Genomic DNA, 144,179 nt, shown 5'->3' with positions numbered 1-144,179 from the left:
TAAAACTTGCAACTAACAGAGATCCTTAAAAAGATCATTTAAAAAAAAAGGTGATTTTTAAGAAATTTCTTTAAACTATCACATGTAGGGGTGCTGCTTACAGCCTTTCGGAAAAAATAAAATATTCTACCTACATAGTCCAGTATTGAACTGCCATTTAAGCTATTTGATGTAGAAAAGCCTGTAAACACTGAATGTCATGTGTTTTGCTCATTTTCCCTTATCTATCAAAACAGTTTAGCACCTTTCAAACTGAAGAGTAAAACAGCTTTGTGTTTTGAGAACAATGTAAAAACACACATTTCCACATATGTTTTCGATTGATTTTATAACTGCCATTTCAAGTTGTTTTAATGAGAGCATTATGCAAGATGAGGAAAAACTCAAACCTTTAGTTATTTTTAATGAAAAACTTACATTTAATGCTGGATTATTTTTATCCAATTAATCGATTGATCGAAGTAGTAATCAACAGATTCATCGATTATCAAAATAGTTTGTTGCAGCCCTAGTGTCAATTGAAATTAAAATAAATACAATAGCTTATTTAGACAGAGTTTGGGACAAAGCCTTATTAAAGGGGTTTAATAAAATATGAAATTCCAATCCTACATCTCAGTTGCACAGTTTGTTTCCACATTCCAACTCTTGAAATGGCTCTTAAATAGTGGAAAGTGTTCAAGAATGTGGCCTGTTCATACCGAGACATCAGCCTGGCTCATCCTCTGATGTCACTTCTACTCTCTCCTCTCCTAACAGCAGAGAGAGTGCAGTGTAGGCCAGACAAACAGTGACGTCTCTCTTAATAGTTGCAGTGTTCAACACGTACTTCTCAAGACTCACATGAATGCATTAGTATTCACATTAAAACATTATGCTAAAGCAATGCGGGATGTGCCAGCAAGCAGGGAAACGGAGGTATATCTTAAATATTTTTCGATTTTGTTTCTAGACTTCTTTAAGCCTGGCTCAGTAGCAATTGCCCATTGCTGTCGTATTAACTTAAATTAACTTCAGCAGATAGCTTTATAGGGACCAAAATTTGGTGGGTGCACACGCACACACACACACACCATAGCATAACTGTCACACTTTGCAGAATGAATTCCACTAAGGGTTTGCCTCTTACTATCAAGATTTCCCCTTAGCAAATCAACTCAATATTTGCTGGGAAGGCTTTAACAGCAGAATGCAAATAAAATAATAATCATATGAAAACAGGCTGAAAGTAGAAACAAGCAGACAGCTAACTCCCTCAACAAAAATAAATGACATACTTCACCTCAAAGACCTCACTCTCAGAACTGGAGAAGCAATCATTCCTGTTTAAAGAAAAAGCAATGCCAGGAGCAAAACAATGAATCCAATGAAATGGAAGGCAGTGAAATGAAATTAGCTAGTGGAAAAAAAAAAAGAAAAAAAAAGGAAACCAGACAACAAGAAAAATGTGGGTTTACTTAACAATACACATAGGTTTCCATGGCGGTGTGACCTTCTGCAGCGAACAAGGATATCCTAAGTTGAAGCAGCCAGCCCCCCCTCCCTTCCCCCTCTCCCTCTCTGCTCCTCTCCTGTCCATACCACTCCCCCACCCCAACAGAACACACTTATCTCAGCTCAGCCAGGCAGGCCAACGCCCAGAGTCCGCCACTCTGGTCGCCACGGCAACGCTCATCTCATTGGTCCCCCTGGTTCCCGTCTGCGAATACATCACCTTGGCAAGTCTACTCACTCCCCAAGGAGCACAGAGCCAGAGAGCCATGTTATGAGGCTGTATTCGCCGATAAGAACACATCAGCCCAGTCAACAGCACAGATCACCATGCTGCCCCTCTGTAGGGCTCTGTCCTCATCCTAGTCTTTCTGGCTTTTCATGCAACCAAAGGTAAATGAGACTTGCGGAGGGCTTAAACGATTTTCTTAAGCGTTTTGTTTTTGTTTTTCTAATTCGATTTCTCTTTTTGTTAAATTCACCAATACCCGGCTATAAGTGTGTTGTTGCCAAGACACTGAAGAAACAATTATGTTCAGTTTAAATTCCAGATCTTTAAGGGTATCCAGCCCATGTCCTGCTGAACACAGCCCGTCGGGCAGGTTTTATAGGTCACTCAAATCATCAACTTAAAACTTATAAAGACAGATGATTTTTTGCCAAAATCAGCCATTTTACAGATCATTTAGAATACATACCTGAACTGCTGTGAAGCACCAGGAGTCATCTACAAAAAACACCTTCCATATTGTAGAAATTTATCAAAAACACCATCTTTCCCTTTGACTAGCATTCCAACTTAAATTCCAAAGCACTAAAATGAAGGGAGGGGAAACGTAGTTTAAAAAGTGTTCTGTGCAACAGGCAAACAAATGACTTACTTTGATCATTGATGATCAAAGTTGGTGGCTTGGGGTGACCCATAAAACTCAACTGGACTACGGTTTGGGGAGCACTGCTGTAAGGGAAGTCCTGCTGATTTGGTGCCACCGGTTGTACACTATTTGAGTTTTCTGTCCTGTAGGGTTGGTGCTAGCCGTCTGTGATCACATTGCGTGTGCGCTCTGCTCTCTAATCACTCTCCCCAGGCTCACAGGGGTTGTGTCAGCTGGCTGGGAGAGATGTGCGCAGCATGAGTGTTTGCCTCATTAACATGGAAAACCACAGCAACTACCCACAAACACTCTCATTTCCACCGATTGGGTTTAAGCAACCTGGTGTGTCGCACTCCCTTTCCACACAGCAAATCTGCATGGGCATAACTTTAGCACTTGCACGTCAAAAGGAGAGGGGTGGCCTCAACTTGGGGGAATCTGTACCTGCCTACGAACGAGGGAGAAAGTGTCCCAGCTTTTTTTTCTTTATTTTGATGAATTTCTCTACAGCTGTAACAGAGTAGTTCCATCTTTGCAGGGGATTCTTGTAGTACTCATGCAGTGGGTTGGAGCTTAGACCGTCTGATCCAATTTCAGGGGGCTAAAGCTTAATTCCTTTCTTACCCGTGAATGTAGAAAGCAAGTGGTCTGCCGTATATGGTTGATCCCTAAACCCCAGGCTGCATGTCTTGCTTGTAAGAGTTCAGCAGTCAGCTGGAGCAAATTCCCTCATTTAAAATTTAACATTTTCATTGAGGACATTACATGGTGGGGGAAGCAAACCCATTATGATGGTGATGGTGACCACTTCATAAGATCGTGTCAGAATGCAAATCAAACCAACTCAGGAACACTCACTGGACTTCACCCTGAAAGAACGAATACGCCCAGGTAGCTATAACAGCAACGTTTCCACATTGGCAAGCACAAGCTCCCCAATTCACAATTCCCACAACACAAAGGGCCTGCAGCCATACAGAGACCTGAATCATGAAGCAACTGACAAAAACTCTTTCCAGGCCTCAGTAAACTGCAGTAGAAAAAACAAAACAAAACAAAAACTGGGTACCGTTAGCCAATGAATCAACACAACATTACATGGTTGCCTCGCAGGGCCCTTTGGAAACCATTAATACTGACAATACTAATAAAGATAAGATAGCGTTGCAGGCCAGTCTCTAAGGCTGAGCAAGTCTCTTGCATACTCTTTCACTTAATGTTAAGCAATTAGTTAAATAATAATAAACTAATCCCTTACCTTCAATACCCCTGGAAGACACCCAGGGCCTGATATGACCAATATTCTTGCATTTAGGCTAGGAGAATTTTAAATACAAAGTGAGAAAGTTAAGCTCTTCCATTTAAGATATTTAATCCCTCTGACGCACAAACAGGCGTCTACCTTTCCTGTTATACCAGGTACGATTACTAAGAGTGTAAAACCTTAGCAACCAATGAAAATTTAAAAATTGCCACCACATCCAATCCAATTTTTCAATCTCCAAAGACATAACTCCCACCTTCCCCCCCCCTGCTTTTTTGTTTTCATTGTAATGCACCAATTACTCTGCCTGATATCACATTTATACTGCTTCATTTTCACTTTACTTTATAGCATATTTACAATCCCATTTTCATGTCTCAAATTAGTTTTCACAAAGCATGAATGCATCTTGAATATCATTACAATTTCTGTCGGGAACTCTCTGCTGAAATTCAACCTCTTACATGATCTCTCGTCGCATCATTTTTTCCTTTCTGTCCCACATTAAGCACTACACATATTTCTGGCCTTTGACAGGCTTTTGTTCTTCAACACTGACAAAAATACACTATGGTTTTATATGGCAGGCTTCCAAAACCTACACTATTATATACATTGCTAACATTTCACAAAAATGGTTAGGTACCATGTATGCAATTTTACTTTTCATTACTGTGGAACTTAAGTCCAGTGTCATCACTGTCCAGATGTCATTTTCAATTAATTGCATCTTATCTTGCTATTCTTATAGAATAACATAAATAAACTTACCATCAAGTATTATCCACAGATGGTGAGGTAGAATGTTCTTTTTTTACCACAATACCTTTCTCTTTAAGCTACATAATGTACACAGTATTTTATTGCTTTATTTCATACTGCAAGTACAAATTTCTGATTCAATTACTAGAGTAATGAGTGGAGACCATTGTCACTGCAAACATGACTCAGAGGATAAGACAACCACCAACTCACCACCTCCACTTTATAACAGTACAAAGTGGCCAACATTAACACCCACATTGACTTTTGAGCCAAGGACCCCACAATACAAACAGCTGCAAAAAAAGCCACCTAGTTTTAACTTTATAGAGATCAATACAATACCCTTGTATGGTACAGGTGAAAAGTTAATTAGCTGAGCAATTCCTCATAATGTTGGCATGTAATCTTAAAATGAGGGCCATTGTCTATTGCTGAAAAACACGGTCTTGTTTAGTTGTAAGAATGCGTTTATCAACACATTGGCCTAAATCGAGATTTCGGGTCTGAAAGGGACAAAAAAGAGAAAGTTGTCCTTCGAAAGATACACTGCAGGCATTTGCAGAGAAAGGTCTAGAATACTAAATAATTAAATCCAAACTTAAAATATTTTCTTAATGCAGAGATTTGACATCATAATCTTCTAGAGGGAGTGTTTTAGGACAGAGCAAAACGGAGAAACCAGAGCATCCAGGACACTGGCACATTAAGGACAGAGAGGTTACTGTTGTTGTTTATTTAAAACAAGACATCAGATAATTCAATTAGTCTGAGGCAAGCAATTTGGTGCATTTCAAGCTGAATGGGAGACAGCCTTTTAGCAAATATTTCAGACTAGAAATAAGACAAGGATCAAATCTAATGATTAATTAATCCCATCAAGGTTGCAGACCCAATAACTAGGTACACAAAATCTGCCAGACAATCAAAATAAAATTAGAGCAATATGTATATACATATGTAATATATATGTAACATATGTAACATAATATATATATATATATATATATATATATATATATATATATATATACACTCACCTAAAGGATTATTAGGAACACCTGTTCAATTTCTCATTAATGCAATTATCTAACCAACCAATCACATTGCAGTTGCTTCAATGCATTTAGGGGTGTGGTCCTGGTCAAGACAATCTCCTGAACTCCAAACTGAATGTCTGAATGGGAAAGAAAGGTGATTTAATCAATTTTGAGCGTGGCATGGTTGTTGGTGCCAGACGGGCCGGTCTGAGTATTTCACAATCTGCTCAGTTACTGGGATTTTCACGCACAACCATTTCTAGGGTTTACAAAGAATGGTGTGAAAAGGGAAAAACATCCAGTATGCGGCAGTCCTGTGGGCGAAAATGCCTTGTTGATGCTAGAGGTCAGAGGAGAATGGGCCGACTGATTCAAGCTGATAGAAGAGCAACTTTGACTGAAATAACCACTCGTTACAACCGAGGTATGCAGCAAAGCATTTGTGAAGCCACAACACGTACAACCTTGAGGCGGATGGGCTACAACAGCAGAAGACCCCACCGGGTACCACTCATCTCCACTACAAATAGGAAAAAGAGGCTACAATTTGCACAAGCTCACCAAAATTGGACAGTTGAAGACTGGAAAAATGTTGCCTGGTCTGATGAGTCTCGATTTCTGTTGAGACATTCAGATGGTAGAGTCAGAATTTGGTGTAAACAGAATGAGAACATGGATCCAACATGCCTTGTTACCACTGTGCAGGCTGATGGTGGTGGTGTAATGGTGTGGGGGATGTTTTCTTGGCACACTTTAGGCCCCTTAGTGCCAATTGGGCATCGTTTAAATGCCACGGCCTACCTGAGCATTGTTTCTGACCATGTCCATCCCTTTATAACCACCATGTACCCATCCTCTGATGGCTACTTCCAGCAGGATAATGCACCATGTCACAAACGTCGAATCATTTCAAATTGGTTTCTTGAACATGATAATGAGTTCACTGTACTAAACTGGCCCCCACAGTCACCAGATCTCAACCCAATAGAGCATCTTTGGGATGTGGTGGAACAGGAGCTTCGTGCCCTGGATGTGCATCCCACAAATCTCCATCAACTGCAAGATGCTATCCTATCTATATATGGGCCAACATTTCTAAAGAATGCTTTCAGCACCTTGTTGAATCAATGCCACGTAGAATTAAGGCAGTTCTGAAGGCGAAAGGGGGTCAAACACAGTATTAGTATGGTGTTCCTAATAATCCTTTAGGTGAGTGTATATATATATATATATATATATATATATATACACAGTTAGGTCCATAAACATTTGGACAGTGACACAATTGTCATAATTTTGGCTCTGTACGCCACCACAATGGATTTTAAAGGAAACAATCAAGATGTGCTTTAAGTGTAGACTTTCATCTTTAATTTGAGGTTACATCCAAATTGGGTGAACGGTGCAGCGCATATTTTATCATAAATTAGCAACCATCAAGAGTTTTGAGCATTTGTGTATACACTACCAAAGCTCTGACCATTGGTTTACTTTGTCCCTTTTCACACTTGCTAAAATGAAAAGTTTTGCTACCCTGTTCCAGCAAGGTTTTATGGGTCTATTAAGGTTATCAGCTAAATTGGACCTAGAAAATGGGTTCAAGAGTTCTGTAAAGTGAATAATTAGTTCAGCTCAAAGGCAATTAGTGTCTAAATTGTATTTTCTTTCTTTCTTATGGTGAAAAATTATCATTTGTATCATAATTCCTTACTGTTAAATTAGGCTAAATAAATGAAACGAGATTGAGTTTCAGTGCATATTATTACACAAATAAAACTAGGTATCTTTGGATGAAAATGCCTGTTAAATATTGGGCTATAAAATGTATATTGCAAGATCTGCACATGCAGTGTAACTGAACCCCATAATGACCAAGATGCCAGCAGAGATACACTACACTGAGAGGGGTAAGGACAGGTTCAGACAGTGAGATCAGACAAGAGATTTTCCTTCAATCCCTTCTTGTGAATTATATATTAGGACATGTCTACTCCCCAACTCCGGCTCTAAGAGGTTGGTATCTTTGGTTTTTAAAAGTCACCATACTTATTACCTGTAAGGCCTTTCAAATGATGGTACTTGTGATCAGTATGTCAACATTTTGTAGCCATAAAAGCAGAAGCACTGTAGCCTTTTAGTTTGTGGGATACAATCTGAGTGATTGGGGTAATATGCAGACAAGAGCTCAGAAATAATTTTCAGCTGAAGCAAGAAATTATGATATAAACATAATATGGCATTCAGGCCCAATAATTATTAAAAGGGGAAGCTTATGTTTTCCATAGGAAAGTTATCCACTTCATATCACACACCACTATAACACCAGTTAAGATGATTACAAAAAAATTTACAAAAAAAAAGGGTGTGCAATGAGTTTATGAAATTACCAGTAACATTTGGAATGTGTTACTGATACTTCTGGTATAGCCTATACATGGACATGTTTATTGAGTGGCCACAGGAAACCGTTTTCTGTTACAAAGCAATATCTGGCATGTAGTGTCATAAAAGGCTCATATGAATATGAGATATGCATCTCTTTTCTAATGAAAAACATAACTACAGTATTAATGTATATGTTCACATTAATTTAACTGGGAATTACATTTTTGGACTGTGAAAAAGCTTCCATATTTGATGTGGGAAAATACATCTGTATTTGTTAAATGCAAAGCAAATCACACAAGTTCTTTTTCTGACCAATGATTCTGTGAGTGAACTGCATTCCTTATTAAAACTCTTCCCTTTCACAAATTTTCAAGCCTCTCATCAAATATGCCCACCTGAAAAATAAACACTCAGTAATACACTGCCAATCTGGTAGACTTAAGGACTGAGGGCTCTTCTGAAATGTCTACACCTGGTGTATATGTTTCAATCCCTTGAACCATTCATGTATCTCTAATAAAATAGATAATTGTTGCATAAGCCTGTCAATGCATAATGGAATCTTTCCCATAATCCATTACATAGAAGACATCAAGTCTATAACCTGCTCAAGTGGGAAATGGTGAAATTGAGACCAGTATCAATGTGCTGGAGACATTCTCCTCAGGACAGTGTACCTAGACCCAGGATGTGTCTTGGTAACATTTTAGATTTATGCATTTAAACATTTAAATTATAAAAAACATTTACTGGAAGAGTTATTAAAGCTTTTAAGCTTAACTGACTTCCATACCGAACGTGACTTAAACAACTCATATCTGTCCCAACTACAGCATGTAGATTGCTGGGGGGAAAAAAAATGTTTTCAAGGAGGCTATATTTAAATTAGCCTTTGGTGTGTATCGATCTAGCCCAATTGAATGACTTTTTGCAAACTCAATGTGCAAATTAAAAGGATTTCATAGACCTGTGTGCTCCAGCTCCATGCTGAATGGTCAACTGCATGGTCAACCATCCCTTAGATCGAAGCACACTGCATTTGGAGTTGTAATTTAAAACAGAATTTGGTGCAAATTATTATTATTTATTTATTGGCAGACACCCTTATCCAAATGGAAAATCTGCAACCTCTAAAGTGGGTAGTTCTTTCTCATGCTCAAACTTTCTTTGCTAATTCTACTTCAGTTAATGGTCCACACACACCATCTTCAAATCTGTGAGTCAATTATTAACCTGAGCAATGCTGCAATCAAAACAAAAATAAATGTACATGGCATCAAGGTACATGTCACCTTCTGACATTACATCTTGATAAGTTATACAGGCTGGGTAATAACTAGGTTCCTTCATACAGATGGGATGATGGAATTTTTGACATTACACTGAACCCATAAGTGAATAACACAAGCTAGGAAACATTCCTCTAAGGAAGCTGTAGACGGGGGAAGAACTTCCTGTTTCTTTCATAGATACTGGAAAATACAGCTTTCAAAAATACATAATTGGGATTCCATCATTTATACACCAGGTCATCCTGACAACTCTGTAACTGATGTCAAACACAACTTCAGCATTGTTATGGGTTCAGTAAGGCAATTCCTTTTCAGTTGTGCCAATCCTAATTTTAAAATAGTATCTGAGTTTTTTTTCCTCTACTTTCAAAATATATAATAACTAAGGACCTGCACTTTGTATGACTTGGATTTTTAAACTTTTAAAATTATTTCAGTCTTGCAAAATGCAGGGCCTCATAATATTCAGTTCTATTTGCATATAGTATAGCGCCCTTCACAACAAAATGCTAATGATCGCTTCACATAGTGAAAAGAAACAAGAACAATATTAGACACAGAGGAGAGAAAAAAAAACTCCTTTAGAATATCAGCAACTGTTATAGGATAAAAAAATCTAAATAATCTGTGGGGGCCCATGGATTAAGGCCTAGGCCTAATGATTACCCTCCCTCCAAATAAATAAAACACATTTTCTTATTCGTCTTAGTGTTGGTTGTTCACTTTATTGCCTCCTGAATCTGATTAAACCTAATGATTACTAATTAGAAATGCAACTGCATTGAATTATAGCTCAGTGGAAAAATTTAAATTAAGTAGCAAACTAGCCTACATCTGCAGTGCATGCTCGAGGTGAGCACAAGTACAGGAATGTTTCATAACCAAGAATATGGGGGAAGATAACTGAGCACTAAAGTATTCAGGGCGGCAGGACTTGCAGATAGAGCTTTAATGAACCAGCAACACTGGCTTCTAGAAATCACTTCTGTGCCCACACAGGGTTCTCTGGCAGTGTGAAATAGGAGAGAGAACATACACAGAGATTGCTGTAGGCAGGAGTTTACCATCACTCTGCAGCACTGAGTGGCTCTTCCACATGGTAATTCAGCTATGTAGGTGAAGGATACAGTATTCTGCATTTCAAAGCTTAAGCGTTGAGTTTAAGTCAGTGAGGACTGCTTAAGAATGCCTACATTATACACACCTGGGATATGCATAAACCATATGCCAGAAACAGACAAATAAACACTAGAGGCACATTATATAGTTTGTAATATGTCTTGTTTCTTCAATAAACACAATAATGTACAACTTCAATTGAACTTGCTGGATCAGCCAATAAAGATAACCATGTTTAGAGGGAGGCTGTGTCTCGGAAGTGTATTGGCAGTGTTGTGTAAAGTGATCCTGCTGCCCAACGTGGAATATCATCAGTCAAGGACAAATGAGAGCAATAGGACAAGGACGGCTTATACTACATTGAATGTGTCTGAGACAGGCTTGAGAAAACGAGACTGCTGTTGTTTAGGCCAGTATAGGTTATAAATGTTGCAGGATTCCATATTTCAGTGATGGATATTTACCATATTTGCAGTGAAACTGCATAGACTTATAAAGCAGTTATTCTGCACACTTTATGAGGGCGGTTTGCAAAAGGGCCTACAGCTCGTACAATGTGAAACAGATAACACAGCTGAATCACCTTGGGAGCTGAAATCCTCTACTCCTGATCTGAGAGAAGAGAGGCACAGATCACTGCTGTCACCTATATAGCTCCAGAACTCAGAACTGAGGCAATGGGAGACTCAGAAGATATTGATTAGACTGTAACTATGGTACACTGTGCATACAAGTGTGAAATATACACTGAGCTGCCCACACTGAGCTCCAGTTGCTAGGCATGTGCATCACACACAGAAACAATTAGGATTTTCAATGACTAGCTCGACTAAGCAACATGAAAATGACATTTCTGTTGTTTGCAACACCCAGGTTAGCGCACAGGGATATATTGCCCATGTGCAAGGTGTAACCTGCTGCCATAAAAAGCAACATCAAAACAGATTACATAAAAGACATTACAGGATACAGTGTTGCACTAACAACCATATATCCCCAGATGAATAGAGGAGACCAAGAAGTAGCTTTAGGAAAAGAAAAACTTGCCAATGCAAGATGATTCCTTCAAACACAAACAAGGCAATTGGTATTTAAGTTCCAAATAAGTGGAAAAGAAATAATAGTTTCCTTGAAAGAAAATGCTCCTTCTTTCCCCCATGCAAGTTGATACACAACCAGAAAATATACAGGAACTTAATAGTTCAGAGAAAACATGGCAGGGAGTAGAATGGTAGAAAAGTTGAAAATCTTATCAATTACAATTTTTAAAACACAAAACACCTAAAAACAGTAGGAAATAAATACAAACCGCAATGTTCATGAGGTACGAAGTCAAAAAGGTAACTTTTCATTTGCTATTCTGTAATTCAATATTGGCAATGCATGAGGAGGAAATACAATACACTCAAGGACGTTCCCAATATAATTTTAATAAATGAAAAATGCTTCCCAAAGTAAATGTTTCAAATAAGCTTCTTATGCTGCTGCGGATGAAGGAAAATGACCCATGCAGGTGTCTATCCCAACCCTCTTTTAATGATGTGCGTCATTTTGTTTGATTTATTGTATTCAACTATTCACCTTATTTTTAAGAACACATACACATCGCATCGAACAGCCAAGGCCAGGCAACATCCATTCAGCACACGTGTATCAGCTGCGCAGCTGTAAAGAAAACATGCCTAAACATATAAGGGATTTTTTATTATGTTTTTGGTACAACGGGGTACATCTACTCTGCCCCTGTAGTCTGTCACTGTGTGCATCCATTTCATATTTGCATGTTCATCCTTGACGGGCATGGGACCCTCATGCTTTAATGCAAACCAAATACACCCTTTTTTGTAGTCTTTAATTCTTCCCCCACAAGAAATACACACGCGTGTGCCACGTTTCAATACATTGAAATGAATAACCTTGTTTCTGCAAAAGCAGGTAATTAAACGCCACCGCGCGTGTTGTTTACGCCGGTTCAAATCAATGATAAACGCGGCTGTCAAATTCAGTGAAATTGGGATTATAATGCTAATCTGTGGAAATCATGGATAATTTAACAAGCAAAGCGCACGTCCCTGCACCATATGATTAAAATACCTATATGCAAAATCATTAATATTACAATTGCGCTTACCTTTCGCACCTGGAAATAGCGTCCTCCTGCACACACAATCCCCGTCTTCCCCTTCTTCAGTAACCCAGCGAGCTAATCCCTTTTGTTTTTCAATCCCCACAGACTATCAATTTTGGTTTACAATAAAGCCAAATCCCCCCCACCCCACCCCCCGTTCAATTCAGTTACACAGAGAGTATGCCCGTTTCGGCTGGCAACTAATCTACACTGGTTTGCCTGTACTGTAGCCGGAGCCAGGCTGCTCTATTTTGATAGCAGCAATGTGCATCTCTACTGTTGCTGCCTCCTGCACATCTGGTGCAATCCATTCTCGGTAGCGGGGGTACTCTGGAAACATGACATTGCAATATTTTGCACTAAAACCGTGAATGAGAAACCAAAAGACTTATACTTTAGGGTACTAAACAGACCGTCGATGTCCAGTTTAAGACATATCGTTGCCATTTGAAAGTGCGCTTCCACCAAATGAGCTTTAGTGTATCTTCACGTTGTATATACTGAACGTATATTAAGAATAATATCATACTGACTGGTCGGATCACTCCTGTTTACGTTGTTAAGATACATATTTTAATTGCAGGCAACACGTGCGGAGATTTTACACCCAAACCACGTCAAATAAACATTAAATAACGTCTTTTCTGGAAAACAGGATGTAAAGGATGCTGTACTTTGTAGGCGACAAATGTTTCCAGATTGTTCAAATTGTAATGAAAAGGATCAAAACAAATAGTACTTGGAAAAGATATCGCTGCTCTAGAGGCAGTTCAGAGGAGAGCAACCAGATTTGTTCCAGGTCTGAAGGGAATGTCCTGCTGAGAGACTGAGGAACTGAACCTGTTCACCCTGGAACAGAGGAGACTACGTGGGGACTTGATTCAAGTCTTCAACATCATGAAAAGCATCGACCACATCAAACCAGAGGAGCTTTTCCAGATCAGCAGGGACACACGGACCCGGGGACACAAATGGAAATTGGACTTCAAGGCATTCAAGACAGAAAACAGGAGACACTTCTTCACACAGAGAGTTGTCACAATCTGAACAAACTCCCCAGCGATGTGGTTGAAGCTGAAATTTTGGGAACATTTAAAAATAGACTGGATAGGATCCTTGGATCACTTAGTTATTAATGGACACCAAACGAACACGATGGGTCGAATGGCCTCCTCCTCTCGTTTGTAAACTTTCTTATGTTCTTATGTTCTAATAGCTGCCTATCACGTTGACAAACTTATTAAACTTATAACCCCTGCCACCTTGCCGAGGGATAGTACTTGGTTAGTGGTGGAATGGTGTATGGTTGTGTGACACGGTGTGTCTGTTATTGATCTCAAGCAACAATTATGCATCATATCCATCATGTAAAAGAGCATGTACCTTTACATCACTGCGTCTCCAGCTCATACATTGACGCGCTCTGCTCTCCATTAGGAGCTTCCTCGGGCATCCTAGCACCCGTTGCCAGGGCAACCACATCTCTAGTGGTGGAGCCGAAAGCTGCCCGCTGTAGGCATTAAGGAGATTACTGCTTTATTATTACAGCAGGCTTTTAATGCATCCACCCTGCTCTTTACGCTACAGAAAGGAAGGAAGTCCGCCTTTCGTTATGTAATATCTCCTGAAACCTTCCTAGACCAATCCGCCGCAAAGCCTCAGTGCCCTATCAATAATGTATTTCGCATCGTGCTTAAGAGACACAGGAAGCGTGGAACAAGCACACACGCTGTTACATTATTTCTTCGGACCGACCCTTGTTAAGATATAATTGACATTGCATTGTGTGCATCTAATCAGATGCACTCAGACGCGCACACACACATATCCTTGCACTCTTGTGGATGCTCAGCACGCTTTGTGGCTACGGTCTTGTATTGTTTGGACAGAATAAATGGAGAATTCCTGCGGATCATAGTGAAAAGACACGTGACCTGTCTGACCTTAATTCTTTCAAACTGACCTAGAATGACGCTGACCTGACTCCACTGAAAACAAAAACTCAGATAGAAAACAACATGCCATTGGTGCAGTATTCTACAAACAAGGAAAATGTACGAAATGTTGAACAAAGGAAAGACACAAACAAAATCTAGAGTGATAAGTGGAATGGAGAACAAATGTAGTTTAAATGACATACCATAAAGTCATAGTGTACAGCCACCACTACTACTTAGGTCCTTTGTCAGTATTTTGCCCCTTAAGCATAAGATTTCTGCTGGAAGTGCATTGTTGGCCCAGTAGGGGACAAAATGGCCTTTGTAGCAGAACTAGCTGAATGAGCTGAATGAGACATTAAAAAAGGGTTTGACTACTTGTGTTCATGGAAGATCCAATGGCTTTATTCACAATTAGTTAAAAAATTAAAATTAAATTAAATTAAATTCACAATTAGTTAAAAAATTAAAATTAAATTAAATTAAATAAAAATTAAAAAATCCAATTAGTTGAATATCCAGTCAGGTCTAACTAACTATCCTCCTCTAGACAGATGGAATCTCTAATTTTTCAGCCTCGTCTGTTGTATCATAAGGTGGTGCATTTGAACTTTGAAGGGATGAGGGAACATACAAACCCACATGACTGTTTACAAAGGTACAAACATAAGTAATCTGGCTACAGTGCAATCTGCCTGTCATGTCTTCACCCCTGAGTTCTCCAGTTCAACACCAGAGGTCGTCATCTCTCTCATTCTAGCCCTGCCTCAAATCCCAAATCTGAAAGTGTAAAATTCAAATTAGGAGGGGCCCATCATATGATTTGCGGGCCCACCCCCATTTAGGGTAATCGAGCATTCGACAAAATCAAAAACTGCTGTTTCTGATATACAGTAGGCCACATTCCCTCATATGTTTTGAAATATATTGTGAACCATTTTTTGTTGTCCATTTATGTAGCCAGTTTTCTTGAGCAAATGGTATATGGTATTTGGTTTTATGTTTATCTGTATGTGATACAATACATAAATAAATAATAATAAAAAACATTTTATTAATTAATTAACTTTTCATATGAGATTAAATTTCACAGTAAGAACTTGAGAAATGTCTGCCTTCTGTTTTTTAAGGTGTTTCTAAAAAAAATGAAGAAACTGGATATTGAACTATAAACATCTTACAATTCAATTCAGGGGCCTGAAAGTGAGGGTGCAAAAATGAACAAGGACAGTGAGCAGACCTGTAGCACATATTCATTATTATCAGCAGATGCGCCCTCAGATGCGTCCCCCCACTCTCTGACCTGTCCCTCCCTCCTTGACTGTCCCCTCCTCCCACTTATTTTATGTTCTGCATGCTTTTGAACAAATTGAACTGATAATGCAGCAAAGCAATTTTAATATACTTTATTAGCTATATCTGCCAATGCAAAATTCACAGAATCTAAGTTAACAAACATGCACTTTCTAGTGCCAGTTGCTGGCAATCTGTATGTCTATCTGTCTGTCTATGTATGTGTCCAATATGAAGGATAATGCTTTCACATATAATACATTTCTGGATTGAAAATGTTAGTTAGACTGAAATCCAGACAATTTGGTCGTTTCCTCAGGGCCAGGGCCGGAGACCCTTTTTGAAAAGAGTTACCAGCAAATGCTCCACAGTACTGAACCAGTCAATATGGAAGAAGCATCCACTTCAGCAAATGTTCAGAGTGGCAGCATGGAGTGAAAAATGCTGGAGGGGAAGCCCTACGACATGGTAATTGTAGTGAAATTCAAATTCATGTTTAAAAAGGGTCTTATTTTTCTAGCCAGAAATGACAGACTCAAAGGAGGGAATTAGCTTTACCCCAATAAAGATAATTTAGGTTTAAGTTCCATCTGAACTCATGGTAACTGAAGCATTTGTTCCATTAGACTGTAAAAAAAAAAAAAAATTCAGCACTTAAACATAGGCCGACACTGGGCCCATGCCAAACTATGAATACAGATACAGTGGTATGATGTACTGTTTTGATAAATGAAGAACCTTGACACACAATATATTTAAACTTCAGTCAGGTCATTATTAATTTGCTTCTAAACTCTCGCACAGCACATATCAATTCAATCAATGTTAGCATATCTAGTTTGCTACCGTTAAGTTCCATAAGTTATATGGAACTTAACATAAGTTATCCTGAACTGGGCTCTGGAATATAAATACCTCTAGTAAGCCAAATACAAAAGAAGAAATGTATCGTTTCCTGTATTCTGCTACATTACAAGTGGGAGTTCAATACAGTGTAATTCCCACCCAGAACTAATAGGGTAAGTACCTTGTCCTAATATAACCAGTATTTTATGTTAGAAATTTGAGATGATGATGAAACTCATCATTGATTATGCTTACACCGCGCCGTACCCATCAACCCCCAACGACATGCAGGAGCTGCTGGTAAGCAGAGCAGAGCTGGGCCTCTTGCGAGCCTGTTGCGACTTCCTGGAGGCCCAGTTGTGTCTAGAAATCTGCATTGGCATTTACAATTTTGCCGCATTCTACTTCTGCACAGAGCTCCAGCAAACTACCACTACATCCTGCAGCACTTTGAGTTCATGGTCAAGGCCTCCAACGAGTTCGTGGCACTCTCACTGGATCAACTAATCGACATCACCGAGAAGGATGACCTCAAAATCAATCAGGAGGACATGGTCTTAGAGGCTGTCCAGCACCGGATCGCCCACGTACCCAGCGGGTGAACCAGCCACATTTCTGTCCTACTGCCCCAGCTGGCACCCAGTGCCCAACATGTGCACCCTGATGGACGACCTCTTGTTCTTGGTGGGTGGCTTCAGCGGCATGGAGAAGTATGACAGAGAGACAGATGAGCGCTATGCTGCCCAAGACACGTGCATCTCCTGCAGTGCACTCAGCCTCTACGTGGTGTCAGGGCTGCCCAACATGACTGACTATGCCATCCCCAAGCTGCCTTGCTGCCTTTCCTCATTATTATTATTATTATTTTAATTCTTAGCAAATGCCCATTTCCAGGGTGACAGTTTATATAAACATTTCAAATAACGGAAAAGAACAAAGTGCAGTAATACAATCAGTACAAAATACAGTAAGTATACAGCTAACAAGTGCAGACAATATGAAGTCCCAGATGTGCTAAAGGTGGGAATAGGCATAGGAGAAGGTGGAGTAAAACAAAATGTGCTAATAATACATACATTGGCAATAGCTTAAGGAAGCATAGTTTAATAAACTACATAAGAGCAAGAATGCTGAGCAGCCCAGCAGATTATGCTGCTGTGTTACAGGTGTAAAACATACATGCCCATGTTGACTATCCCATGACTAAACCCATGTTGACTATCTCCAAGAATATGGTTTTCATAGAGGAGCATCTTAATGAAAACCATATTTTTGGAGATAGTCAACATGGGTTTAGACGAGGCAGATCGTGTGTTACTAATTTATTAGAATTTTTTGAACATGCAACTGCAGCTGTAGATCATGTGAAAGCATATGATATGATATACTTAGATTTTCAGAAAGCTTTTGACAAGGTTCCACACCAAAGACTGATCCTCAAATTGGAAGCTGTAGGCATTCAGGGTAATGTAAGTAGATGGATTATGAACTGGTTGATGTACAGGAAACAGAGGGTGTCGATTAGAGGAGTTGCTTCTAACTGGAGTGAGGTTGTTAGTGGAATTCCACAGGGATCAGTACTAGGGCCTTTGCTGTTTCTAATCTATATTAATGATCTGGACTCTGGGATAGTTAGCAAACTTGTCAAATTTGCAGATGATATTAAAATAAGTGGCTCAGCAGATACAATCTCGGCAGCACAGGCTATTCAAAGGGACTTTGATAATATTCAGTTGTGGGCCGACACCTGGCAGGTGAAATTCAATGTGGACAAGTGCAAGGTATTACATGCAGGTAACAATAATGTCCACTATAATTACACTATGGGAGGAATAGAACTAGAGGAAGTAAAGGATGAGAAAGATCTAGGAGTCTATGTGGACTCCTCATTTTCTCCATCCAAACAGAGTGGGGAAGCAATAAAAAAGGCAAACAGGATGTTAGAGTATATCAACAAAAGTGTAGAATTTAAAACAAGGGAAGTAATGTTAAGACTGTACAATGCACTAGTTAGAGCTCATCTGGAATACTGTGTACAGTTCTGGGCACCGGATATCGCTGCTCTAGAGGCAGTTCAGAGGAGAGCAACCAGACTTCTTTTTCTTCTTCTTCTTCTTCTTCTTCTTCTTCTTCTTCTTCTTCTTCGTCTTCTTCTTCTTCTTCTTCTTCTTCTTCTTCTTCTTATTTCTTGGCAGACGCCCTTATCCAGGGCGACTTACAACATAAGTGCAAAAATACAGTAAGTACAAGGCAATCATTACAAATTCAATTTAACTAAAACATAGCAATTCAAAATACATTTTACAAATTCCAAATTACAATTTACACAAGTACAGTAAGTGAGGTCCTACATGCTATCAAGATGTAGGGTCACAGTCAGGGGTTATGGGAAAGGGAGCAAGGAGGAAAACAAATCAAGAATGCAAGCAGCATAATAAAAAAACTGTGAAGTGCTATCTAGCAGGGATAAAAGGACTAATATTGTAAGTAGAGTCTGAAAAGATGCGTCTTGAGTAAGCGCCAGAATGAGGTCAAGGACTCTGCTGTTTTGACTTCGGTGGGAAGTTGTTCCACCATTTAGGGGCCAGGGATGAGAAGGAGCGGCTCTGGAGGAAGGAGAGTGGAGAGGAGGTAGAGTTAGTCTTCTGGCACTGGAGGAGCGCAGTGGTCTGGAGGGGATGTATGGAGAGACGAGTGTCTGAAGGTAGCTTGGTGCAGTGTGGTCGAGACAGCGGTAGGTGAGGGTCAAAGTCTTGAACTGAATGCGTGCCGGTATCGGGAGCCAGTGGAGGGAGCAGAGCAGTGGAGTAGCGTGTGCAAACCGTGGCAGAGAGAATACCAGACGAGCCGCAGAGTTCTGGATGAGCTGGAGCGGGCAGGTAGTAGATGCAGGCAAGCCGGCCAGGAGGGAGTTGCAGTAGTCCAGGCGGGAGAGGACCAGTGACTGGATGAGCAGCTGATTCGAGTAGTCGGTGAGGAAGGGACGGATCTGGCGTATGTTGCTCAGGAAGAATCTACAGGTGCGTGTCAGTGTGGTGATGTGCTGGGTGTAGGAGAGCATAGGATCGAGGGTGACTCCTAGATATTTAGCGGAAGAAGAAGGAGAGAGTATGGTGGATTCCAAGGGGATCGAGATAGGGAGGTCAGCAGAAGGTGAGGAAGAGTGGGGGAAAAACAGGAGATCCGATTTGGAGAGGTTGAGCTTGAGGTGGTGTGAGTGCATCCAGGTGGAGATAGCAGACAAGCAGGAAGATATGTGAGAGGGGATGAAAGGGTCAGAAGAGGGAAAAGACAGGAAGATCTGGGCATCATCAGCGTAGAAGTTGTAGGAGAAACCATGGGATGTGATGAGGGGGCCCAGGGAGCGAGTGTAGAGAGAGAACAGGAGCGGGCCCAGGACGGAGCCTTGGGGAACGCCTGTGAGGAGAGGTTGGGGGGTGGATGAGGAGCCTCGCCATGTCACTTGGTAGGACCGGTCACTGAGGTAGGAGGAGAACCAGGTGATAACAGTCCCAGAGATTCCAAGGTCAGCAAGGCAGGAGAGGAGGATGGAGTGATCAACGGTGTCAAATGCTGTGGAGAGGTCAAGGAGGATGAGGACTGAGGAGAGGGAGGCCGCCCGGGCACAGCTGAGGGAGTCAGTGACAGCCAGGAGAGCCGTCTCAGTGGAGTGAGCTGTGCGGAAGCTGGATTGCAGAGGATCAAGGAGTGAGTGTTGGGACAGAAAGTCAGAGAGCTGACGGTGGACCCCCCACTCGAGATTCTTTGAGAGGAAGGGGAGTAGGGAGACAGGGCGGTAATTCTGAGGAGAGGTGGCGTCAAGCGTTGGTTTCTTGAGCAGTGGGATGACAGCAGCTTGTTTAAATGCAGAGGGGAAACAGCCAGAGAGGAGGGAGGAGTTGAGGAGGGAGGAGATGAAGGGGAGAAGATCAGGAGCGGTCGCTTGGAAGAGGCGAGAAGGGAGAGGGTCCAGGGCACACGTTGTAGGTTTGTGACGTAGGAGGAGAGCAGAAACTTCAGCATCAGAGAGAGGCGAGAATGAAGAAAAGGAAGCTTGATCGGTGGGAGGTTTGGGTGTGATGGGAGATGAGGGTGGAGTATTGAAGAGCCTGCGGATGTCCGTCAATCTTGGAGTAGAAGAAGGAGGCGAAATCATCAGGAGTTAGAGATGAGGGAGGAGGAGGGGGAGGGGGGGCAAGGAGGGAGGAGAAGGTGGAGAAAAGTTTGCGGGGGTTGTTGACAGTGGATTCGAAGAGGGATTGGAAGTAAGACTTCTTGGCTGAGGTGAGAGAGGAGGAGAATGTGGACTTCGGTAGACTTCAAGGACAGCTGGGAGTTTGGTCCTTTTCTACTTCTGTTCGGCAGCACGCAGACTAGTTCGGGTTGCACGGAGAACAGCAGAGAGCCAAGGCTGAGGAGGGGAGGGACGGGCAGGACGAGACGTGAGAGGACAGAGAGAGTCAAGGGAGGAGGTGAGGGAGGAGAACAAAGAGGAGGTAGCACAGTTGACAGATAGATGGGAAAAACAGTCAATGGAAGGTAAGAGGGTGAGGGCAGTGGCGGCAAGGGTAGAAGGGGAGACAGAGTGGAGATTACGGCGGAAGGTGACAGAGGGAGTGGGTGGAGTGGGGAGGGAGGGGAGGGAAAGGGAGAAGGAGATGAAGTGGTGGTCTGAGATGTCCATGGGTGTCACGGAGAATGTTGAAGGGGAGCAGTCTCTAGAGAAGATGAGGTCGAGCTGGTGGCCTGCCCTGTGAGTGGGGGGAGACAGGGAGAGCGAGAAGTTAAAGGAGTGAAGGAGAGGAAGAAATCCAGCACAGTGGGAAGGGTTGGAGAGGTGGATGTTGAAGTCACCCAGGAGGATGGTGAGGACAGCGAGGGGAGAGAGGAGAGAAGAAAGTCGAGTTCATCCAGGAAGGAGTTGAATGGATCGGGTAGACGGTAGAGAAGTAGAAGGAAGAGGTGAGAGGGAGAGGTGATTTTCACTGCATAGAATCAAAGCTATGGGTCGAGATAGAGGAGAGAGGGGGGGGACAGAGAAGAGGAGAGAAGGGGAGAGCAGGAGCCCTGTTCCTCTTCCCCGCCCAGTAAGACGAGGGGAGTGGGACAGGATGAACAGAGAGGATAAGGCAGCAGGGGTGATTGAGTTGTCTGGGGAGATCCATGTCTTGGTGAGTGCGAGGAAATCCAAAGACTGGTGGGAGGCGAAGGCGGAGATGAAGTCGGCTTTGTTGGAAGCTGAGTGGCAGTTCCACAGGCCTCCAGAGAGTGGAGTAGAGGGGAGGGAGGAGGAGGGGAGAGGCAGAGAGATGAGGTTGGAGGGATTAGGGAAACAATGGCGCGCAGGTGCACGCTGAGAGGGAGGAGAGAGCAGGACAGGAATCGGAGAGATCGTCATGGTTGCTTGTTGTTGCTGTGCAGCGTCTCCTCGCAGTCCTCTCCTCGATGGAGTCCCCGCAGCTCGAGTCCCTGCCCTTTGTAAGTGGGGCCCTTCAGAAGGGGGGCACTGAGGCTGCTGGCGCTGACTGCTGGTGCAGAGGGGTGGGGGGCGGTTAAATACGACACCTGTAACTAATTAGGACACAAACACCTGCATTGCGTTGAATGACACAAGGCTGGTCAGGATGGCCCTCCCTCCCATGCAGGACTGCTAATAGCACAATTAATGGCCGCTTAATATCTGAATACAGACAAAGACAGTGCCAGACACACGCAGTTACACTGAACAATAGCTCGTAGTAATGTTAAACAAATGCTAAATAATCACAGCCTACACAGTGTAACGCTTCTGATCGCAGACAGGGCGTGTCGAGTGCGCTAAGTAACTGGCTAAATTCACTAACAAACAGTCGCTGCTCTTACTAGAAAACAGGTGCAAGATATACAATTCGTAGCTAAACAACAAACCACGTACACAAACTTAACTAAATGAGGAAACGCGAGAGAAAAAGTGATACTTAGCTGCGGCGACTTGAGCGACTTCTCAGCTGGCTTGCCCGAGATTCCAGGTCTGAAGGGAATGTCCTACTGAGAGACTGAGAGAACTGAACCTTTTCACTCTGGAACAGAGGAGACTACGTGGGGACTTGATCCAAGTCTTCAAAATCATGAAAGGCATCGACCACATCAAACCAGAGGAGCTTTTCCAGATCAGCAGGGACACAAGGACCCGGGGACACAAATGGAAATTGGGCTTCAATGCATTCAAAATGGAAAACAGGAGACACTTCTCCACACAGAGTTGTCACAATCTGGAACAAACTCCCCAGCGATGTGGTAGATGCTGAAAATTTGGGAACATTTAAAAATAGACTGGATAGGATCCTTGGATCACTTAGTTATTAATGGACACCATGGGTCGAATGGCCTCCTCTCGTTTTTAAACTTTCTTATGTTCTTATGTTCCTATGCATATAAAAATATATTGCAAAAAGGATATCTGATTTTGTTATATTGCTTTTAATTTTTCTATTGTCCATATAAATGCCAAAGCTGACAATACTGACTGCACTTAAACATCCTACTTACTGTATACTCCTAACAGTTTTACTGCTACTCAATTTACGGTCTCCATATTCTGTATGATATTTGCTTTCACACAACACTAATTGGATATCAGCCTTGAGCTATGTACTCTCTTATTTTCAAAAACAAATGACCACACTTTACCCTGTCCCATGTAATGTGCTGTATTTCATTGACTCCCAATGTTTCACTTGCCTACAGACAGTGGATTGTATTTGGAGAATTGGGATGCTAGGAAGTCTACCTCCATCTGATTCCATACAAAAAAAATTCTAATTTGTGCTGCTGTTTACACATCTCAGAAACAGTACCAAAGTACCAAAGGAAACATATGCTCTCGTCTCCAAAAATTCCAGGAATGTTACTGTAGTTACACAGTACCAAGGTTGACCCCCCCCCCCCAAAAAAAAAAATTGAATGTATTATTTAACCAGCACGGTATCTTCAATTACTTGATCCATCTCAGTCTGATGATGACCAATTATTTGAGTATGCCCTTGTATTGTACAGCATCAAATGGCTTTCTGTTCTATTAGACGCTCAATATATCCCAAGTATCTCAATCTCAGGCATGATGTAGAATACTGATGGCAGCAAGCATATGCATATGCATATTAGGCAGCTGGAGCAGTGTTTAATTTATGAAGCCATTAAGGGTTAGAATCGCCACATGGCTTAGGCCCAGGAGTCTGTGTTTTAATGAAAATTAAAAGGATGGGGTGGGTCAGGAGAGCACTGCCAAAAACGTGATTGGAAATTATGGGACGAGCAAGGGGTGTTCAAGTCAATGTAGAAATTTCAAAAGATATGGAAAGAAACAAAAACCTTGAGAGAAAAAAAGGTGAAGTTTGTAATATGATTGCAGGTTAACTGTTCTTCCACATGCAGTTATGAATAATTTGTCCCCATACATTTTAGTTATCCAAGCAGTTTCTTACCTTGTCTACCACCCATTTTGATTTTCAAAGATTCCACCATATGAACACTAGGTGGCACTGTCTCACTTACAACCATGCCTATGGAAAACAAGCAGAATCTATACAGGTGAGCAATAATAAAAAAATATAAAATAAAATAATTTCAAGACACAGGTGCGTCACACTCTTGAAGGAGACTGTTCTAAAGACTTACTTCTGATCAATTCTGCGGTAACATCAATTACACAGAATTAAATTGTAAAAGTAAAAAAAGATTATTTGAAATACGAATTTAAGACTAACCTTTAAATATCCCAGTGTCTCATTGGTGCAACACTTCCCAAATTTCATGTCTGGTATGCATTGGTTAATTAGCGCAATGGCTATAAACACTAGTTACAGTCACACACATACTGACAGCATAACTATCTTGCGCCTCTTAAATTCTCTGCTTGGCAATGCCTGTTAAGTGGACCAGATGCCTACGTACTTTTATGCCCAGGTCTAAACTGGTCAGCCACCAGACCAGTGTGGGGGCAGTCATCACTTTGAGTACAATTCAGATTGGAATCCTGACAAAGGAATAAAATGGATCAGCTGGGCCAGGTGAGATTTTTCTTCTCATTGTTCAGGTTTGTTGTGTGTGGTGTTGGGAATTTATAATCAGAGTAGCTTTTTCAAAGTGTCTTGGTCCCAACTGCCTTATGGGAAAAAGGTAAATTGAAATTGTAAATAAAGTGTTTGTGTCCTCCTGTGCAATGGTCTATAAGTGTAAAGGGGGATACTGTTGCAGAACCAGCTGGCTCTCTTTGCAGGCTGTGTTATTTTTAATGCCATGATAATTGTAGCCGACATGGATGCGCCACATTTGCACAGAGACACACTCAGGGCCCTGTGTGTGTTTGGGATCCTGTGTTATCTTTGGGCAAGTATAGATGAACCACACGTTTCCAAGGTGTTACAGATCCCCAGCTTAAAGTATATTTTCAATGTGTGAAAGGCATTCTGCATGAGAAATTTGAGTTCACCTTTTCCTTGGAGATTGCAGTTTGACATGCCTTCAGGCCAAAATATAAAATTTCAACCAAAGCAGTGCCACCATTGAAATATGAAAACTTCTAAAGGTTGAAAATTATTTTGAAAGTGGTCTAAGTATACAAATTAGTGTAGATGTTGGTCACTTAAACCCTTCATTGAAGCCGGTTAGTTAAATTAAACCATTTCAGTGTTTACTGCTATAAAACTAGGTAATAAATTAGAAATATTGGAATAGGTACATTTAAAGCAAAATAAAATAAAAACTATAGTATATATATAAATTAACTAAAATATTCACTAGTTTAAAATGTATTCCACAAAACCGGTGGAACCATTTTATAGCAAATGCAGTCGACAAATAGCTTAGGGAAAGTTTTAAACTTGATGTATGTATACATCATATGTGTGTATGTTACAGTTTAATAGATATAACTGATCATTTTAAAATTGCACAGAAAATATTTGTATTCTCTACTTCATTTGGTTCTCTAATGTATTTTATAGTTTTCTTCAATAATTTATTTTAATACAAATGCAAAACATCCATTGTTTTTAACTTGTAAAGCACTTTGAGACACCTCAGTGAAAGGTACTATAATAAATACATTTTTAATAACCTAGAATATTGTACATTAATGTACATTCAATTCAGTGACAACCGATTTAACAGTGATTTCAGTTCTCATTCACTGCACCTGCATCGATATTCACATACCACGGGTAAGTAATTAAGCAGTATAAATATAGAAACCAGTTCAAATTCTGTTGTGCGTGGTGTTGCAATATAGCAGCTTTTCCATGTTGAGAGTTTAAAATTCCTTAAACCCTGATACTTCAAAAAAAAAAAAAAACAATAAAACAATATAAAAAAAGCAATTGAGGGTGGGGGGGTATCTATTACATGCTAAACAGATAAACAATAGAAAGGTCTAATTAGGCCTACATCAACACGAATGCAGTTACATTTCCACAAATCTGATGCAAAGTAAAACATTCTACATCACATTCTAATGCATTTTCATTGACAGTTATTACAGTAGCAAGTCTATTAAACCATTTTTAAATGTTTGATCTTAAGAAATATACTGAATCTAAATGTTCTCTCTAAGAGCTCGTCAATTGTATGTCAGCATAATTTAATTAGAGAAACATAGATTTCTTGTTTTGTGGTTTAGACGCGAAATTTGTAAAACGTACATTTGACCGCTTTAATAATTAGATTGAAAGTATCGATTTAACACTAAACCGTATATACTGCGTATCACCAGATACATTATATTCCAGTGCAGTATACGTGTGCTCGAGTTTGATTTCGGGGTTCTTTTTTTTTTTTTTTTTGTGCTTTTATATACCTTGACAGAAGTGGCTTTGTAACTTAATCCTAATTTGCTTCTGCAAACATCTCTGCATCAGGCCGCTGCGAGCCCGCTCTGGCTGACTCAAAAGGAAACATTTACTCTGCAGGGAGGGGGTCGGAGGAGGGGGGAGGCGCACAAAACAAATTTGTTCTAAGCACGACAAATTCCTCTTAATGACTTTGACACTTTGACTCAATCAGTGAGATCAGCAGTGTTCAAAAGGCTTTCTTCCAGCCATTTCCACACCTCGGAGACACGAATGAGAGAGAGAGAAAAGAACAAAACGCGATTTTTAACAGGCGCATTAACTGGCCCATAAGGTGATTGATTTAAAGGTGCTAGGTTTTCCCACAGGTGCAAGAATACCCACGGAGTCCCCACCATTCAAAAAAAAGAAACGCAGGAGGTGGATTCATTTCTCAAACCTGCACGGTTTCCCCAGCGTTTCTGGAAATGTTCAGTTTGAACTAGTGTTGCATTCTTTGATGTTAACCTGAGCACTGGTGTTCAGTACACTTACAATTAAATATGAACCTGTATTAAAGTTATAGCGTCGCCTGCAAAGTCCTTATGTGTGAAAGTTAGCGGTCTGGTTTGACAATTAGAAGAATAGAATGTAAAATAAAACTACTACTACATTATTTTTGGAGTATATCGAATTAAACATAAGACATGGGTCTTAACATGGGACATTTTAAACTAATGCCAATAGCATTTTCAGTTTGGGAAGAAGGGATGATATTGATATAGATTAACAGTCAGAATTAGTCTTCACTGGTTTCCCACACAATCACTCTTCACAGCTGGGAGATAATGGAGATAACAGGGGTCTTTCCTACACAATAGATCTCAAGCTGTATATGAGAGGTGTTCAATACACAGGTCTAATACATTTGATCATGTTTTGAGTCTTAACATAATCAACGCCCCCCACTAATTGGTTAAATAGAAGGGCTTCTCTCCAAAAAGCAATGGGCAAAAGTTAAGTCAAGTAAGTAATGCAATGATCAGCTTCCTACCTCATTTCAAGAAGTGCAAAGTAAACCTCTACATTTCCAGATGATTTTGAGTCATTATTCTGTGGCATTTTCCTCACTTCCCAGTAATGAACATGAAATCGACATCACAGAATTCCCCCCAATTCCCCTGCCCCCCCCAGTACACTCAATTTGCACCACATGCCAAATCCAGCACTATGGGAAGAGAGCAGTTCTTTAGGATATGGCATGCCAAAGCAGCTTAAACACCACACTTGAGCAAAACATATGTGTTTTTCACTTTTTACAGGAGAGTTGTGTTCAGGTTGGATCACCGCCATGGAAGCTAGAGTGCCTTCTGAAGAATAAGGGAAACGTTTCTACTTGAAGAAGGTACAGGTACTTTTCAGTGTATAAACATTACACAAAGCCTCAATACCTAGATGTTGTGATACAAGTACAGTAATGAAGCACCCCTTTCATTTTTTTCCTTAATGCAAATTGTTTTTAACTACTAAATTCATAGTCAAAGGTCAATTTAGTTTTGGATATTAAATACTTCACAGTCTACTACTTCCCCCACAAAAACAAAACCCTTTACTATATACCTTTGACCTGTTCCCTGTGTATTTTACCTGTAATTAAACAAAAACAAAAAAAACAACAACAACAAAAATAACTACTACAAGTGAGGGAAAAAAGTATTTGATCCCCTGCTGATTTTGTACGTTTGCCTACTGACAAAGAAATGATCAGTCTATAATTTGAATGGTAGGTGTATTTTAGCAGTGAGAGACAGAATAACAACAAAACAATCCTGAAAAAAGCATTTCAAAAAAGTTATACATTGATTTGCATGTTAATGAGGGAAATCAGTATTTGACCCCTTCGACTTAGTACTTGGTGGCAAAACCCTTGTTGGCAATCACAGAGGTCAGACGTTTCTTGTAGTTGGCCACCAGGTTTGCACACATCTCAGGAGGGATTTTGTCCCACTCCTCTTTGCAGATCCTCTCCAAGTCATTACGGTTTCGAGGCTGACGTTTGGCAACTCGAACCTTCAGCTCCTCTCCACAGATTTTCTATTGGATTAAGGTCTGGACACTGGCTAGGCCAATCCAGGACCTTAATGTGCTTCTTCTTGAGCCACTGCTTTGTTGCCTTGGCTGTGTGTTTTGGGTCATTGTCATGCTGGATTACCCATCCACGACCCATTTTCAATGCCCTGGCTGAGGGAAGGAGGTTCTCACCCAAGATTTGACGGTACATGGCCCCGTCCATCGTCCCTTTGATGCGGTGCAGTTGTCCTGTCCCCTTAGCAGAAAAACACCCCCAAAGCATAATGTTTCCACCTCCATGTTTGACGGTGTGGATGGTGTTTTTGGGGTCATTTCTCCTCCTCCAAACACAGCGAGTTGAGTTGATGCCAAAGAGCTTGATTTTGGTCTCATCTGAGACCACTTTCACCCAGTTCTCCTCTGAATCATTCAGATGTACAGGCCTGTCTGAAGTTTGCCAATGAACATGTGCTTTCTTGAGCAGGGGGACCTTGTGGGCGCTGAAGGATTTCAGTCCTACACGGCGTAGTGTGTTACCAATTGTTTTCTTGGTGACTATGGTCCCAGCTGCCTTGAGATCATTAACAAGATCCTCCCGTGTAGTTCTGGGCTGATTCCTCACCGTTCTCATGATCATTGAAACTCCACGAGGTGAGATCTTGCATGGAGCCCCAGACCGAGAGAGACTGACAGTTATTTTGTGTTTCTTCCATTTGTGAATAATCGCACCAACTGTTGTCACCTTCTCACCAAGCTGCTTGGCGATGGTCTTGTAGCCCATTCCAGCCTTGTGTAGGTCTACAATCTTGTCCCTGACATCCTTGGACAGCTCTTTGGTCTTGGCCATGGTGGAGAGTTTGGAATCTGATTGATTGATTGCTTCTGTGGACAGGTGTCTTTTATACATGTAACAAGCTGAGATTAGGAACACTCCCTTTAAGAGAGTGCTCCTAATCTCAGCTCGTTACCTGTATAAAAGACACCTGGGAGCCAGAAATCTTGCTGATTGATAGGGGATCAAATACTTATTTCCCTCATTAACATGCAAATCAATTTATAACTTTTTTGAAATGCGTTTTTCTGGATTTTTTAGTTGTTATTCTTTCTCTCACTGTTAAAATACACCTACCATTAAAATTATAGACTGATCATTTCTTTGTCAGTGGGCAAACGTACAAAATCAGCAGGGGATCAAATACTTTTTTCCCTCACTGTATATTAGGATCTACATAAGCATGCAGGTTGGGCCATAAATAATCTAGCAGTTTAAGCTCTCCTGGTGTTTCTTCCAAGCAACATTTCCTTTCTCCTCAATAAACCTGCACGGTAAAGCGAGTTACATTAACGTAGATTTCATTGACAAAACAAAAACAATGAATTTCTTTGATGGGCAAGAGATTCTCAAACCAGGTCAGTGGTTAGCCTCCACTTAGAAATGGCAGCTGGCCACACAGTGCACTTCATTCACCTCCTTGCGAAAAGTGATGAGACAAGAATTGAATAAGGATTTTTTATTGGTGCATCTTCCTCTCCCACTCCCCACCATCAATAATCCCTCCAAGGCAAACGCTAAGACAAACAGCAATATTAAATATATACATTCATTTCATTACCCTCTTACTTTATGTACAAAGAGACAATATTACATATAAAAAAGAAAAAAAACACGTTGGCATTTAAAAGTATTAATATAAAAATAAAATCTTTACCTTCTCTTTTATTTTTAAAAATATGAAAAATCAGACCAGTCCTATTTACACACAGCTCTGCGTTAGGGGGAAGTTCTCGTCTTCCTGTTGCGTTTGGCACGTCTCGTAGGTGGGAAGCTGATGAACTCAAAGGTGTTTTCTCGGTCAAGGTTAGGGAAAGGCGGCGGACCCTTATGGAGCCTCTTGATAAAATGGACCTCCCTCTGGTTCTCCCGAGTCTTTGAGGCCTTTATGGGTCGGCCTTTCCTGGAGAATGCCACGTACCAGCCCTCGTACTTGGCGTTCTGGAAGGCTGTGTAGTTGTTCTCCAGCACGATCTCAGTGAAGATGCAGTCCTTGCTTCTCCCGCTGGGCTAGAATGGAAGACACACACAACTGTCAACTCTCCTGTATCTTGCATGCAATTGACCCCCATCTCTTGGACAGCTCCCGTAAACCAAATCTCTCCCAAATTTCAATTCAATTCTGTTTGCAGCAAAACATTCAAAACATCCGTACAATATTGCAGTGTGTCAGATTTAAGAAGACTGGTGGTGGGGGGGGCGTTAATGTAAAACACAAAGGGAAGTTAATGTTCAATCAATTAATATATAGCACTTTTTTGTTGACATTTATGGAAGTACAACATGACAAAATGAGCCTACCTTTGACATCCTCTGAAGCATGCTGTCCATAACTGGACACTCATGCCAGTGACCTCGAGATGGTCAATACAAAACAAAACCTCTAGAACTTAAAAAGAAAACTCTACACACCTGAACAAAAAAAAATGCTATTTTGGCCTATTGTTGCTGAATCATTTGATCATAGTTTTTGCTATTAACATACAATGCAGGATGATATTGCAAGAGTCACATGGCAGAGGGTATTATTATATATTATAATTAATTTTAAAGTTTGTTGATTTATCTGGGTTGCCTGTAAAATCCACTTCCCACACCACCACACAACCCCGAGCATATGCCCATCTTCCACCTTCACAGTATGCCTACAAATGGTGATTTCAAAATATCTATAAAATCTGCCGGGTTGTGAATTCTGATGCAACCTGGACACTTCGCCAAGCATGACACCTTCTCTGCCACTCAGGTGGGGGACAGGGACAATAAAGACTGTTAACTGTTAAAGTAAAGCTAAAATGGAGTACCTTTAAAATACATCATAGTGAGGATACAAAGCCCAGGCCAGACCAAGAGAAATTTAAAGTGTTTGACTGATTAGTTGCATCGCTCTTTCACACAAAAATGACCCCAGGCTTCCAACATTCACCATGCAACTGCTGTGAGTACAAGACAAATTGTAACCCCAGGCAATACAAAGGCAGTGTGCTGGGTTTCAAGACTTCTATTTGCACAGAAAGCACAACCATCATTAACTGTAATCATATGAAGGTAATCTTAAACAGCAGGGAGCCAGTCGAGTTTGACAAGCCGATCACACTTAATTATGCGACCGTCTGCTTTTTAAATGAAGGCCATTACCCTCTTTAGAAGAATTCTTTAACTAAACAAAAGGAGAAAATGAATAAATATTTTATATTAAGATAATCAACTCAACAATCCCTCTTGTGTATTTTGCAGTATATAATCATTTCAGCTCAGTCAAGCAAGATGATGTGGCTTTCATAATTTTAAAGACTGATACAAATAAAAAATTGGTGAAGCTGGCTGGTAAAGGGTTAAGACTGTTCGATCCCTAACCATCTACCAAGAAATACCATCTTAATGTGACCTATATTAGGATGATTTTTCAAGAAAAAAAATACAAATTAAAATTACACGGAAAAACAGATAGTCCTCCTTTGAGCAGTGCTGAACTGCATTTGAAACCCAGAATTACAGAGCTGTGAATTCCATCAGATAAGCTTGATGGGATTTTCAGTCCAAGTCCTTGAAGTGTCAATTAAGCCACAGAAATTTTGCTGAAGAACACGGACACACACACCATTTTTATATATATATACAATGAGTCAATAGTTGATGTGGTGGATGCTTCATTCTATATCACTTTTATTGCAGTTTTTTTTTTTTACTGGAGTGGGGAGATTAATATTTTCAGGCATAAACCTGACCACTGCACACTTTGCCACAAGAAATCTAATTATATATGCTGTACTTATTTTAACTGACATTGCAATCTATAGGTTTGCTTTTCATATCTCATTTACCCTTAGTGAAATATTAATTTTCTTTCAATTTAGATTTTAAAAATAAGTGGTTTGTAATAGGCATTTAATCTCAGAATAATCTAGAATGTATGCAACTCCGATTCAGTTTCAAAGATATGGCAAGAGTGTGGCCCACCCCCCCCCCCCACTACCATTTGTACAAGAAGCACTTCCTCTTTTCATTCCTAAACACACCTATTCACCACCCCCCTCCCTTTCTTCTGGCTTTCATTTCATTGTTGTATTTCAGTTGACTGTGTCAGTACCTTTTCAAATCCTCTTGTAATCCCTAGTTCATGGAAACCAGAGAGGTCACAGTTTCTTATATTATTACTCAATATTTTTGAAGTATTTTACAGTGCATTAAATACAAAAATTAAACTTCACAAGGACTTATAATTCCCTTACTCTACAATGACCTTTTAAGTGTTTGTGTGTGTGTTGAAATCCATTACAGTAAGGTTCCTCCTTGGTTTTTGTTTTTATGGTTAGCAGAAAACATTGATTCCATCTTTTCCACTTCCCTGCAGGAAATAAAAGGATGACTTTTGACCACCAGCAGAAAACAGTATGAAGACACATATTTTCCTCACAAGCCCTGGCGCACTGTTTTACTTTTGTACTGCTCTTACACACCAACCACACAATCTACCCAGGCTGAGTCCCAGAGAGCAGCTTTAAGCTTTATTCCCTCGGTTATGTTTTTTTTGGTGCTGAAGACGCAATACCACTTTTCACGGTTTCCACTGTTATTTGCAGTCGACCAATTTCTTTTTTCCAGCACTGCCCTTTAAAATGGGGCTTTGTTCTCAGGGAGGTACACTCTAGGTCATACAAATAAAATAAAGAGGGAATCATCCTTAAAATAATATGGCTGTACTGCATGGGTTGTTATTCACTGGTGAGAAGTAACGTATTATAAGTAAGTAAATAACGATCACTAAAGTAACAACACAAATTATCACTGAAGGCCGATTGCTTCTTGGAGCTCAGATTTTATTTTACAAAGTGAAACATACCAAAGTGACTTAGAGCATTATGCATCACTATTTTTTCCCCACTCTAAAATACTTCAAGTATTTTAAGAAAAGCATTTCCCCAAATAGTCTTAACAGTCAAAGCAGTGGACCTTCTTTTACATACATCAGAATTTGAATAATTAAAATAATTAGGCACTATTGGGTCTTTAACTATACTGTATAAAAAAAAAAAAATCAAGTGAAAGCAACCAGGTAACAATTCACAAATTTAGTCTTCTTGGTAATGATTGATCATTGATGCAGATCAAATGTGTATGCACAAGTTTTATTATAAGCATCAGTCCCTATAGGGCACAAGTTTTAGCTTATTTGTAAAGACGCATTGTGCTTGGCAGAAAATTGGAATTGTAAAACAAAAAACAAGTGACCAAAATAAATACCTCTTGCATTCTTTGAACATCTTGTTGAGCAATTATATTGCTTATACAAAGGTGTCAGGGTGATTTCCCCTCAGTAACAGGAACGAAAGACATCAGGAAGAGATCATTATCATAATTGGCGTCGTAATAATAATAACCGCAAATTCCATAATATATGGGTTATCTGTAATCTGGTTGGTTCCCAAAACACTTTCATCATGTTACACTATAGGTAATAGACAGAGAGAATGAAAACACAAAAAAACTAACCTTTCCAATGAGCTTTCCTTTCCGGTTCATGCACAGGAAGTGTCCACTCTCTGCTCCTTTAATCCTCACTCGACTGCCAAAAGTGTCCGTCTCCACAAATAGCCGTGCTGCACCAGTAAGACATTGCACAACATCAAAATCCAACTGAAGAGAAACTATTATAACATGTACAACATGCCCTGCTTTCCATGAAAAGCTACACTTTGTGTTGTCCCCTCCACATCAGTCTATATAGTCTTACTGCTGACTCAAATTTCTAACACTTTTCTAACAGCTTTATTGGCAAATTGTCACGGTGAACACTGACTCTGTAAACTGTAGTGTTAATGAAGCAAATTACAGCTATGTTTTCGGAAATGTCTGCAGAATCCTTTTAAAACCACTGCATGAAACATCAACTTAAAAGACAATCTACATAGCTTTTTAAAAAGGAGTCCTGTACACATGCAATTGTGATCCAACAAAGCAGAGGGAAAAAAGAGCTCTCTTTCCAAGAATTGGCCTTGAACCCAGAGCAACCCAAAAAAGTGCCGACCTTAGCATGAACATGGGCAGTTTAGCTCTCATTGGAAGCAACTGTGTGTCATTATTTGGCCTGGTTCCAGCTGCCAATATTCCTGTGCCACCCTGTGCAGAGGAGAAATCTCACTCTGTACTGAGCTCTGCCATCATAGATGCCACATACTAGCAAAATGATTACAGTATGCTGTAAAGTCAAAAACTATAAGAGTTTGTGTCTAAAATGTTCCCAGTGTGCCTTAAATTTAAGGAGTGTCACACACAACACATTCAAGTCCATATTATTTTTTATTATTTGTGTCATTTAGTCCAGAGCTCTTACCACTACTCCACAGTGCTGCCGTTATGCCATATGGTACTTAAGGACATAGCTGCTGTATTTAAGTTATTCAGTACATTACATATTGTATGCAACTGGCCCCTTGAAGAATACTAAACTGAAAAGGTATCTCTCCCTGTTGTGTGGCTTTAAACAAGATACAATCAGTTTCAAATCAGTTATGATCCTCTGACTAGAGGATTCCACTTAAACAAGTAGTATCATTAAGCTTCCGCTTTGGCAAAGCTACCTATTGACCAGCACTGACTGGATGAGCGAGCAGAGGTTCTGCACTGCTACCTCCTCACTTTCACAATTGCGGATCAAGCATGAAGTAAAACCTGGTCTTTATACAGACATTGTCTACCTAGTGATGCTCCTCAGCGTAGTTCTCCAGACCAATATGATCAGATCTATACAAAGCATTCAGAATGCGGTAACTTTAAGGATGTCTCAGAGAAAACAGCCCTTGTATTAGCATACAGTTTGCTTGATCCATTTCAGTGTTCACAAGCACCATGCCCTGCTAGCAAATTGTGCCAATGAAACCATTATTGTGAAAGGATATAGGCTTTTTCTTTTTTTTGGGTGGAGTTATAATGGGTAATAATAAACAAACATTTCTCCCTGAGAAAAATAACTCAAAAGAGGATAACAAGGATATTTTCTGGTTTCTAGGAGCAACATTTTACAGAATATGTTCAATGAACTGCTTCTCTTTGGTCTAGATTGGATTAACAGACAACCCAAAGGATTACTTCCAGCTCCTAAAAAAAAAAAAGATTACATGAAAATAGCTGCCCTTAGGACTAGAAATAGAAGTCTGGTCTTCACATAAAGGTATTGAAACAAATATTTTCTGAGAAAACCGCTTAATGAAACATGAAACTGTGGGATCTATTCCCTATTGCCCCCAAAAATGTAAAATAATAATAGGGTAAAAGCTGCTCTCTGTTTATAATCATTTTTACATGTATACAAATATGCTAAGACTCAAAACATATAATCTGTGGGATATTGGCCAGCTTGTAAAAACTGCCAAGGAGCAAACCAAGCACAAGGAACCTGTTGTTAGCTAGAATGACATCAACAACAACACATTACACTTTATTGTCCCATGATTTAAATGACTCCGCTTAACATAAGCCTTCTGGTTACATCTCTAAGTGATTCAGGGATAGGAGAAATCAAAGTCATAGGTATAGAGTTTTGTTGGATGGAGGGGGTTCATTAGTTTTACCTGGTCCTCATTAAGGGTACACCTTTTCTTTAAGTTTAATGGCAAGAAAGACCATACATTCAATACCTGTCCATTTCCGTATATTAATAAGAAGAAGGGAATTTGCTACCAGGTAGGGATTTTTATTTCTCGAAAGGCCTTCCCAGGTAAACACTCTCTCAAATGATTATACTAACCAGTAGGTTTAAGCCTGTTGTCCAAGTACAGGTTATGACTAAAACACCTTCAATTAATACAGTAATTAATGGGGATTATAAAACTGTACCTACATGGGCAACAGAAAACAATACATTACATTTCAATCACAAGTGAACTGACGCATGCACCTGGAATATACAAGTTGTTAGAAGGTGGTTTCATATTTGTAACTAGGAAGAGATTACCTTGTCACAGGTTAAATTGATCGTAAAACGTTCCTTAAATTAAACGCTCTCGGGTTATTTCCTTCATTAAATAGACGGATAGTTGGCCATAAGCACCTTTAGCAGACTGGAGAAGAAGTCATGTATTTCCCGTAGCCTGTCAAAGTGAATTGGGGTCAACCCTCTTACCGAACGAGTTGCCGTCCTCGGCGGTGGCGCTGATCTTCTTGCCCTGGATCTGGACGTGTTTGCCGCTGGTCCGGCTGTACAGCTGGTAGACGCGGACCTGTCTCCGGCTGAGCTGGTCCGTCGCAGCGCCCTGCTCCCTCACATACTGGTTAAAATTAGGAGACGGGTGATACTCCCCCTTTTGTTTTTTGCAAAGGGAAAAATAAAATCACATTTTTTTTTCTTCTATTGCGCTAAATGACTGATTGGCCAGAATTAGCATGTGTAAGTGAATCCACTTGAATAACCCAATAGAGCAATGAACATGGTATAGATATAGAAGCCTTTACATTAGGATAGGGGGCTTTCAAGCTTTTAAAAGTAACTTTGCAAAGAGATGCTTTAATAGGCTTGCTTTTATCAAGAACAAATATTGGCACTGTGAATAAAAACAATTAGGGCCACTTAAATCAATTCAAATGTAGTTTCCAAAGATGTTTAAAACTATTAATTCTACATGAGTGGTCAATTAGACACCTGAGTTCACATACAAGCATACATGTCAGCGTCCTACAGTTCATGTGAACATTTCAGAGAATAAGGAAGAACAAATCATACCTGAGCATGACACCACAAGACTAGAAAGTGAAATGACCTGTGGATTAAAAAAAAATAATAAGAACAATTAACAATTTCAATCTACGACTGTTTGAATACAAAAGAGGAATATTGGGGTTTCGTACATGTAAATTGAGCGTTGGTTTATTGCCTGCATTGTTGGTGATCCTTTAGGTTCATCCAAAAGAAAAGTTTTTTTTTTCAGAAACTGCAAATGTTTGTTCCAAAATCTCGGAAAGGTGTTAATCCAGCAGAATGGTCTTTAAAAATGTCCTTTCGAGAATTTCCCAATTTCACCCTCACCCGTCCGTTACCGGGATCAATCTAAATCCATCAAAATAGATAATCGCAGTTATTAAAATTCAGGCTTCCTTCTTCCTTTCCTCCTCAAGTCCACGCATTGAACAAACTTCGGTGACAGCATCAGAGACCGAGACTACATGTTAATCCCATGTCAATACGAGAGCGAAGCCGAAATAGATTGGCTGATTATTCACTTCCAATTCACATTTGCTGCCTGGCGAGCCGTGAAATGCCATTATCTTAGGTCTTATATAGAAATCAAGTTGTCCAGCCCGCAGTTAATAACGAGTATTTTGGAAAAGCCGAGTGAACGCAATTAGATAGTGATGGGAATAGAAAGCGCTCCACATCCACCGGCCGGCTCTGGATCCGTACTGTCAGCGCGTCCGCAGATGGATCCAAATTAAAGAGGCTCTCCGTGTCCTGCGCGGCTCGGTCACTCGCTGTGGAGCGAAGGTGAAAAATGAGAGGCGGCGAGGCCCTCCCCTGCATAGGGAAACGGGGGGTCCAGTGGGTGGGTGGGCAACTGGGAACTAACTGGTGTCACCTGGGAAAAGCAGCGCAGCTTTATCAGAGATGGTTTCTGGCTACTGTAGGGGGGCTAATGAACCGCGGCTTAACAAACCCACCTAAGCCCCGAGCCGGTGCTTTCAACCCAGCTAACACAAGGATCCCACAACGTTGTAGCAACGTAATATTGTTAGGAAACGGAGGTCGTTGACATTAAAAAACTCTAGAACCGGTGAGACGCAATTCCGTAAACGCGATGTTCTATCACTATATACGAGTAACGATAACATTATTAATAATACATCGAATAGAGGCACTTCTGTACATGTATTGGATCTATAGGGTCTTAGTTGCAAAGAGGTGCGAAATAAACTCTCTCCCCCGCAATACACTTCATTGTCGGCTCTGCCTCGTTAAAGGGTATCTGGCTCACACCATTTGCTAATGTGGCAGCCAGTGTCAATGGACAAGCTAGCATTGACTTAACAGGAGTCATCTTTTGTTTTGCGACGTAGAATCCACATCCACTCGGCGGACAGGCTTTTAACAGGATGTTCAGCTTTCTCGACTGTTAATTAAAAAATCGCGGCAATTAGTAGCAGCTCACAAGTTTCACTTACGAAAACATATAGTACCCATTGTTGTTTGCGAGGTCAGAATGAGTAGATCTCCTTTTTTGTGTGTGTGTCAATGTTTGCTGTTTATCAGATCCCCCCACCAACTTAACATGTTAGATTAAGGACGATAGATGCAATAATCAGCACCGATGCATGGTATAATGTGGAATTCACACACGCCATAGGAAGAATACACCATAAACCTATTGTGCGAGACAATACCATCATTTCTACGTCTTCAGCGTTTTATATAAGACGTATGGATAAGGCAATGTAAAAAAAACATGAAGGTTAGAGCCAACATACTATATTCATGAAATCTATTTGAAGAAGATAAATAATAATAATACAAAAGAATACAAAATAAACTTTGAGGGTATGTAATTTTCTTTTTAGAAGAGCTATAATACATTTAAAAACACAAACTTCAAGTGGTACTACAGCAACTGATTTAATATCTGTACACAATGAGTTAAACAAAAATGCATGATTTAAAGTGAAACTTGATTTTAGGATTAAGCAATGCATTGCATAATACAGCAGAACTCTTTTCCAAAGGCTTTTCCAAACCTGCCTGCAATGAAAGCCTTGTAACTAAAATATATAAAGAAGCAATAATCTGAATAATACATCAGGGGGTAGCAAGTGAGATTGTTCAACAAACATGGCTTTGGCCTACATTCCCAGTCATTAACCCAACCAAATATCTTTGCTTTTCAGTCTTGTATGCAGTCTGCCCAGTCCGTAAACTATCTCTGTAATGGTATAAAACTATACATTTTGTGAGTTAACTGTGAAGATTTGTGCAAAAATTAGAAGGGAGCAAGGAGCATTTCTTGCTTCTGAAAGACACTCAAGGTCTGTAATTAGGCCATTAAAACCATGCTTTCACTATAAAAGAGTGCATTCCTATACGTTAACTGCTAAACACTAACTGCAGTCTAAGTCTCTTTGTGCCTGCAAACTCCAGCCGGTCCCCCTCCAGTTATACCCCCTTCATAAATCTCTGCATTTTTCCATTTAACATGCTCCTTACATGCTATACAATATTGTGATGGACAAAGGGAAGGGTTCCTGTTGTCAATCCATCCAATTGCATTTGAGATCATGTCTGTACCAAGCAAACTAGCCTCTCAAAGTTTAACACAAATTAAAGTAATTTATTACACAAAATACTGCTATATTGTTCTTAAAAATACAATACATGAAAATGGAGCAGTGTAAATGTAGTACACATACAAAGGGAACCATTGGGAAGATGCTGTCAAATATCATACTCCCCTGTTGAACATGGAACAGTTTCTCACAGCTGTGCACCATGTCCTTTAACACATGTGAGCCATCATGGACACAAATGGTTGTCAGATTGAACTGCCCTCCAATGTGTACTGTTGCTTTCCATAGGAACATGTTCCCCATGGTCTCATTTGAATTTCATTGTTCAACAGTGCATAGTTTTCTCGACTATAGTTTCAATAGACCAACTGAGTGACTATGGGAAAAAGTCTTTAGATTTGAATGGTACTATGACCATGTCATTTGATTTCAGCTCAGAGTACCCCCGATATTTCTAAAGCAAAATACTCCCTGGCACAGAGTTACTTAATAGAATACACTTGATTAATTTTGTACAGACTCTTGCACTCACGGTTACCTCATTCTTGCGCTGAATCCAAAAGGCTGAAAAAAAATAAATAGACCTTAAAATCATGTTATCCCAAGATGAAAGAAATGGAGATGCTGGACTGTTCAAATCTGAACCTTAGTAACCAGCAGACATTGTCCAAAAGTCTGTGAGAATCTTGTTTATACAGCCCAACTATTTTTGGTCTTAAAGGTTAATCTTTAAGCAATCAAACCAATCTGTATCCAATCAGATTAATGTGAAAAGGAAACTGTCTAACAGTAATTTTCCCATTATTAATCTGCAGAAAATGCAAAAATATACAAATGTTTTAATACAAGAAATTAACTATTCATTTTCCATTAAAAAAATCTAAGTTTAATATCAGTCTCTTTACAATTGTGTGTGTGTGTATTGTGCAAGCACATAGGTTTGTTGAGAAAAGGACAACTTTAAAGGATGCAGATGGCAGTCTAGAGCAAAGCATTAAAGTTAAAACAGACTGATGAAACTACAATGTATTCCTCATGTGATCTGACTGGGACATTTCAATCCTGGCCTCTATAACCTGAAAAAGATATGAAGATTTTAAGGAAAATCTGGGGAGCACTAATTATGAGGATAGACAGAAGGAACTTCTCATCAGGAGTTTGAAAGACAATACAGTTTATCCCTTTTATTGCAAGCTCGGTAAACATAATTAGAATACAGGGACTTGCTTTTTGTACAGATACTAGAATACACGTGTTTACTGTATACAAATGAATACCCAAGATGAATGCTCAAACCAGGCAAATGCATTTCACAATTTAGTTTACTAGAGTGATTGAACTGCCATCAAGTGTATTGGAAAATGTTTAGCCCTGCCAGGCTGACTGACCTGCTTCCATCATACAGCATGAATTATAAAATGATTGCATCACAGAATGTAGATATATTCCAGTGCAAGTAAATAAGAGCAGACAAAACACTATAAAAAGATTCCAAAAACAAGGTTTCTCCCAGTTAAACTTTTTTTTTTACTCCATAATAAATCTTGTTCATGCAAGATTTCTAATAAATCTAATCCAGTTGTTTTAGGGATATACATCAGTCTTAAAAGTTCCAATAATTATGGACAGTAGCTAAAATTGTGAAGCAAACAGCTCTGAAATGAAAATGTATATATATATATATATATATATATACACTCACCTAAAGGATTATTAGGAACACCATACTAATACTGTGTTTGACCCCCTTTCGCCTTCAGAACTGCCTTAATTCTACGTGGCATTGATTCAACAAGGTGCTGAAAGCATTCTTTAGAAATGTTGGCCCATATTGATAGGATAGCATCTTGCAGTTGATGGAGATTCGTGGGATGCACATCCAGGGCACGAAGCTCCAGTTCCACCACATCCCAAAGATGCTCTATTGGGTTGAGATCTGGTGACTGTGGGGGCCAGTTTAGTACAGTGAACTCATTGTCATGTTCAAGAAACCAATTTGAAATGATTCGACCTTTGTGACATGGTGCATTATCCTGCTGGAAGTAGCCATCAGAGGATGGGTACATGGTGGTCATAAAGGGATGGACATGGTCAGAAACAATGCTCAGGTAGGCCGTGGCATTTAAACGATGCCCAATTGGCACTAACGGGCCTAAAGTGTGCCAAGAAAACATCCCCCACACCATTACACCACCACCACCAGCCTGCACAGTGGTAACAAGGCATGATGGATCCATGTTCTCATTCTGTTTACACCAAATTCTGACTCTACCATCTGAATGTCTCAACAGAAATCGAGACTCATCAGACCAGGCAACATTTTTCCAGTCTTCAACTGTCCAATTTTGGTGAGCTTGTGCAAATTGTAGCCTCTTTTTCCTATTTGTAGTGGAGATGAGTGGTACCCGGTGGGGTCTTCTGCTGTTGTAGCCCATCCGCCTCAAGGTTGTACGTGTTGTGGCTTCACAAATGCTTTGCTGCATACCTCGGTTGTAACGAGTGGTTATTTCAGTCAAAGTTGCTTTTCTATCAGCTTGAATCAGTCGGCCCATTCTCCTCTGACCTCTAGCATCAACAAGGCATTTTCGCCCACAGGACTGCCGCATAGTGGATGTTTTTCCCTTTTCACACCATTCTTTGTAAACCCTAGAAATGGTTGTGCGTGAAAATACCAGTAACTGAGCAGATTGTGAAATACTCAGACCGGCCCGTCTGACACCAACAACCATGCCACGCTCAAAATTGCTTAAATCACCTTTCTTTCCCATTCAGACATTCAGTTTGGAGTTCAGGAGATTGTCTTGACCAGGACCACACCCCTAAATGCATTGAAGCAACTGCTATGTGATTGGTTGCTTAGATAATTGCATTAATGAGAAATTGAACAGGTGTTCCTAATAATCCTTTAGGTGAGTGTATATATATATATATATATATATATATATATACACTCACCTAAAGGATTATTAGGAACACTTGTTCAATTTCTCATTAATGCAATTATCTAACCAACCAATCACATGGCAGTTGCTTCAATGCATTTAGGGGTGTGGTCCTGGTCAAGACAATCTCCTGAACTCCAAACTGAATGTCTGAATGGGAAAGAAAGGTGATTTAATCAATTTTGAGCGTGGCATGGTTGTTGGTGCCAGACGGGCCGGTCTGAGTATTTCACAATCTGCTCAGTTACTGGGATTTTCACGCACAACCATTTCTAGGGTTTACAAAGAATGGTGTGAAAAGGGAAAAACATCCAGTATGCGGCAGTCCTGTGGGCGAAAATGCCTTGTTGATGCTAGAGGTCAGAGGAGAATGGGCCGACTGATTCAAGCTGATAGAAGAGCAACTTTGACTGAAATAACCACTCGTTACAACCGAGGTATGCAGCAAAGCATTTGTGAAGCCACAACACATACAACCTTGAGGCGGATGGGCTACAACAGCAGAAGACCCCACCGGGTACCACTCATCTCCACTATAAATAGGAAAAAGAGGCTACAATTTGCACAAGCTCACCAAAATTGGACAGTTGAAGACTGGAAAAATGTTGCCTGGTCTGATGAGTCTCGATTTCTGTTGAGACATTCAGATGGTAGAGTCAGAATTTGGCGTAAACAGAATGAGAACATGGATCCATCATGCCTTGTTACCACTGTGCAGGCTGGTGGTGGTGGTGTAATGGTGTGGGGGATGTTTTCTTGGCACACTTTAGGCCCCTTAGTGCCAATTGGGCATCGTTTAAATGCCACGGCCCACCTGAGCATTGTTTCTGACCATGTCCATCCCTTTATGACCACCATGTACCCATCCTCTGATGGCTACTTCCAGCAGGATAATGCACCATGTCACAAAGGTCGAATCATTTCAAATTGGTTTCTTGAACATGACAATGAGTTCACTGTACTAAACTGGCCCCCACAGTCACCAGATCTCAACCCAATAGAGCATCTTTGGGATGTGGTGGAACGGGAGCTTCGTGCCCTGGATGTGCATCCCACAAATCTCCATCAACTGCAAGATGCTATCCTATCAATATGGGCCAACATTTCTAAAGAATGCTTTCAGCACCTTGTTGAATCAATGCCACGTAGAATTAAGGCAGTTCTGAAGGCGAAAGGGGGTCAAACACAGTATTAGTATGGTGTTCCTAATAATCCTTTAGGTGAGTGTATATATATATATATATATATATATATATATATATATATATATGCTACCAGTGTAACAGTAAGTATAACAGTGTTACATAAACTATTAAACAGAACAGGCCTGGAAAAACTATTCTCTCCCCTAGTGTATGTCTCTAGCATATGGAGACATTGGATCCATACAAAATGATCTTCTGTGACAGCCTGTACAATTAAAAGATAACTATAAATTATAAGCAAACTAGCATCAGGAAAATTCCACAAGCTTAGAGGCTCTCTCTGTTTAAATAATCAGTTTTATGCCACCCCACCCCGCAGCCCCAACAATTGTCTCCCCTACAATAACAACAGTTCACCTTTTGTGCCTTTTTGATTACTAATTACTATAAGGGTTGGAAAAAGTGACATGCTTAAGTCAATGCTGTTGGTGTGATCCTGCTACAGGATTTCAGACTAAATGGAGGTGGTGTGTGTCTTGGGATGTATAGTCAGAAATGAGAAAAGCTGAAATTAAACATTTGCTTATATTTGATTTAATAGGTCCACTGACTAATTCATTTGTGTTGTGGTTTTATTTATTTATTTATTTGGAAGGGGGCTGCTGTGCTCTGTGTGTGATGAGCAGTTTTTCAGTGACACTTCTGTAAGGTTTCAGATTAATGAATCATTAAAAGTAGACCTCTGGAACACAACAAATTAAGCAAACTGTACACAGTTATTCCCAAAGGATATATGGATATATTTATTTTCATTATATAGATTTTCAAATACCCCCAGGTTTAGATTTTTCATTTAGTCAGTTGCTGCTTTTGTGGGCTTTGTAAAAAATAATTAAAAAATGCAGAAGTAACTTGAAATCCAACTATTTCGTGTCTGAACACTTTAATTAATTAACTAACTAATAATTTTCCCGTTAACACTAGGCATTCAAAAGTTAACCAGGAAAGGAAAGCAGCAGAGACAGAGTGAAAGCAGAAATATAAATCGTTTGCCAAGGTCTAAGAACAGATGTGAAATTTTCAAGATATTTTGGAGCTATGACTATCTTCATGAATTCCTGATTATTATTTCTCTTATAATATATTCTTCACTATGAAATTAAGAGTTAAAGGTGAAAAATGTTTTGTTATGGAATATTTTTAGTTGACTAACTGTAATCTACACTGCTGGTGTCTAGCCAGGAATCCAGGTGTTTTTCAAGGTCTCCCTTATCTTTAAAGAAGAAAATGTGTACAAGAACTGTAGATTTTCTCCAGATACAAGTCTGCAGTGGTCATGTTTTGATCATTGGTCAAAAACCTCATGCAAAAGAAATTAGGATTCATGCAATATAAAAATCAAGCCTTATCCATTTATGTATTCTATGTACAGAATATAGAACACAACCAATCATAAATCGGGGTATAACAGATACAGAAGACTCACTCATCACCCAGTGTAGTTTTGTGGCAAATGTGGGAGGGAGGGTCAGCCAGCGTCTAGCTGTGCACTGTGTACTTCCTTCAGTGGCCATAGATCTAACCTGCGCATTGAAATTGAAGTGTGAAAGCACGTACCCAACCCACTTAACACTGTTGTAACCTGGGTAGGGTTGACCCTGGTAGAGGATGCAAGTGAGAATGGGAAGAGAGTAGTGGGGGGGGGGGATATTTTGCTCACATTAGAGGAAAGCAGAAAATGGGTTTGGAGTACCAGCTTCAAACAGCATTGCAATTCTTAACCGATTTAAAAAGTACTTGGCTGATTTCAACCCCCATTTCTTAAGAAAAGCTCCTATAACAGAGTTCCTGAAGTGCATTTGTACTGGTCACTGGCATGAAGAAAGCCCTGAGGAGAGAAAAGTAAATAATGAAGGAGAATCCAGCATGTGTGTTTAGATTACATTGGGAGGGGGAAGATGCATCCCAAAACAGAACCCCCCCTTCTCCTCCCACCACTTCAGTTGTGTACCGTTTCCTAAACCGCACACATCTGTAAGGTTCTTGAAGTGCTTGGAAACGCATGATGGAAGAGCAACAGGAAAGTAAAACTAAAAATGGGAGCTGGCCAACTGACTCACCTTTGTAAACATGCGCTACTGGTGGTTGTATGCATTACTCCAACTGTGTATGCGTCACTCTGGGTGAAGATGAAAAAGTGTGTGTATGTGTGTGTGTGTGTGTGTGTGGGGGGGGGGATTCTGCTGGGCATGTACTGTACAGGCACATACTTCAGAAGGGCTAGCATGCCTCTGTCAGAGTGACTCCTATTACAGGAGCAGGAAGATGCACGTGTGGGGATGAGAGAGTGGGAGCATTTGGGGTAGCTAGCCTTGCTGCTGTGGAATTCACAGCTCAGGAGTGGGCGTCCTTGGGTGTCCATCGTGGTGCCTATATAAATCAGTGTCATGAGGTGCTGACCGTCGCGGTCACCCCCCCACCCCCGCCTTCTTCTCTCCTCTCACTGGGGATGTGCAAAAATGCAGCTTTTACGAAACACCTCTTCCCCAGTTCCCTAAGCGGGGCAGGGCGAGGGAAGATCTGAAGAAGCTGTAACCCAATCTTATTTACTCATGTCTCCTCTGGGCTTACTGACCCCAACCTTCATGGAAATAGCCTGCCTCTCTGTCAGTAGCTACCTACTGCTCTGACAAAGAGGTACAACAGTCTCCAAGAGCAAAATTAAAATGCTGACACCTCTTTGACCCATAGACTTGAAGGCCCTTAGGACTCCTGTGACACTCTACACGACAGGTGGAGAGTGGCGTTCTGGGAAAAGCACAAATCTCCGACTGAAAAAGGTCACAAAGCGCTCCATCATATAAAATGTAGGCACTGAAGTACCACTGAAATGCAATTACCTGAGTTGCCACAGGGAAGACAAATCCCGTGCTTTGGGCTATAGATGGCAACCATGGTTTTGGTGAAAGTCACACTTCAGTATTAAAAGTTGCTAATATGATAGAATCACACCTAACTTTACATATGCTTTGCTCATACAGCTACACTCCTACCCACACACGAGGATATCAAAACCAATGACAAACTGCAAAAGTTGTCTTTCAACACATTGCTATGGAAAACCACTAGAGCATACTAGTGATGTAGACAATACTTTAAAGCTAGTCCTACATTTGTCGCAGTCAGCTGCAGATCTTGAGCTTTGCTGTTAAGTACTCGACTCTTCTATCAGCCATCCTAACTTACAGACTGACTGCCTAGTCTACTGTTGACGCAAGTTTGTTTCATGTTCTATATATAAAGACACACATAAGCAAGGGATTAAATGCTATCTTTTTTATTTCAGATCAAGGGCTGACCACATGGCTGTGTGCATAAGTCCGACAGAAGAGTTCAGTTGAGCCCTTTCAATAAATAGCCCTGTGAGAAATACTAACTAAGGGATAACATTGGACTGTACCCATTCAATAAGACTTTCCCAGCTGACAGAAATCAAACAGGTTTGAATACTGAACATGAAACTTTTGTTAAACATCTGCAGGACCAAACTCGACAACTAATGTATTGCTAGATACCATTAGGAGTTCTATTGTGGTTTCAGTGTAGCTCAATGTTAGATCTGTACATCTCACACACAGAAAAACAGATCCTTTATGGATATTTAGTGTATTTTAAATTTATTCACCCTTTCCACGGGAAAACATTTTATAGTTATTGCACTGTGCATGCAACTTTCTGTAGGGTTACAATGCAGCAGTTTCGAATGGCAAAGCAAGGGACACACTAAAAATATATTGACGGAAAAAAGCATTTGCATTAGGTTTGCAGGCATGGCCTCTCAGGTACAGATGTCGGTGAGCATGAATTAAAGGACCATTGCCCATCCAAAACCTGAACCACATTGATGCATCTACACTGCTACAAATGCCTTTGCAAATTAATTTAGATTTGGTCCAAATGCCTCCAACGTCATGTTTTTCTTCCTATGAAGCAAAATCTGAGGAAAACTCACGATCTACACACTGCGACTCAAAATGAGTGAAGGGGTTAGTGAAAAATAAAAAATGCCACAATGCAGGCAGCAGGCTGATACAGTGGAGTTTCATGCAGGACAATGATGAGAAATTAGTTATGAGGTAAATGAAGAAAGGAATTTCGTTAAAACGGGCTTGAATAGTGTGCATTGACAACAACTGTCCAGAGGTTTTTATCATCTGTTCTGGTGTAGCGGGTAGTTTCATGGAGCAATGTAGTGTTGATAACAGCTGATTGGTTGGAAAGCAGAGATCGATGAGGAGATACCAATACACAGATTAATAAATTGTATTTTTTTTTTATTATTATTATTATTATTATTATTATTATTTTTAAGGTAATCTGAGTAATCAATTAATTATGTTTTTATGGGCCTGTGATATTGACCATTGATAGTGTCAATTCCACACAAAGACCACTTCACTTTGTTTGCCCTTATCTTAAATCCAGAAGCCAAAATCCAGAAGCCACAGCTGAAATCGTTCATTAGTGGAGTTCTGTGTGTTCGTTTCATCTACCGCCCCTTAGAAACATTTTTAAGCCTCTGTGGTTTTCTTGAAGACAGACAAGAAAGCCGATTCATCATCTAGCCATTTTTTTTTAAAGTTTAGTTTATTTTTTTTTAATGGGAAAATGTGGTGGTGGGGGTGAGGTGGTTGTTAAACAGCAGCATTTATGAAATTGCCAAAGTTTGATCAGATCCTTTCCATTTTAAATTGCTTCAGAAATGTACCGTTACTACCAGTAGTACTAAACAAAGAGTAAAACTTCCTTTTGAAGTTCAAATGCCCCTCAGGTAACAAACCACTTTATAAACGCTAGGGAGTATCACGTGGCCGGGCAAACTGTTTCGCCATCTCACAATACAAGGCCAAGGACTGGAGAGAGGCTGCACTAAGTGGGTGGTCCATCCAATGAATCGTGGCGGTAGTTATTTGTTGGGAAGAAGCAGGTAAAGCCTAATTGCTGACCACATTACCTTTTATAGCAGAAGGCTGAACTACTGCAGTTAGGTTAGGCCTTTACAGAAGACTGTAAAACCACATTCATTTCCCACATTTTACTTGAGACGATTAGCAATTCCCAGTAAATGTACCTGCTTAACTGGGATTGAAGTAAACTTTAAACAAATTTAAAATAAACACCACTACTACTACTACTAATACTACAACTAACAATAACATTTAAAAAAAGTTCTAATCTCACCTTCCCCAGTGGCATTCCCACAATGCCAGATAGACCGAGGCCTCTGTTGTAGAAGAGCAGACAGGCGGTAAATGACCAAAAATAGGTGGATCTGTAAATATTACAAGAACCCCCTGCTTGGAAAAGGTTAGCTGGCCATTTGACGCAACTGACAAGAGCAATAAATTTCAGCTAGCCCCCTTTCCCTTGCTCTCTTTTATCAGCAGCAATCAGACCCCCCCCCCCACACACACACATACACAACTCACAACTCCCTACCCCCTTCCTTCAACTCTTCAAAGCAAAAACACAAATCCCTTGCTGAAAAACCAAAAATAAATTAATTTTCTAGAAAAGGACTCTAAACATCAGATCAACCTCCCTGTCTGCTTCCCACACGAGCGGTTTGTGAGCTTGACTTTAGTAAATGCATACATATAAAAAATTAGAAAAAGACAATCAAAACTAAAAAAACAAAAGTGCCAATGCTGCTTCCTTTGAGAGTCAAGCTATTGCCAAGCAAGAATCAGGACTGAGCATGGGGAAGTGCCACAACCCCCCACCCTCATGACAGAGGAGCAGTGAAGAGGAACTACTGCTAAAGGGCGCTGGCTTTCACTCTACTGACAGAGCTGGAGCACTGACTAATTACTACTCCCCTTAACGTTGAAGTGACTGTTAGCGATCAGTCAAACGAATCCACTCGCAGACAACCAGGGTCAAATTCCAGCCAAGAGTGGACAATAATGCCAACAACAAGTGTTACTCCAATTCAAAGACAGAAGCACCCCCCGCCACTCCCGGCTGAAAACAATATCAGCATGATTAAAAATGTGTGCTCATCTGTCTAGAAGTACTTGGTGATAAGCCATCAGGGTGTCTAAAATATATGTTGAAATTCCATTTTCTTTTAAAATTAAAATAATGGGGGGGTGGGTTGGGGATGGGAGGGAGGAAAAACATAAAAAAGGCAAATGCAAGTGTTGAAGAGTAAAACCTGGTTTAAACAGAAGTCAGGTCTACATATTAAAAAATCATTACACAGTGTACAATTTCTAGAGACTTTTATCTAATGTTAAGCAATATGTGGTATTGCTAATTACTTTCATTTTACGTAATCTCCAATAAGCATGTTGTCAAAGCCATCTGCTTTTTAGCAATGCAGGCCCAGAAATCCAACACACCCATTATCACATGAATTGGAGTTTCATACCGATGGAACAGCTCCCACCATGAACTTGCAGGACAGTAGCCACAGGAGTCACTCAGGTGTGGCACAGCTACTTTTGTTGGCTTTTACCTGGAAGCATCAAATTGTGTGCGGTTTCTAGGGACTGGTCATAATAATAACAATAAAAAAGCAGAAGCTGTTTTGACTGCTGAGACCATGGAAACTACTGGAGGAAGGCTTTGAGAAGCAGAGAGTGGAGTTGCTGATGATACACTGTTAATGCCACAAAGCTAAAGACAAGCTGGGGTGCAGTTGAATGATTACTGGAGTGGAATACTACTCTACTGGAGAGAGGCGTGTAACGTTAGAGAATTTGCAATGCAGTGCAGAGAGGAAAGAAGCAATGCAGTAGCTAGACAGAGCAGTACAAACCTGACAATTGTGGATCACAGCCCAGTCAGTCTGAGCATCTGTGTTATTTTTAAGGAGCAAGATGTCACTGAGCAATGAACATGCTCAAGATACATATATAACAGGGTTAGGCATGAGGTCACGTTGAAGTCGTATCACTTTCTAAGGAGACTCACAGACAGGGTTTAACAGCTTGTGCTGTCTGAGCAAAGGAAGTAGTCTTTTTCTAGCATTAACCAAGGATACTTCAGATGGGGGCTTAAGCAGTATAAAAGTTCAGCACATTTTAGTTTTAGATGATATGAAGCAAGATATAACTTTTCCACTTAATATGGCAGAAGCAAAAAATATCCCAAAAATGTAGACTCTAGATAAATATTTTGTGTATGTTACCACATATTTTTGCCATTCCATGGGGATTCAGTTCTTGGACCAAAAAAATATATTCAAATGATATACTGCAACAAAATATCACTACTTAAAACAACAAACTGCTGTTCACAAAAAATGCAACAGCCACAGACGGAGACCAAAGCTTAGCTACTACCAGTAACATAACCCATTATCTTTTTGTAGCCCAAAGATAACTTGCAATCAGACGTTCTTTATCAGGTTTGTAGGTATAATTCATTCTACAGCTGTACACTGGCACACTGATCTTCACATTGTAACACCAAAACAATGTTTTTTTGGGAGGAGCTTGAAAAAAATGTGACCTCTTCACACCAGCATTTGGAAAAAGTCATTTATTTTAGATTTGCTATGCTCATCCCCAATGTCCAAATTCTTGTGAGCTGTTATTCCCCATGGACACATTACACCTTTATATTGGACTGCTTGGGTTTAAGTAGTTGAATGATAGCCTTTCAAAAAGTCAGAGCAGATCATTCGAAAATGTGTGTTAAGTCTCTTGTTTATGCAATTTGACTTCTAGCAAGACATTTTGTACAAAAACTAACATCTTCAGTGGAAGGGGAGGGGGCTCACTCAACTACAAAAGAGCACTGCTGCACTGGGTAGGAAAACATTCAAGTTGAGAGAGAAATCCCAGATTACAAATAAAATGGCATAGACAGATTTTAAAACAAGAGAAGACTAGGCTGATGTTCAATGGTATTCAAAACCCTACATGCTACCGACAGTTAACCCAAACAACTACTTGAAGCTCAATAAGAAAATAAATCTTGACTAGGACACACACATGAAGTGTTTTAGGACAGTTAAATCAAGAGGCACTTCTACACAAAAGATCCACAAGTGATGGAACAAACCAGCTAACCAACCACTCACTGCAGCAAAAAGCATCTTGAGCTCTGTGGACCAATGAGCTGGCAACCATAAGGACCAAGATTGACTCAATGGCCTCATGTGGCATTTGTAAACTTGAAATGGCTAGAAAGGACTCAGACTGACCATTTAGTAACAAAACCAAGCAGACAGTTGTGGAGACTGGGAATTCAAGATGATGCTACAGACTACAATTACCAATAGAATAAGGGCTTTAATGGTAGATTCAATAAGAATTCCACATTATTCACCTTTTTTTATTTTTGGTTCCTCTCCCCTCCTCCATTGGTGCTCAAATCAATGACCTATGTATTTTGGATTTGTTCAGTTCAATGTTAACTATGGATAAATACCAACAACAATTATTGCCAAACATCACATGTGGAATAAAATAAAATGCAATATTTTTCATTTGGAAAGTTCAAATCATAGGAAACCCTACCAACTGAAAACCAAGACATGCTACCCATTTCTAAAATCGTAGTTACCAAGGATTTTGGGAAGCATTCCAAGTTGAAACCAGTAGATTGCAAGTATATGCTGTTACAAGGAAGCGGTATAAATTGCATCAACTCTTTAAGAAGGTGAATAGATTTGCTACTCTATGAATCTTTCCCAGCTCAATTGTGCACCTGTCACCACAGGTCATTATGGAGGTCTTGTGAAAACCTATTTTCAGCTCATTTCTGACCTCTATTGCAATGTCCCGCCAACAAACGCTCTTTGTCCACAATTTCTGCAGAAGAGGCTCGAGGCCAGATAGCGCATTCTAGGACACTGTAATTAAACTAACCTTTTAACAGTGGAAAGGCTCTCATGCTGGAAGACTGCCGACAACATCTGTTTTGCTAAGGTGTTTTTTTTTTTTAAAAACAGTTGGTTATCACGACTGCAGAAGTATGTGGGTGAAAAAAAGGGCTGTGTCAAAACTAACAATCTATTCCATTGCTTCAGCAGATTTCGAATTAGTCCAAGGATTTTGTAGCCTTCTACTGGAGTACACCTGTGTCTGCTGGTTTCCGTTGAAAACCCAGCTTGTTTACTTCTTTATGATCTTCAAGATTGACAAACCTATAAACCTATGCAGGACTAAACACAGGAGATATTTCTACATCCAGAGCTGTGGGCATCAACAACAAAGTGAACTCCTTTGGGATCCTTTAAGAGTTGGCTTGATAAGCTTTTGTGATCACTGAAAAAGTAAAACAAATGAGAAAGATTGTCCTCCTTCTGTTTGCAAAAGTTTGTTGACATGGAAATCTTATTTTTCAGGGCAATTAAATTGAGGGTTCAGCTGCAATAAACCTGGAGTCAGAGGGAAAGGGGAAGAGAGAAAAAAAGGCAGACAATATAAATGCTTACACAGTTCAGGAGAGTATTGCAATGCGATTGTGCACTCTGCATGAAAACCCCTTACATTCTTAGCAGCATGGTCTTCCAGACATATAATGAAATGAGAGCAGAACTGTACTCTTAATTGTGCCAGGAAGGTAGATTTGGTTGCAAATTAGGTTGTGAACTAGCTTTCAACCCATGGGATGATTTTGTTGTTGATGCATTTCAGAAAATCACTCGCTTCAGTAAAATTCTCTTACCCATTTCTGACCTCAGTGGATATGAAGTAGGAGACCGTCCTTCTTCCTTTTTCTCCTCAAATCTCTCAGTTTCAATCCTCCTCCTCTCTTGTTTTATCTTCATATCGGGTTTTATCTTCCATCTCAGAGTAAACTTTTTTAATGGCTACAGACATTTATAGGAGGAACTGGGCCCCTGTCTTGTAATTCTTCAGAAAAGGGATATTTAGACAATTACCAAGGCAAACAAGACAGCGAACACAAAACACATAAGGGAGACTATCCATTACAAAGAAATGCAAAATATGGAGTGGGAGTCAGAAATTCCTTTCCGATGCCCTATGAAGATGTAGTAAGATTTTCAGAAAGTGGGAAGTCTTTAATACCCGTTAGCAGTTAGACACCAATCTGTGCAAGAGTATTATCAAAGCATAAAAAAAGCTAGACTTAAACATGACATAACATGTTAAGAGTTAGTCTTTAATTAGAAATGTAGGATTGGAATACTGTACACAAACTGAAAACTTCAAGTGTAAAATAAAATAGTGAAGTACAATTTCCTTTTAAATATGATTTTTGAAATTACACTGCATACAATTTTTATTCTCTCCTTTCCTGAACACCCTTAACCTTGAAAAATGCCAGTGGTAACAAAGACCAAAACAAAGGTCTCTGGGGAGGAAAATAAACATTTCTTAGTTGGTAGGTTCGCATGGACTGCTTAAGTGACCTGTAGTGATTTACCAGTTAAAAAAATATAGACCTGCGTTTTCAATTTGGAAAAGCGTCACACTAGGCAGCACAGTCCAAAAGCTTACAATTACAGATGCAATAGCACACACAGTAATGGAAGTAATTGGTGTACCTTTGATGTAGGGGGAGGGTCAGGAGGTCACTGAGAGAACAGGGTAACAGGACACCTCGATAGACAGCACTTAAACACTTCACAAAATACAAGTGCGGCTCCCGTTTCCTCTTCACCTGTGGATGCTGGCTCTCGCTCCCTCCAGAATGAGTCTATGCAAGAGATGTGGGCTTCTTTCAGGCAAACATGCAAGTTAGCAGAGGCGGTGGAACAACAAAGAAATGAAGATTGAAATCAACCAGTCTGCGTCCTGCTTTCAGGTCCAGGTGAGGCCCTGCTTGACACAAAAAACAATGCAAGCCAAATAAATGCTCAAGTCTGCGGCTTTCTTTGGTGCGGTCGCATTGACCAGCTCATTGGGTTTAAAGGGCTGCGATTGGCACTTATTGGGGTTGCTGTTGCCATGTCTACTTGTGCTTTTGTAGATGCTCAGGTGTATTACAAAAATCCTGCAGTTTGCTCGCCAACTAGTACAATTACACCATAACTTAACTAGAACTACATTTTCAAAATCAATGACCCAGTTTACACGGGTAGATTATAGCCTTTTTACCATCGTTAACTCCAACCAGCATTTTACAACTTAAAAGTACACATGAAGTAGTTTCCATGCCAACAAGGACACCCTAACAGTGACTTAAGGGACATTAAGAAAATGCTCCAGACAGGGAGAGGTAGGGAGGTTGTGAGGGACAGTGCTGTAAGGACAAGACTCCCAGCCTATGGTCACAGTGTGCAGGTTTGTGTGCGCGCACTGACTGCTCGTCTGTTGTCTTTGCAAATGCTTAATAATTAATATATATATAAATGGCTATTGGGAGCTGTTGTATTGGTTTTGATCTTAATCCTGTGAAAAGTTAAATAAAACTCAATATACACAGTTTGGCCAAGATGACTTCCGACTTCCATGAGTGTGATAGGTTGGTGGGTCTAGTGAAACCATCGTCCTTTGGGTTTGAGCTTGTTTCTACATTTTATAGCTGATGGTCAACCAAGAAAAATACAGCCAAAAAAAACCCCCGAAAACCCAATTATGTTCTCTAAGCCGTTTTTTTTTTTTTTTTTTCCTACAAGCAAAAGCTTTCTTAACTGCACTTCAGTGACGGTAAGCTAGGCCACAGTAGCAGAATACTCAAATCCCCATTTTGACAGCAGATTGTACTTCAAGGGATTTTGCTTTATGTCCTTCACTACCCCTGAACTGAAAGACCACCCTGTTGCACTCTTTTCTGAGCAGAGTCTGTGAGACTTGCACAAAGACCACCAAACTCATTTTGTTTGCGACCTTAAGAAACCACAATGTAGCTGTGCTCTTCAAAGGTGGATGGCTCGACAATTAACCTTTTGGATCAAAATCTGATTTTTAACCCTTCCAGTTTCCCCAAAGATTAAATATATCATACAGTAAGAGTTCAAGATTAACTAAGCAACTTGCACAATTGAAGCAACTCTATCACTGATGGGGGAATAAAGAAAAACATTTTGTATCCCCTTTAGAATAAGTATACATTTAATTTTAAAATAGTTTAAGAAACTAAAGTCGGGTAAAAACATCACCCATCACTGCTTTTGCAAGACCAAGCATATACCAATATAATTAAGTAGTATAATAATTTCAGGAAAGCAGAGAAAGTCATGTTTTAATTAAGTCTTTATACAAATAAAACAATAGGTATTATTGACAAATTAAAGTGAATAATGAAGTGAAAATATAGGGTAAATTGTGAATTTTACAATTTGGGAGTATTCTAAAAACAAAAATGTTTCTACCGTCTTTCTTTTTTTTGTTTTGCATGCAACAGACTTGAAAAGTACCTGCGAGACTTTAATATTGCATAGGAGTGCTATTTCAGGTTAGACCATTGTCAGACAGTTGACCATGGCTGGCCACAGTACAAGCCTGAGAGAGAAAACACTTCTACCATCCACAAAGAGATTGTGGGGATGTTAGCTAGGAGGCAAATATAGTTTCTGCCGTCAGCAGATGCTGTCGAGTTGGGAGACTACAGCTAAATATGCAGATTTGGGAAGGTCTATGGTTACACGGCAGTTCTGAGAGGTCCTAAAATTCCACATGGAACGGCCCCTCCTCCCCCATTTCTCTCTCCCCCTCGGTCACTGTCAGATGGCAGTCAGTAGAGGAGTATGCCGAGGGGTCCCCAGCAGGGAGAAAGCCTGGCTGTCCATCAAAAGGCTCCTGCAGCGCACGGCCTCCCCTGTTACACTCTAATTAAAACAGAAGTCTCTATTCCAAAGGCCACTTTCTCAGGGAGCACATTCTCATTGCCTTGACTGCCCCCCCTCAAACTACCCATGCAAGAAAACATCCAAAGTGCCCGGTTAGCACAAGTCTGCAAGTTTCATTTGTAAACTTTCAATGTGATTTAAATGCAGAATGATGTGCATGGAAGAAACAAGGAAAATGTATTTAAGAAATGTACTTGTTAAAGGTGAATGCTTTTTTGGAAAATGGTGGGGTTAATTCATTAGGAATTACTGTTCCCTGGATGTTTTGCTAAAATGTCACCTAATTGGACTGATTGTATCAAATCGCCCATTGAACACAACTTTCCTTTTTCCAATTCTGTAAAAGTAAAATGTATTACACTGCGTCCTTAAACGAAGGTTGATTGACTGGCTTTGGTGTCAGTTGTTGGCAATGACAGGTAATTTTCCACAAGCACCAAGTAGAAATAAATAAAATTACCAATTGAAGTTTTAGGATTAGAAAATCTTATAAACTTTTGAATCACAATACACAATGATTTTCATCCCTGGACAGATTAGTAAAAATGTTCTAGTCACATTTTCAGGAATGGGTCATACAGATCTAGGACAAAAAGAAAAAACATAATAATTGCCATCTCAAATACTTCATTGGTAGAACACAAAATACAAGCACATGCATTGAATAATGCATTAATGTGCCCAATACTGTAAAACTGTTGAGAATTAGAAATGATAAGCAGGTGTGATTATAGAAATGTAATAGTACACACCCCCTTTTTAGGAAAACCCATTAAAACCGCAACTAACCACTCACCTTAAACAATCCAGGGCTGTAAGTTTTCCCATTATTTTCTTCCCCTAAACTCCTTAGCAGACACATTCTGCAATACACAAGACACCTAAATCGTGAAAAGGAACATAAAAATCAAGTCTAGTTTTAGGCATTAACAAAATAAATCTATATATAGTTCATCTCCTGAGGGAAGCCCTGCCCTATCTGGCTCTTGGTGAGCAACAGAGTAAATGTGAATAGGAAACAGCATGGCCCTTTACAAAGACCTGTTAAAAACAATTAGCCCCAATGGCTGTGGTTTGATTTGGGCCTAATTGCTAGCTGGTGTTCAGTATAGTCCCAGGCAGTGAGAGGTAGCAGGGATGCTGTGAGGCTGAGACAGCCCTGAGGGAGACAGACACACAGACAATGGGGAGCTTAATTTCACATTCAGGTGCTACAATGTAGGTGTACTCAAAAGGCTTAATCTGGCCTTTGCAAACCACATTCAGAGTGAACAAGGAAGGTCTTTCACACTGAAAGGTGGGAGAATACGGTCAGGTATTCTCTGGCCCCCCCTTTACAATCCCTAGCCTCCATGTGACCAGAAAAGCAATTTCCTAAATTATAGTGATGCCCACCCCCTCACCCCCTTCTTAAGAGACAGGAATTTAGTTTCTTCCATTATTGTGACTGTCCATGGAAACCTGATCCATTTTCCACTACTCTGCACCTCTGAAGCCTAAAATCTCATCTGAAAGGAAACTATGCCAAATACCATGGAGATAGAACACTTCTTTTTTTAAATACCCTACCTGTAGATTGAAATACAGTAATGTGTAAATGTGATTAAATCATTTGCTTTATATACCCCCCCACCTCCACACACAAAGGTGTGTACTTTCACCAGTTGGACTTCCAGAAAAGTCAGTGCAAATTAGAGCAAAACTGGATTATATACATTTAAAATAAATACAAATAAAAAAATAAAAAGAGAATGGAGGGACAACCATATGTTTTTTTTATTGGGACCTAACCTTGTTGACAATCCTAGTGGAGGATTTTTATTTTATAATATTTATTTAATGGTAACCAACATCAAAGGCTCCAGTAAGCTTACTGTAGAAAATTAAATATACTCGGGACCACAAGATTGACTTCTAGTATTGCTACATTATAGGTGCATTTACAATGCCATTTCCGATCTGGATCAAATGCATCGGTACATTTGATCAGGATCAGTGGTGTCTGTCTACACTTCCATTTGTTCAGTTTTATTATGCTTCTTGTGTTTTTGATGGTTTTCCTCCTTGCTCCCTTTCCCGTAGCCCTTGACTGGGACCCTACATCTTGACAGCACTTAGCTTTTACTGTCCAGGATGTAGGACTTCACTTACTGTACTTGCCTGTGTAAATTGGAAGTTGTAAAATGCTTATATTTTGAATTGCTATGTTTTATGTAAATTTAATTTGTAATGTTTGATGCCTTTACTTAACTGTATTTTTTCACTTTGTTTTGCACTTACAGTGCATCCGGAAAGTATTCACAGCGCTTAACTTTTTCCACGTTTTGTTCCATGTTACAGCCTTATTCCAAAATGGATTAAATTATGTTCCTCAAAATTCTACAAACAATACCCCATAATGACAAAGTGAAAGAAGTTTGTTTGAAATCTTTGCAAATTTATTAAAAATAAAAAACAAAAAAAAAGCACATTACATTATTTGTCATTTAGCAGATGCTCTTATCCAGGGTAACTTACATTTGTACCCATTTATACAGCTGGGCATTTTACTAGAGCAATCTGAGTGAAGTACCTTGCTCAAGGGTACAACAGCATTGCCCTACCCGAGATTTGAGTTACGAGTCCAGAGCCCTAACCACTACTCTACAGTGCTGCCCATGTACGTAAGTATTCACAGCCTTTGCTCAATACTTTCTTGAAGCACCTTTGGCACCAATTACAGCCTTTTTGAGTATGATGCTACAAGCTTGGCACACCTATTTTTGGGCAGTTTCTCCCATTCTTATTTGCAGGACCTCTCAAGCTCCATCAGGGTGGATGGGGAGCGTCGGTGCACAGCCATTTTCAGATCTCTCCAGAGATGTTCAATCGGGTTCAAGTCTGGGCTCTGGCTGGGCTACTCAAGGACATTCACAGAGTTGTCCTGTAGCCACTCCTTTGTTATCTTGGCTGTGTGCTTAGGGTCATTGTCCTGTTGGAAGATGAACCTTCACCCCAGTCTGAGGTCCAGAGCGCTCTGGAGCAGGTTTTCATCAAGGATGGCAGCACTGTGGAGTAGTGATTTGGGCTTTGGACTCAAAACTGGAAAGTTGTGGGTTCAAATCCCTGGTGGCCTTGTACCCTTGAACAAGGTACTTCACTTGGATTGCTCCAGTAAAATGCCCAGCTGTATAAATGGGAACAAATGTAAGTTGCCCTGGATAAGAATGTCTGCTAAATCACAAATAATGTAATGTACATTGCTACATTCATCTTTCCCTTAATCCTGACTAATCTCCCAGTTCCTGCTGCTGAAAAACATCCCCACAGCATGCTTCACTAAAGATGCTTGCCATTCAGGCCAAAGAGTTCAATCTTTGTTTCATCAGGTGCCTTTTGGTAAACTCCAGCCAGGCCTGATTGGTGGAGTGCTGCAGAGATGGTTGTTCTGGAAGGGTCTCCTCTCTCCAGAGACACGCTGGAGCTGTCAGAGGGACCATCGCGATCTTGGTCACCTCCCTGACTAAGTCCCTTCTTCCCCGATCGCTCAGTTTGGCCGGGCGGCCAGCTCTAGGAAGAGTCCTGGTAGTTCCAAACTTCTTCCATTTACAGATGATGGAGACCACTGTGCTCATTGGGACCTTCAATGCTGCAGAATTTTTTCTGTACCTTTCCCCAGATCTGTGCCTTGATACAATCCTGTCTCGGAGGTCTACAGACAATTCCTTGGACTTCATGGCTTGGTTTGTGCTCTGTTAACTGGGGGACCTTATATAGACAGGTGTGTGCCTTTCCAAATCATGTCCAATCAACTGAATTTACCACAGGTGGACTCCAATCAAGTTGTAGAAACACCTCAAGGATGATCAGTGGAAACAGGACGCACCTGAGCTCAATTTTGAGTGTCATGGCAAAGGCTGTGAATACTTATGTACATGTGCTTTTTTTGTTTTTTATTTTTAATAAATTTGCAAAGATTTCAAATAAACTTCTTTCACGTTGTCATTATGGGGTATTGTTTGTAGAATTTTGAGGAAAATAATTAATTTAATCCATTTTGCAAGTACAAACTTAATTATATGCATATATTAAATTAGTCCTTCAGAACACCGAGCTACACTACCAGTCAAAAGTTTTAGAACACCTGAATTTTTTCAGTTTTTATTGGAAATGTATGCCATTTAATGTCTCAATGTACTCTGAAATTAAAGCATAGAACAAAAACAAAATGATTCCATGATTTCTTTAAAAAAATTGAATCCATTTTTGACTCAAAAGTAACCCCCTTTTGCAGATATAACAGCCAAACACATTCTTTCTAAAATGGCAATCAAATATTGTTTGGAAAGTTCTTCCCAACACTGTTGCAGAAGTTTCCACAATTGTGTTGCACTTGTAGGTTGCTTTGCTTTCACCCTTCTGTCCAGTTCATCCCAAACCAGCTCGATGGGGTTGAAGTCTGGAGACTGTGCTTGCCATGTTGGAATTTGAGTTGGTTGAGTGTCCACATTGCCAGGATCAAATGCTACCAATACATTTGATCCGGATCTGTACCATCTCCCTGAGAGGTACATTTGATCTGATCCCTGAGTGTTAACACTGTCATTTCTGAGCAGGATCAAATGTACCGCTGCATTGGATCCGGATCAGAAATGGCAGTGTAAACGTGCCTTCCGATTCCTTGTGAAAGAAATGAAGACTAAAACTAAAAAGAGAAAAGGTTATCCTTCTCACCAAGGAAAAGCATTCTACCAGGCCAAAGAAAGGAGGATTGAATACCATATGAATCCAAGCAGTACAACTAATTCTGAAGTCCCAACACAAGGGCATAATTCCCAATTTGTCAGTTTTACATAGGTAACACCAACTTTGTATGCTATAGAACAGTGGTTTTCAAACCGGTCCTGGAGTACCCCCTACCCTGCTGGTTTTTGTTCCAACCAAGGTCTTAATTGCTTAATTGAATCCTTAATTGACCTAACAAAACAATATACCATTCAATTACATAATTAAGACCTAGGTTGGAACAAAAACCAGCAGGATAGGGGGTACTCCAGGACCGGTTTGAAAACCCCTGCTATAGAACTTCACAAGGAAATCAAGAAAATCCAAATTGAAAATAGGATCCATCTATGGCAGGAGTTTTCAACCTTTTTAAGATGCATGTTCCCCTTTTGTCTAAAGGTTTCAGTTCAAGTACCCCCCCCCTTGTCTGTGTTTTGTCTGTATATTCCTGAAATATCCAGGCAACACATAGAAAAGGGGAAAAAAGTACACATCAAAAGTATACTTGCTAGTACATAAAAAGCTCATACACAGTAGTGTATAGATAATATGTAATATATCATACATAGTTTGTTTGCACAAACCAAAAAAAACCAAAAAACATACACGCACACACCCCCAGACTCTTGCTTTTGCCGGCGGGAGCGGTTTCTGTCTCCTGCGTACCCCCTACTAGCCTCCGGGTTGAAAACACTTGATCTATGGGACACAATATCCCCAAAGCAATTCACAGCAAAAATTGAAGAGGATGGTGAAAAGATCTGACAATTAACAGAACCTGCTTAAATCACGTATGCTTCACTGAGTGTTTGTAAATGTAGAACTAATGTACCAAATAGAAGAAACTACATAAAACCAGGATCTAAGTCTGAAGGTCTGAAAACTAAAATATTGAACTACTCTTTCTGAAAAGGATTGAAATAAAAGGCATCACGGTCAGAAGGTCAACATGAATGCAATTTTCAATCCATTAACATCAACTAAATTCAAATCGAAACCTAAGAATCCAATTGGACTACAGCATTTATTTATTGGCAAGATTCACTAGGACTCAGTATTCACCGAGTCTTGTGGCATTTCCCTTTTCAGAATGAGTTTTTGGTAAGTATTCAAGACCAAAGTGTTAGTAGAGGATTTGAAAGTCTCAACGCTGACTATAGAGCTAGTAAAAATTGCCAAAATAAAATTAAACGGCTCCTGTACTATAGATTGATTGTGTAACTTAATTATGACAAGGCTGTGAGCTTTTCCATTTAAAAGCCAATGTCCAGGCTTGCCGGATTCTTTTAGGAAGAACTTCATCCCTAAGTCTTTGCTCCGGACAGGCTGACATCAAAGCAAGAACGAGAGTCAAAGGGGGCAATAACAGCGCAGGACTGACAAATGCGCACGTTGTAAAACTTAACAAGGTGTGAACGCCCTCTCTGTGGCCTGCTCCTACAGTGTGCAGCAGGCTGTTCAATTTTATCATGCAGGCCGTGTTCAAAGAGATAGGGTGCCAAGGTTCCAGCACTCTCTCAGAACTCGCCTGTGTTTTGAAAGGAAACATCAGGTGTCTGTACTGGCTTTGCGCCGGACACCGACGGTTTATCTGCACATTTTATAAGTATGTTTCTAACCTCTTCACCTCATGCCATTTGTGTCCCTAGGTCTGCTCAGAAGCCAGCAATCAGACACCAGTGCATCTGCTACCACCCCCCCCACCACCACCACCACCCCCACCACCCACCCACCACCTTTCAGCAAAACAGTCCACTGCAAAATGCTTATGTATCAAGTCCACTCCTGGAAGGGGACGACGACAACTATTCAATTAGGTTTCTAGTATTTGGCACTTCATTGCAAGCTATCTGGAATGACAGCTAATTGGAATGGACTGAGTCCAGGCTCAATGCCTATATGCTGGACTTCAATCTAACCGCGGAGCTTAATGGATTTGCCATTGCTTTATATTTCCGTCGTGACTCACTCTAGGATGGCTCAGAATGGAGGCGATTAGACACGAGGTCACACTGGTATCAAAATAGCAACAGATCTTCAAAAGAATGCGACTGACTCCGTTATGTTCTAGCAGTTCTGATCAGAACATTTTCTGGTCTATTTAAGGACATTTAAAATACATCAAATCCATTGGAACAATTACTGTATACCAGTATTTAAATGTAGCAATTAACAATTTGGTTAAGAGACCCCCAACCTCTAGTGAACAGAGGTGAGGACGGGCAGAGGTCAAATCTCCAAGACAGGGGTCAGAGGTTACTGTAGGAGCACTGTGGCACAACATTGAAGACTGAAATGGTTTAGAAAGCAGTTTTCTAGACTACAAACCATTTTTATTTTTTGGTCGCCATTTACTGGAGTGTTTTCCCACATAACCCATACTTGTATAAATTTACCAGCGGTGGGCTGTGCATTTACCTTTATTTTAAATGAATCCCAATCACACCAGCCCATTGGGGTGAGATCTCCTTTCTGTTAGTAATAGTATATTTGTGATAAGATTAATGATTCATGTTTTTAATGGCTACTCCTGGAAAACAAGAAATAGAATCCTATTTATACCTGAACAAAAGCAATTTATGGTCAACATTTTAAATTACACCTTTACATGAAGGAAAAAATAACAAAATCCTTCCAAACTCCAAAGCACAGCCTTGAATTGAATACGGACGAGGAGAATCCGTACTTTCCTAAAAATGATGCAACAGGCAGTACTGCATCCCAGTTTTAAAATGAGAAATTCAGTTTGAACGCCCTGAAGCCAAAAGCAGCAGATAATTTTAACTTAAAATTGACAAGATAATTTAAGGCTGTTTACTCCAATTGGACTAAACTTCACTTCCAAGATATTAACACAGCTGCTTGCGTGTTTACCTACTGTATTTATTTAAAAGGGAGAACATTAGTCTTAGAAACATATGTACAAGTGAACAGGAAAGAATTTCACACGAATAGTAAAGAATTTAAGTGGAGAAAATTGTACATGGGAAAAAAAAGAAAAAAAAAAAAGAGGGGTAGTGTATCTCAGATACCACTCCATTATCAAACTAGAGAAGATTCATGTTTTTAGCCAGCAAATCTTTTCTTGTGTTGAATTCCCTACACTGGAAGCATAGGCTTGGTGGCTTTTTATTTTTCTAACCCTGAAAAGTGTTAACAGGAATGGCAGTGGGCCAATCTAGGGACCTCAAGCAGGCTCTGGGGAGGCCTGTCACTGCCCTGCTGTGGCTTGTCATCAACCCCTCTCTATCCTTGAAGAAAAAACAAAAAACCTCAAAGCTGCCAGCTGCCCCCCCCCTCCCACTCCTCATCTGATGGGAAAAGGACTCCCAGACCACTCCGGCATCCCCCACACCAGTCTCTTCACACCCTACAGGAAAGCAGCTTTAAGAAGGCTTCTCTAAGAAAACCAGCATGCACCACCTCAGAAACACAGACAGGCAGGTCAGACCCAGCAGTATTTACAGTAACAAACTCTTAAGGATCCTGGTCAAAGTAATTTTTAATGCAGAATTAAAGGAAAACAATTCTCCACTCATTCCACCTGTTATTCCTACTGCTGGTAGGTACCAACATGTTGATTTTCAAAGCTTTTTGCAGCAAACCAAGCTTTTAAAACACAGCACACACATTTATTTTGCATACTAACACCGCACGATTTCCACCTTTCAATCCAAATGTAGACTATCAGAATATGGAGTGGGGAAGTGATGCTGTTCCACATTACTCAAACATTAAGAGCCCTTTACTTATGCATTTTTGATTAATAGAAATCAAAGGGTTTATTTAGTGGATTATGGACTGCACCACGAGTACGGCCAAGCCGAGCAGCAGTTTTCCTCTCATTTGCCAGTTTGTCACCGATTTTGTTCTTTAGCCGACAGGAGCAAGCTGCTAGAAGTGGTCAGAGTGAATGTATTAGTGCTGCTGCAGAACTATACATCAGAACATTTGTACATTCTTAAAATGTGCATTACAGGTGGTAATCAGTGACCAATATGCAAATTTTACCACAAATCAACAACTGATTTATACATTTAAATTAGAAAATACCACTGGACTCAAGGAGAAAGGAATTGACATCTGCTGCACCATACAATGCTTTTCATAAATGCCCACAACTGGATAACGGGTCATCCTGAAGGAATCCATGGCAACACAAACAGACCAGCAGTTCAAGTCCCATAAATGACATTAGCCCCCTCTACAGGCATAAAGATAAAACAATCTTGGCATGGGTTTCAGTCCTGGCACACCACTGTGGTTTGAGGTCTTCAGGCTATCATGTCATTAAGTGTATACATTTGCTTTACTAAACTTTTGTATATGAAGCTGCAGTTTTCATGTGAAATCTTTACTGGTCATTTACCTTGCCTTATCCAACTGTCTAAGAACAGTGAACGAAATCCTAAAAGCTAAAATTGTAATAGCTCATTGAAGGTCAGATTGAGCACAGGTATACATACAAAGGTCCTCTGCAAAATTGTGCAAATATTTTGCTGAATGTTTTCTTGTATAACTAAATTTAAAAATAAACAAATCCATACATGAAATGGCAGTACTCAATGGAAACCAACCTATAACAAATCCTAACGATAGACTGAAACCAATCTAGCCAACATTAAATGTGCAGCGAAGCCCCTTGTGAAATATGACCATCTTCATTAACTCGTTGAATGCAAACGTTTAGGTTAATAACAAGAAACATTTACTCACTCATTCTCCAGAGGCTTGACTTGGAAGTAAGGAAAGAGGAGTGAAGCAGTATTGATTCCCAAAAAAACTTTACTTTTTGTGCTTTATTAGCAATAGAACAATACACAAAAGGACTTGACCAGCACTATACATCTTAACACTGTGGAAGACCCTTCTGATGCTCTGTCCACCATAATCAAACAAAACTCACTGAACAGGCAGGCTAAAGGAAAAACACCAAAGGCATGAATTCCTTTACTGAAAAGCGATTTACTAGATGAGCAATGTTCTTGGTTTTTCCCCCATCCATGAACTGCACCTAAAATGAAGAAAATACCTCTTCAGAATGCATGCACTAGATCCTGGGCAGCCTATTTCTAGAACATACAATAGTGGGCATTATCCATAATTAGTATCCCCACTTCTAAATCCATTCATCCTAGACCTGAATAAAGTCCACTACTACTGACAATAAATAAAATGTTCCGAATTAAAAAGACTTTCAATTTTGAAATCTTAGTGCTTTTCTGCTCCATAGTACAAAGTTTAACTTCTCCCTAAAAGCAGACAAAGATTAAGAATATTTAACTGAATAGGAGCAAAGACTCACAACAACCTCACCTGGACTTATGTACTAGATGTATCCAGTTTGTACAATAACCAACCAGTGTTAAGAAAAAGGGTCTAAATCTGTGTCCGTTTCAGTGTAGAATATTTACTGTAGGACTGCATTTTTCACAACCACACAAAAACAGACCCTCAGACAAAAGCATTTTACTTGTATACAAGAGGAAAAGATGCAAGTTAAAATTATACCTCCAAAATTGTTGACTACTTCTTGGCTGCTGGCTTTCTTCCCCTTCCCTTTCCCTAGTAGGAGAGAGGAGAGAGGAGAGAGGAGAGGGAGGGGGAAAGCACAAAATCAAAACAATTGCAGCATACTTTTCAAGCACTTTCAACATGAACTATATACATTAAAAGGAACCCATCATTTATAAAGTTAAATCAAGTATAAATTTGCGTTAAAAATAAGCACATTACACCGGTCAGTCTAGTTCATAATAGATTGTTTTCTTTGTCAAATTATAACCTGCTTGAAAACATGACTAGACACAGAGCGCTCCATTGTGGTCATGTTTCCAGTTTTCAACAGTTTTGGATTTTACCTTTTTAGGCGGACTGTTCTCATCATCTGTAGGCATTCTTCAAAATGCAAAATGAAAATGAAAATCATTAGTACACATCCTTCCATTATAGTGTAATATCCTCACTTTCATGATACCATATTTTATGTAAATGTACTTTAACCTAAGCTATACTGGCTTAAAAATAGTGCTAGCTTCTTGCATTAACATTACACAACTCAACATTTGTCAGCATTAACCACAAGAACTGTGCAAAGTTAGTAATGAAATGTAGATCAAGGAGAAAATCACCCGGTTACAGATAATACACAATGGCAATTACAATTTCTGAAACTCTGGACAAAGCAAACCGTGTACACGCTTGCTTAGGATGAATATTATGAAAAAACTGGTTGCATATCAATTGCAAAAACTACACATCAGCATTGTGCATATAGTGCAGATAAACTGCTCTAATTCTACTTTACAGCAATGCATGTAATCTGTATACCACAATCCCCCCACCCCACCCCACTCACTCTTCCTCCTCTTTTTCCGGCTTCTTTCTCTGATGAGGGGGAACAGAAAAAACAAGACCAGCTCAGGATGAATCCAAGATCGACAGATGCACACACTTAACACTCACTGCATCTTCACAAAGGTTTATTGTAAGTGTGCAAGTATAAGCAATAAGGAACAATATTTCGAGGAATGACCGGGCAGTAAATATATGGGTGCGAGTATTTGTTTGGCCATGCTGCAATTATTTTTTGGCCCGAGTACTGCTGCGGGAAACCCTGCACTCCTACTACAATACCGGGTAACCTGTTACAAACGCCCATAACTTGCATTCATAAGTCCATGCCAATTCAGAATTTTGCAGTTTTTAACATTAATATGAAAGACCCCAGTTAGTTAAAGGGCTTGACTATGTAACAGAGGTCAGCTGGGAAGAAACCCAGGAAAGGCAAAGGTACTGCAAGGCAACTTGGTCAAAAGTAAAAACCCAAATGTATATGTACTATACGGAGTCATTGCTACAGAGCTCACTACTTTTCCACCATCATCCCCAAGTGGTGGAACAAGCTTCCCACCAAGGTCAGGACTGCCCAGTCCCTGACCCTTCCAGCGTCTGCTTAAGACATCTTTTCAGACTGTCCCAGTAATACCTAATCTCCTGGACAGCTCGCACTCTTGCACTATTTTAGCTATGATGCCAATTACTTATTTTTAACACATTATTCTATTGTAACGTCTCTTATTCCTACCCCACTGCTTAGCACATACCTGTGATGTAACTATTTAACATTTGTACTGGTTAGCTCATTTGCATTAGTATGCATGCGATTGGATTTTACACTGATTGGATTTACAGCACTTTGTAATGCTTTGGAAATGTTTCTTCAGCACTCTTAAGATTTAATTCCTACCTTGCCTGCAGCAGCATTTTTTGTAGCCTTTACAGGTTTTGGTGGAGACTCCTCAATCTCCTCCTCCTCTTCACCATCCTCCTCTTCCTCTTCCTCTTCCAGGTCTTCGTCAAAAGAGTAATCCTCTTCCACTGATGGGAAACAATATACATATGCATACAATGGGGAAATTACTTTCCTGCCCCAAACTAAAATTCTGAAAGATCTATTGTCCATGGAAAAGCCCATGTTCATCTTCTCCTAATATAGTGTGGACTTTCTGCTTAAAGGGGACTTCTTAGTACCTCCAGAAACCTGCTGCAGAATTCTCTTTGAGCTGAATACTGGAGAATAAGCCCCTTTTTGAATGATAGACAGGGAAATATGTAACAAACCGTTTAGTTTTTAACCATATATAACCACTAGTCAATAACATTACATAAAGTAGTAGCACCTATTTTGCGTTTCATTCATTTGTAAGCACCTTTTGTCAACGATCTACATCGTGCATTTTTGTATTGTCTCATCTGCCATTATTGTCATAGGAGGGACAAAACTAAAATCACTTAACTTTGTCAACATGATCAGTTACCTATAGTGGCAGGTTTAATATGGAGCAATTGTTTTATTTTTTAGGCCAAATAGCATTAGTTCAAAAAGTAAAGTTGGAAATGTAATGGCTAAACTGAGGGCACAGGAGTACACAGATCTTCCCAGGATGATGGCATGTTATTATTGTACAGTATGTAACAGTCTTTGACCATACAAAGAAAAACATTTGATAATCATCTCAAATCAAATCAGCACCCAAAGTGAAAGTCATACATAAAATGGGGACTTCTGAAGAGAGGTAGATAACGTGCCATACATACACACGCACACACACCTTCCTACTAGATTATTAGTCTGTTACATGTTACAGAAGCCTTTGTTTTCTTGGCGTTATAATGTAGTCACAATAGTCTTGATTAAGAAATAAATGGCTTTTTTATAGACAGCATTAGTGTAAATGAAAAACTAAATGATCTAAAAGTAATGCATGTTTATGCATTTATAGTTCATGTAATTGCATGCACTTCAGATATTATTCAATTTGATTCATATCGATTTGTCATGACAAATGTGTTAGCAAATGTCATTCAAACTGGCAATCAGTTTTGCATGTTCATTTTGAGACATGGAAATTGTAGCTGCCATCATTGGCTCAGTTTATGCCTTTTAAACTGAGCACCATTTCAAATATAGAACATATGCTCACCTGCAATATGCTCTCCACTAACATACACTGGTCCAGAGCCAGCTTTCAATCTAAACGTTACCGGCGGGGAGAGTTCAAACCCAGACAGATTCACCTGAGGAAGGGGGGGTAGGAGAAATAAGACATTGACAAACTCAGAACTTCAACAGCACAAAGGCTACAAATAATGGGGCCATTTGATGACTCGTCTGTTCAGTTGCAAATAGCTTATTCATTGGAGGAGCTCATCCAGCAGTCTATCAAGTGACCCCAGGGAATCAAATTGGCAACATGGCTGGGTGGGTTACTCCAGATCCTCTGGACCCAGTTTTTCAAAACTTTTCTGATAGGATTTAAGTAAATCAGATTGGATTAAATTGGAGAATTGGGTATTTCAAAACTGAAAAAGGAGATTCTGATCTTTGATTAAAGGTAGGATTGGATTACCAGATCCAAATCCCAATCTCAATCTTAAATGTTGTTTTTGGGTTTTTCAAAACTCAAGGCTGAGATAAGGATAGTTTTGATGCTGGAAATCAGGATAATCTTGGATTCAGGGTGGATTTAGACGCATATTGTGATGTTACTACAGTGGGGAATCTTGGAAAAGATATACAACCGGACTATAAAATCATAAACAGTACTTAAGGTTTACATTTTATTAAATTGACACAAGAAATAAGATGTTCCAATTAACAAATGCCTCAATATATAAACAAAAACAAATTGTCTAAAAGTTCTTCAAAAACAGCTGCAAGATGCTGGGGTAAATTTTTGCGATGAAGACTCAATGCACAATTTTGCTTTCTTCTTTCTGTTGGAGCAAGGTCAACTTGATACACAATCTTTCAACAAAACCCCCCAGAGGGCATCATACTAGGTGACAGTGCGTACCCACTCTTACCATGGCTAAGGACACCTTTTCCACAGCAAGCACTGATGCAGAGGAAAGATTCAACAGCGCCCATGGAACAACCAGGAGCACAATTGAGCACATAAATGGAGTGTTGAAGAGGCGCTTTGCATGCCTGAACTACCTACGTGTTGAGCCACAGCGAGCATGCAATATAATTCTTGCCTGTACAGTCCTTCATAACATAGCTGAAACATGGAAAGTTCCTCTCCATGATGACAGCAGTGATCTTCCACAGCCCCAAGTGGATGGCCCTGTCACACCACTGGCAGCATTGCAGCTGAATGGACCAGCTGGAAGGTCAATGAGAGATGCTGTAGTGAACCTTTATTATTTAAAGGGTCCTTGAATGAATGAATTATAACAGTTTTCAGAGAAATGTGAAGTTCTGCATGGTTCATTATGTTTTTTTTCCATTGAGCTGAATTTTGTCTATAAGTTATCTTATGCATTTCATGTATGTATATGTGAATAAAAGTAACATACAAACTGTGTGACACTTTTTTTAGTTTAGTTCACTCATGTCTTTTTGGCCTAACGTGCTAAACAGAGGCCTATTCAAATCAGGATTCTGTAATCTTGATCTTGTGGTATCTGGATTATTCTGATTCCATCTGATTATTTTCTGAAAAACTAGCAAAAAAGATTACTCTGATCCTGGATTGTAGAAAAGGGGATTACTGGAAACTGGGCCCTGACCATTCCGGTCAAGGAAAGAACATTAATAGGCACAGTGCCTACTGGAATTCATTCCAGCTAAATGCTTAAGAAATTCACAGAATCAGTGAACTCTTCTCCTTGACTATATGGCAAGCTATGCAACCTGGATAACTTGTGCAGTTTTTAAAAATGGCTTCAGATCATTGTAGAATATTATAACTAACCCTTAATGAATAGCTTAATTCAAATCAGGCATATAATCTACATCAGGGGTTTTCAAACCAGTTCTGTAGTACCCCCTGCCCTGCTGGTTTTTGTTCCAAACTAGGTTTTAATTATGTAATTGAATGGTATATTGCGTTGTTAGGTCAATTAAGGAATCAATTAAGCAATTAAGACCTTGGTTGGAACAAAAACCAGCAGGGCAGGGGGTACTCCAGGACCGGTTTGAAAACCACTGATCTACATATATCGATATGTAAATAATTTAAGGCCTAGCAAATCTTGCATTGCATGTCACAGATACAGTCAGAAGCTTCAGTCCACAATACCATAAAAACCCAAAGACTGTTTAACCGACTCAATGGTCCAAGGTAAAGCCCTCAAATTACGCCCAGACAGACCGCAATCCCGCCATATGCCTCCAATGTGCACACTCACCGTTGGCATTATGGAGGATTTCAGCGTCGCTAATGGCACCGGTTTCATGTGCGGTCCTTCCTCCTGGTTTGGGACTAACTCGACGATGTTAAACTCGTCTTTCGCGTCGGCACCCAGGCACATCTTCCAAAAAAAAAAACCAATATGATCATTTCAACATACTGGTAAACGTCTTCCCAACGTCGATTTCGCGTTTTGACCTCAACACAAAGACGGTAGGCAACCCTTGACCAAAAATTTGGCAATCAATCAATTGCAGATCTGCACACCACGATTTTGGCTATAGGTTGATATGCAGGTTTATTTTTAATGTATTCTAGTTGATTTTACGTTTCCCACAGTGCCTCATTACGCGACCATGAACCGAGTATCCTGCTCTGTTCACTGGTCCAAATGATTGATGACCGCTGGGACCAGTGACCACACCGCAAGAACACAACCACACGAATGATCGGGTTATTTTAAAGGTCGACGCTGACGGCGCTTCTTCTAGACTTTTCCAAAGACACAAGTCTTCAATGCCAGACTTACAGTTCTCAGAGCCAGCTGGTGCTGGTGCTTGGAGTCGTCGGTCGCAAACGTGGCCGTCTTGTTTTTGTCGTTCAATTCGCAACCTTATCAAAATAAAATGAAGACAGATACATTATTGTGCCGGTTACGGACACTAAATCGTCTTGAAATTTAGTTTTGGTTTATTTCATGATTTGCCCCCGTTTGAAAGTAATCACGTCGTTTGTGATTAATGATCGCCTTTCATTTACTTTATAATTAAAATATTCAAACAGGAGCACTTCGCTATACAATAACTGCTTTTAGTTTACAATTATATATATATATATATATATATATATATATATATATACACATATACATACACACACATATATATATATATATATATATATATATATATATATATATATATATATATACACATATACATATACATATATATATACACATACACACACACAAATATATAGTTTCCAACACAAGTATACAAGTGATGTACCCCATATAGTTGAAATAGGTTTTTCCGGTTTGTTAGCGCCTGCTGCTGAAGCCATGATCTTTGAAGAATCTGAAAGCACGTGTATAGAAATTATATTATTAAAACACATCTATATACAATCAAACTACAAATTACTTTAAATGTAATATAAGGAATAAACAAACCACCTTTTTAATTGGGACTTTTCTTTGAATTTTCAAGGAAAAAAAGCAAGAAATCACCAACCCAACTCATTTTGAATACTACAAAGAGGCGGGGCAGAAAAATACAGGTGACTCCAATTAAATTCTGGACCAATCAGAGGGTACCCCTCGTTTAATATTACAAAGATAGGCGGGAATATGTTCGATTGTTTTTATCCACAGCTTTTACTTACTTATAATAAACACATTTATTTATTTATTTATTTATTTATTTATTAATGTATAATATTACATACACACACAAAACGTGCCCTGGAGACGAGACGCTAGTACATCGAAACAGGTGGACCAGCAGTAGTTCTAATATATAGGCTGATGGTGGTGGTGATGATGATATACCATTAGTTTTACATGTCAAAATCATATATTTTTCCCATTGATTGTCCTGGTATGTTACATTTAATACAGGTGCGCCAATCAAAACTATACCATCAACACATATACCTTTTAATGTAAAAAGTATTATTATTATTATTATTATTATTATTATTATTATTATTATTATTATTATGATTAATATAATATATAATATAATAATATCAAATGCTTTTATCCAGGGCATACGTTTTTATAATTGACTGGAATCTCTTAATTTATAACCTAGCACTGACATTTTAAATAATAATGAAAAAAAAAACGTCTTCTGCTGCCTTCTAGCGGAGTTTGATTGCAAACGGTATTGTTCTGCAATGAAAGCTAGGGAGCAAATTAGCTTCACTTACACTTCAAATTGCAATAAATATTTACTCTGTAGTTATTGACTGAAGACAATACACTAACGACTTGCTAATACAAATAAAACAAGCAAATCACATGAAAAACAGATAATAAAATTAAATATGTGTGTTTTGCACTCAGGCAATTCAATTGGAAATAAACAACAAAATTATTATTATTATTATTATTATTATTATTATTATTATTTTTTTTTTTTTTATTATAATATAAAATAGAGGAAAGGAGTTTCACCGTTATGACAATAGTGATTTATTAAAATGGCTTTTTAAAACTTTGCTTCAAGACTTTAAACGTATTATGTTAGTAACATTTTTAAAATATGAAACAAAATGCAAAGATCAAATGTTCATATGTAACATTTACTTTGAAATATATATTTATATATCTGGCATTTTAACCACCATGGATAAATATTATATTTAGTATTAATGGACCATTCTGTACCATTAGTGCCTTGGATGTCAAATTGTACCATGGCACATTTTTGTATAGTATTGTACCATGGTTATATATACTGTGGTATACTATGATATATTCCTATGATTGATAGATTTCGACCCTCATCATCTCAGAGTTATGACATTGATTTTATAGTTAGAAACAAAGTACTCCTGCAATATTATTTTGTAGGAAAAAATAAATAAACTAATTGATGACACGCATATTTAATGTTTTCATTTCAGAGAATTAATCTTTTGATTTTTGTTTTTGGATATATGAATATTTTATTTCCCAAACTTCCAGGTTCAACATATTTTTGACCATTTTCGCTGACTTTTCCATGACTTTCCAGGTCAATGTTTTTTTCCCTGATTTTCCAGGTTTTTCCATGACCGTGGGAATCCTGTACACATATTTTCTACGAAGTGTTGACATTTAACTAAGCCCCCTCTCCGCTGCATTGTGAAATTATCTAAAGTTAAGTTCTAAACTTTTCAGTGCACGTAGCACATGCAATGCTCAACCTGAGACTACTAACGCAGACAGCCTATCAGCGCCTCGTATTTGTGTCGAAGCCCTGGCTGTACGTCATATCCGGGATTTTAGAGCTATGCACCACATATATTTGAAGAAAATAAATTAAGTTCTTGTTAGACGCTAGTGGTATTTATGGACAAAATTATTTCTGCGATATGTATTAATCAACGACCAGGAAGCCCATTTTCTTCTGCCACCCGAAACCTTTTAAACACGAAGTGAAAGTTGAAAGGTCAAAGTGTATCATAATGGCTTCAGGAACAGGGTTGCACTCTTTGGTGAGAAACAAGTGTTTTCAAAATGTATTTGAACACGTAGCCTCATTTCTATGCGGTGTTATGTTCAGGGTATTTAATGTATTTGTTTTTTCATTTGGTACAAGTTAAACACTTTTTCCTCTACTCGGGATTGACAATACAGAACCACGTGTGTCCGTTAAATATGGTCATTATGGTGTATTGACAGGCTATTCATTTATCTAGTATCTATTAAGTTTAACTGGCAGAATGTAACGGTGACAACGTACCTGGCATATGACTGTATGATTGAAATTACGTTTCGCTACAGCGTACTAACACTGCAGATTTTACAAAACTAACATTTTAGTTAGGTCCAGTTTTCTAAAACGAAATATTTAATTTCAGGGTGTGGAAGGAGCATCAGCTGCAGCTCACGCCTTGTCCCTGCCCGCGGAAGCCTACGGAAATGATGTAAGTGAAATAACGTGTAATATATATATTATTAAAGCAGCTTACTGACTAAAGCCAGGATCTAATCAGACAATGTACTGTGCCTGCAAACTGAGCTTCCCTATCAGGATGGGCTACCGGGTGTAATGAGCTGCCCGACTGAAAATATTAAGCAGCTCAACCCATCAGAGATAAAGGACCAGTCTGAATGGGCTACCAGCTGTTTTTCAACACGATTACTGTATTTTAACACTTCAAACCCTATGTAGCTCATCCTGTCATCTATCCGTAAATAGCTAATTGGTCACTATGCCAAAATCATTTTAAATGTTCATAATTATTACCAACAGTTGTTTGGGCGTGTTCACTGCGCACGCGTACTTTCGCTAGGCAGCTCACGTAGCTCAGTTTGTCAGAACACCTGCTTTAGACTCTCTACAAGTTATTTCCAAAAGCCCACAGTTCCTTGTGGACAATGCCTGCTATTCGAAATCATATAGTGGTTTAATAAGCCAACCCCTGACGTGATTCTTTCTTCTTTGGATCCCTGAAATTTGTAACACACACAACAAGCTTATTTCTCAAAAATGTTGTGCACAAATGTGTTTACATCCCTGTTAGTAAGCATTTCTCCTTTGCCAAGAAATGCCACACTTGTCAGGTGGATGGATTATCAAGAAGCTGATTGAACAGCATGATCATTATACAGGTGCACCTTGTCCTGGGGACAATAAAAGGCCGCTCTAAAATGTGCAGTTTTGTCACACAACACAATGCCTCAGTTGTCTCAAGTTTTGAGGGAGCATGTGATTGTCATGCTGACTGTGGGAATGTCCACCAGAGCTGTTGCCAGAGAACTGAATGTTCATTTATCTGCCATAAACCGCCTTCAACGCCGTTTTAGAGAATTTGGCAGTATGTCCAACTGCACCAGCCCAAGACCTCTATGTCTGGCTGCTTCACCTGCGGGATTGTCTGAGACCAGCCAGCTGGATAGCTGAAACTGTGGGTTTGCAGAACCGAAGAATTCCTGCACGTCTCAGGGAAGCTCATCTGCAGCTCGTCGCTCTGCTGGACATTCCTGCAGTCAGCAAGTCAGTTGCACGCTCCCTCAAAACTTGAGACTCCATAGATTAGGGCGTAATTAATTTATTTCACTTGACTAATGTCCTTATATGAACTGTACCTCAGTAAAATGTATTCAATGTATAATAATAGCGGCTTACTGGCTCAAGAATCTGAACAAAAGTCTGCTTTAGACAACATATATATTAATCCGATTCTAGTTCTTTCCAAATTTCCACAGTTGCTTGCGAAAAGTGCCTGCTATTCTAAATCATGTAGTGGTTTCATCAGCCACCCCCTTATCTGGTCCTTTCTTCATTGGTTTCAAGTAGCGTTATGGGGTTTTGCTTTAGCAGCCTTCTTTATAGCCTCAATCACTGAAGATTTGTAGGTGTCTTTAATCAGTGGATAAAGATGTTACTCTTTGACAACACATTTCAAGGTTGTAATTCCCCCTTATACAGTGGTTCTTAACTTTTTTTGCAGGATCACTCCCCCTACAGCGATACATGGTAATCTTAAACCCCCATCATGTCAAGGTGCAAGGTGTTAACAGGGGGTGGGTTGGGGTGGGTGGTGCCGAGTTGTCGACTGAGTTGCTGCCACAGCCGTTCTAAAAGAAATCTGCCATGTCTTGCACCCCCAGTTAAGAACCCCTGCCCTAATAAATGGTTATTTTATATGTTGCGGCTAGGTTTACCAACATTCTCTTCTTTTTTTAGCCTCAACTGGAAATGATGTGGGCAATGAAAGCCTATCAGCATGCCGAAATTTACTTTAATGTAAGTTACATTGAATGTATCATCTCACTTTTCTTTTTTTCTAACTTGATTGTATTTTCTTTAGTAATACCCTCCTTGCAAATAATTCCAGTAGTTTTTTGTTTTAACTGCCTAAACTACAAAACGTAAAGGGGGATATTTACAGTTTGGGCATCAAAATATGGGAATATTTCATAAGGTATGGGGGTGCTCAATATAATGATCAAATTTGATGCTGACGTGCAGTGGTAGTGGTATGCTGGTTGTCAAAAGCAGTGCAAGCCTTTTTCTTTTCTTTTCAGCTCATCTCCTCTGTCGATCCGAAATTCCTGAAGCTTACAAAAGTTGACGACATGATTTTCACTGAATTCAGAAAGACCTTCAGTGACTTGAATATTCAAGTTTTGAACCCAGATGATCTCAAATCAGAGGAATCCAAGGAGGTGACTGCCCCCCATTTCAGTTTAGAAAATTGTTGCAACACTTGCCAGAAATACATTTTTGCGTGGGGGGTGTAAATTTATTTTTTATTTTGCACTTTTGTTTTTAGAAGTGGAGGCCCTTTTGCAATCAGTTTGATGGTATAGTCGAAGACTTCAACTACGGCACACTCTTGAGACTTGACTGTCAGAAAGACTATACTGAAGAAAACACAATTTTTGGTAAGTGTTTTAAATTAGCCAAAGGCAGGCAATTATTTTCATATTTACTTGAAAACAAGCAATCAACCTTGCACACTTAACTGTAACAGAAGCACATTCCTATATTATTGATTTGTTACTATTCATAACATTTCAACACCATCATTGACAGAGAAGATTGGGTAGTCAAGAATACTGCTAATCAATGCTATATCCAAAATGACTCGCACAATGCAACAACCGCAGATTTAGTTTGCATGAAATAGTCACAAAATCATTGTTGTTTCAGCTACAAGGATCCAGTTCTTTGCCATTGAAATAGCAAGGAACAGAGAAGGCTACAACGGTGCAGTTTTTGAGGCCAGTACCAAAGCCAAACTGAAGAGCAAAGAGGAACAAAGTTGATTGCTGCTCCACGAAGAACTCTAATCAAGTGACCTTTCTGTTCAAGACTTCATCCTTCTTTCTGGAAACTACTTCTCACAAAAGACATTCAGATGATTTTGAAAACTGATAGACATGCATACTTTCAACAAATACAAATGCAGAAAAGGGACAAACACTTGAGGTTTTTGTAACATTTTACATTTCAAAGTGGATTTTTTTTTTTTTTTGTCAAAACACATCAGTAGTGAATGCATGATTCCATCTAAGAAATGTATCCTAGTTTGGAGGGGGAAAATATATAAATATAGACAACTCATAAGTTCGTACATTTCTGTTCAGAAACAAAATACAGAAATCCTCTTATGTTAAGGCACCTTCCTGGGAAGACTTGCAGAAAGCAATCCAGTATGCAGGTTATGTGCTCTGCTCAAACGATTCATTCAATTAAGGACAAAGTGCAGACATATTACACTATTGTATAATTCAATTGTCTTAAAACTGCTGTGCCTTATTGTTCTGCAACAAAAAATGCTTTTAAGGCACACAGAGTTCAAAACAGTTTTATTAGCCCCTCTCTACACAGCATGAAGTAGACATCTGAAAACCCATTTGTTATCCGACTCAGCCAATAAATTAATTCACAAAACCTTAAATATGTAAACAAATAAATAGATGGTACCAGAAATGTCCAAACCTATTTTTGAGCCAACTTGGATTGTGTTATTCATATTAAGCTAAAATGATCACACATTATATTATACTCAATAAATGTTGTTTGCATGGATCTCTGTAATATTTATCTTTACTCTGATAAATAGCTTAACCTATGTTTTTTTGTAATTCAGATGTACCCAAACTGAGAAAGTAAAGCACCCTATTTAGGCTTAACATTTTCTTATTGAGTTGACCTGTCAACTTTTGTATTTTGACATGATAAAAGCCTTCAAAATATAGCTTGGGAAGACGATACATTTCCCATTTGAAATAGTTTTATTTGCCTACCACATTAGTGTGCAGTTATTGTCATTCATCCATTACCTGTTTTTTCTTTTTCTTTAAAAAACAAACATGCACAGCTCTTATATGGTTGATTGTAATTCAATGTGTATCCCCCCCAAAGATACTGTTTGATAATTATGATGTCAATACAGAAATTATCCAGGTGACACCAATAGAACTTAAGCATCTATTAATGAGAATATAAATGGGAGGCACTTGTTTACAGAAAGATTGATGAGTTTATGGGACAAACAACCAAGCCAATGCTTTTAAGACACAGATGAGCCTGAGTTGTTTCTACAAGATGGCTAAACAATTTAATTGGATCAACAGGCTACTGGAAAGCAGAGATTGCCTTTAAAACTCAGAGCCGCCGTACTTGCTCCTTGTAACCAACCATACTCAACAGCTACACTTGGAAATCTGAAGTCAACTGATTCAACCAAGACAGTACAATCAAAAACCTAGTCTTCCTAGGCCTTATATAATTTTATAATTCAACATAGTATTTCAATTGAGATATGCAGCCTGAAGGACTTCAATAGAGGACAAGAATTCTCACACAACCCACCCCCCCTATTCTGAACACTCGGTTATATCCTAAGATGCAAGGTTTTGGACATAAGTGACTGAATGTGAATGGAGACTTGACATTTGTCTGTCTAGGCTGGGTGTATTGTGATGGAGCTCCTCACAATGAACCATTTCTCTGAAAACTTTGCACCCATTTTTTCTAATGAGTGCCGATCTAAGAATGAACAATTACAACTTTCGGTTTCATTTTGGACCATGGGGTGTTTGTTTTCCCAGCCTTTTGTAAAGAGGCGGTAAACTTTGTTTTATGAAACGGGCCCAACGTGTCTTCAAAACAACATCAGCTTGTAGGGTAATTCATTGCCTTTTAGAAAGACTAAACTAGCACAAAAAAAGCCTTTTGCCGATCTAATGCAAGGTATATTACACCAACACTTGTAGATAACAGATTTGACCACTGGTTTGTTGTTACTTTTAAGCTTGTACAAAAATAATTTGCTTCATACTCTGAACATCTTTCTAGATTTTCCCTGATTTTGATTTTGACTCTTACAAAGTTGCGTGATTACAAAGTTATTTAATCAAAGTGTCCTTAAATAATGCCGTTATAGCTTTCCATCAAGACATTTTCAAATTAGGGCGGTTTTCTTGTAATGGACGCCTAGCCAATCTGGCTACCGCTAATAAAAATATAGTGGAAAAAAAAAATTAAGAAAAATTTGAAAAGGTCTCATTATATATACGTTTTCTCTTGTGGCAATGCCATTACTACTGGAATGTACACAGAAATATCATCTCAGTACAAACCATTGACATTTATTTGCAGTCACAATGCTTACACTATATGTGGCAGACATTCAAACAAATCACCCATCTACCTTATCACTCAAGAGATCCAACACACAGTCGCTAAAGACTCATTCACATCAGGGGACAAAAACAAAAATTATTAAAACCTGAATTTTTTTTTTTGAAAAAATATGGATAATCCATGAATGCCAACGTGGCTGTTTAGAGATGAGCTTCGCAAAAACAATTAGCAGCAACAACTGTTGAGAATAGGCTAAGTTGCTAATACAATGAATGTATCTGTTTGTAGACCTACTGTTTGTTTTCTTTTTATTTATGCATAATTTCTTCAGTTATGAAAATAAAAGTGGGTTCCTTCTGAGAGGTGGGGGTGGGTTGCAGTGAAGTAGGGGAAATCAATCCAATATAGCTTGTGTGCAACTTTTTGATTGACATAGGGGTCTGGCCCCTGAGCTTTTATAAGATGAAACTTGTAGCCCTAGTTCCCTCAAGGAAAGAACTACCAAAAATTTCTGCAAGAGTTTTTTTTTTTGTCGTCTTTTTTTTTTTTTTTTACATCTGCAAAGGGAATTCGTATATTTACAAATGTTGCTATACTTGGGTCGACCGTGAGGTTACAGTAAAATATACACCAGGTTCACATTTTGAAATCCACCCCCTCCAACCCCCCAACATGCTCAACCATCCATTTCCACACACTCTATTTCAATATTATATATCATCCATTTCATTTTTTTGTATATTTTTGCTTTGCTCCTCATACACAGACAACCCCTCACTTCAGCACTGTTTCACTACTAGATTCGGTAAAAATTTCAATCACACTTTTTTTTCCGTTTTTTTTTTTTTTCGTTTTTAAATTGAATTATTATAAACATTGTTCAAAATGTTATGAAAAAATGTACACTTTTTCCGTTGTTGTTTTTTTTTTTATACAAGGCAGGCAGAAGCAGAGTACTACAGATACAACCACACTCCCCTCCCTCCCCCCACAAACACACACACACACACACACATTTCAAGGGGTTTTGATAGGAAATTTTTTTCACTTTTTCAAGTCCATGTGCGGGCCCCCTCCCTCCTCCTCCAACACCACTTCACTTTCTCTCATTCAAGCAATAAACCCCTTTCACACAAACCCACAAACACACACACCTTCTTAGATTACTTTTCTTTTCTTTTTCTCTTTGGACTCGAGGCCTCCAAGTGTCCAAAGCCAGGTCAGGATCGAGACCATTGGAGGACATTAAAATAAAAAAATAAAAAAAAGAAAAGAAAAAGAAAAGAATAAGAAAAGGGGAGGGAGGCAAGATTGGGTGAGACGGGGGTATGGTTTGTTCAGAATCTCGCACTCGGGGGAATTGTGGGATTCTCTGGGCAGCCAGGCCACTGGAGAGTTCCTCTGTTCTCTGGGGTTCTGTGGAATGTCAGCTCATCATGTCGTTGCTGTTTACACCGTACGTGGAGTTCTTCATTGAGTCGTTCACTTCTCTTCTAAATACTGAGAGGTTCTGTGTAAACCTGAGGAAAGGAAGAGAGGAGAAATCAAGTTTCATCAGGATTAAAACAAAAAAAAGAAATGAACAGGATTACATCAACAACCAGATTTGTTTACTGGCTTCCTCATGTAAATCGAGGGAAAGTGTCCCCTAGATTGGTTTTCAGGGCATCGAAATGTAGTGAGGGTCCATAGACAAGAAAACGAACTGTAAAAGTCCATTGTTGTAATGAAATACTTCCATTATGGCACTGACTGAACACTTATGTCTGTAACAGGGATATGAAACCAAAGCATGGAGTAGATCACATGAACTTTAATATGACTTTGTGATGTTATAATTTTGCTATCCTCCTAAAATACTAATGCTAATATGATCCTAGTGTCATATAAAGCCTGAGAAAAACATATTTTAATACCAAGAAAAAACAAACAAAAAACATGTACTGAATCTCAAAATTGAACATATTGTAGCAGGTAACAACCTTCTGACTAAGACTGCTAGATAGATCAATGCTCAACAAAGACTGATTATCTAGCAGGAGTTAAAACATACAAAGCACAGTTAAAAACATAGAAAGAGTACACACCTGTCTCTGTTTTTTGTGAGTAAGTTGCGTTCAATGCCCTCCATTAGATTTTCAAAGCATAAGTGCATGGCCTGCTGCTTTTCAGGAGGTTGGCTGTTCACTATACTGTTTCTCAAGTCAGCAAAATACTACAGAAAACACACAAATGCACCACACACAAAACAAATAAAATACAAGGTTAGTACAACATTTCTCAAGTATCCAGCTTTCACATTAAGCTACAGAAATGCCTCAAGCATGGAAAAGATACATGGATACATCTTGGCAGGCTTGAGCTACAGGTGCATAGAGGGACCATAAAAAAGGTGCACGTTTTCTAATCTTTTCAATGCAAAATACTTTTAAGACTGAATAGGAAGGCTCTGAAAAGCAGTTATACACCACAGTGTTAACTTTTTAATGTGACAAACAATGAAACCAATAGTTAATGCTAATATTTACTGGTATATGTTTCAGAACTCAATTTTTTCTTAAATTCATGAATTGTTAGCTACTCTGGAAGGATTTTATTGCATCTTTCCCATTACCCATGTTGTTTTCAATGGAAAATCTGCAAAATTTGTGAACAGTGGGCAGCTCTGTGTACTTCAATACTTGAAATACCAATGGTTGTTTCGGCACAGGTTATTTTAAAATACTCTAATACAGGGAAAATAATATTTTCAAATACCAATTATTTGATCTGTAATTGACCCCGTTCTGCGCTAAATATCGATCTCTACAATGTGATGATCATACTGTGGCATGGATATAGCCTGTGTGTTTCTCACCCCCAGCTCTCACAGCAGAGTAGACAGGCTAGTGCCCTCGCCTCTCCAGCCATGTCTTCACACACATCCTCTTCTCTGTCCACTTTTTGTGTTTGTCCGCACAGACAAACACAAACAGCAACAGCGGCTTGTGGTCGTGTTGTTGCGCAGATTTCCGCAGTTTTGCACAGATCTGCAGAAATGCACTGATTCCATTGGTGCAGCAGTGCAGATCTGCACATAACTGCGGACATCTGCGCTTCACGAACGTGACCTGTAAATGTCCACGTCAGTGTTTGTTTACCTTTTCTCTGGATGGATCACGTGTGTTTCCACGAGACTTGGGGAGTTTAGAGGCTGTGTCAGAGCTTTCCACAACACAGGATTTCAGATCAGTCGTTAATTGTGTGACCCCCTGTACTTAAGAGATTGTGTAGTGTGCGCTCCTTCATGATGCAAAAGATGGTGTATGGTGCAAAATAGTTGTTAAGTGTGAACTGCCCACCCAAAATCGGGTCGGATTGTAGAAATCGTGTAGTGTGACCCCAGCATAAATGAACACATTTTGTATTGAAAAGACAGAAGGCTGTCCAAGACTACCATTATTTAATTACATGAAATTAAAACATAGATCAGACTGCATGGGATGGTTACACAAGGCTGATAAAATAAGTAGTTAATGTACTAGACCGTGAAAAATTACACTTTTATGCTGAGGATGATAATTACCTTCTCGTTTAGCAGAATCAAGCCCAGCAAGGGTCGAGACATGGACCACTGATTCCTACAGTCCTCAAAAATGATTATATTGAGTACAGTTGATAGCATCTGAAAGAAAGGAAACAGGTTATAACAAAATTAAAATGAATGGGGAATTGCTATTCAGAAAGACAAGTGACCCAGGACAGTAAAATGAGTTACAGTGCCAACAATTTGTAGATGGAGAATGTAAGCTTTAAGATGATATATAAAAGATTGTTCTAACTCAATCTGCCATTGAGATCTGGCTGCTCAAAACCGCCAAAAGGTTGAATTGGTTGAATAGAGTGATTATTATAATGCATTATGTAAATGAACAAAAGAGGTTTGTGATAGAACGTACTAAATACAAATAAATGGGGTAATACCCCCAAACAGAAAAACTTATGTTGCAAAAACATACATATTTCAATAATCACCTCAGTGTTAAGATGTATACAATTTCATTTATATTAATTTATGCACATAAGCTACTTAGTTAACTTGTGAAAAACCCCATCATTGACAATTTTGGTACACATACAAACTGAAGAGATGTGAGAACATTCCTACAGAAATTTCCAGTACACACCAGAGAGCAGCTCTGTGTGAAAAGCACCTGTGCCCATGATGACTTGCATGAATGGAAGGACATGGTAAAGATCTACTATGTTCCAAAAAGCAATATGATGTTAAATGGTCTCAAATGCAGGTGTACCACATGTCATCGTGCACACACTCATCTCTCCGCACAGGGTTTGGCATTCCAACAGTTCCACCTCCCGAAACACAGGCGACGGTTCTTACCTGCTGTATCATTTCTGGGTGCTGCTGCATTATATGCAAGAACCGGTCGCTTTCTTGCGCCATAGATGCTGACCTTTTCTTTGTGCTGCGGGATAGCTGCTTAAATAGATACGTTACTATGTGGTCTAAGCTGGAGCAACATCCTGTACATACCATTGTGTCTGAGAGGATAGGAGAACAAGAAACGACAAAAAAACACAAATAAAAAACAATGCATTGGGGTTAAGCACTGAGCAAGTTTCCGGAACAGTGATGGTCAGATAAGTCACTTTCATACTGAAGTTACAAAACTCATAGCAGGAGCACAGAATAGCATGAATGCTTCCTTCTTAAAAAGGAAATACAGGACTAGTTGCACCTTTTTTTTTTTTTTTCTTCAAGGTTGAGCATGTGCTAGTTACAATTTGAGTGTTTCAGACCAAAATAATAAAAATTGAATGACTATGTAAATGACAAATAAAAGAACAACCAAAACAAAAAACATTCAGAAACCTTTCTTCCTTTACACAGACACACATACAACAAAAAGGAAACAGGAAGATAACTAGTGAGCACAATAAAAAAAAGAAAAGAAAAAAAAGAAAAGAAAATCAAGAAAATTTACCAAGTGCTGTGAGTCCCTCAGAGATAGAAGAGAGAATGTACATGATGACGTGAGGTTCCAAGCTGGCGATAAAGTTCATGTGGTCTTGGGTAAGTACTTCCAACAAGGAATAATATGACTGACTGAGTTTGGGATAATCCTAGAGGAGAGAAAACAAGGCTTTGTACTAAAAACACTGACCAATACTTAACTGGCAAAGACTTGCTTTCAGAGGAATGAGTTCTGTTCCTCTCTTGGCGTTCATTGCGAAGGACTTACAAATTAATCTAGTTCCGGACTGGACTAGATTGGGCTGGATTGGGGGACCCACGTGGTCACCAAGTTCTGGTCCCACAGACACTCACCAGTAAGTCGCTGTGCGGGATGGAGAGCAGTAGCTTGATGAAGGTCTGTAAGGCATTGTCCAGTGCATCGTCCCCATATAGGCGGAACACACCGAAGTTCACGTAGTTGCCACTCAGCACGGCTTTCAACATGGAGAAGCAGATCGAGATCCCTTTTAATTTTAGTGCATAAACTTGATCCTTTGGGACTTCCCCTAGTGTTAGAATCCGATTGCCTGAGAAAAACAGAAGAAGTGAAGGAGCAGGAGAAGAATCTGTTAGCTAGACTATCACACACACAAAAAAAACATTTAAGTTAGACCATAAAAAAAGTGATTTTCAGAAAAGCCTGAATTGAATAGGAATTTGGTGAAACATGCAAACTATATTTAACTATTTTTATACTGGCATGTTATTTCTATTTCATTTCAGTAAAGGTAAGAAATCTATACAGTTAGTAATTAACTTGTGTGCACGCAAGTCTTACCATATGTAGTTATCATCTTACTGGTCTCTCTGAAAAGCAGGATTCCATTAGGCGATGACACATCAAACTGCAATCTTTGTGACCTGCAAATAAAAAAAATAAAAATAAAAGACTGTCAAAGATATACAATAATGGAATGCAGCCTACAGCCAAAACGTTCTGTTACGAAAATATATAAGGCCAGATATCATCTCTACTTTCTGAGCTATACATTGGTCACCAGTACAATGCTTTCATACTTTTCCCCATATAGAAGACCAGATCACAAACACAAACACTAACTTGTTTTTTTTTTTGTTTTTTTACTTCTGAATGCTCCCTTTTCAATCATAATTGTTTTTCTGCATTTCATTTTCTAAACCGTGAACAGTATTTTGTTTTACACCACCGTAGCATATGCAACCTCTGCACTACCTTGAAATTCATTCAAGCAGAATTTGTGCCAGTGAGGATAATTTAGCCCTTAGGAAACATTTTTATTTCCTGGCAAGTTAATGTAGTAGCAGACCTCTGTTATAAAGTAATCTCAAGCAGTTGCAGTATATACACTACCGAATGGAATATTTGTATTAAAAAGAAACACTGTTAGGTCTCTCACATTCTCTTTATGGTTAGATTATATAGAGGGTTACTAATGAGAGCTTAGTTGGAGGAAGATGGTCTGGAGGTTGAAACATGTTTGCTTATTTATGACCCCTTACAAAATTCTCATAATAAAAACATTTCAAAATCCTTTTTTTGTGTGGACATTCAAATTTGTTTGTTTTGAAGAACTGTGACTGGAAACGGTGTATTCAGATTAGGGGAGGGGTGGGTTAACTTGCAAACACAATACATTCATTTCCTGTGTGTCCCCAGCCCTCATAGAAAGCCAAATGTTCATACACAGGTACATTTGTTTGAGGATGAGATTTGCATGGTAACTTACCTATTGTGAACAAGTTCAGCCATTAGTTTGAGAACTGGTGTAGTGCAAGCAGGGTCATGGTACCACAGCTCAATGGCTCGCTGCAGTATTGGCATGTAAGAGGGATAACTGCAGAGCCAGTGCTAAGGAAAACAGTGACTGGATGATCAGAAAAATGTGTAGAAAAATTAATCAATCAGTAATTCTGAGCCTGGGCAATATATAAACATTAATGGGATTATATCACTCAAGGAATTTGACATCTAGGTTTTGATTAATTAGTTTGTAATGACGCCAAGATTACAAAGGCGTATGGGTTCGCAATCCGATCGAAGTGGAGACATTTCAGTTTTTGTCTTTTCACACTTAGCCTCCAAGGTTTCCTCAACTGGAGAATATGCTCAGATTTAATTAGTTAAAATTAATGTGACTGGCCTTCAGTTTGGTTCAGAGGATTGGTAGAAAACTAATGACCGACTTGACCAGATAAACTAATGACCAGATAAAGCAGCAATGGTGACAACAACGACCCAGCCCAAAGAAGGCCCTAAACACTGAAATAAAATCTTAGGATACATCCAGTCGAAGAGCATCATGAAGCTGGTCTTGGCATTGAACGCAAAGGCGATCCCTCTTAAATCTCTAACCAGGCCCACCAGTGTCCTCTGGAGAGGGAAATAAAAAGGGAAACAAATCACTGTAAAACCACAAGACAAGGAGGAGTCTCACCCAGTTGATTTCCAATTGGTCTTTCATGCTGTAAATCACCTTCACTGAATTCATTCATTTGCAGTACACAACAGATTCCTTTCAACTAAATTGCTCGCAGTACCAAACCTCATTATGATGCATTTTTAGAATTTGTCAAAAAACAAGTATTGTGTCAAGTTTGTATCATCACAGAGACCATGCTAGTTGCCAATGACATAAAAACAACAAAAATAAATTAACCCTGGTGCCCCCTCTCTCTCTCTTTCTCACTCACTTTAGCTTCTTGCTCGTTGAAGGTGTTGGTGCTGAACATCTGTGCCACAGCTTCGAATGCAGCTGTCAGGGGCAACATGAACTGCTCAAACTGGTCCTCATCCTCACCTGCACACGGACGTACAGACAAGAAGCCAGGTTAGATGCTACAGATGGTATAAGCCCTGGCAATACAAGCAGTGCTATAACTGGATAAGGGCATCTGCCAATAAATAAATAATAATATTAATATTAATAATATTAATAATAACAAACTGCACAAGGCTGCATCAGATCGGTAACTGGTAACAATAATGGAGCAAGTATTCACATTTTTTTTTTTTTTTTTTTTTTTAAGTCTGCATGAAGCGGTCATTCGATTCTTTAAAAAAGACACTGTACTGATCTGTCAGTAGTCTGCAAATCCTGATTTGACTGATTCACCTGGCAAAAAGAGACTAAAGGAATATATCACAGAATCATAACCTGCAGATTTTATGTATAGGTTTAAATCAAGATGCCAAATTAGAAACTGCACAAAATCTTCCCAATGAGTCTTTTTCAACTCCTGGGAGTTAACAGTCGGAATGATCAAAAATTGGTTTAATTTTTCCAATAAGCATCATGCAACGTTTCATGAGGGTGCGGCATCAATAAAACTACCAGCAAGTGGTGAGGCATATTTGTCCAGATGGTCTCCGTTGGTCTGTGATATCTGTGTTCCCATGACTCAGATACAAGTAATTATTTAATACAGGAAAACCATGATTTTGCACTCTTCTTCAAAGCCACACAGCATGCAGCCATTCTCACCTAAATCCACCATAAGCAATCTGCCCAGTGCTGTGTAGAATGTGGTCCGACACCTCATGTCGCTGAGGTTTGATTGATTGTTAATGCCCAGGAAAGAAAAGTGTTCGCTCTGTCGAAGAAAAAACAGAGTCACTCGTCCAGGCAAGGGACGGAATATACATGGAGAATACAACAGCTGAAACGTGACTAATATTTCCTTGATTTACTAATGGATGTAATCACTCAACCAATATATAATAGTGTCCTTCACAAAACAACTGCAACAAAGCACTTTACGGACACAATGCATACATGATGAGAAACCAATGTGCACATAAGAAAGGAAGTACAACATGATATGATAATTTAAGTTACTTAATTTAATTTGAACTAGATCACTTACATACAACTAACCAGAAAAGATCAAAAGGATATGTTGATATTCCCCCCCAACCCGGCCCTGCCAAAAAAATCATATCACAAAAAAAGGTGAAAGCAAAGGTACTTACAGTGTGGTTATTCAGCATAAACTGAACAGCGCTGAGTTTCACTAGCTTCCTAACACTGCTGTAAGTGCACAGAGAGTCAAGGAGACACACACCGTGTTCCACACAAAACTGTACAAAACTATATATTCCTTTTAAAAGTACCATTTTCATTTTCCTGACAGATTTGTATACATAACTAAATCAGCACTTAAGTATTGTTTTAAAAACTTCACAGATTACAGTATACAATTATATAGCCTATATAATGATATTTATACCTGTATACCTTTACTTAGTTGTTGATGTTGTTAAACTCTTACTGTTCCTAATATTAATTTAGCTAAAATAATACAATATAGGCTATAATAAACTTCCTGGTTTTATTACATTTTCAGTAATTATGTTTGCAGCAGTTTCATTATTATAATGGTTACAAGGTACTTTGTTTACAATGTACTTATTCCATCATCCCTTGGGGTAGGTTATCAGTGGAGTGCATCTGTATCTGCAACAGTTACATCTGATTTTGACCCACTGCCCTTGGGATCTCTTTCAATGTAGATAGACAATAGACCTCTCCTGGCATGTTAAACATGAAGCCAATAAACAATTTTAAATAGACTGTTTCAGGGAGCCAAAAGGTTTTATGTGATGCAATAAGGCATTTGTAATAAAGGATATCCAATTGACAAGTCGTTGAGGAGCTGAAGGGTCTTGGAAGTTATGGGTTCACACCGTCCCCAGTATTTCAGATTGGTGATTCTTCAACAAGCAAAGAGAACAGTGGTCAGTTAGTTTCAGACCAAATACGTCTGGCATCTATTACTTTAAACAGAAAGGCATTCAGGACTTGTAATGTTATGAATCTGATATGTGAAGCGAAAGAAACAAAACAAAAAAAAACTGTTGTGGCTGCAGTCGACAATTTAATCTAGAATAAATGCTAGAAAGGAAGACAAGCACATTTGAAAGAAAGGTGAGCAGAAATGTTAGGAGACTGAGAAACAAAGTAACCCTGCTCTAAGGCTCGACTAAAAAGCCTTTGCTGGAATTGCGCTTGCTTGCCTGGGCGATCAAATCCTACGTACATTTTCCCGATGAACACACTGAGTACCATGGTCTCATCATTCAGCCCCAGAACTTCAGACAGTCGCCGATACAGCTGCAGAATAACAAACAGAAATTGCATTGAGACAAACAAAACACACAGATACACAGTTCACTGCCCAGAAGACTAAGGAAAGCACCATTTTATCTTTAGGCAAATGACACGACATCAACAACAATAAAAATGACACCCTCGTCCACTTGTTTGCATGTTTAGATTCAATCCCTTTAATTATAAGCTTGCCCAAGTCTTCAAAAGTCTAAAGAAGGGGCAAATCAGTGAGAATTTGTTTCATAAGCAGCATTTGTAGAAAGCAAATGAAAAGTGAATTGCAGAGTTTGTTTACATGAATTTGCTTTTCCTTTTCCAGATGGAGAGTCAGGCAAACATTTAAACAGTACAGAGGGTTGACTACATTTGGAAGAAATAGGGACTTCACAGTATTTGAAGTACAAGGAATGCATTTTAGTTTACTCCATTTGAGGGTGTACCAGCTGCAGGCTTTTATATAGCACTGCATATTTCAACCTTGTTACCCTACTTGCAGTATATGTGAACAGACAGTTAAGGGGAGTCAATATAATACTGCAGACGTGGCTTTCCTGTGTCATCAGTTCAGTTTGTACAAGAGCCTTTATCTTGTAAATCCCAAGACAGCAATCTGCACAGCTATGGAAAATGTATTTCAAATGTCATTCTATTGATCTGGACTTCCACTTTTACAATAAGTTTGTGCTACGTGGATAAAAAGAGCACTTGCTTGCATACTGGAAATGCACTCCAATGTAACAAGTTTTTGGATGTCCTTTTGTGCCATTTACGAAACTGAACCATAACACTGTGATGCATTATTAACAGTGTCAGTGATCGAAAAGCCCAGAACGAATATCTGTAGAACCCAAATTCAGAAGCCCAAATTCTTCAACTTTCTTGCACACTGATCAAGCCTTGGGCAGCAGAGCATGGCAATGAGATTACAAGGACAAAAGCCAGTCGGGCATTGGCAAAAGCTAATTGTATATTGTATAATTGTATAAACGTCAGGCCTTTGTTTCAAACACTGAATGAAGGATATACAGAAAAACGTACATGTATCCACTTTCAACTTTCGAAAAACTATAGTTTCCCCCTTTATGACATCATTAGACAATGCATGGAGCAGAGATTCACTGATTCAGTTTTATAAAAGGTCTCCCAACTTTCCAAGTGGCAGTATAGAGTTGTATATGGATTCCAATAATGCTGTGTGGACTAACACTGTTCCCAGGTGTAGCAGAGCTGGCTGGACTGGCTGCAGTATAGCTGGACTGTTTTTCCAACTGTAGCTCACCTACTGCTAAGTCTCACATTACAAATTACTGTATCTCTGTGTAAGCTTGCCTACACAGAGAAATATTTTGTTTGTCAGGGTTGGTTTCCCTAATCTTCGGTGGCAATGCAAGGCAAGAAGAAATCCAACAGAGGAAAGAGGGGAAAAAAAAAAAGCTGTAAAAACGCACCACAGTATGTTTTAATTTTTGGACTTCTTCATTAGTAGACCTTTCTCCTCCTTGTCAATGACAGTTAATGACAGTGCTAAAGTAAGTCAGATACAGCTACACTTGATTAGGGATGTGTTCGAGTAATCAAGTAAGCAAACAATATATTATTCACGTAAAATGTACATAACACCACAAAGAATAGAACATCAATATAGATTTTAAAAATACTTAACAATGATGAAAAAAAGTTTTTGAACAGTTTAGTTAAAGGCTACTTATCCCACTGGAATGTCAAATGTTATATTCAGTCAGTTCTTAAAAACATGATTTAACTGCATGTTACACTGGCAATGTGTGTATATACACTCACCTAAAGGATTATTAGGAACACCATACTAATACTGTTTGACCCCCTTTCGCCTTCAGAACTGCCTTAATTCTACGTGGCATTGATTCAACAAGGTGCTGAAAGCATTCTTTAGAAATGTTGGCCCATATTGATAGGATAGCATCTTGCAGTTGATGGAGATTTGTGGGATGCACATCCAGGGCACGAAGCTCCCGTTCCACCACATCCCAAAGATGCTCTATTGGGTTGAGATCTGGTGACTGTGGGGGCCAGTTTAGTACAGTGAACTCATTGTCATGTTCAAGAAACCAATTTGAAATGATTCGACCTTTGTGACATGGTGCATTATCCTGCTGGAAGTAGCCATCAGAGGATGGGTACATGGTGGTCATAAAGGGATGGACATGGTCAGAAACAATGCTCAGGTAGGCCGTGGCATTTAAACGATGCACAGTTGGCACTAAGGGGCCTAAAGTGTGCCAAGAAAACATCCCCCACACCATTACACCACCACCACCAGCCTGCACAGTGGTAACAAGGCATGATGGATCCATGTTCTCATTCTGTTTACGCCAAATTCTGACTCTACCATCTGAATGTCTCAACAGAAATCGAGACTCATCAGACCAGGCAACATTTTTCCAGTCTTCAGCTGTCCAATTTTGGTAAGCTTGTGGAAATTGTAGCCTCTTTTTCCTATTTGTAGTGGAGATGAGTGGTACCCGGTGGGGTCTTCTGCTGTTGTAGCCCATCCGCCTCAAGGTTGTACGTGTTGTGGCTTCACAAATGCTTTGCTGCATACCTCGGTTGTAACGAGTGGTTATTTCAGTCAAAGTTGCTCTTCTATCAGCTTGAATCAGTTGGCCCATTCTCCTCTGACCTCTAGCATCAACAAGGCATTTTCGCCCACAGGACTGCCGCATACTGGATGTTTTTCCCTTTTCACACCATTCTTTGTAAACCCTAGAAATGGTTGTGCGTGAAAATCCCAGTAACTGGGCAGATTGTGAAATACTCAGACCGGCCCGTCTGGCACCAACAACCATGTCACGCTCAAAATTGCTTAAATCACCTTTCTTTCCCATTCAGACATTCAGTTTGGAGTTCAGGAGATTGTCTTGACCAGGACCACACCCCTAAATGCATTGAAGCAACTGCCATGTGATTGGTTGGTTAGATAATTGCATTAATGTGAAATTGAACAGGTGTTCCTAATAATCCTTTAGGTGAGTCTATATAGGTATTGACTATATTTACGTAGGATATCTTCTAACATTCAATTTGAGTACACAAAAATGTTAACACTTAAATAGTTAAATACTCAAAATCCCCATATATCTGATGCAGATATTGCAATTTAAGCACACCAGGAATGACAGCCAGCTCCAACGCACCTAAGTCATGGAAACGGAGCCCAAGGGAGTGGAAACACTGAGCACTACTGTGGTGTACAGCTGTGACTTTAGTGATAGTAAGAAAGCTTAATTTATAGCTTGGATAAAGGTGGGGGTTGACAGCATTACACACCTGTAATATATATATTTTTTTCAGTTCAGTGTATAGTTTATCCCTTATCTCCTCAATGGGATTTAAACTTTGGCCCTCTTTTCAAAAGCTCATCACAGCTAGTTACTGACAGCAACGTTTCTAAAGAGGGTACAAGACAATGGCACCAAGGAGGCCACAGCGTGGAGAAAGATAAACCCACAATCGCCACAGGCAGAGAGGGACTAGGATGGAGACGCTAAGCTAAACTGTACACTGTAAATCACTTATCTTATCGGCTGACACGTGCAAGGGGTCTGCATAGCACAAAGGAAAATTCTGATTAAATTCAGGCTGCGTTCTTCGGAGCAAACGACAACTTGGAAAGAACTTTGGAAATCATTGAATTTGAAAAGAAAGGGGAAAGGGAAGATAAGAATTACACCACCCCCCACCCCCCAAAATGTCTCCCCAATTATATCGTTATGCAGTTTGGATTTCAGCCAAAAAAAAATAAAAAAAAACATATTCTAAGTATTCTAAAAACACAAGGAAGAACACTAGGTGAAGTGTTTAACATTTAGAATTGTATCTGAACATTTCAGTTGATTTGAACTCTGGCATTGTCAACAATGGTAAAAACTATAGATATGTCCATGAATCCAAAGCAAAAATGTCAAACTTTGGAGGAGTGGACAAGAAAGGTAAAACAACTCTGAATTAAACTGTTTGCTCATTTTCTTTGTACAATTCACAGTTGGGAGCACATATGTTCAAAGCAGCCTTTTCTATTATGTACACATTACAATGGCTCCCAATTACCTTAGAGGATTTTTGCACCTGGTCTCCTATGTAGATTTTCCGAAACTGCTCGAAGAAGCTGAGCATGGCAAGTTCCAGCTTTTCGTTTCCTGCTTGTGCAAGGCGAGAGTCCGTCAGATTCATCAGCTGCAGTACTCTGGGAAATAAAGACGGTCACAGCATAAGCAAAGGGTCGCTGGTTATAGAGAACGCTATGCAGCTATGGAAAACAAATTGTTCCAACATATTGTTACACTGGTAAGAAGCACTTATTATTTTTCTAACCTTCAATAGTTCTAGATTCTTTATTTTAACTCCCCAATCTCCGTTCATGAAAACCCTTTATTTACAGGCTGATTTTTTTTTTACCAAATCAGATGTTGATAGTGTACACGATTTCACTCATACAGCACTTGGTCTAAACCCAGCTGTGATTCTGACATAGCCCAGATTGAATATCTTTTATCATTTTCAGGGTAGGTTTAAAAGCAGATATTGTGAGTTCACTACAACACTAAATGGACCAATGCAGCCCCGTTTCCACCAGCATTTGTCCCGTTATACTAAATTAAAAAGCACACTTGCCGACACACTAGCTCTCCGTCCATGGCGTCCTGTTCGTCTGTGCTCGCAAAAGACACTCTCCCACCAATCACTGCTCCAATGATGTACACCAGCCACGTCAATCGACCTAGTAACAAAGAGAACACTTATTAACCCCTTTTTTTCCTCCTAACCCCAAAAGCAAATTATGATGCATACATATCAGCATTAAATTAAACTAAAAACTCTCCTACAGCATAGCAGTTTGATGCCAAGGCCTTGGTATAAACAGAAGAGCAAAGGTTTTGTTTTACTAATTTGCGTTGGTCTGTCTTTGCAACTCTAGCAAGTACAAATTCATAATGGATCAAACTACTGAGCAAGGCAAGTCCAACTTCATTCCCTCTCAACATTGACAAGGAGAAATTTCAACACCCTTGCAGAAATGGATCATATTGGGTAGCCACATTACAGTAGCTTCCTCGTCCCAATTTCTTGAATGTTGCCTTGATGCATGACTAATTCATTCAAAGCTCTTAAAACTTTTGTGATGAGCATGTCTCCCCAGCTACGACAATGCAACAAAATGAAGTTGAGCAAGCAGATATTCGATCACTTTTGCTACTGGGCAAGTTTTGCTCTGGGTTTAAGATAGGAATAAAAGGAGAATGCTTTCCAGATGCTGCCCTGTAGATTTCCTTAAGATTTCAATTTTCTGAACGACTGCATGCTACTAGGAACAATTACCTAAACGACAGCAAGAGTGTGGTGTAATATAATGGAAGCACAGTGTCTCCTCTGTCCTTACCCTCCTGTACGGCGATGTCCATTGCACTGGCGTTACTGGACTGCAGAAGCTCCTGATAGGACTGGGCGGACTGGTCAAACAGCTGGACCAAGAGGGCACACGTCTTTTCGTACTCACAACGCCCAATGGTTGACAGTTGGTCAAGCTGTTGCTGGACCAGTCCTGTGTCATCCAAGGGGTCTTCCAGGCCATCTCTGCCAAATCATGAAAAACACACACAGACGAAGGCCATTAAACTGTGTCAACAGCCTACGGTATGATACACAGGTCTCGTCATACAATGCATCAAACACATTTTTTCAGGAATAATTTTTAAAAAGCACTGAAGATGGACAATGTGATGGACAAATATGAGCACTTACAACATTCCCCCCCCCAAAAAACTTTAAGCCATAGTATCTGCATGAATTACAAAATTGCCTTTAACTGAAACCAGATTGAATATATAATGGTATTGTGAATTTCAGGTTTGGGTTTAGATCTCATTCTTCATGATCAGGTCTAGGTCTAACTGCAATTCAGCTAAATTACGGCAAGATGATCCAGGGAGGAAACCTCTTCTAAACACTCATATATGCTTGTGTGTCTCAGCTTATGGGTCTTCTGTATAGCAGATATGAAATCCTCACCCGGGGTCTGTCTGTACCTGAGTATGATATGGACGGATTCCAGGCGAGAGGTGATGTACGCCTTGGTGACCTCTGGGGTGTAGGTCTCCAGCATGTGTGGCTCAGTGGCCTTCACATAGGGCACAGAGGCTGCCAAGCGCTGCCACAGACTCAGGAGGTAATGGACACTGTTGGGGGCAAATTCCCAGTGCTGCAGGGGTGGCAGAAGAGATGGTTTATGGGTATTTTCACAACACAGCATTTTCCTATTGTGCTTTGTAACTCAAAACACCATATGATAGACCCATAAACTTTATATAAGCACCTTTCAATAAAAGCAGTACATTTTACCATGCTATCAGCTCAAAAATTGCTTCTTAGCCTATGCAAGAGTCTTGCTTACTCCAACAAAATATTCTGGTGATCCCCAATGCACTGTACATTAAGAAAACTAAATATACATTCACAAAACTGGTTCTAGGTAAACTTACACAAATAAATGGTGACTTGTAAGTAGCTAAAACAAAAAAGCTGACACCACCCCTGTGAGAACACATCATATTCAACAGTCACACTTCATTGTTCTTGGGTACCAGCAGTTACTGTGTTTTTACCCAATGAGGAAGCGGATGCAATTCAGATGAATTGACACACATGAGCTGGTGTGGTCATAGCAGCCACAAGAGGGCAACAAAATCCTTAAAGCACAGGCAACCCAAGAATTATCAGATAATTCAATCTTTCGTATTTTTCCAATAACTAATTCCACACGGATGTTCAAAACCAAAGATAAAGAGAAAAAGAGAGAGAGAAAAAAGTTAACACCATCTGAATTAATTCACTGTCTATTGTAGGACATGGCTAATTGGGCATAGATTGGATTTCAATTTTAAACATTGAGTTGCACAGCTTATCCTATAAATCAGGGTTTCTAAACCTTTTTACACCTATGTATTTGTGTGCCCCCCCACCCCATTTATATCATATTATTTCATAAGGCTCCAGTAAACAGAGAATAAAATAAGGACTAAGTTTAGTCATTTTCAAACTTTCTTCTGGTTCACAAGGAATCCAATCACAATGAGTGCTGCAACACATGTGCATAAACAAACAGCGCAGAACTTTTTCTGCTTCAAAGCAGCCAAGACATGAAACCAAGGGGCTGTGTTTGATATGGCAAGACAGATCATCTGCTGCATCTAATCTGTGTTCAGACTTAGTTTTGATGACAAGTAACTTGAAATCTTCAGCTGCCTTTCAGGAGGGATCGTCACAGGTGATAAAAAATAGAAGCCTATATAAAATTCTGAAATGGTTATCAGAACACGAGGATGTGTGATTATAAATTATGTTATTTGGGAGCTACCTTTCATTATGCGTTTCATTTCCCATGGACCCCAGGTTAAGGACACTCACCTGCAGGCTGGTCACTGTGAAGTTGGCTATTAACCGGATCACTTCAGGGTAGTTCTCCACCTTGACGAGCTCTCCTAGCTGGTAGTTACTTTTCAGCCTCGCCAGCAATCGACAGAACTCATGGTAATTGTTTGGGTCCGACAGGCTCTGAAAAGCAAAGGGGATGGTGAGATCTTTCACTTAAGAATCTTTTCAAAGTGACCGATTCAAGATACATGCTATAAGGATCTGGGGACACAAATGGAATCTGAGTTTAAACAGTTTGTTCCAGACTCCCAAATAGAGTTGTATCAAGCAAACTTCGACCCAGCCATACTGTTGAAACCAACTGCCCCAGGATCAGAGTTCTACATCACTGGTCTAGACCCATCTCCAAGATTGCATAAGGATGTCATTCTTAGGACCATTGAAAAGGATCTCAAGATCGTCAGCTTACCTGGGGGATTTCCAGAATCCTTTTCACTCCATCAACTAAGTGTGACAGGAACTTTGCTCTCTCTGCATTATTGAACAGCGATCTCCGAACAGAAGCGATTTGTACTAAGCAAGATAAGACCTGGGAAATGAAAGAAAGCAACAGTTGCATTTAAGTAAACCCCAATATATAGATTTAAAATATGTCCCCATTACACTGGAACAGAACAAAAGGGGATTACATTGGAGGTATTATCTCCATTTTAGGTTGATGATAACTGGATACAGTCACATAACTATGACATCCAATCCCCTGTACCAGTCTGATATAGATTTAATTAATTTCTCATATTACTACTCCACCATAAAGTTGAGACTTTCTTTTACTCTCTCCCACCGATAAGCTGCACTTTTTGTGAAGTATACAATAAATATTCCTTCAACTCCATAAAGCATTTAAACAAATATTTGTATTAGTTAACATACTTCCACATTCTTTTCCTTCACAACCATTTTTGTTTGTTTTTAAGACTTAAAAAGGAAAACATGCAAAGAGAAAAAGCAATATCTCCCACTTAAAAAGAACAAAATGGAGACTTTAAGATTTGAAACAATATTTTTGTGTAAAGGCAGTTGTTGCAATAGTGCTGTACTGTAAATCAAACATGACTGGTAATAAGAAATCTTAGTGTGTCTGAACTGTAATCAGATCAGAGTGTAACAGAGACGCAAAGTAGGGAATTTCGAGCATCTTAAATATATGACAACAAACTAAAGCAAGTTAAAGTTAGCAGGGTTGTTTGGGATTTTATTCTATACAGCTTTACAGCGAATATACAGTAAACTGCAGTACAACACTGTACCCTGGTCCCTACCTTTTTAGGCCCATTACAGTAAAATGTAATGTTTCTCGGGAGAATTATAAAAGTACTTTAATCATAAGCTGACTGACTATGATTTAGTTATGCTACAGTGTTCACAACTGCAATTAAAGCAAGCATTTGTGCATTTTGCCAACAGGGAACAATCTGTAAAAGCATGCATTTAGGATAGGTATCAGAAGTGGAAATTTACACTGAGTACATCAATGGCTTCAAAGGTCAAGTATAATAGCCTAGACATCTTTCAGATCAAAACAAATGGTTTTATCTTTGTTAAAAATATTTTAAGTATGGTTTAGGATGCAGTGCTCGCCTTCTACCATCTCTTATAGCATGAATAATAATAAGCAATTTAGTCCATGCTTTTATCTTAAGAGACTTACAGACATTAGATGGGAGTGATTTACAAAGGGACCTTGGATTTACATCTCATTTGATGGTGGAAACGCAAAGAGATTTGGTAATTTGAGGAGGTTAAAACAGAATCTGTGACCTCCTGAGGGAAAAAGGGCTTCTTTTCGGATTCACAGTACAACTTTTTAAATACTTAATAAGCATAATGTACACGTCTTGATATAAATAAGCTTGTCAGAAAAAAAAAAATCTTGATCCTTTAAGAACTATAATCTGTGACTATTAGTGGCACAGTTACAGTTACTGCCCTACCAACACAGTTAAACTGAGCACTCACCAGGGGTGACAGGGAAGGAGGAATGGAATGATACAAATCAAAAAACAGCTGCAGGGTTGAGGAATCCAAGAACGCTGTAATAAAATAAAATAAATAAATAATTATAAGCTCAGTAAAACACTTATTCATCTCCTGTCAATCTTACCTGACTTCACTGCATTTTGTTTGAAAAATGTTTGTATTCCAAAATAGAATAGAAAAAATAAATACATAAAAATGGTAAACTAAAATCAGATCCCATTTACAATGCTCTCTTATACATATATGTATACACTCACCTAAAGGATTATTAGGAACACCATACTAATACTGTGTTTGACCCCCTTTCGCCTTCAGAACTGCCTTAATTCTACGTGGCATTGATTCAACAAGGTCCTGAAAGCATTCTTTAGAAATGTTGGCCCGTATTGATAGGATAGCATCTTGCAGTTGATGGAGATTTGTGGGATGCACATCCAGGGCACGAAGCTCCCGTTCCACCACATCCCAAAGATGCTCTATTGGGTTGAGATCTGGTGACTGTGGGGGCCAGTTTAGTACAGTGAACTCATTGTCATGTTCAAGAAACCAATTTGAAATGATTCGACCTTTGTGACATGGTGCATTATCCTGCTGGATGTAGCCATCAGAGGATGGGTACATGGTGGTCATAAAGGGATGGACATGGTCAGAAACAATGCTCAGGTAGGCCGTGGCATTTAAACGATGCCCAATTGGCACTAAGGGGCCTAAAGTGTGCCAAGAAAACATCCCCCACACCATTACACCACCACCACCAGCCTGCACAGTGGTAACAAGGCTTGATGGATCCATGTTCTCATTCTGTTTACGCCAAATTCTGACTCTACCATCTGAATGTCTCAACAGAAATCGAGACATCAGACCAGGCAACATTTTTCCAGTCTTCAACTGTCCAATTTTGGTGAGCTTGTGCAAATTATAGCCTCTTTTTCCTATTTGTAGTGGAGATGAGTGGTACCCGGTGGGGTCTTCTGCTGTTTTAGCCCATCTGCCTCAAGGTTGTCCGTGTTGTGGCTTCACAAATGCTTTGCTGCATACCTCGGTTGTAACGAGTGGTTATTTCAGTCAAAGTTGCTCTTCTATCAGCTTGAATCAGTCGGCCCATTCTCCTCTGACCTCTAGCATCAACAAGGCATTTTCGCCCACAGGACTGCCGCATACTGGATGTTTTTCCCTTTTCACACCATTCTTTGTAAACCCTAGAAGTGGTTGTGCGTGAAAATCCCAGTAACTGAGCAGATTGTGAAATACTCAGACCGGCCCGTCTGGCACCAACAACCATGTCACGCTCAAAATTGCTTAAATCAACTTTCTTTCCCATTCAGACATTCAGTTTGGAGTTCAGGAGATTGTATTGACCAGGACCACACCCCTAAATGCATTGAAGCAACTGCCATGTGATTGGTTGCTTAGATAATTGCATTAATGAGAAATTGAACAGGTGTTCCTAATAATCCTTTAGGTGAGTGTATATATATGAAATACACACACACACACACATATATATATATATATATAAATAGTTTTTTTTTTTTTTTTTTTTTTTTGCTTGATTCATGCTGTCATCAATGGCCTATAGCAGCTATTTGTGGTCAGAACCTTATTACTGCACTGACAAATTTTCAGTCAAATCAGAATACAAAAATAAATAATGTGCTTCATCTGTTTTTTAAACGGAGCTCACAGCTGAGGTGGGGCCAATTCAAATTACATTTTCAGCAGTCCAATTACAGCGATACTTCATTCAGTCACAATTATACAGTAGAAATACATGGACATAAAAGGTAAAAAAAAAAGAATATAAACAGCTATTCTATATAACAGCCATTTTAGCAACAAATAGCTGGCTAGTGGGTTTTTTAAATCGTGAATCGTGACTCGTGAATGGCTGTAATCGGGCTGTAATTGCTCAGGACCAGATATAGGAAATGCGAATTACACAATTATAACAGCCGCAGGTCTACTGCCACGCAACGGCGATGTTATTTCCATTGCTGTGATGGGGGTTCCTTATTCGGTGGATTTTCTTTTTCTCTTCCAAGACTCTGAGATTTACCTCCCCACCCCTGCCACCTGCCTACCTGATCTCCAGCTTGTGGGAATCTGCACTGTGCACAGGTCGTCCGAGGACTCATCGGTGGAGGTCCCAATGAAGTCGAAATTCAGGCAGTTGTGGGCCAGCTTGAGGAGCTGCATCAGGAGGCCGTGCTGACTCTCGTCATTTAGATTCAGATTTTTGCCCGAGGCCTGGCATCGGCAGTGCAAGGGAAGGAAAAAAAGAGAAAGGAGAGTCATTGTACAGGCAATTCAGTCCGTTATCCCGAAGCTGACAGCTACATTAACCTTTATCCAAGGTAATATGCTTTTTCAAACAATTATACTATGTAACAAATGTATAGTATACTATAGTATTTACATTACAGTAAGTAAAAAAAAAAAACTAAAAAAACATAATAATCTACACATTAGTGAACAACATTCAAAAAATAGTGACTATAATTGAGTAATACACTGGAATTATGACATTTATTTGTAGAAACTTGGCCGGGCATGCATAGTGACAATAAAAAGTTATGGCCGAGTTACTGATTTAGACATTTTTCAGGACCCTCCTCTCTTTCTCCACAGCCTCACCTGTTTTAGTAAATTGCAAGACAACGTAAAGATGTCAAACAGGGAAGAATCTCGGAACGAGGACGCTATTTTCCTATGCTTTGTCAGCGGGTGTGTTGTGTCTGCCTGGAAGTATAAAAAGAGAAAGAGAGAAAGAGATCAGACTTGTAGAAATATTTCCAATGACATTTTCATTACCTTACTCTCTGGGATTAGGAGAGAACTAGACATTAGTGAGGGATTTAACTCAAACGGTTTGATATGCCCCAACCTACTTAATTGGCTTGAAAATAATATGGGTATTGGGAAAATGCTTGATACCTTACATTAGTACTTCAAATATGTGTTCTATAGGTTTGTTTGTTTGTCTTCTTTTCTTGGTGGCAACAGTGACTTTTGTAAGTATTGTACAGAATATCAAAGTAAAGCAAAGTTTAAACTCACAAAGTGTAAAAAATCCCCAAATTTCTTTGAAAGGTTTAAAGGGTCTATGTTTGCCTGTTTGTTTTCATAGGTTATTGCAAAATAGTACATTCTGTCGGTAGCTTAAATAGAAGTATATCCAGATAAATTCAAAACTTGAAGCCAATTCCAAATTTAAAACCCAATACTAGATGGTGTCAGTTTTGGTTTGCTGGAGGCTTCTTGTTTCTACCCAATAGAAACTGCCCATGCATTAGTAGGTTTTAAATTTGGAATTGGCAATTGTGTGAAAGTTTTAATGCAATCTTAGCCTCAGTTAAGAGGTCATACTGATTACGATAATAACTGAAATGCATGCGGTTGAAAGTGTTATTTGCACAGCTGTTTAAAGGCTGCTGCACCAGTCTGCAAAGCTGCACAACACACTCCAAAGGCTAGGTGCAACAAAACACTACGTTCAACACTAAAGTAAATGATCAAGTACAATTTCTGGAAAATCTGTATTAAATAAATAAATAAATAAATAAATGAGTGCTTTAATTTGGAAAAAAAAATATCATAAAAACAGCAGGTGATCAGATACATTAAAAACATGTATTGTATGTATTATAGGTCACGTTAATAGTAATATTATGCAGTATTGTCATTGAAGAGCAGTGTTTTCCAACTAGTACTTTTTAGTCGCACATGAGAAACATTAAAATAAAATAACCTTTTTTGTTCCAGCAAAGTTAGACACAAAGTTAACTAGGTGTGCCTTGTTGCATTTCATCAATAAGTTGCCTACCTATCTTCACTTCAATTTAATATTTTCCATTATTTTTGTGAAAACATCCTAAGTTTTTGAATGCCATATCTATATTAGCTAAGATGGATAATTAATTAGTGCTTGATTCCATTATTTATAGTTTACCTTACCCAAGACTAGTTATAAGCCCAAATCCAAAATGTGAGATCTACTGAGTTTTTACAGAACCACATATCAGCTCTTGTTAACTGCAAAGCAACTAAATATCATTAGATGTCAGAGAATAGTTAAGAGCATATTAGAAGGAAATTTATATGTGATTATTCAGAAACGGTCACCTGTAAACCACTTAATCTCATTCTACATCCAGCAAAAAGTGAAATCCATGTTAAAAGGGGGATTTGCAACTGGTTAACATATCCCTAAAGAAGGAACAAGATCTTCAAGATCTAAACTCACAGACAACAAAATCTTTGAAATACAAGACTCAAACTGAAATCTCCTTTCAGGCCTTTTAAGATAAATGGCCATACATCAGGATGCAGGTGACCATTGCTGCTGCACGTTTAGATCTTTCAATTTATTTTATTCTTTTTAATTATGGAAAATGTTCTTGTGAGGAAAATTAAAGAGTTGGAAGACCTTACCCGCCAAGCAGGACAGCGAACACAAGCACACACACGAGAAACACACAAAAATGAAATAAAATGGGACACTTACTTCACTGAAGAACGCTGAGGAACTTACTTGGTTAATTTCGTTCGTTAACTGAGACAGAATTGTCACGCCTATGATGCAGTGCTCAACACTGTCCTGAAATTAGAGAGATGGTGGGCAGTTAGCCGACAGTCAGTGTTGCATCTCAAAAGCTCCTTTCAGTGGATATCGACTGCTCCAACTTAACAAAAGATGGCAGAAGGAACTGTGCAGGAATCTGGCAGGCAGACTGAGAGAACAGCTCAAAAGAGTGCATTATCATAATAAGGTAAGTGACAACTTAGCAAGGTTGTATTGAAAATCATGAATATAGCACAAGAGTTAGAGGATAATCCTTTTAAGAACAATAACACAAGTGATTAATATGTGTGTGTGTGTGTGTGTATTTTCTATATACACACACACACACACACACACACATCTATATATACACATACATATTCTGTAGGTAATTAGGAAAACCTTAAATGGCCCCACATTTGTTTTTCCACTTTCCTTTCCTGCTGACACAATGTTCATCTTTATAACCTTTGCTGTAGTCCACATGTACTCCAAATGTTCACAGCTGAGAGATTACAGTTAGGCAGGCAGATGCATTTCGTTACACCACACCTATATTGGCCAAGCTTGTAACCCATGAGAAAGGTACTGAATACAGGTGTGGCCTGGTACAATCAACTAACCTGTCTGTTGAATCCCAAACCTGAGAAATGAGATGCCTGTTTTGATGCACTATATCAAAATTCCATATACCTACTGATGAGTTATGACTCCACCAGTGTCTATAACATGACCTATTCACTTACACTTTCCAATTAAATGTATATGACTGGTTTTAGAACCAACAGTTACCATGCCGATTAAAAGATAACGAGTGCCCTGTGGTTGATTTGCAAGGCTACCAGATGTACTGCTTTATCTCTGGATCTGCTTTCCATGATGCATTGTGAAGAAGCAGTATGTCACATACAGCATGTATAGCACTTAACAAGACCAGGTTAACAAAATGCAATTTGCAAATGTATTCCATTTGTCATCTACCCCATCCCTGACCACGTACAAACAACACATGGGTCCAGCTCACCTGCAGAAACCTTGTCACGTCTGCAATCACATTTCTGAAGACATAATCCTCCTTCTGGCAGTCGAACCAGCCCAGCTTGGTGATCCGGGCATACAGCTGAATTAGTGCCTGTGTCACGAACGTTGCCAATTTCGGCCTGGTCGCAAGATAATTAAGGACGTAATTCCCTGCAACAGACAGAAGAACAAGACAGAGATAGTCATAACTAGGGCCCTACCAAATTCACGGTGGAATGCCATCTTAGCACTTGAAAAATCGTATTAAATTTCACGGTTTCACATATTTCAATCATACATTTCACGGTGTTGTAACAAAGCAATTAAAATACATATATATAATTTAAAAAAAACAAAAAAAACGCAATAGCTTATATATAAAGCCGTTAATATAACATAAGCAAGTGTTATTAATTATACTTAAAGTATATTAAAAAAAAAAAAAACTGTGAAAACTGTGAACGTACATTAGTCAGTTGTGAGCATGGAGCATCCTGCAACTGTCTCTTTCTTCATTGCCTGTCTCTGTGCTGAAAACACCCGTCCGTGTTTAGACACAGCTCTCTGCATCCACAGAGTTTGTTGGAATTGATAGACAGTGACAAGCTAGCCTTGCCAGGTGGGGGATTCTGCTTTCAGCGGAGTTCCAAAACAGGAGCACAGGTAAACTACAGTCCAATTCTTTAGCAATGTTTTTATAAGCTGGAATCTCTAGCCTACAGTTCTTGTCAAAGCCAGGAATTGCATTAAGCAACGTAAAATCCACCCGCAACAAGGTCAAAAATACACACAGCTTTTAGGAACTGTGATGCAGGTTGTTGAAACCTTTCAGAAATTGTTTCTGTATCGCTTGACTCTTCACCATAGCAGTAATATTGTCTTAGTTTCTTTACCATGCCTCAAAACACTTGCTGAGCACTAACATTTAATTCAGCGTCAGAGTGATTTTCGCTTGACTGTGCTTCAGCCCAGGACAGTTGATCCATTACTTTGTTGTAAGCTTCATGGATTGTGACATGGCGAGATTCGAACTAAGTGATTAAGTCATGTAGCATTTGTTGCAACAAATTTAATTTCCTCATTCAGGTGAGCATGGTTTAGAAGGGTTGAAAGTTCTGTTAAAACCTGTGTTTTGGGGGTGGCGCTAGCTCTTCCGAGACAAACTCAGAGTAGTACTTCAGGTGAGCTGCATGGTACTGCACAGCTCGAAACCACACATTCCAATGAGTAATTACTGGCTCGGGGGGAAGTGCAACCTTTTGTTTCCCAATTTAATTTGCGTTTGCAATGTGTTGCTTGTATCAAAGTTTGTGGCTAGGACAGTGTTTAAAGAGCGTCTTAATGTAACTGACCAGTTTGTCAACTTTGCCAAACTCGCACCTCCACAGCTCACCGACGAGAGAAATTAGATGTGCGTTACATGTACAGTGAGGGGAAAAAAGTATTTGATCCCCTGCTGATTTTGTACGTTTGCCCACTGCCAAAGAAATTATCAGTCTATAATTTTAATGGTAGGTGTATTTTAACAGTGAGAGACAGAATAACAAAAAAACAACAACAGAAAAACACATTTCAAAAAAGTTATAAATTGATTTGCATGTTAATGAGTGAAATAAGTATTTGATCCCCTATCAATCAGCAAGATTTCTGGCTCCCAGGTGTCTTTTATACAGCTCTAATCTCAGCTCGTTACCTGTATAAAAGACACCTGTCCACAGAAGCAATCAATCAATCAGATTCCAAACTCTCCACCATGGCCAAGACCAAAGAGCTGTCCAAGGATGTCAGGGACAAGATTGTAGACCTACACAAGGCTGGGATGGGCTATAAGACCATCGCCAAGCAGCTTGGTGAGAAGGTGACATCAGTTGGTGCGATTATTCGCAAATGGAAGAAACACAAAATAACTATAAGTCTCCCTCAGTCTGGGGCTCCATTCAAGATCTCACTTCGTGGAGTTTCAATGATCATGAGAATGGTGAGGAATCAGACCAGAACTACACGGGAGGATCTTGTTAATGATCTCAAGGCAGCTGGGATCAAAGTCACCAAGAAAACAATTGGTAACACACTACGCCGTGAAGGACTGAAATCCTGCAGTGCCCGCAAGGTCCCCCTGCTCAAGAAAGCACATGTACAGGCCCGTCTGAAGTTTGTCGATGAACATCTGAATGATTCAGAGGAGAACTGGGTGAAAGTGTTGTGGTCAGATGAGACCAAAATCGAGCTCTTTGGCATCAACTCAACTCGCCGTGTTTGGAGGAGGAGGAATGACCCCAAGAACACCATCCCCACCGTCAAACATGGAGGTGGAAACATTATGCTTTGGGGGTGTTTTTCTGCTAAGGGGACAGGACAACTGCACCGCATCAAAGGGACGATGGATGGGGCCATGTACCATCAAATCTTGGGTGAGAACCTCCTTCCCTCAGCCAGGGCATTGAAAATGGGTCGTGGATGGGTATTCCAGCATGACAATGACCCAAAACACACAGCCAAGGCAACAAAGCAGTGGCTCAAGAAGAAGCACATTAAGGTCCTGGAGTGGCCTAGCCAGTCTCCAGACCTTAATCCCATAGAAAATCTGTGGAGGGAGCTGAAGGTTCAAGTTGCCAAACGTCAGCCTCGAAACCTTAATGACTTGGAGAGGATCTGTAAAGAGGAGTAGGACAAAATCCCTCCTGAGATGTGTGCAAACCTGGTGGCCAACTACAAGAAACGTCTGACCTCTGTGATTGCCAACAAGGGTTTTGCCACCAAGTAACTAAGTCGAAGGGGTCAAATACTGATTTCCCTCATTAACATGCAAATCAATGTATAACTTTTTTGAAATGCGTTTTTCTGGATGTTTTTGTTGTTATTCTGATCATGATGATCATGATGACTGATCATTTCTTTGTCAGTGGGCAAACGTACAAAATCAGCAGGGGATCAAATACTTTTTTCCCTCACTGTAATATAGACAGCATTTGGCATTAGACCTTGCAGTACAGATTTGAACAATTTTGTCATGTAAGCTGCGTTGTCATTTATGAAAGCAGATACTTTGTCAAAGTTCGCTCTGTATTTTGAAACCATTTTAATGATCGCTTGAGAAACTGTAGTGTAGTTTACAGCATCCAAGTAAGCGCAGTCAGTGAGCACAGTTTTAATCTTTGCTGTTTGTACATTCTCGGTCTTGTCAGAAATAAAATCAAACAGAACATGCAGAACATAGTTGTCTTTTTCAGTGGTATCATCAATAACAACTGCAAAAGGCTCACATTAATTACTTAGAGACTTAATTTCCACAAAATGTGCAGAATAAACTTTAGGAAAGTAATCCTGTGGTAGTTTATTTGCACTTTATTTGCTGGTAAACAACCGGCATTTTATACATTGTTTTGATTGAATCAATTAATCCTCTCCAATTCATCAGCTTTCTTTTTTTCTACTTAAAGAAACAGAATATCAATCGCATCTGGAACACGTAACACTACTATTTTGGATTTTATAATATGGTAAAAATTCCAACTATTGTTTTTCCAATTTCATGGAGGAGACCATATTTCAAGCTAGGGTTGTCAGGATCCTAGAATTTTGAACTTCAATATGATACCAGTTCAATTTCACGATACTCGATACCAATTCGATACCATGCAAAAAAAATTTTTTAAAAAAAATCTGTACACAAACATACATTAGAATTCCTTTCATAAAGATACAGAATCACTCTGGATCAAATGGTCTGGAGCAGTAAACACAAGTATCATAATACTACGAAAACTTCCAGAATTCAGTAACCATTCAAACATTTTCTTCACAACAACAGAGTACAGGTAGTTAATAATACATGTATATTTTGGTAATTTCTTTGGCCAACATAACACAGAGCATTGCGTGACTGGTTTAATCTGGCTTGTTGTAGTAACAGTCAATAGGCACATTCATGTTTTATGTTTTACTGCATTATTATTGCACAGATTTATAATGTATTGAAAATGCGTTCCATATGGGAATTTAATGTCCTTTTATTTGATACATAACATGCATGTAACTCATGTAAGTCATTATACAGACCAGAAAATAATACAGTAAATAACAGGCAAATACATCTACACAGTCTTGAGCCATAGTTGGTCCATTAAACAATATTAATACTGGTGTCTAGTGTAACAAGATATAAATACTTCAGCCGCCGGACCGCAGTTTATGCTGTAGGCTTAAATACAATAAAGCCGACAATCTGGGCATGGTAATGAACTCAGTCATTGTGAAATAATTTGTATCGTGTTGAGGACTGAAACACGTACATGTCTACACATATATTCATATATTATAATTATTTATTTTATTAGCAGATGACACAAAATATACAAAATTGAAGAAGTCGCCCTGGATAAGGGCATCTGCCAAGAAATAATAATAATAATAAAAGAATCACACCTGATCTAGCTCTCATCTGTCTGTCCTCTCATCGCCTCAGCAAGTTTCTAACTTTCCTCTGGAATTCACTCTTGATCTTGTTGCAAACCCAGGTCTCTGGATCAATGCCTTGATCAGTCACTGTCATGTGATCATTATTTTGTATCAGGTGCAGTGCTGGCGATAGGTTGGCTGCTGTTAGCGGTTTTTAGACTGCTGTTGGCACTACAGTTCAGTATCTACAGGACTGAAGATGCCCCTAACCCAGCACTGCACACGGAATAAAAACACTGATAAATGCAACACAAAAAGAACTGTCTATGTTTCATGTTGTTGAAATGCAGGCTGTGGTAAATGCACTGCAGAGCTGAAAAGCGCCTTCTTGTATTGATGTATGCAGATGTATACACAGATAAACTCATTTCAAAGTGCATTCACATTATTATTTATTTATTAGCATTGCATGTTATATTTTAATCTTACGCTATTTTTATAACTGGTTGTCTATGTTTTTTAATTGTATGTTTGCTAGCATATGTGCATACCGATTTCTACACCAGTTTACACAGTTTATTGTTTGTTCATGTTTATGTAGCCTATATGCGCTCGTTTTGAAGATAAGAAAAATATTTACATTTTTCAATGTGAATACAATAGTCATAACGGACCAATAAAGAGTGAAAAATGGCAAAATCCAGTGTTAATGGCCAATTGTGGACCAGGCAGTAGTTTAAAATCTTTAGTGTTCAAATATATCATGCTGTGTCATTCAGGGCATTAGAGTTCATAAATAAACAGCTGATGGATACATTTTTTATTTCTTTCTATTTATCTCATGGCTTTCCCCCATGAAATTTGAATAGGCATGGTGGTCTGTTTCACATTTGTTGATGTCGGAGAAGGGTTGGTGCTAGTGGATTGTCGACCAGGAGTGGTTGGAGGGTGGGGTGGTACCGGTTAATGCATTTTTTTGGCCAGACGGCACTGATTGTTTTCTGAATATAGCTGCGGGAAACCCTGTATCCGTATACAAATTTTCTTTATAAAAGTCTTTATAAGTCTTCAAATCCAGTTCTGGATGCTTAGAATTTCTGGTTTTACCTTCAACTTCACCTAAGTTAATTAAACTGTTTATCTTCCCTCATCTAAATCTTTTCCTGCAGGTGATGATTGAAAGAGAAATATAAAATGTTGCTGAAATCCTTGAGTGCTAGATGTGAAGAACACTGCTATACAGTATATGTCAATAAGATCCATTTTTGAACACACCAGTAAATCCCAGTAGAGGTATGGACCATTTAAGTTCCCTTCACAAAACTTGTATGGGAAATATCTTAAAAACATTAGTTGGCGATGGAATAAATATTGTTGACTTTTACTGTAAGTCAGAGTCAAAACCCTATTCAGTGAACACTGGGCTTTAGGTCTCATAAGACACAGAAGGTTATTACCAACTCTGTATGCCTTTGCAGAACACAAAGAACAGAGACTGGAGAGGATCATCTTTTATGACTTGAGCTGTTAAAAAGTTAAAGTTAATGTTTATGAAAAATTCAGTGCACTTTGACGTGTATACTGGTTGTTTTGCAGTCTAAGTCTAAGGTCTTTTTAATATCTTGGAACATGGACACCCAAAACCCAAACAGTGTTGTCCTGGAAATAGCTGCCCCACCCCACGGCTGATAAGGGCAAAGAATAAAAGACTTGCAATAACACAAACAATTGTGTCACATATTACTTCTGATCAAGGACCCTGCAACTAGAACTCAGGACTTGCCTGGAAACTCAATAGAAACAAGCTAAGGACCGGCTCTGCATTATCACCGTTCACGTCTCCCCCTCGTACATGACTTAAAAGTATAATGAACCATATACACTGTCCAGCTATCTTACACACAGCAAAAGGAGCTGCAGTACTGTGGCTAGCTCCTGTTTTACATTTTTTAAACAGGCTTGTAATCTTATTAAAAGGCAGAAGCTTAAACTAAGCAGTAAGAAAAAAGGCCATAATTATACAGAACAAGACTGTAAATAGAATGAGCTGAAAGAGAAACAGTGTCCAATAATTAGGGAAATGCACAAACCATAAAAAGTAAATGTTCTCAAAGGTAGCAGATTCTGAGATGGGATTTGACCATAAGACAACATCTGGATAATCAGGTTTTCACTATGAGGGGGGACCATAAGCACAGTGTGTAACAATGAGTAAGAACTCCTGTGTATTTTTGTCTGCGTCTTATATAAGCAGCAGCAGAAGGGGCTCTGGACATGCAATGGGTTCATATCCTAGGTGAGACACTGGTGTTGTACCCTAGATACTTTACCCAGATTGCTGCAGCAAAACCCAGCCAAATAAATGTAAAGTGCCAGCTTAAGTATAAAAAAACATCAGCCAAAGAAATCGATGCATTACTTACGAATATCAATGCGCTGTTCCAGGGGCAAGGGATTGCTTGTGCGGGAAACCAGTTTGGAAAGACATGTGGCAGCCAACAACTGGGAGTAAGAGGACTGATGGGGGAAAAAAAGTCAAATAAGTTAAGGAAAACAAAGCTAAACCTAAATTAAACACACAATTAGTTTGTTGTTTTAAGTTACATTTATGAGAAACAACTGTCAAGAACAACTTTTGAACAACTTTTGAAGAACAAGTGTGAAGTCGACCGAAAAAAATAATTTTACAAATGCACACGATTAAAAAACAAAACAAAAGAAAACTGCCATACACAATAAATATCTATGTATTTGTAATTCCAATGAAAGCTTTGCCGTTAATTCAGCAGGGGTGATGAGCATTGAGTAGTGATACAATGAGTAAGTAAGGCCATCAACAGTCTATTACTAGGAAACAGCCCAGGTTGAAATCCCATGGAGACAATTTGTGATTCACATTCCAAGAATCCTAGACATTGTCAATACTAGAAGAATCTGTCTTTCATATTTTGTTGATTGAACTAAGCTAATCACATCCAACTACTAATTTAATCAATGGCGGATTGCTGCTGTGGTGTAATTAAGGCAAATGGTTGATTAACAAAGCATTCGAGTTTGGAATGATGCACGGTGTGAATGTGGTCAAATAATTTCTATCAAGATAAAATAGGCAAATAATAACTTTTTTTTGTTTTTTAATATAATTTTATAGATTTTAAAATTTAGAACAGACTCAACTAATGCAATACATAAAGTATAGGATCAAAAAATGTTTAGCTTGCGTTCAATCACAATATACAACCCTGATGCAAAGATATAAACCTCTCTTATTCTTTACAATGGAAACATGCAAGCAAAAACATTGATGCGGTTTTCTAGAGTCCAGCAGCTGTTCTGAAGCAGAGACACTCACTCCAAGACCTGGAAAGCTGCAGGGATATCTGCAATTAAATTCAGCTTCACAGTCCTCTATAACCAATGAAGGACTTAACTGGTCTACAAACCACTACTTCAGGATCGTTAAAACACTGTAGACTTGAAGTTATGTATAAAACCTGTAGCGCTGTGCCTCTGTCAGATCAGGACTGAGGATCACCAAAAGAAAACCTTACTGTGTATTTAAAACATTCTTAAAAAAAACATAGAAAATCAAATAAACAAACCCTTAAAGTGACAATTCAAATTCGAAAATGTCATACTGACTGTTCCAAGAACCTTTGAATACAATCATCAACTACTTGAGACTGAGCAACTAACTCATGTACTATTGCCATGTTTGAGTTCCTTTGGATCATTAAGAACTATGTAAATACACACGGCTCAACAACAGTGCTTCAGATTTGATTCAGAATGATGTCACAGAACATCCACAGTGACACCTATAGCTGATAATGTAGGAATAATAGGTTTTGATTGGAAGGGAAAATGGGGTGCTTGGCTAGTGGCATAGCATGCCAGGGGGTGGGGGGGCAAGAGTAAGAGAAATTCTACGGTGATATAACAGTGAGAAAGGTTCACAATTGAGTTTTCTCATGGAGGTTGGCTGAAAAACCTTTGTCCAACTGGACCTAATTTATTTCCAATCAGGGGTGGCAGTCGGCCCCACAAGCCAGGCCACTGTATATAAACTTTGAACACTACTAACTAAACTAGCAGATTTATAAAGAGTAGCACATCTAAGAAAATCTAGAAGGACAGGGACTTATATTCAGAAAGACAATAACAGGGAATAGCAAGGAAGGAGTGATAAGATACACAAATTAATCTCCTGGAGGCTTTTCTCGATTCACTCTCTCATACAACTGCAGCACAAAAAGCATGCACACTTTTCATCTGAAACAGCATTATTCCATATGCCATTGCCTTGAACACATTTGAAAGCAGTTTAAGATCTGTCTGACTCAATCAAACTGGACAGTTTTCTCCAGTGCGAAATGGTGTTCAGCAAACACTGACAAGACAAATAAAGTATGGTTCATTTCACAAGATTTATGGAGCCAGGTGAATCGCAGAATGACTGTTTCAAATGAAAGAATACTTACATATTCAGCTGTATAGAAAAATACAATAATATAATAATAATAAATAAATAAAAAGACTTACGCTCCCTCTCTCTAGTAGTAGCTGACATTTGCTCAGACAGTCAGGGCTGTTGGTGAACTCAACCAGGGCTTTCTCCGCCTGTAGCCTGGTAGTGGTGTCTGTTGTCTCATAGAGCTGCTTGCACAGGATCTCTAGCTGGGCTAGGCTCTGCAACAAAGACCGCACACAAGCATTACAATAAAGTACATCACAACAGAGTGCAACCATCTGTGAAAACACCCCACCGATGAAACAGCAAGGCCTACTTTGCACAGGCAATGCCAATGGTGCTTTCACTGGGGCCGCATTATCATTGACAGAAGTCAAAATATTTTCAAATTTTTCAGGTGAGAAAAAGGCATTTAAATGTGTTTGAGTCGGTATATGCAATACATGGTTGATTAACCCTACTCCCCGGGCTTTCATTTTCTTTAACATCATATGACCGAGAGGTGAGGGAGGATGTGTTACTGTGCAGGCTCAATGAGGACCATTTCACATAAACCTTCCCAAAGTTTAAAACTTTTATATTTCATGACAAGTCTGCTGTACTGGCCTCCGTGTGACCTGACAGAAGCTAAAGATAATGAAGGATTAAAAAAACAGGGTGGGGACCCAGTGTGGCCCAACAGAGAAGGAATTTTTCATAAAGTTAAGAACCAGACAGAGCTGCACACTGAAGATAAGGGTGTTTCAACTTTAACTTCATAAATATATATATATATATATATATATATATATAAATACTAAATTTTGTGTACAAAGTTTTGTGTACACTGTGTACACATGGGTTACCTGCAGCACAGATATGGACATGTAGTAAGCAACATTTAGGAGAGTAATTGAAATTGGTTTCTTTTCTACATTCTTATGCACTGAAGCAGAGAGTAATCAGCAAGTTTGCATTGCTGAATTACTGAAGTTTTCTTTTACCCCATATTGCTCCTCCCTTCATTAAATGGGTTTGCATCATTACACATGACTGAAAACACTTTATTCAGTTTGTATTCCCAGAAGGAGACAAACAACGCTGTAATTGATTAGCATATAATAATGATCTAGGGAGACTGTCACCTGTTCACTGAACACTCACTGCGACAGAAAGGGTTAATTTACACCAGCAAAATGCTTCAATCCAAATACACGAAATGGCCATGCAAGAAAAGACAAAACATTACCAAACATTACCCTTAGCATGTTTGGCATATTATTAATAATTAATATTATTTTAAATATGAAATCACAATGATTTTTCACATGACAGCAAAATCTGTCCTCAAGCTGTACAACTGTAGCTGCACAGCACAACAAAGAGCAAAGGAATCTTGGCACTGGCAATACAGACCATGCAATACAAAGAAATCTCACTCAGTAAATCAGCTGTTCCTTGTTAATAGTCCATAACCAGGTCTTTGAAAATTGTCAAAGAACAACCACAACAAAAAATGAAATAAAAGTAAGACTGGAAAAGTCATCCAGGAATCTCAGATCCTATTAAATATTTGGTTTAAACAGGTGGCCGTTTACAAGCATTTATTTTATTTCAGTTCATTTCAACTGTAAAGGTCTATTTTTTAAATTTTTATTATTACTATTTTTTGCTGTATGTTTGTTGAATGTTTACCACTCTATGCCTACTCTGCGAAGGGTGCTATACAAATCCAAATTGATTGATTGATCGATTGATTTATTTTCAGTCTTGGGTAGAATTCACACTTCTATCATTGAAGTAACTGAAATCAATATCAAAGGTGTTAGCTTACTTCGCAAAGCTTGTATATGCTACACGTGTAAATTATCACATAAAATAAGTTAACTTGCTCTATCAACAATTGCTTCTGTGGTGTGAAACACATCAAAGGAAAGCCAAGACATTTATGAATGCTGTCCAACCTGGCAGGGCTAAATGGGCTTTATAGTGAGGTGGGGGGGGGAGCTGTTCCCTTACCATAATGCAATCAATTTTGTGATTCACAGTTCCATGTCTTCTATACGAACACTGCTGGTCCACAAACACAAACATTTGCATTTTCTGATAAATAAACTATGAACCACTACAAGGAACGAAACAAAATGCTCCTTTACAAGGATACTCACTTAGTCTAGAGTTCAATCCCTTTTCTAAAATGGATTTCTCTTCCTCCATTTGAAATTTCAAATAAATAATCCATGCACTTTGTTTGACAGTTATACATTTACATTTTGTTGAAGTAGAAAAATCAGAGTATGCAACAAAAAAAGTATTTGTAAAGTAGTAGAGAAAGTAGATTTCTGTCATGTACATTACAAAGATATATAGGCTACAGAAGGGGGGAACAAATCTACATTGGGTTATTCTTTGAAGTGGTTGTATTTACTTGTTTAAATGAGCAAACAGAGGGGCAGGAGGAAATAAAATGCATGCTTATAGCTAACTGCTGTATATAGTGTACAATGTTATATTTTAAGAATGCAGACAATATTCTTGAATCTGCTAGTAAAATAAAAAAGGATAAAATACTCAAAGTTATGTACCTCAACAGCTGACTTGGCTTTAATCAGATGCATTGTTCCTGGCCAGTAGGAGACTACAGTATTTTGAATGACAGTGCCCATGCTTTCATCTAGGGAGACAATACCTTAGTGTTGGCAGTGCAAGCAGTTGAGCGCAAACTCAATGGGTGACAGTTCATCAGCACAGTTCTGCCATTATCTCCATGTCAACATGCTGACAATTTCTAGGAACGTATCCCAAAAATCTAATCTCTAGCTTCTGAGATGCAACATTTTAAGTTTCTTTTCAGCTCTTGTGTGCAATACACACATACACACACACACAACACACACACACATACATAGTGGTTCTATGTAATTGCTCAGTTTCTTTTAGGTTCATTAATCACAACAAGGAAAGCTGCCAAACAAATAAATACAAAGTTTAATCAGAACTGCAGTTATTTGTGAAGAAGCACAAAAGCTGCCAGGAAACCAACTACAAATTATTCCAAGCCTAAAGTTTATGAAGGACGCTGCTACCTAATTAATTACAAGTTCCCTTAATTAAGGCGGGACATATACCATGGGTTTTAGTGTGTGTGTGTGTGTGTGGGAGGGGGGGGTATGGGGAAGATAAAGATTTCATCATTGCAGATAGCATGACTGCATGAAAAAATATATAGTAGCCTTGGCACAAGTCTCTCAAGAAATGACACCACCTTGTTGTTTAAAAAAAAAAAAAAAAAAAAAAAAAAGAATGGTGTCTGGGCAATTATTAGTGTGTACAATAATTGAGAAGGGGGATACCGGATAAGCCATCAATCCCATTGTCCCCAAATTCAGTTCAGTCTCTAAAAGTAGCACAACATTGATCCACACACAAAGACAAAAAATAACGATCCTAATTTATTTTGTCCCTGTATTTCTGGCTTACCAACTGAATGACCAACTGCTGCCTGATTGTTTGGTTTGTAAACCCCTTAACACCCCTATGAAAGTCAATGCTCCAATCTGAAACGGTATTGTTCATTTTTTGTAATACAATATTCTTTTCACACTTACATGTAGAGCTTTTCAATTCAAGGCATCTGGGGGGTGGGGGGTGTTAAATTCTAAACTTAAAAACAGCTGCTGGATGGACATTGAGCGCAATTCTGAAAAGGCACAATCAAACCACGTAGTTTTCAATTTAGATCCAACTCTCTCAAAAATACATCGACCTCCTACAGCTCAGTTCTGTTTGTGTCTCTGCAAAATAAATTACTTTTTTTGTTGGATGTGGGTGTGCGTTTGTTTGTTTCTTGGCAATTTTATCATTTCCTCTATTCTATTTCACATTCTTCTCCTTCCAATGATGTTTTGACATTGTTCCCCCTTCATCAGTCTCAAGATGCATAATAGTCTGTACAGAAGAAGAATATGTGGATCATAGACATAACATGGCTGAGAGAAAATGAACTCCCCCACCACCCAATAATTTAAACCGTATACGCTCAGAGCCAAGCCAGCTTTATATACCTCAGCTATCAAAAACAAATAGAAAACTCTAACATGGCTATATCTTATTTAGTGGTTAAAGTTGTTAAACAAGTCTCTTGATACATTACTTCAATATTGTAACTGATGAAAATGTGAAGCCCAAGTTTGCCTATGACTATTTATTTATATATATATATATATATATATATATATTGCATTATTATACTTTACATTGATTTAAGGTGATTGGATGTTATGGTTTTAGAAGAAAAAAACGAAGTATAATAATTGGGGGGATGGGACGACAGACAAGGTTTTATGTTACTCATTTGTTTTAACATTTTCCTTTGTAATAATCATAATGCAGCATTGAAATGTGATGAAATATGTATTATACACTGGCCATGTTTCTTTCTATTGGTTATGGCGTAGGAATAGGTGACTGATATTGCAATTATTCTAATAAACGGTGCAATATTTATAAATAACAATACATACTCATTAGATACCTTTGAAATCAAGACTGGATAATTTCACAGTATTAATAATTCGAAAAGAATATAAAGCTTAGTATTGGTGTTTGTATATTGATTACCAATCCTTATATTCCTGCGACCATTTAAAAGAGCCTCCTTGCCTTGTCCATCAATTAAATTGATCACAAGGCGGTTGCTCATTTCAGTTGTGGGGCATTAAAAGCATTAGGTTCATAGTCCATACACATCTATGTAAACATCGCAGAACAAATAAAGAAAAAGAAATACGCTCACAATCAGGATGTGCAGGAATGCACACAAGTATGTAGTCGTGTAGTCGTGTAATCGTACGAAACGATGCCCGCACCACTTCACTTGCGTACTATTATACTGGAATGACAGGTTAAGCAAATGCTCCTAACAACAGACGAAGACAGCGGTGGTGGATTTCAGTGTACACGTCTCTAGTAATAAGATAATACGGGAAAGAAGTAAAAGGTTTATAAAAGGCAAGTCTGGAGAAATTGCATTGCCGGCCCGGGGCGTGCACTGGCGAAAGACGCAGTCCCATAGGTGGCCGTAAAACGGACGCGCATGGACCTAAAATCCTGGACTTCTTCCGAGGTCTAGTGTCTGTATGCATCACACACTAGCCATCGCCATTCAAGCAACGAGGGCAGCACAGTAATATTCCGTATACACGAGTTAACCATTGCTGTCCCGAAGGCCCACCACGACCGTGACTTATTTAGCGAAGAGGATTTGAAATCGCGCCCTGTTACAAGTGTGCGGAGCAGCGCGGGAGAAACGTCCAAGTTCCCCATAATGAAACTACCAACTGATGTTCGGGTTTACTCTGCTGAGAGCTTCCTTGTATTTAAGATCGGGGGGTTCGCTTTTTAGAAACATCCTCCAGTCTTAATCCGTGTGGTTGTTTTGTGTGTGTCCCCCAGAAGTTGTAACAGAAAATAACAGTTAATAAATCCCTCAAATGACCAGCAGGCCACACCGATTGCAAAGCTTGTTTACTTGTACTATTTAGAAAGGACTGTAACTCTCTCCTGCTCCCTCCAAAATCAACGCCCCGGCGCCCACATACTGCACTGAATCCCGGTTTCCCTCTGGGTATACCATGTCTTACAAGCATATAAATGATCTATTTGCTATTTATTGCTTTTAATCTGTGGCAAGCAAATGAACATGATGACAGGCCACAAGTCAACATTCACTAATAATCGCATCCACAACAAACCACGCAACCTTCAACGTTTGCCCGTTTCCTGCATGCATATCGACGTTTTTTCGCCGCGGCGTCGCTAAGGCTTTCGGATCCCTACATTAGCACAGTGCATCGTTAATGGACGAATTTCATAATTCCAAAACATAAACCCTGGTTACCTGCACATGATCCGCCATTTTGCTCCATTCATGCTCCTCTCACTCCCCCCCGAAACAGAGCATGCGCCGACTTGCCCGAATTCTATAAACCACTTGCGCATTCCCCGCACCGCTCTTCGCGCGTTGTTCAAAGGGAGGAGGTACTACGCAATGTTGAGGAATACGACCCCTGCGAAACATTCCCGGCTACAACGTCAACGGCGGGTCTTTGTTTACATGCTTCTTAAAGGGAAACGGCTCCATTCCCGAGCTTAGGGGAGAGTGGAGGACAGGACACTTTCTTTGCTGCCGTTATCTCGATAATCCGCAGAGATCCTAAAGCGTATGTTGTGTGTGAGCGTACTTAGTCAAGCAGATTCGCAACATTAGCATAAGCAACTTTGCGTCACCTCTGTCAGTCCTTTTCATATATGTATTAATGTGTTAAAAACACATAAAAAATTTCCCATTCGATGGCAATGTGAAACAATGACTGTGTCCATTTAAAATATGATTATAAATGCATGTGCAACAAAACAATATCATGTTTTCATTATATATCAATTGGTCGATTAGGGGTGTTAGTAATACGTGTATAATATACTGCTAAAACACATTATAGCAGAAACAGTTGCAATTCTGCATTGGTAAAACAAACTAATTACCTGTAATGCCATACAGGTACATTGACTAAGGACGTTGAACCATTTGCTAATTAAACAATTGATTTTCCTTCATTATACCTATATACTTTGTTATGCATGTTACAAAATGTCCTCCTGTCTTTACATCGACAATGTACAGCTGCTCCCGTCAGTATTTTCTATTCAAAAAGGCACCATAATCCCTGCACAGAAAGCCCGGGCCGCAGGTTGTGTGCACCGCATTGTAATCCTGCATTTAGCAAAACAATAACCCGTTGAAAAGCCAGTTGTTTCGTCCATCGCTCTGTATGAATGGCGATTTGCCGCACAAAGTCCAGGCACAGGTGTTTTCAACCTGACGCATCAGTCCCGTCAAATGTGTGCACCGCTGTCATAACCACGTTGTGCCCATTTCCATAGGTAGGCCTTGAAATATTAGTACAATAGTCATTTGCTCATTATTCTTCATGATAACAACAATTAAAACCAACAACAATAATAATTTAAATCTGAATTATGTTGCCAGAAAACGTCAACTGTATCTTTGGTATACATATCTGCAGTGATAATGTTAAGCTTCAATTTTCCCTTACCTTACTCTGATAATACTCAGGAATAACTTAAATCTCACTGTATTCAAACTAAATGCAAGTTAGCTGCTAGAGTTGTTACCTTGTCCAGAGTTACAGGACGTACAGTTTTTACAAAGTTCTGCTCCTTAACCAAAATGCGCAAAGGCCTTAATTAAATCCCCCAAATCAAATGCACATTTGATTTATTATATAATTTATATTACAATATAGGCCTACTTCATGGTGTCACGTATGCGGCAAAGACAGATGCACACGTGATTGTGTATTTCCTTTTCTCAGGGTTTACAAGTCAGGCATTTTAGTGGTGTGCGTGTTTGTAAATGATCAGTTTTAGTGCAACAGGCAGTAATATGTCCTCCACGACCTTTTTCATCCTTTAAGCTTCATTTGCGTTAGAGGACAGCCGTTGCTTTACTCGAGGCATGATTTAAAGGATTAAGCTGTATTTAATGAATAGATACTTCTTGAGAGCGCCTAACTGCACTTTCCAACAGCACAGGGCCAGCACAGGCTTGAGGGACCGATACCGGGAAACCGTTAGCTGTTGCTGACACCTCGTGGCAAAACTGCAAATAGCTGGATATACACAAATTAAGAGATTTTGTCAGGTTGCAATGGCCCATGTCTATGTATTTCAGAGCTGGACTATTTTACATCACATCCATCAGACTACACAACGATTTGCACAGACACTCCAGTTTATTGGCTTACTAAAAGCCCCAAGTAATAGGTATATGAGAAATGTATTCTTCATGGGGTGGGTTTTAATGCACTGTGCTTGGAAATAGTTTGGCACAGGCAAAGGCTGTCTCGCATTTAGATAACAAGTTCCAGACTGAGTGCTTCAAACAGCAGAAACATGAAAGCCGGCAGGAAAAGGCGAGGTGGGTCGTGGCTTCGCTCGAAGTATCCCAGCTGAAGGTGCACACATACCACCACTGAGCAAGTGCTGATCAACCAAAGATGTGCGGGAGACTGGGGAAAGCGAGACTGATTTAGGATAAGGCGAATGTCAATACATAACATTACATCTTTTAACGCAATCATCAGACTGAAACCCTGGGAACTTTGTAAACTGGGTACGGGTTTTAAATTTGCGCACAATGCCCTGCTGCAGTGCATTCATAATAGTGGTGGTGTTGTGCATCTGTCAAGGGGGGAGTTTTCCCAGGGGCAAGGCAGACGACAACGACCAAGACTATCCTGTCGCCTTTTACAGCAAGGACGAAAAGGACGCCGGAGATGCAGCGCGGTGCGCTCCCTGTTCGCCGGAGCTCTGCTCGGACGCGCAGGGCTGCGCCGCTGGACTGGTCCTGGACAGTTGCGGTTGTTGCTTCGATTGCGGCAACGTGGAAGGGCAACTGTGCGACCTGGACTCCGTCAGTAGCTTCTACGGGCTCTGTGGACGCGACCTGGAGTGCAGAGTTGACCTGTCGGACCTGAGCCACGGAGAGATCCCGGAGCCGCGCTGTGTGTGTGTGTCCCAGGACGCAGTGTGCGGCTCCGACGGTCAAACCTATGAGAACATCTGCCAATTTCAAGAGGCAGCGTCCTCCTCCAAAGGACTACGCGTGGACAGCAAAGGACCATGCCAAACAGGTCAACTCCGACCCATTATGATCTGCTCTACGGATTCGCTTCAATCCTCCCTTCATAGTCACTATTTCTGTGTATAGTGTGATGAAAGACTCATGCGTTTGCAATTAAAATCACTATACATTTGTTTATCTACAGTTTGCCACACTTCTGGTATAATACTAAATCTTATCCTTTTCGTTATTATAATGAGGATTCGGATGATAATATTGTTCCCAAGGGGGACATTTTGTAATGGAAATTTGATAAAGACTGCTAGATTTTCTAATGCTTCCTAGACAACAATGCACATCTTTCCAGACCCTTGTGTGTGCATTTATCTGGGTTTGTTACTATAGCACAGAATCCTTATTATTAGCAAATGCGCAATCATGCATCACATTTCTACTTACTCACAAGATTATCTATTTATATTATACAGTATGGTTAAGAGTAATGATAGTAGGTTACAATATGGAAGGGTGAGCTGGTTAGTGGGACCCAGGGAGAAATAATGTATTAAACAACTTAATTGTGTTTTATCTCAGTACCTGGTTAAAATAGAAAAGACAAAGCACTCATTTCAATGTCCAAGTTAATTTCACTCCACTTATAAATAATTGAATACATCATTGGAATTTAATGGACAATAGCAATTTAAAATGAATGCAACATAACAAAACCAGATATTTTCACATGAATGCTTATAACTATCCAGATACTTGGATAGAAATGTTTGTGTATTTTCTTTGAAATTGGGGGCAAACATTTCATTTTCTGACCCATTTCCCTTGCTGCCAGGATCAATATAATTGTTAAGGCTTGCTAGTACAGCTACATGAAAAAAATAAACAAAAACTGCTTCTCTAAAAAAAAAATCATAAGTAAAAACTGCTATAGGCCTTAACCACTCCCTCCACTTTTTGACTTTAATATGAAGAACATAATAATAGTGGGTGGAGGGTGGGGTCTAGTTTCAGTTTCAATATAATGTCAATAAATCAATAGTCTAAAGTTTGAACTAAGAAATGTAATGCATTGTACATTAAAGTTTGTATTAGGAACAATCACTATCGGCTAACATCTGTCCTTATTGTCTTAAGTTCCCCATATAAAGCTCCCTCCCCAGAACGCCACAAACACATTGGGCAGCAGCATCATTTTCCTGTGCGAGATTGCTGCATTTCCCATGGCGCAGGTACAATGGAGGAAAGACGGGGATGACATCATTCTTCCCGGAGACGACCCCCATATCTCTGTACAGGTAATATAGCCGCAAACTGGGTCTATGAGACATTAGGGTAGGTTTCTAGCTCTGGGCCTAGAGAGCTTCTAACTAGCAAGATATCTTTCAAATTGGAAGCACTGCCCAAGGGGGAGGGGTTTCTGTGTGGGCCTTCAGGTGCTATTTGGAATGCACTAAGGCGCTCGTACCAACTGTTCGTGTCTTATGGAGTGTGGACACAGGGCCAGGCGCCAGCAGCGCCTCTCGCATTGGATTGTGGACACTATTACCATGGCCTACGAGTCCACCGAGACCCCGGTGCCTGATCACCTGGTGGCCCACTCAACTTGAAGTGTTGCCATATCATGGGCACTTTTTCAAGGCGTCCCCTTGGCAGACTTTGTGCGGCTGCAGCTTGGGTCTCACCGCTTACATTTGCCCAGTTCTACATGTTGGATGTGACAGGACTGGCCCCTTCCATTGGGAATCTGGTGTTGGCTGCAGTCGAGCCCCAGTAGCCCACGGGCTCTGGCTCCTGATTTCCCCTCCCAGTCTGCCCCTGTTAAGCGCATCCTGATGGGGCTATTCGAACCGTGTCTTTCCCTTCCACCGGATTATGCCTTAGAGTTGAGCACCCACACATGCTGCTCCTGGACTTGCTAACAGCCTGTCGATGTGTTCCTGGGGTCTGTGATGCGGCCTACAGGTACGTTGCCTTTTGAGGACGCCCTGTATATAGTAAATTCATTATTACATTGTGTTGCGGTGGTGCATGTGTCTGGCTTGTACCCCGCTATATATATATATATATATACATGTGTAAACAGAACTGTGGCTCCATTCTAGCTTGTGTAGACTGGAGCTCACTGCCGCTGATCCCAGCTGATGGCGCTCAATTTGTTTGCTGCTTTGTGTATCGTTCCTTGGTCGGCAGGTCTGTGGCCCGCTCTGGCTGTGTGCCATAGAGCAAGAGTCTGCTGCTGCTGTCCTCAGTGGTACAAACTTGGGCGTGCTCCGCTGTGTTCATAGTTCATTTGTCAGCACAGTAGAGCTAATGTTGCCCTGCGTTAGCTGGTCTAATCAGCAGGCATCAACTACTCCTGTGTTCCTTGGGTGGCACATGAGTTGGTTCCTGCGCCCCATGGTATATAGTTAGTTTGTATGACATCGTAGAGCTGGTGTGGCCTCACTCCTAGCTGGGCTAGTGGAGCAAGCGGCCAATGTGCAGAGTGCGTGAATGGTTTTCCTGCACACCGCAATGTTTATGGTTTGATTGTCATGGTAGAGTCTGCTGTTGTCCTGCATTACCTGCATTAATAGGTGACAACTGCTCCCGTGTTACGTGGTGGTGCATGATCTGCTTCCTGCACCTCGTGATGTGTATAGTTGTTATGACAGCACAGTGGAGCTGCACAGTAACATTCAGTGAACGGGATTTGTCTGGAGCTGACCTGGAGGCAGCATGAATGTTCCTGCTGCCACGCTGTATATACTGTTATGTCCAGCTGTGGCTAATAAGTTGACTAGCCAGCTGTGTGTTATTCAGTGGGTCTGTGGCCCCACTCCTGCAGGATCAGGGGTTTGCTGCCACGTTAATGCACAGAGGGTGTACAAGTTGCTTGATTGCCCGCACCATATATTGTGCAAGTAGATATACGGCCTTGCTCCTAGATGCACTAGTACAGAGGTTCCCAAACTGTAGGGCGCGCCCCCCAGGGGGAGCGCAAGACCCTTTATGGGGGGTGCGGGGAAATAGCTGAAGGTGTAAAAAGTCAAGATGAGGCACAGGAAATCCCTGAGGGCATCTGACAGCTGTTGATTGCCGCCCTGCTGAAATCGCATTGGATAAACTGATCTCTTTTGCATTGACCTATCTTTGTGAAACAACTTTTTCTACACTTACACACATTAAAAACAAACTGTACTGTCGCGACTCGCAATAGTGGAATTGGGTCTCGGTTATTGGATTCTTCCATAACCAGTCCTGGCCAATCAGAATAGAGGATTGTCAGACAGCAGTGTCTGTGAAAGCCACTAATTGGTAGCTTCAGATCAAAATACACAGCAGTTTATATGAGGTGATAATTATGGTAAAATAAATACATAAGAATAACTTGCAGCTCCAAAATGTAATCGAGTGGTGGGAAACGAGCTCGCCAGGACTCTCTGCTGCAATATTTTGGAAACGCATTAACAAAAATTACAATAAATGCAAAATAATGCAATGTTAAAATTTTTGGAATTGCAAGAAGTTCTGAACTTTATTTTAAAATACTCATCTAACACAACAACTTTATTAAATACATTCGGAAACATACCTGTGCGTTCAAGTTCCAGTAAAAACAAAATATATAGCAATAGCTGGCCTGTGTGTGTTTTAATAATATTAGTTTGTTTGTTGCTCCTCTTTCCTTTTCTGTCATTGCTAGTTTCGCAGAAGGGTGTTTGGCTTTTAGGTGGGTTAACATACCAGCTGTAGATTTGTGGTATATTACTTGCACTGCACATATTATACACTTTTTTTAATTTTAATTTACTTTGTCAAAGTATTTCCACGCAGAAATTCTCTGAGAGGAAGCCATTGGTCATTTCGACTATTCGGTCTCATCCTTAATATATATATACATATATATATATATATATATCCCCTATATATTAGGGGAACTAGTAAAATTTTATGTTGATTCAGGCTCATCCGTACTAGATGCAGTAAGAATAGTTCATGCATAGAGAGATTCCAATGTAAATGGCCAAATGAAATTTTGAAAAGTGAAATGCGAATAAGTTTTAAAGTATATTCATCTTTGGTAAACGTTAGGGCTTTGAAAAAAAAATGGTAATATAAATATGAATGTGTGGGACATGGGGGGCGCGAACTGTGACCCAAATGGTATTGGGGGGGCGCCACCCAGAAAGTTTGGGAACCACTGCACTAGTAGAGCAGCCAGCCTTGTAGTTTACCTCTGTAGCCCCGCTTTGTATATGCTGATTACAGACATTTCCCAGTAGAGTGTGACTGCAGTCCTCCCTCCTGGGCAGCCCAAGTGTGGCCCAGGTGCAGCCCAGGCCTGTGGCTTGTCTGGAGTTGGCCCCCTAGTGGAATGCCTTGGGTCAGGCTCCCTTATCACTTTGCTGCCTCCTCCCTTGCGACGATTTTGTTATACAGTAACCCCTCCCCCTTGGGCAGTGCTTCTGACTTGAAAGATAAGGATAGGTTGTGAATGCAACCCCAGTTATCTGAAAAAGGAAGCACTGCCCAAGGGTTGCAAGGTTGCGCAGGAGTCCTAGCTCCTGGCAAAAGAGACATCATGTTTTTAATAGAACAGGAAATGGGAAGGGACCTCTTTTGAGTGATGTGCGCAGGGGCCAATAGCAGCTTTAATAGAGTGACATTTTTGATCGGGTTCCTAGGGAAGTGCGCAGAACCCCCCCCCCTTGGGTAGTGCTTCCTTTTTCAGATAACCGGGGGTTGCATTCGCAACCTATCGTTTTATAGGTCACCCTTAAATCACCCGTTTCTAAAGATTCTGGTCTGATCAACTAAGCAGGTGTTTTGGTCAATCTGTTCATTTAGAGATCATTTTGGAGCAGACTCCCGAACAGCTTTGAACACTTACACTGTGCCCCACCAGTGCCACCCCCCCCAAATGAACAATTTGGACTAATGTATGAATCAATTACTAACACATGTTTAGTCCTTAGAAAATTGTTAAGGGTCCATTAAAACTAAATTCCAGTTCAGCTTTTTATCTGCCCTTACCAGCCATGTATTAAAATGCAGTGGCTAGCTGCATAAAAAGCCTGAATAATTGAATTATTAAATACAGCAGCTTTCCTCCTAAACTACAATATTTAATTATGTGTGTTGAGGTTCTCATTAAATAACCCAGGGCTTCCCAACCCTGGTCCTGGAGGGCCCGCTAACCTGCTGGTTTTTGTTCAATTACTTAATTGAACCTGAATTGAAGTAATAATCTGCATAGATTTGACTTTTTAAAATGTGTAATAAAAAAAGTTGGTTCTTTAATAAGTTATACAAGTCTGTACTTCACTTAAGAAAAACTACAGTTTAAAATAATTAAAATTTCTGATATAAGAAATGATTAGTTCAATTAAGTATTTGAGAGCTCGGTTGGAACAAAAACCAGCAGGGTACGGGGTCCTCCAGGACCAAGGTTGGGAACAACTAATATAGCCCATAAGGGGAAAACTAAGGGGGGCTTCACCGTCAGGAAGTATTTTGCCTGGGGCCCCCACATACCCTAGAAATTCTGTAAAGATACAAGATATTAGTATTGTTTTTATTGTCTGCAGCATCCGTTCTCAGTCACAATTTTAACTTAAGTTACCTGTATGAAGAAATAAAGGGGAAGTATTAGTTTTGTGAGAAAATCTGTTATTTATTTCACGAAGTTTAACCACCAGAGGAGAAGAAAAAACATTTTAATAACAGCAAATTTATTGCAGGAATCCTGACTTAACCTATTAATTTTAATTATTTACTTACTAAGACCAGAGACTTATTTGTCTCTTTTTCATTATTAGGTCTAGTAGCAGCTTTCACCGCTGGACGTGGACTGCCCCTGAGCTCTTGTGATACTTAATTGAATCCTTAGTGGCAATCATTTATCATTTTTTAAAGACTGCCCAATAAAGTAATGAAGAGTTGAATCGAAGTTTATAATCAAGTTATTCAGAGAGCAGCAAGACAGAAGAAAAAAAACCATGCAGGAATACTCAGGAATACAGGAATACTCCAAGACCAGGGTTTGAAGACTAGTGTCGAGTGACTGGTTTTGTCTGCGCTTGGGAGCGTGGGTAATTATTGCTGTTGTCTGTGTCAGTCCAGAGGAGGTCCGTTGAAGTTCGAGTTGTCAAGCTGGCTGCAGATCGAAGGCGTTGCCCCTGGAGATGCTGGCGATTATCACTGTGTGGCAAACAATGAATTGGGCACTGTGTCTGCCTTGGCTTCCCTCAGGCTCCTGGTGCAAGGTAAATAGAGGTCTTCACCACCTTTGTTACAGTTTTCTGAAACTTTTTGATAGCTCATGTCATCCCTGCCATGCAGAGGTTTTTAAATCCAGTTCTCAAGAGCTGGAGAGCGTGAATGAGTGAATTATTTACTAAACTGAACCAGGAATAACTCTTGTCTCCAAATTCACCATTAATTAATATACGATCACCACTGAAATAACACATGGATACCTCATGATACAGCTGGTATATCTCTTTCTTGACTTAGTCTGAATGTCCTTTTTTGTTTATTTTATTCCAGATGTGGATCCTCCCCTTGCACATGTGAATATAACAGAACACACAGAGGAGTATTACGATTATTACTGATCAATTCAAACGGGGACAGTCACAGTAATAGTACTCACACCCTTTAACTGAAACAATGTTTTTCAATGCTGGGCTTTGAAGACTAAATATTGTTTATTAAACTATACCTTGATCATTTATTTCCTTTCAGATTTTGTTGACTGACTCCAATTGACTGAAATTAGTTAAGTCAAAACATTGGACTGTCGCTCTATTGTATTATTGCACTTTGTATTGCTTTTATATTTTGTAAGTAACCCTGGATAAGGGCGTCTGCTAAGAAATACATAATAATAATAATAATAATAATAATAATAATAATAATAATAATAATAATAATAATAATAATTGATATCTGTATTGAAATAGAAGTAAGTTATGGGTCTTGATGATTATAATGATTATGATTATTAGTTCTATGAAGTGGTAGTCAGTGGTAGCACATTTAAATGAACAATACTTTTTATTTGTTTACCAAATGTTTTTATTGAGAGAAATTAGCACATATAACAACAGTGTAAAAAAGAAAAAAGGAAATTAACAATACTAATTGAAATGAATCCCAGAAAAAACTAAAATTGTTTTAAATGAAGGGTGTGAGCACTTTTGAGTGACACTGTTTATCCATATGAAGTAGGAAAGCATTTATCAAAGGATCTGTCAGTCTTGTTTAGTAAGATTTTTTATATACATCTCAATCTAGTAATTTAACATGTACTTCTGTTTCGAATGAAGAAAACTATCCATACATTCATCCCTGGAAATGAAGGCATATATAAGGAATTTTATCTGGTACGCAATATATATATCTTACTTCAGAGAAAAGGCATGCTTATATACAATGCCATAACTCAAAGAATAAAAAATACACTTTAATTATTAATACAAAACTTGGGTCCGGAGCAAATCAAAACTTTAGTTTACCTGCAAATGGCAAAGTACAAATCTGTACCCTATCCTGGTTTTATTTCCTATTAGAAGTCACTTGCTACTATTTATAAATGAAAACACGATGGGATACAACTTTGTAATTTGCGATTTGTGGGTGGGAATAAATCTGGATTTGGTCTAGACCTTGGTCTTATTGTAATGACATGCATGTACTTTTGTTTGGTACTAAATATCTGCTTTGCTTCACTTTGATATAAATACAAGAACAACACTTGATTTATAATGGTGGAATACTGCTTACACCTAGGCCTATTGATTAAAATAAGGACAAGGACAAAATGGCTTTGTTACATTTGGTCTGAGATGACATAAGCCATTGCATAGCTTATAGGAAGAACTAGGCTGCAATGTGGAAAAGGTCATCATAATGTAACCAATATGTATAGCTACACAGCAGTAAAACTTCTTATTCACTGACAGACACAATGTGAACCATTATTTCTGTCCCCAGTGCATTTAATGTGATTTCATTGTCACTTTGTACCCTAACTTTGACCCTGGACCCTACCTATGGGGAAGGGGCCCACAGTTTGTTCTGATATTTTCTATTATTAAAGATTTCATTATTGGTTTTAAGATTATCTGACCTTGATTTGTGTGGTTCATTTAATTTGGAAGCACAACAGGAACACTCTGAAAGAACTCATTAAAATTAGAACTCCTGAACATAATAGAACCTCACCATCACCTTATCAGTTTTGTGTAATACAATTCAATACAAACTTCTATTTAAGCATTAATACAAAGTACAATTTAAGATTAACAAATGTGCAGAAGTTCAGTTACAAAGCATACATCCTAGTTCAAAGAGATAACAAGAGTATTCATGATGCAGTGAAGTCCTAGGTATATGCTAAAGGGAGGGGGCAAAGGAGAATCACAGTCATAAACAACCGGGGATCTAACAATCTAACAATGAAGGTGCAGTCTGCTCGAGACATCGGTAAGTGAGGGTCAATGTCTTGAACTGGATGCGAGCCGAGATCGGGAGCCAGTAGAGGGAGCGGAGCAGTGGAATAGCATGTGCAAATCCAGGAATAGAAAACACCGGATGAGTCGCTGAGTTCAGGATGAGCTGGGGCAGGCGCGTAGTAGTTGCCGGCCAGGAGGGAGTTGCACTACTCCAGGCAGGAGAGAACCACGTTCTGGATGAGCAGCTGAGTTGAGTAGTCGGTGAGGAAGGGGCAGATTTGACGTATGTTTCTTAGGAAGATTTGGCAGGTGTGTGCAAGTGTGGAGATGTACTGAGAGTAGGATAGAATTAAAATAGTGTTCCAGAACTTGATATAGAAATGACATTGCACATAAATCCAACTGTGAAAATAATAGTGAATAAATACTGCTCAGCATGCCTATAATTCATTAAATATGTTTGCAAAGATGGCAACGATGCTGAGATCCTTCAATACAAAGCCTGACACAGTGATGGAATCCCTCAACTTAAAGGAAAACGCTCTGACAGGCTGTATGGGCATTACATTTTCTTGTGTTTTCATGTTCCTAAATGCACATTTTGGCAGCTCTCCAGGAGGTAGGCAAGGAGTCAGAACAGCAGCTGGCTTCAATGAACTGAGAAGACTCAGAGCACTCTCAACACTGCAAGGGGCACTGAGAGAAGTCTGTTACTGATCATATGCAAAGCAATTAATCATGCCTGCAGAGATGACAAGTCAGTCCCTAAATCACTGAGCACCCCCCAATCCCCCATTTTAGTTCTTCAAAGTATTTCTGCTGCTCTAGGCACTGTAACCTGTTCTCCATTTTCCTTCCTTTGTTCTCTGGTCAACGAGGTGTTCTCAAACTAATGTGTCACTACAAAACAAGGTTCCACACCATAAGCCGTGTGAAGGCCACATGTGAACAATGAAAACATACCTTTTCAAACAGGCCAGTATTATTCTAGGATTACTTGTAATCTCCATGGTCCCTGTGCCATTAATACAGAGACCAAACGAAAGATACAGAGAAAACAAAATGGTAACAATGTGCAAGACACCACTGGGAGCTTATTGCAAAACCAGAATAGCAGTGTGTTATGTTATTTACTTTTTCGATCTCATGTGAAACAGGCAATTAAAATTCCATTAGCTCTGTGTAGGGGGGAGCATTGCAGCAGGTGCTAGAGATTATAAAATCAGTGAAAAGATATTTAACACACACACACAGCATTTAGGCATGTGGAAACCATTGTATATTTGATTTTAGGCTCTTAAAGGTAATAATGCTACATGCAATACATGATACATGTAATGACTGTAATTATCAAATTCCAAAGATTTGGAAACTGAGAGATGGGGTATCTTACAGACACTTTTATAATATTGTACTTCCTGTTAACTTTGGGGGATTATCAGCTCAGTTTAATTTGTGTCGGGCAGCATGGTGGCATTCTGGCGTTTTTGTTCTGTTTAGTACACATCAGTTGTCTCTGTTAATCTCTAAATTGTCTAGTATATGTTAATTTCTCAACAACACAGTTCAGTCTTAAGACTATTTTACAGACCTTTGCACAGAAATATGAAACATTGGCATAAATCAGGATTTGAGATTGAGTTGTATAATTACACTATGGCCATCCATTTTCTGAAGTAGGAAACCATGAACTTGAAGGTGAAGTAATACAGTAAGTGTGAACTATCCATATCCCACAAGTTCCCTCTTGCTTTATTTGGCAACTTGGGAACCACTGAACATTAAGTCTGCAAATGAGTTTCTCATGAGACACTCACTCACATTTGACAACCACACTTGCATGATATTTGACTACTGGAGTTGATGTGGTGCTTCTTGAAAGTACATTTTAGAACTAGCACTAATTAAAAGCCCGTTTATCATCTCCCACTTGCTATTCAGCCTAGCCTAGGGTGTATGTGTGTTGATTGTCAATAACATTTTGTTAAGTTATTGGTCTTACATAAATGTAGTTTAATAAAACCAGCTGTATGGATGACTCTTTAACTGCATGGACATTCTACTTTTTATACTTGCTACACCTGTTTGTGATTCTTTCAAATGTGCTGTGGGAGGGTACCAAAAATTGGTGACAATGGTCAAACAAATTACCATTTGTTTCCCGGTCTTTAGCTATTCTACATTTAAGGCTGTGTTTGAAATGTGCAGGACTGGGAGTATGGGTCTCTAGGCCCAGGAATGAGTAGTATTGGGTTAAATAGTTAATTAGCATAGGCTTGGCAAACAAGCCACTAATTAGATGGGATGATAAATGCATGATACAAGGTATTTCCAGGTACATGACTGCAGATCCCTATTGGAAATGTAGCTGCAGTGTTATTGAGTTCTGCTTGCATGGCTGTTGTAAATAGTGACAGTGGTGCTAAAACAGTTTGTGCAAATCAATATGGCAAAGCAGTAGCATAGCCAAACAGAGCCCAGAGGCTGAGAACACACAGGCTTGGTAACAATGTGGCACAACACCAAGCATGAACGGAGCAGACCACAACACAGCAGGAGCAGGTGTCTTGTCTTCCTTGTGCAATTTCACTGCTGTAGAGTGACATTTTATTTTCATATGACTGGAATTGTGGATCAGATACTTTAATATCCCCATCCCCAAACTTAAGTCACATGCAAATATATTTCTTACCTCCTGTAGAGAGCTTTACATATTTTTTAACTGTCTTCTCTGCAATATTTCTTGCAGTAGGTGCTCTTTTGTAGCTGGAAAAGCAGTTTCAGCAGTTGTGCATTTCTTTATAATGCCTAGTCTGAGTGAGAAATTTTAACAGTACAATTCAAAACCGCTGCAAAGGTGAGAAGGACATTCCAAAGTACTGAAACCATGTGTCTTTGATTCCTTTAATCTCTGGCTTTCCTTTTTAAAAAGACATTACCCCTTGTAAAGGTTTATTTTTTATTATCCAGTCATTGGGAGTATGTGATGTGCTTTTCTATTTCATGGATGCTCTAATGAGAGAGGTTCATTGCACAAGTGGAACAGAAGCCAATGTTTTTTTTTTTTTTTTAAGCAAAGCAAATCCTGGAAAACTACAGGAAATGTATATGTTTTCACATGAAACCAAGCTCTCAGGTACACTATTGAGCCAATTATATAACTAATTAGTCAAGATTACCATTCTTTAGTCACTAATTAAATGAAGTTTTGTCCTGGTGTTTGGGAGGAGGACAACCCCCAATCTCAAATCCTTCCACCTTTGTAGTAGCTCATTGGCTCCACCCACAAGGTAGGCTTTGTTCTGCTGGCCTCATCCACATGGCCAGGTCATTGTTCCCTCAGCCAAGTGGGTTTAGCCCAAATAAATGTTTGAATTACTTCACCAGTACTGTCTTCTACCTTCTACTATAGGGAGTACAGGGAGATATCTGATATACCCAGCAACGTGGTTGAAGCTGAAAATTTGGGAACATAGACTGGATAGGATCCTTGGATCACTTAGTTATTAATGGACTCCAAATGAGCACGATGGGTTGAATGGCCTCCTCTCGTTTGTAAACTTTCCTTTGTTCTTATTTACTGAAAGGCACTTATAAAACCTGACAGACTGGGGCTTTCCAGTTACAGGGTTGGAGACTCATTCAGAGTCCATTCCCAAATTAAAGTCAGACTATAGCATACACTATAAACTTTTGTTTGTCATTTTTGCAACTAACAGTAATATACTGATTATTATTAAAATTACTAATATCAACAATAATTTTAAAAAGAATACAAAAAACACTCAAATTAATGGGTCACCCCAGCTCATTAGGAACTAATGAGTGAAACTGATTCATACAGAGTGCTTTGCAATGTTAAATTAAATGTTAGATGAAATGCTAATTAAATGTGCTACTTAACATTTCAGTGGATGCTTAATTTTGTGGAATTGGAGCAGTGTGCAGAAGTTAAATAAGAAACTAGTCATTGTTGATACTTTTCTTATCTGTTTCTTTCTTCTTGTGAGTGGGTTTTAGTCAAGCAAGTGGTTTGGTTGCAATTTAAGTGCTGACACATATGCATCAGCAAAAATTTGTTTCTCACAGTGTGGGTACAGTGTGAGCTAAGAAGTAATAATATTGATAAACTAAATCATAAAAAATGCTTTAGAGCAAAATGAAAAGTGTTAAATCCTACACTGCACTTACTTGACTATTTGAAAACAGATTACATTTTTTCTTGGTGTCTTATGGTGACATAAGCAAACAAACAAAACACTTTTTACTCCTGTCAACATTATAATTTTCATATACGTGTTTCAGAAGTAAAATCAGAAATTATTTGTATTGTCCGTCCAATCTGGAAAATGCCAATTACGCAGCTCTTTATTACAATAGAGGAGATCGTGTACCCTGAAACACAGAGTCACAGCATTCACATCTTTCACACTGCATATCCCCCAATCCCTACAGCCCGGCTCTTTCACCAGCTGGAACTGCTAGCAATTGTAACCTGCAAAAGTCCAAGAAACCACAGGGAGGTGCTGGCACATGGTAATCTGAGGATTAACCAGCCGCACCTTGGCAGCTCTAATTTCACTATTCACTTCCCTTTGGCAACTCCTAGCTAAGGTCAGTATTAGAGGACATTTCACACCATAACCTATTCATGGTATAGCTGATATTGAAGCATTTAAAGATGATAGTGCATGGCATACCTAATATGCTTTATGGTACCAATAAGTGGATGCACTAGGGCACATACTGCATTTTGACAACATGCACTGCTGGTCTTGACACGTTTATGAAGAAATGTAGAAGTTCACACAAGTGTATTTCTTAAGTGTCAAAAGGCCTCTGCAGAGTCGAACTTAAAAAACACAAATAGAGTTGTGTTTGTTTCACTGCATCCTTTCCTCTCTAGTATTCTTATCTGGTCATTCTTTTTAGAAAATAAATTCCAAACCAAAATTGGCTCCATTTTCATTTCAACTGAATCCACAAACACACGCTCCTGTTAATTCCACAGCAAATATGTGTGCCAATACAACTGTACTTGATAATTGCCCTAGCTGTATGATAATTCTTATTTCATCTGGCCCTTGATTAAGTAAATATTGTTGACATAAATACCAATTACAATAGGACACAAAATGAACATACTGTAACAGTCAAATTCTTCACCGGTAATGCAGCAAATAATGGAGGAGACGCAGGAATTAAACCAACAGAACTTTGTCACGTATGCCACCCCCATTTAATTATGGTGAGGAGGGGGGCATCATAATCCCTCTCCCCGCACAGGCTGGGCTGGAATCTCGGACACACACAGCAGGAGCAGCAAATGTTTTAAAAACAAAACAAAAATGTACAATGACATGGCACAAGTATTTCAGGAGGGCCAAAAGCCCAGAAGGGGCTATTTTAAAAGCAGTACAAGATATGTAAAATGCCTTTAGTCTATGGGTGATGAAAACCAATAGAAAATAATGAAACAAAATAAAAATGAGCAATTTAATATTTTAATTTGTAAAACCAACCCAACTAAATAGAAGAAATTAAAGAAAACAAATCCAGGCCAGCTCTATCCCAGACTCTAAATGCCCGGTACCGGAGACCAATTGTCTAAACCAAATTCTCCCCCCATCCTGCCCTGGCCAGAAGACTGTCTCACACCATTCCGTACTCCGTGTTGCCTTCCTCCTTGTTCAATCACGGTTGGCGTCAAACACCCACTGGCAAGGGAAACACAAGCCAGGGCCGCTTCCCCCCGTTCAAAGCCAGTGGAATGGACCCTCTTGGTATACAGCTCCCCGCTCTGTCTTCTTTGCTGCAACAGCTGGCTCCAGGAGGAGATGGGGAGAGAAAAAGCAGAGAATCAGGAGCACAGAAAACACACACGGAAGTTAGTTGAATCGCTTCTGCGCACTGAATGACTGATTCGAATCAGTCGTGTTTTATATTGTTATGCACTGGTTTTATCAACATTGTAATGTCTTTATAACCTTAATTCGTTAATTGATTTACACAGGTATTTGTTACTTTTATGAGCCCAAATGCAGCACACCTGTTTCGGTCGGCGTTTGCTCCTCACCAATTGGTTTCTCCTCCATTCTACTTCCTTTTCTGCCTCTCTTTAATCATGTTTCTCTCCTCACAGGTTCGTCGTCAGTCTTCCGAGGGATCCCCAACTCCACTGGCCCTAAAAAGGTCTAGGTCATACATATCACTGGTCATATGCAAGTTAGTCTCAGACCGAGTAAGTCACTTTTCCTTTGCTACAGGAGTGGGAGAGGGAGTGGAGGAGGCTTCAAGAGAGGAAGAGAGCAGGTCCACGGCAGTGACAGCTTCCAACAAAAAAAAAAAAAAAACACAATCTATACCTCAATGAGGGTATAAATTCCTAATATAAATTCACTTAGCTTCTCCCAGTCAAAAATCCTTACTACCACTGCAGCGTCTCACTTCTCTGGTCATCCGCCATGGGTAGAACCTAGTGTGTCACTTGCTGTCACTTGCTGTCACCTGCTGTCACCTGCTGTCACCTGCTGTCACCTGCTGTCACCTGCTGTCACCTGCTTCAGCCTTGCTCCTCCACTCCTGTGTCTCAAGTCAAGAAGAAAATACGAAGGTCTCCATTGTTCCATGGGCAGGCCTTTTAAAGTCCACATCCTTGTTGCAGAGCGGTGGGGAGGAAAGGAAAAAGATGCATGGATTGGTCAGTCAGGAGCCAACGCCCAGTGAAACGGGTACGCTGCATTTGGGCTCAGGGGCTCATAACAGTGTAACAGAAAAACCTGTATAAATCAATTAACTAATTAAGGTAATTAAATAATAAAAAACACATAGTAGTGCATAAAAATATAAAACACGCAAAAACAAAATAAACAACCCAAAATACACCGATATAAGTAAAGAAATAAATAATTAACCCATAATCATCAATAATGAGCTCCAATGCACCATCTGCAACAACTTTATTACACACACTGTACTAGATGGACTGGAGCTACTCTACTCTACTCTACTCTACTCTACTCTACTCTACTCTACTCTACTCTACTCTACTCTACTCTACTCTACTCTACCTCTGATACCACGCTGGAACTGGGGCACCCCTATTTACGTCCTTGTGCCCTGTCACTGGCTAATCCAAATACGGCACCCCCCGTGTTCCCACGTGGGTCTAACCCCTGACCCCGGAACTAGCTAACCCTGCTAACTATAACACACACTGAGCACAAGCACACCATAAACCACTCCACATGCCCCCTAGTCCCAGATTGCTACAATACTTTCTCTAGATTTCTCGGAAAGACTGAGGAACTGAACCTTTTCACCCTGTAAAAGAGGAGACTACGTGGGGACTTGATTCAAGTCTTCAACATCATGAAAGGCATCGACCACATCAAACCAGATGAGCTTTTCCAAATCAGCAGGGACACACGGACCCGGGGACACAAATGGATATTGGGGTTCAAGGCATTCAAGATGAAACAGGAGACACTTCTTCACACACAGAGTTGTTACAATCTGGAACAAACTCCCCAGCGATGTGGTAGGAGCTGACAATTTAGGGTTTAGGTAACCCAGATCTGCTGTATTTATTCATTCATTCATTCATTCATTCATTTAACTTGTAAATGGGTACACATTAACTAAATCATGTTCGCCTTGTCTCTGCAGAGTTGCTGTACAAAACACCTGCATACCATAAACAAAATGACAGCCTGAAACACTATCCAGTTGTTCATAAAATATTAATAAAATTGTCCGCTATCGCTCAGATTATTATCCTACAGTTTATTTTTAACTTGTCACGGTCTTGTGAAATCTGTGTTCGGCAAGTTTTTAATACACTTGGATATTAACTGTAAACAGTCACTGTTTCTCTATGTGGATTGCTGCTAATAAAACTAATTTCTTCGTGATCCAACACGGCACTTGAGATTATATCTTCCGACATAATGTAGCTGATCTCTTCCCTGTCTGTCTACAAGTCAAGCACACATCTCAGCTTCTGAAAGTGAAGTATTTCCTTAATGGGCATGACGGACACTTATGGCCACATCTGGCACCAGATAGTTTGTCCACAAAACCTGGACGCGTCCAGACGCTTAAGACAGTAGAAACACCCGTTTAAGCGTCTGGGGCCGGATTTTTCAGAATTTATCTTGGTGGTGTATGGTAATTGATGTGCCTTGCTGGCCCTCACCTAAGGGGATGGAAACGCAGCTGCAAGGGTTTGGTCTCCTGTGCAAGTAACATCTACTAGGTTGTAAGCCCGTGTGTCCACCAAAGCGTTTTCCGCAGCTGAAAACGCCAGGCGCTCGTCTGAAAGTGCCGGCTGTGAGGCTTCAGAGCGCTTTGGAGGCGAAGCGCTGTTTCAGTGCAATGATACGGAATATCCGCGGAAATCAAGTACCTAATGTCGCAGATAGTTTGTGTTGCTAACAAATACTGACTGTACAATGCCGGCACAAGGCAGAGGGCACAATTGAGAAAACATGCCGACCTCAGGAGAAAATGCTTTGGTGGACACACCGGCTTACTGCCTAGGCCACGTATTCTGATATTGCAGCCTGCTCTGTGCCCTGCCTACCTTTAGCTAACAGGGCCTGACTGGGGAAGGAGATTAGGAGGCTGGGGCGGTGGTGTGTTTTCTTTATCTGCTTGTATTTATTTATTACCCAATTTTTCTCCAACAATTTTCTTGTTTTCTCCCCAATTGTACTGGCTGCTCTCCTCTGAACTGCCTCTAGAGCAGCAATGTCCTTCTTGAAGTGTGGAGCCCAGAACTGTACACAGTATTCCAGATGAGATCTAACTAGCGCATTATACAGTCTGAACATTACTTCCCTTGTTTTAAATATACCCTAGCATAAAGCATTTTTATTGCTTCCCCACATTACTTGGATGGAGAAAGTGAGGAGTCCACATAGACTCCTAGGTCTTTCTCATGCGTTACTTCATTTAGATCTGTACCTCCCATAGTGTAATTATAGTGGACATTTTTGTTACCTGCATGTATTACTTTGCACTTGTCCACATTGAATTTCATTTGCCAGGTGTCGGCCCACAACTGAATATTATCTAAGTCCCTCTGAATAGCCTGTGCTGCCAAGATTGTATCTGCTGAGCCACCTATTTTAGTATCATATGCAAATTTGACAAGTTTGCTAACTATCCCAGAGTCCAGATCATGAATATAGATTAGAAAAAGCAAAGGCCCTAGTACTGATCCCTGTGGAACTCCACTAACAACCTCACTCCAGTTAGAAGCAACTCCTCTAATCGACACCCTCTGCTTCCTATACATCAACCAGTCCATAATCCATCTACTTGCATTACCCTGAATGCCTACAGCTTCCAATTTGAGGATCAGTCTTTGGTGTGTAACCTTAGCTTTTTGGAAATCTAAGTATATCATATCATATGCTTTCACTTGATCTACAGCTGAAGTTGCATGTTCAAAAAATTATAATAAATTAGTAAGACATGATCTGCCTCGTCTAAACCCATGTTGACTATCTCCAAGAATATGGTTTTCATTAAGATGCTCCTCTATTTTCTGTCTAATAATTTTTTCCAACATTTTACAGGTGATGCAGGTGAGACTGATTGGTCTGTAATTTCCTGGCTCAGTTTTGTCCCCTTTCTTGTGGATTGGTATGACATTTGCTGTCTTCCAGTCAGTGGGCACATCCCCTGTTCTAAGTGTCATTTGGAATATTTGACTTAGCGGCCTATAAATAATTTCCCTCATTTCTTTAAGTACTATTGGAAATATCCCATCTTGCCCAGGTGAGTTGTTGTTTTTTTATTCCGCTAGTCCCTTTAGTACCTCCTCCTCATTTATCCTGACCCTTTCTTAAGATCTCTTTGCAGCTCAACATATTCTACGTATTTTGTTTCGTCACCATCCCTTTTGTATGCGCTATACAACATTTTCTTTCTCTTTTTATTTTTTTGCATACCTCTATTAAACCATTTTGGCCAGTGTTTTTTGGCCCTCAATTTGCTAAGTTTTGGTACAAATTGCTCCTGAGCCTCAAGTAGTATATTCTTAAAATATACCCATCCATTTTCAACTGACTCTGTAACCAATGTGCTCCAGTCTACCTCTTCTAAGTGCCGCCTCATACCTTCAAGGTTTGCTTTTCTAAAATTGTAGACCATTGTTTTAGACTTGGACCTTGTTTTTTGAAATAATGCCTCAAAGCTAACCATATTGTGATCACAATTTGCCATTGGTTTTCTAACTACTGTCCCCCTGACATTTGAAAAGATAAAGTCAATAAATGCACTCTCTCTGGTTGGTTCCCTGACAAATAGAGTTAGAAAGCAGTCATTTACCATTTCAACCATTTCTATTTCTGCTTCTGTAGTCCCCACTGGGCTTTCCCAGTCTAAGTTTGGGAAATTGAAATCCCCCAGTCCTGATTACACTGTACAATGCAGCATCTTTCTGAATATCTGAGTTTGGTGGCCTGTAACACACTCCTACCACTAATCCTCCAGATCTCTTGTTCAAAAGTTTCACCCACAAAGATTCTGTTCCGTTACTGGGATCTAATACGAGTTCTTCTGCCTCAATGTAATTTTTCACATATAATGCTACCCCACCTCCTCTTCGATTTTGTCTCTCGATTTTGTCTCTCCTAAACTGTGTGTATCCTTCCAACTTGTATTCATCCCCATCATTTTCTGTAAGCCATGTTTCTGTCACTCCTACAACATCATAGTCACATGCTAGCACTGTGGCTTCCAAGTCTAACATCTTGTTCCTTATACTCCTGGAATTGAGGTACAAACATTTCAGGACTTTGCTACTAGCAATTTCCCTTGGTTTTCTTTCCTTAGAGGAACATCTCCCATTTTCAGAGCTCCCTGTCCCCCTGGTTCCTAGTTTAAATGATTCTCAATTTCACTGCACATACGCTCTCCCAATGCATTTGCGTATAGTGTGCTTCCAGAGTTGGCAGAGGTGGGTCACAGTGGCTCAGGTGACTACGTAAACATTAGTATTTTGAGATTACTTTGTTATATCTGCCGTTTCAGCTGAAGGTCTTGAGCGAGTTTAACCAATACTGAGTCAAAGAACGTCCTTTTGTTTAGACAGGTGACCAATCAGGAATGAGCAGAGGGGGGGTCATACATCTCACAGGCGATTCTCTGCCTCGCTTGAAGGCCCTGCATTAGCAACCAATGGGAAGTCAAAACTATGACTGCTGTCCAATCATTAGTGAGCAACTGAGCAACTGCCAACATAAATATTCCTTGATAATTGTTAACCATTTTGCTTGATGTTGAAAATGAAAATACCTTCACAACATAATTATTTTTCATTTTATTCATCATAGTCGATTTGTTTACGAATCCTTTCTCAAGGAAAACTTTCTTAGAAAAATTGGACATTGTTAAAAAAACTGAGACACGACTCTGCTTCCCCACTCGATTTTGTCATGGCATACCACTGAGTTTGGGTCCCATTTTCTGGAGTGGAACATGTCATTCACTGAGTATGTGGTAAGCAATTTGCCTTTAGTTTGCCCAAAGAAAAAGTCAAACTATGTATTTTCCCCACAAACCTGAAAACCAAAGCCAAATAACTGCACATCTAAATCTGAACCCAGAAACACAAAACTCTTCAACGTAGTGTAATCATTGTAATGTTACTGTAAACTTGGCAGCTTATTCGCAATGGATCACTTTCTGAAAGAGAGTAGGAGTTTTGTCAAGTCAATCTTTTCTTTTCTACACATTTAAAAGAAGGAGAATCTCAATGTAGGCCTTTAAGAGCTTTATGTCACTATCTACAAGCAGAACACCCTTGTTATTTATTCCTGTAAGTATTGGACTTGTATGTATTGCCCACAGAATTGCCATAGAATGCTTATAATAAAACTGGTGAGAGGAAAATCTATCAAGAAGTGAGGCCCCATAAGATATAAATGTAGTTTATCTGTTGATTACAAAACACTAGTCTTGAAAAAAAATCATTTTTGGGGAAAGGAAAGTACTTGCACAATGTAACAGAACTACTTTGTTTATCTATCTGCATAAATAATCATGGCATGGAAGGTTTTGTTTTAAGACGGCAGATAAAATATGCAAACTGACCTAATTTCCATAGGCCCTGTAAAGATGCAATGTTTACTGATTGCTAAAACAATCAGATCACCAACTGTTGTGTTGTGTTTACAACAGAAAGCTGACTTTTATCAAGCTGAATTGATCAAACTGGCATCTTCACAGCTCTTTTTCTTTTCTAACATGGCTAACCTGCCATTGATCTGTGAAGTTACAAGTTATGAATATGGTTAATGTGAGAACTATACAAACAAGCC

At 39.5% G+C, this 144,179-nt stretch overlaps 6 protein-coding genes and 1 long non-coding RNA gene across 20 annotated transcripts in view; 2 read left to right on the top strand and 5 right to left on the bottom strand.

The window, feature by feature from the left end:
- The window catches only part of dmtn (dematin actin binding protein), a 50,602-nt gene extending 37,980 nt beyond the window's left edge, over positions 1–12,622 (bottom strand). For 2 of the 10 annotated variants that reach the window (XM_066714496.1, XM_066714494.1), the window contains exon 1: positions 1,283–1,454. The gene's annotated coding sequence lies outside the window, so the exon portion shown is untranslated. The other 8 variants (XM_066714495.1, XM_066714497.1, XM_066714499.1 and 5 more) reach the window with 8 other exon arrangements.
- Positions 12,623–29,804: 17,182 nt separating this feature from the next.
- fgf17 (fibroblast growth factor 17) lies at positions 29,805–38,100 on the bottom strand. Of its 2 annotated transcripts, none has more exons than XM_066714491.1 (5): positions 37,205–38,100; positions 37,080–37,116; positions 36,483–36,660; positions 33,854–33,960; positions 29,805–30,370 (listed from the first exon to the last, which is right to left on the bottom strand). In XM_066714491.1, the coding sequence occupies exons 1-5, from the start codon at positions 37,234–37,236 to the stop codon at positions 30,080–30,082; spliced, it is 645 nt and encodes a 214-aa protein (XP_066570588.1). In that variant the 5' UTR covers positions 37,237–38,100; the 3' UTR covers positions 29,805–30,079. The 2 variants fall into 2 exon arrangements, with proteins under 2 accessions (XP_066570588.1, XP_066570589.1); XM_066714492.1 differs by having other exon boundaries at positions 36,483–36,627; positions 37,205–38,099.
- Positions 38,101–66,018: 27,918 nt separating this feature from the next.
- On the bottom strand, positions 66,019–73,193 carry npm2b (nucleophosmin/nucleoplasmin, 2b). The gene is made up of 10 exons (XM_066712559.1): positions 73,129–73,193; positions 72,962–73,030; positions 72,481–72,563; positions 71,950–72,072; positions 69,738–69,831; positions 68,501–68,631; positions 67,610–67,638; positions 67,113–67,149; positions 66,763–66,816; positions 66,019–66,265 (listed from the first exon to the last, which is right to left on the bottom strand). Exons 2-9 carry the CDS (start codon positions 73,014–73,016, stop codon positions 66,778–66,780), a joined length of 591 nt encoding a protein of 196 aa, XP_066568656.1. The 5' UTR covers positions 73,017–73,030; positions 73,129–73,193; the 3' UTR covers positions 66,019–66,265; positions 66,763–66,777.
- A 1,763-nt stretch (positions 73,194–74,956) lies between these two features.
- Positions 74,957–79,207, top strand: pbdc1 (polysaccharide biosynthesis domain containing 1). 2 transcript variants are annotated; one of them, XM_066714489.1, is made up of 6 exons: positions 74,957–75,158; positions 75,525–75,590; positions 77,357–77,416; positions 77,698–77,838; positions 77,946–78,057; positions 78,326–79,207. In XM_066714489.1, the coding sequence occupies exons 1-6, from the start codon at positions 75,129–75,131 to the stop codon at positions 78,439–78,441; spliced, it is 525 nt and encodes a 174-aa protein (XP_066570586.1). In that variant the 5' UTR covers positions 74,957–75,128; the 3' UTR covers positions 78,442–79,207. The 2 variants fall into 2 exon arrangements, with proteins under 2 accessions (XP_066570586.1, XP_066570587.1); XM_066714490.1 differs by lacking the exon at positions 74,957–75,158 and adding an exon at positions 75,175–75,227.
- A 1,543-nt stretch (positions 79,208–80,750) lies between these two features.
- Positions 80,751–120,729, bottom strand: xpo7 (exportin 7). Of its 2 annotated transcripts, none has more exons than XM_066714486.1 (28): positions 120,647–120,729; positions 114,840–114,986; positions 112,721–112,814; positions 105,904–106,070; positions 104,823–104,915; positions 102,953–103,057; positions 102,400–102,565; positions 100,298–100,371; positions 98,748–98,867; positions 98,312–98,458; positions 96,934–97,106; positions 96,288–96,481; positions 95,522–95,627; positions 94,958–95,093; positions 90,801–90,874; positions 90,394–90,474; positions 89,734–89,797; positions 89,246–89,354; positions 88,455–88,561; positions 88,046–88,134; positions 87,491–87,598; positions 86,563–86,645; positions 86,097–86,311; positions 85,753–85,891; positions 85,149–85,309; positions 84,333–84,431; positions 82,855–82,982; positions 80,751–82,287 (listed from the first exon to the last, which is right to left on the bottom strand). In XM_066714486.1, exons 1-28 carry the CDS (start codon positions 120,662–120,664, stop codon positions 82,194–82,196), a joined length of 3,291 nt encoding a protein of 1,096 aa, XP_066570583.1. In that variant the 5' UTR covers positions 120,665–120,729; the 3' UTR covers positions 80,751–82,193. The 2 variants fall into 2 exon arrangements, with proteins under 2 accessions (XP_066570583.1, XP_066570584.1); XM_066714487.1 differs by having other exon boundaries at positions 104,850–104,915.
- A 1,675-nt stretch (positions 120,730–122,404) lies between these two features.
- Positions 122,405–131,516, top strand: kazald3 (Kazal-type serine peptidase inhibitor domain 3). The gene is made up of 4 exons (XM_066714485.1): positions 122,405–123,461; positions 124,541–124,701; positions 129,507–129,654; positions 129,938–131,516. Exons 1-4 carry the CDS (start codon positions 122,966–122,968, stop codon positions 130,003–130,005), a joined length of 873 nt encoding a protein of 290 aa, XP_066570582.1. The 5' UTR covers positions 122,405–122,965; the 3' UTR covers positions 130,006–131,516.
- A 5,447-nt stretch (positions 131,517–136,963) lies between these two features.
- On the bottom strand, positions 136,964–138,511 carry LOC136758308 (uncharacterized). 2 transcript variants are annotated; one of them, XR_010819957.1, is made up of 3 exons: positions 138,405–138,511; positions 137,897–138,041; positions 136,964–137,668 (listed from the first exon to the last, which is right to left on the bottom strand). It is a non-coding gene; the product is annotated as an uncharacterized LOC136758308 (long non-coding RNA). The 2 variants fall into 2 exon arrangements; XR_010819956.1 differs by having other exon boundaries at positions 138,395–138,492.
- Positions 138,512–144,179: the final 5,668 nt, after the last annotated feature.

The sequence above is a fragment of the Amia ocellicauda genome, chromosome 9 (assembly GCF_036373705.1).
Source record: "Amia ocellicauda isolate fAmiCal2 chromosome 9, fAmiCal2.hap1, whole genome shotgun sequence".
NCBI lineage: Eukaryota > Metazoa > Chordata > Actinopteri > Amiiformes > Amiidae > Amia > Amia ocellicauda.
This window is presented reverse-complemented; position numbering and strand designations above follow the sequence as displayed.

What these genes read in the sequence shown, in the direction of transcription:
- fgf17 (XM_066714491.1), bottom strand. Translation starts at nt 37,236, where the DNA reads ATGCAGGCAATAAACCAACGCTCAATTTACAT. An exon ending in TCTTGTGGTGTCATGCTCAG is followed by an intron (nt 36,661 to 37,079) that starts GTATGATTTGTT and finishes AAAAAACAAAAG; the next exon opens with GGGGAGTATCACCCGTCTCC. An exon ending in CGAGGACGGCAACTCGTTCG is followed by an intron (nt 33,961 to 36,482) that starts GTAAGAGGGTTG and finishes TTACTGGTGCAG; the next exon opens with CACGGCTATTTGTGGAGACG.
- npm2b (XM_066712559.1), bottom strand. Translation starts at nt 73,016, where the DNA reads ATGGCTTCAGCAGCAGGCGCTAACAAACCGGAAAAACCTATTTCAACT. An exon ending in AATCCTCCATAATGCCAACG is followed by an intron (nt 69,832 to 71,949) that starts GTGAGTGTGCAC and finishes CCCCTTCCTCAG; the next exon opens with GTGAATCTGTCTGGGTTTGA. An exon ending in AAAATGCTGCTGCAGGCAAG is followed by an intron (nt 67,639 to 68,500) that starts GTAGGAATTAAA and finishes CCCCCTCATCAG; the next exon opens with AGAAAGAAGCCGGAAAAAGA.
- pbdc1 (XM_066714489.1), top strand. Translation starts at nt 75,129, where the DNA reads ATGGCTTCAGGAACAGGGTTGCACTCTTTG. An exon ending in GAACAGGGTTGCACTCTTTG is followed by an intron (nt 75,159 to 75,524) that starts GTGAGAAACAAG and finishes ATTTAATTTCAG; the next exon opens with GGTGTGGAAGGAGCATCAGC. An exon ending in CGGAAGCCTACGGAAATGAT is followed by an intron (nt 75,591 to 77,356) that starts GTAAGTGAAATA and finishes TTCTTTTTTTAG; the next exon opens with CCTCAACTGGAAATGATGTG.
- xpo7 (XM_066714486.1), bottom strand. An exon ending in TACTACTAGAGAGAGGGAGC is followed by an intron (nt 112,815 to 114,839) that starts GTAAGTCTTTTT and finishes TTCCCCCATCAG; the next exon opens with TCCTCTTACTCCCAGTTGTT. An exon ending in ATTGCTTATGGTGGATTTAG is followed by an intron (nt 88,562 to 89,245) that starts GTGAGAATGGCT and finishes GTCCGTGTGCAG; the next exon opens with GTGAGGATGAGGACCAGTTT.
- kazald3 (XM_066714485.1), top strand. Translation starts at nt 122,966, where the DNA reads ATGCCCTGCTGCAGTGCATTCATAATAGTGGTGGTGTTGTGCATCTGT. An exon ending in CAAAGGACCATGCCAAACAG is followed by an intron (nt 123,462 to 124,540) that starts GTCAACTCCGAC and finishes TATTGTCTTAAG; the next exon opens with TTCCCCATATAAAGCTCCCT. An exon ending in ACCCCCATATCTCTGTACAG is followed by an intron (nt 124,702 to 129,506) that starts GTAATATAGCCG and finishes TGTCTGTGTCAG; the next exon opens with TCCAGAGGAGGTCCGTTGAA.